At 45.5% G+C, this 121896-nt stretch overlaps 4 protein-coding genes across 8 annotated transcripts in view; 3 read left to right on the forward strand and 1 right to left on the reverse strand.

Annotated features, from left to right (window-relative positions):
* PSMD8 (proteasome 26S subunit, non-ATPase 8) overlaps positions 1-1645 on the forward strand; it is a 9409-nt gene extending 7764 nt beyond the window's left edge. The window contains exon 8 of the mRNA XM_083159877.1: positions 367-1645. Coding sequence (XP_083016003.1) covers positions 367-504 — 138 coding nt within the window. The 3' untranslated portion in view covers positions 505-1645. The remainder of the gene's footprint in view (positions 1-366) is intronic.
* Positions 1646-32040: 30395 nt separating this feature from the next.
* On the forward strand, positions 32041-45848 carry FAM98C (family with sequence similarity 98 member C). 2 transcript variants are annotated; one of them, XM_083159879.1, is made up of 9 exons: positions 32041-32112; positions 38697-38844; positions 39204-39352; positions 40256-40390; positions 41483-41667; positions 41810-41881; positions 42608-42724; positions 44700-44867; positions 45001-45848. In XM_083159879.1, exons 2-9 carry the CDS (start codon positions 38720-38722, stop codon positions 45142-45144), a joined length of 1095 nt encoding a protein of 364 aa, XP_083016005.1. In that variant the 5' UTR covers positions 32041-32112; positions 38697-38719; the 3' UTR covers positions 45145-45848. The 2 variants fall into 2 exon arrangements, with proteins under 2 accessions (XP_083016005.1, XP_083016004.1); XM_083159878.1 differs by having other exon boundaries at positions 32047-32204.
* A 6616-nt stretch (positions 45849-52464) lies between these two features.
* Positions 52465-84724, reverse strand: RASGRP4 (RAS guanyl releasing protein 4). The gene is made up of 16 exons (XM_083159884.1): positions 84441-84724; positions 82082-82293; positions 81754-81859; positions 81414-81467; positions 80683-80817; positions 80355-80502; positions 78802-78975; positions 74798-74914; positions 69110-69385; positions 63383-63463; positions 61384-61491; positions 60790-60899; positions 57620-57755; positions 55828-55864; positions 54935-55137; positions 52465-53262 (listed from the first exon to the last, which is right to left on the reverse strand). Exons 1-16 carry the CDS (start codon positions 84461-84463, stop codon positions 53056-53058), a joined length of 2127 nt encoding a protein of 708 aa, XP_083016010.1. The 5' UTR covers positions 84464-84724; the 3' UTR covers positions 52465-53055.
* On the forward strand, positions 64245-121521 carry LOC146036092 (rho GTPase-activating protein 11A-like). 4 transcript variants are annotated; one of them, XM_083159881.1, is made up of 15 exons: positions 64245-64361; positions 71616-71738; positions 90412-90529; positions 90603-90679; positions 92104-92200; positions 111973-112229; positions 112385-112548; positions 112673-112786; positions 116277-116351; positions 116438-116525; positions 116844-116926; positions 117012-117160; positions 119454-119558; positions 120064-120199; positions 120302-121520. In XM_083159881.1, the coding sequence occupies exons 3-15, from the start codon at positions 90431-90433 to the stop codon at positions 121240-121242; spliced, it is 2385 nt and encodes a 794-aa protein (XP_083016007.1). In that variant the 5' UTR covers positions 64245-64361; positions 71616-71738; positions 90412-90430; the 3' UTR covers positions 121243-121520. The 4 variants fall into 4 exon arrangements, with proteins under 4 accessions (XP_083016007.1, XP_083016008.1, XP_083016009.1 ...); XM_083159882.1 differs by lacking the exons at positions 64245-64361; positions 71616-71738 and adding an exon at positions 87707-87840; XM_083159883.1 differs by lacking the exons at positions 64245-64361; positions 71616-71738 and adding an exon at positions 87779-87914 and having other exon boundaries at positions 112454-112548; positions 120302-121521.
* Positions 121522-121896: the final 375 nt, after the last annotated feature.

The raw sequence follows: 121896 nt of genomic DNA on the forward strand, positions 1-121896 counted from the left end.
GAAAAGGTCGACGTGAGTTTTTTTTTTTTTTTTTTTTTTGGAGCCAACAGGCCTGCTACGGCACGGTGGGAGAATATAGTAGTGTGCCGAGCGCAGCGGTACACTTAGACGTTGACTGTCGACATTCGGGACAAAAAACTGAAAAACTCATTTACTCAACCTTCGTGTTGACCTAATGTTTGTCAACCTACCAACCCTGTCCATCTTGGCCATGTTGATCTCTTTCCGTTCGACCTAATGTATGTCTACCTTAAGTGAGTCGACTTTCTGACCCATACCCGCCATCTAAATGCCATGGGGCACAGGCTTGGGAAGATTGCTGTGGAGAGTCTGTTAAAGCGTCTCCCTTTGTTGTTTTCTCCGCAGCGCGGTTGGGTACTGGGCCCAAATAGCTACTACAGCTTCAGCAGCCAACAACAGAATCCGGAGGAGGCCACAATCCCTTCCACAGAACTAGCCAAACAAGTGATCGAATACGCCCGCCAGCTGGAGATGATTGTATAAACCACGGGAGGTTGCCCCGCCCCCTTCCCGCTTGTGTTCTCTGTTCCGGCCTGCACACTCGCTGGTCTCACTCTTATTTTTATAGACCATAGATCAGGGCAGGGGATCTTTTTGTAAGACTATACAGTTCATTAATGAATCGGTGTCCTCTCTTCAGACCAGTCGGACGGAGACCCATTATTCCGTAACTCCATCATACAGAAGAAGCCTTATTCTGCACAGAGAAGGAATTATTCAGTCATTATAAAGAGATGCATTCATTGTGTTGCACCACACACAAATAATGTTGCAATAAATTATTTCTGGTTTCTTACTGGTGAAATGCTGCTCTTGCAGGTTTGGGCAGTGTCACGCAGGCACTTTGTACGCTTGGATTAAGAATTGGCACATGGCTTTTAAATCTTCAACTTACTAGCCCAAAATAATCAATGTTCGAGCAGGCGTAAGAGCATAAATGCACTGCAGTCTACAGTCTGTGTGTTTCTGCAAGGTCTTACTGCTTGGGTGACCGCTATTTTATTGGTCTGTACATGAAGGTCCTAAATGCCATATACTGTATGTATATCTGCCTAACAGAAGCACAAAGTGGCATTGTGACATTGCTCTCAATCCTGTGTGTATTTCATGTGGTTATAGCAGGGATGAAGAACCTGTGGCTCTCCAGCGGTTTTTGAATTGCACATCCCAGCATGCCATGCAACAGTTTTAGCATGGTCAAATAGCAAAACTGTAGCAGTTCATGCTGGGATGTCTAGTTCAACAACAGCTGGAGGGCCAATGGTTACCTATCCCTGGGTTATTGACTCTAATACCTATTAGACAAGACATCTACACACGTGTGATCTGCCTATACTGTGTAACCAGGGGACACCTATTCTGAGACAGGGCACCAAATCAAATGCCAGGCAATGGACCTTATTCACTGGTTTTTTTTATTTTCTACTGTGTTCTGGCCTAAATCATATAGGACTCCTGTGGGGTGCTCAATTTACCAAACTGGGGAGCGGTCACTTGTGATGGCTCTGGGTAGCACAAAGTATACAGCCTTGTTACCATGTCATTATCTGAAACCTTATCAAAGACTGAGTTGAAACATTGTATTTAAAACATAACAAGAAAATAAAACTTGATCTTTTGTGAAGATTTGATGTGTTACTGAATTGTGTAACTTTTGTACATTGCTAGTATGGCTTGTGTGTGCTGTGGGACCAGCCGGTTCCCAGCAGGAAAGCTACAGGAGTTATTAGGTGGGAAGGTTCCTTATAGTAGTAAGGTAAATAAAGAAACATGACTTCCTCGTATAGTATATTTATGATCATAAAACCCTTTTAATGCAATGGTCTCCAACCCTTTTTGGGGCATGAGCTACTCAAGACAAAATAAACCACCTAAAGAGCTACTAAAATAATAAATAAAAATAAATTGTATAATAATCGAAAAATGCCCTTTACACATTATGCCAGGGCTCGATAAAACCCGGGGGCCAGATTCTGCTTCCTGGCGACCAGATTTGCCAGGAAGCAGAACCCCGGGCAGAGTGGTGGCTTGAATTATGGACAGCAGCGGGCCTCGCAGTGGGTTATAATTAGCTTTCCTGCTAGCTTCCTTTTGCGGGGCGCTGCGCCCTGCCCGTTTTTTTTCTGCTACTTACAGCGCCTTGTGCCCGGCTGCCGATAGGCTGACAGCCGCGCTCATCAATGGGTCAGGACGGAGCAGCCTCTCAGCGCAGCGGGGGGTGGGATGTGGCTGGAAGAGTTGACACGCTGCTAAACTCAGAGCAGCGTGTAAGCTCTTCCAGCTATGCCCCGCCCCCACGCCATGCTGACAGGCCACTCACCTTCTCTGGTGTGAGCGGGTGTCAGCTGTAAAATGCATCCCTGCCACGCTGCTGCTCTCCCATGTACCTGCTCACCCCGCCTCCTCTCCCGCTCAGCGCAGTGCGATCCCCTCTGCTGTGATCAGCTCAGCAGGGACTCACTGGTATGTGCTTTAACTTGCCGCAGAGAGACCCGGCCAAATGCAGGGCAGTACAGCCTGGCTGTAGGGACTCGGGAGGTATATTCTATATTTTTAATGTGGCGCCAATTGGAGCGCGGGTGCCTGAAGCCAGGGTCAGTGATTGGCTGTCTGGCTCATGAGCTGGCGCCTGATTTCAAATGCCTGCTGGGGTCACCCAGTGTAGTGGGAGAAGAGCGACCTCGAGTTCTCCCCTCAATAAGTAAGGAGGCAGCAAAAGATGAGGCCAGGCAGTGGGGGTATTATACTGTATGTGTTTTACTGCTGGCATCAGGGCACTACTAGGGGCATCTTGTGCAGGGCACTACTGGGGGCATTTTGTCGCGCTGCGGACATGCTCTGATATAGCGTCAGCCGGGAGAGTTGTGCACCAGTCTGCTGGCTGTTATATTGAACAGTATAACCCACCGCGGGGCCATCTGCTTACGTGCCTGCTAAATGGGGCACCCGAGGCTGCTGTAAGTGCTCCTGATAGGATAACCAGCCACGGAACCCGCTGCTTATGCAGAGGCTGCTGCCAGCTCTCCCTGCCAATCTCTACCTCCTGGATCCTCATCCATGATCCTGCAATGGTGCCCTCCCCCTCTGTCATTTTTTTTCTCGATCTGCCCCTGCCTGGCATCAAGTCAGAAACCCATATGTGACATAATATGTAATGGGCATTATGGCATGTGGTATTATATGTAATGGGCATTACAGTGTGTGGCATAATTTGTAATGGGCATTACTGTGTTTGATTTACCCTGTACTGGGCATTACGGTGTGTGGTATATGTAATGGGCATTATTGTGTGTGGGATAATGTGTAATGGGCATTACTGTGTTTGGTTTACTCTGTACTGGGCATTATGGTGTGTGATATATGTAATGGGCATTATTGTGTGTGGCATAGTATGCAATAGGTTTTATAGTGTGTGGCATAATGTGTAATGGGCATTGTGGCATGTGGTGTAATGGGTATGTGACATGTAATAGGCATTATGGTGTTACTTTTTGGCGCACACTGTCACTATTTTTTTTCTGGCTCCTACACTTTCATTCTGGCTCCTAAATCTTTTACAAATTTGTGAAGCCCTGCATTATGCCATACACTGTCATGCGGAAGGGGGTTTGGAGTGAATTGCGCTGCTGGTTACAGATAATCAGACAATAGTACACACTGACTGGCTGAATAAAGATGAGTTCTGGACACACTGTAGCTTTTTTATATATATAAATCTTTATCTGAAAAAAAACATAATACAGAAACATACAATATATAAAAACAATATAAAATATAGCGAGAGTTGGGATCCCAATTAATTAGCTAATTAGCTTTTAATGAGTTCTCAGCAATACACTTTAGCTCAGCAGTATTAGGCAAAATTATGCAGAGAGGTCTGCAGATGACGGTAGTCTGCAGTATCAAATGAGTGGGTCCGGTTATACAGGATATTTTGTATATGGACTGGCCAGTCGATTATATTAAGGAGGTGATAAGCAGTCACACAATATATGCTCACCCAAATGATGGTGCTCCCTTTAGGTAGTTTTATCGGGGTCTCCTACAAGCGGTCCCAGTAGTTGGAAATTGGGAGTCCTTCGAGATGGAATAGTCACTCCTCTCGGCAACACGCCGGTGTGACCTGCCCGCAGTTTAGATGAGAATCACCGTTCAGACTGCGGCGGTATAAGGAGTGACTTGGTAGGCGAAGTGTTCCGCTTTGCGGTGGACCCAGGTCCCTTTGATGTAGCGTGGGCGATGTTTGGTTTGTGCACAGCTGATGGCCGGCAGCTCGAGATGGAAAAGAGCCGCACTTCAGCTGAAGGTGAGTGCACAACCGGCGGTGAGCCTGGAGGGAGGGTTTGTGCTGCAATGAGCCCGTGCGGTGTGAGGCGTGAAGCGGCTAATTGCCGGTGGCGTTTGGAATAGCTTATACTTCCTCTTTGGGGCAGCTGAGGAATTGTTGGCTGGATCAGCGTGAAGCGGCTATTTGCCGGTGGTGTTTGAAGGCTTACGCTTCCTCTGTGGAGCTGCTGAGGTATTGCTGGCTGGATCACCTTCTCAGGTAGATTAGTGACGTCAACGTGTTTCGTCCCCGTGGTATGCTGGGAACTTTTTCAAGACGATGGTTTTTTCAGATAACGATATATATATATATATATATATATATATATATATATATATATATATATATATATATATATATATATATATATATATATATATATATATATATATAAAAAAAAGCTACAGTGTGTCCAGAACTCATCTTTATTCAGCCAGTCAGTGTGTACTATTGTCTGATTATCTGTAACCAGCAGCGCAATTCACTCCAACCCCCCTTCCCAATTCTTTTTTTCTGTGTGCCTAGACGGGCTCACAGGAGTGTATGCTGCAGCTGGGTAACTCTCATGTACATTTTTATTGCTGATTAGTTACATAGTAGGTAAGGCTGAAAAAAGACTTGCGTCCATCTAGTTCAACCTGGTATAGATATCCATTGCTGATTTGGTAGGTTCTGGTATTTTACAGACAAATTATATTTCTTATTTGTACCCATGGATGTTTTTCTCCAGTAAATGTTTGTCCAACTTTGCCTTGAACGCATTTAATGAGCCAGCCGTTACCACCTCTCTGGGAAGAGAGTTCCAGAGTTTGACTGTTCTGACCGTAAAGAAATTCTTTCTACTAGCTGAATGAAATATTTTTTCTTCTAATCTATACTCATGCCCTCGCGTCCTAGATTCCTTTCTATTAGAAAATAGGGTGTGTGACAATTCCTTATATTGGCCCTTGATATACTTGTACATGTTGAGCATGTCCCCCCTTAAACGTCTCTTTTCTAATGTAAATAGTCCCAAATTGCTTAATCTCTCCCCGTAGCTTAAATTCTCCATTCCCCTAATAAGCTTTGTTGCTCGCCTTTGGACTTTTTCTAATTCTATGATGTCCTTTTTATAGTGTGGGGCCCAGAACTGTACTCCGTACTCTAGGTGAGGTCTCACCAATGCTTTATATAGTGGCATAATTACCCTTGAGTCCCTAGTTTCCATTCCCCTCTTAATACATGCCAGAATTTTGTTGGCCTTTTTTGTAGCTACATTACAATGGGCACTACATCCTAGATTGCTGTCTATTTGGACTCCTAGATCCTTTTCAAGTATGGAATTACCTAGTTCCTCTCCGCTAAGGTTTTAACTTGCACACTGGTTGTGTCTCCCAAGGTGCATAACCTTACATTTATCTACATTGAACCTCATCTTCCATTTTTTTGCCCACTCATCTAGAATTGCAAGATCATTTTGAAGCATGGTGACATCTTCTGGTGATTTGATGACTTTGCTAAGTTTTGTATCGTCCACAAAGATGGATATATTGCTGAGTAACCCTATCCCAATATCGTTAATAAAAATGTTAAACAAAATGGGCCCCAAAACCGAACCCTGGGGCACTCCACTTAGTACCGGTATCATATCTGATACGGCACCATTCACAACCACTCTTTGTTCACTTGTTCACTTGAATTTAACTATAAAACTGCCGAGCGCCAGGAGGTGTGTCTCGGAGTGTCTCAATTCAGGGTCACTCCGCCTCACACAAACCCCCCATACACTGTCATGCCCCTGACACAATATGCCACACACTGCAATGTCCAATATGCTGCATACATACCTCCCAACACTGGAGGTAGAGAAGGTGGTGACATCTGCGGCACGCGTCCGAAATTAGGGGGCATGACCTACTATCGTGGTAGTCCTGAGAGGCCACATCCATTTTTTCTGCTATGGGGGTATGGTCAGCGCTCCACGACCGTCCTCCATTATACATATGCCACATACTGACACATAATGCCTGATGACGATTTAATCAATAAATCGAAACGTTGCTGACATTCCCTGTTGGAGTCCATTATTTCTGACCGTGTGCTGCCTACACTGCCTTACTGCTGTGTGTAAATATTCGTGGCTTTGGTGACAACCTGGAAAATTGTATCCTGATATAGTGTGCTGGGCCATTCTGGACTATAATATATATATATATATATATATATATATATATATATATATATATATATATATATATATATATATATATATAACCCCGCCCCCTCCAGTTACCCATTGCCCATGGTTATATTGCCTTTTACTCTGTGTTTTGACAGTGTAATATTCTCCCATGCAGTTTGCGGCCAGTAATGACAAGTGGGAGGGGGGCCCTGGAGGCTTAATCCAGCCCTGATAACAATGTAAACATTTTATTTTTGAACTTTGAAAAACTTAGTCTTTCACAATTAAATCCAACATATAGGAGAAGACACCGTAGTCTTGTATCAAACTAAAGTGTGGCTTAATAGACAGTTTTACATGTGAAAGTAATCTCCAATAAACATTTTAATAGTAGGCTTGTATGCATCTTTATCAAAAAATATATTAGCAATATATTGTATATAATAGAGGGAAAGAAATAAAGAAGAGGTAAGGGGGGGAGGGAATAGGTTAGGTGGGGGAACCATCACAGGATCATCTAGAAATAATTTGTGCTGTTTTCTATTGTGTATGTGCTTGATCCCAGGATGGAGGGCTGTACCGTTTTTATTTTAATGGGCTGCACTGGCTAAATCTCCTAGTACCGATTTGTATCAGTTTTTCTCTCTCTCCCCATCCACAGACCACACCAAAATGGCCACCACCTCATACAGTGTATCTCTCAGGCCTCTTAGCAGCCACACGCCTGGCAACAGGAAGTGGCTGCAGCACCCTACACCCATATGCAGCCCTGACTGGCTGAGCCACCATCAATCACCTCTTCAAGGTCGCTGACTGGCTGGTCCTTGACTCAGGCTGCGCTTGCAGTCCCTCCCCGCAGGCGGCCGCGTGTGTGATAGCAGCAGCAGCCTGAGAGTTCCCCTTGGAGTTTCCCATACTGCAGCATTGAGAAGCGTGAGAGGGGAGCAGCATGGGGTAGGTACTGCACCCTGATCAGCATGTGATCAGAGAGGATCATTAAATATCAGCAAAACTGTCCATTGAAAGGATAGGCAAGGGGGCGATTTCTGCCCTTCAATTGTTGGAGGGTATCAGTATGCTATATGTCACATACCTTCCAACATGACCCTCACCATGATGGACACATCTAGGGCCTTATTTTGGTTCATTCTTTCTGACAAAATCCTTCTTAGATGGACAAAACCATGTGCACTGCAGGGGGGCAGATGTAACATGTGCAGAGAGAATTAGATTTGGGTGAGTTATTTTGTTTCTGTGCAGGGTAAATACTGACTGCTTTATTTTTACACTGCAATATAGATCTCACTTTGAAGTAAAACCCCACCCAAATCTAATTCTCTCTGCACGTTACATCTGCCCCACCTGCAGTGCACATGGTTTTGCCCATCTAAGAAGGATTTTGTCAGAAAGAATGAACCAAAATAAGGCCCCAAGTGTTCCTGCACTTCCCTCTTAATTAAGGATTGCCATCACCTGTTTCAACACAGGTGATGTTAATCCTAAATTTAGAGAGGGGCGTGGCCTGGCGGACATTGGAGGGTAGACATACCCCACCATAGCTCCCTGACCCTGCAGCAAGAAGCAGCCCTCTTGAGCCATTCCTCAGCCATAAATTCAGTGCCCACGGAATCCCCTCCAAGCTGGGCATCCCCTCCATCAGGGGAGACCGTGCCTGCGGAATCGGGAGAGGCGCTAGGCCTCTCTGCGGCTTGCGGCCTGTCCTCCGCCCACAGACCGGGACTTCAATTAGGCCGTCTGTCCGGATGATGGAGTGACCCCCCTATCCTACGGCGCTGCCATGAATGGGTGCTTACCTACTACTGACTGCTGGTGACCTGCTCCGCCCACGGACGGCCAGCGCTGGGCAGCTGAACTCTTCGTCGCGAGACCCCCGGTGAGTCGTGCGGCCACCATCTTGCGTCCCCCTCCGGCCCCACCTGTGGAGCAGGGCGGGACGGCCTGTGGCATTCGGGCACCAGATCCAGGCTGTCCTGTGGCCTGTAATAAAAGGGTGGAAGTTTGCTGTAAATTAAGTTCACTGCAGCTTCTCCCCCCTGCAGCAAAAACACCACACCTGCAATTCTCAGCCCCAGCAGTTGTGCTAAGCAAAGTAATATACGTAATGCATTTATGCATACAAACGGGGCAGCTGTGCGTGCCCAAAATTAGGAGTGTGGCTTCTCGACAAGGGGGCATGGCCTGCCAATTACATCATCCCTGCACGGCTATGTCTGTTTTTGCTGCTGTGGCGGCCTGACCAGTGGCGCTGTAAGCTGCTGGACAGCCCCCAGCCTCTCTGCTGCGAGAATAGATTCACCAGATGAAAGAGAGGGCCTCCCAACTGCCCCCCCCCCCGCCGATGGACAATGTCGGTGCCGGATGGGATGCAGGAACAAGTCAGACCACTTCTTAAAAAATCTAATATAGACCCTGACTGCATGACCAACTACAGGCCAGTATCAAATCTTCCTTTTCTAGGAAAGGTTATTGAGAAAGTGGTTGCAACTCAACTAGAGACCCACCTGTTAACTCATGACATTTATGATCCATTCCAGTCAGGATTCAGGAGAAGACATAGCACAGAAACAGCTCTAGTATGTGTGCTCAATGATCTTCTTAATGCAAGGGATAGAGGAGACTGTTCAATCCTAATCCTTCTGGACCTCTCTGCAGCATTTGACACCATTGACCATGGGATTCTAATTGAGCGCCTGAAGAATTTCTGTGGCCTGGGTGGCACAGTCCTTAGCTGGTTCCAATCATTTCTCGCTGGCAGGTCACAGAGAGTTGCATCGGGAGTATACTTGTCACCACCAGTGCCGTTGTCTTGTGGTGTCCCACAGGGCTCTATACTATCTGCCATGCTTTTTGCAGTATACATGCTTCCACTTGGTGACATAATCAGACGTCACAGCCTGGTCTACAACTGCTATGCAGATGATACCCAACTGTACCTGTCCTTTGCTCCAGGCACCGATAACACAATAACAACCTTAAATGGCTGCCTAGCTGAGCTCCAGGAGTGGATGAGTGCCAGTTGGCTGAGACTGAACCCAGATAAAACAGAAGTCCTGATAATAAATCAAAGGACAAGACGGCAGCATAGCCAACTGACAGGTCTTAAGCTGGGGGGCACAGCACTAAACAACTCTGATCATGTGCGGAATCTTGGTGTTGTCCTGGATAATGGCCTGACACTTAAACATCAGGTGTCAGCCACAATCAAATCCTCATTCTTTCATCTGAGAAACATAGCCAGAATCAAGCATTTAATTCCCTCAGAAGACCTGCATAAAGTCATACATGCATTTATATCATCACGACTAGACTACTGTAATGCTCTCTACTTGGGTCTTCCAGCAAAAGAATTGCACCGCTTGCAGCTGGTACAAAATGCAGCCGCCAGACTATTAACTAACCAGCCCCGCTCTTGCCACATAACTCCCATTCTCTACGCCCTTCACTGGCTACCTGTAAAATGGCAAATCGTTTTCAAGATTGGCTTACTCACTTTCAAGGCCCTACATGACCAGGGCCCAAGGTACCTGCAACAGCTGCTGATCCCTTACTGTCCTACTCGATTACTACGATCCACTGAAGAAGCAAGAAAATTCCCAGGGCCTAGAGCCAAGGGAAAATAACAGGCGATTGACAGGGGGTGTTTTTCAGGGTGTAAGCTGCTGCTCAAAGGGGGGATAGTCGGTCCCCACCACAAGAAAACACAAAAACCAATCACGCCAAAGCGTGAGCAGCGCTAAATGAAGGTGACACACACCAAATTACAACGTAGTAATATTTTACTTGTTAATAATAAAAAACATGTAATAAAGTACAATACAAAAATACACAATAAAAACAATATGAGGGTACCATAAAACCGATTCTTCACGTCACAAGATGGGGTGAGTGTGACAGTATTGAGTCCAGTATAGAACAGGGGATGTATACCATATAATAATATGGAAAAAGGGGAAGGGAGTGAATATTGATCACAGGTAAGTGCACATTACCATTTGGTGGACGATCTGTATTGAAACCACGGGTGGTAGTTGGAATCCTCACCCGGGTAGATGATGATTTTGGAGAGTGCTGTCGGTCGGCTTCCGCTAAAGATGTAACCCCTTGTGGAACTTTGATGGTAGTAGGGGGGGGGGATGGAATACCCCAACACTTTTTCAATGAGCGGTGTCCGCCAGAGACTCGACAGGAAAAACTTGAAGAGATGGTATCGGTGGATGAAGCAATGTCCTCCTTTTTGGAGATGGCAAGCTGGAATTATGCCGCTGAGTATTCTAGGAGAGACCGTAGCCACCAAACACAATGGAGGGACTGAGGTGATGAAAAAGGTATTTTGAGCAGGTGAATACGTGGGTCAAAAAGTACCAGTAGGAGATTCGATCTGGGTACAGTATCCCACACTTGGAGTGAAGAACCGGAGGTCTGCCTGACGCGTTTCACTGCCAACTGCAGCTTTATCAAAGGTATCTGGCAATAACTGGGGTATGGGTATAAATACCCCTTTAATGAGCCAATAGACTGCAGGTGTGTGCATCAAACAATAAAACAATCATATGAAATAAACATAATATTAACTAGAATAAATACTAATAGGGGACAGACGTACTTTATAATTCATATCTCATATATATTTATGTAAAATTAATAAAAGACAGGAAGAAATAAAACATGAATAATAATAAACCAGAAGTGAACAGAGTCACATGATCGCGTGGGAGATCGATTATATAATAGACACAAACATAATTTTAATCTAAAAAGTAAAAGGGGGGAGGAAACTGAATATTAAAAGTAGCCTGGAAAAAAATATAAACAAAATAATACCTGTTTAAAGGCTAAAACAGCGCTACTCGACAGTTGCTGGAACGCAAATGCGTTCCAAATGTCCGGATGTGACTACTTCCGCTGTCACACCAGAAGTGGAAGGAGGACAGCGGGGACAGCAATAGGCGCTGCAACTTGTTCATCATAAATATGTTTCCCACTGCTGTCACGCCACAAAGCAAGGGCGGACAGCAGGAAGCAGTATCAGCTGTGCATCCGAAAAGTATCCCCCCGCGCACAGCGTTAACTGGTGACGATGTGTGTTTGGAAAATGTCTCCCCACGCACAGCAATCACCTCACCCCCTATTAGTATTTATTCTAGTTAATATTATGTTTATGTCATATGATTGTTTTATTGTTTGATGCACACACCTGCAGTCTATTGGCTCATTAAAGGGGTATTTATACCCATACCCCAGTTATTGCCAGATACCTTTGATAAAGCTGCAGTTGGCAGTGAAACACGTCAGGCAGACCTCCGGTTCTTCACTCCAAGTGTGGGATACTGTACCCAGATCGAATCTCCTACTGGTACTTTTTGACCCACGGATTCACCTGCTCAAAATACCTTTTTCATCACCTCAGTCCCTCCATTGTGTTTGGTGGCTACGGTCTCTCCTAGAATACTCAGCGGCATAATTCCAGCTTGCCATCTCCAAAAAGGAGGACATTGCTTCATCCACCGATACCATCTCTTCAAGTTTTTCCTGTCGAGTCTCTGGCGGACACCGCTCATTGAAAAAGTGTTGGGGTATTCCATCCCCCCCCCCTACTACCATCAAAGTTCCACAAGGGGTTACATCTTTAGCGGAAGCCGACCGACAGCACTCTCCAAAATCATCATCTACCCGGGTGAGGATTCCAACTACCACCCGTGGTTTCAATACAGATAGTCCACCAAATGGTAATGTGCACTTACCTGTGATCAAGATCCACTGAAGAAGGACTACTAACAGTACCCAGAATCTCCCTGAATTCATCTGGGGGTCGAGCTTTCAACTTTGCTGCTCCAACTCTGTGGAACTCTCTTCCTCGCACAGTGCGAGAAGCGCCCACTATAGAATCCTTTAAAAATAGACTAAAGACATACTTATTTACTCAAGCATTTCACTGACATCTACTGTTAAGCTTGTTTTGTATTTCGAGCTGTAAAGACAATGTGTGAAGCACTTTGAGTCCTATTGGAAGAAAAGTGCTATATAAATATCATTATTATTATTATAAATATCATTATTATAACATTCCCAAAAAAACAGTTGGGAGGTATGGTTAATGTATAAAGCCTTCAAAGATGCTTATAGCACCCAATGAGCTTCTATCATTTTACAGAATGTACTTGATAAATGATATCTAAACTCTAATGGGTAGGTATAGGCAACTTTTCCATCTGTTCGCTTAAGACACAGGTTCTCAAAGTCCTCTGGACCCCACACAGTGCATGTTTTGCAGGTCTCCTCACAGAATCAAGTGAAATAATTAGTTCTACCTGTGGATCTTTTAAAATTTGTCAGGGGGAGATTCTCTAAGCTAAAAATGCGGTAAAAACTCTGTTATCCTGTTTTTTACCGCATTTTGGGAAGCACTAAGCATCCCCCGCCGCGGGGGGCATTGCCACAAAAATCTGGCGATGCCCCATAGAAGCCTATGGGCTTCTAACGCGACCTCCCGCCTCCCCTCACCACCTCACCACGGACCCCCGCCGCTCCGCATTGCCCCCCCCTCATCTGTGTGCAGTCAGCACAGAGCTGTGCTGCCCGGACCTGTGACTCAATGCAAAGGACAGCTCTTAATGCAAGAGCTGTCCTTTGCCATAATTATCGCATATTTTAGAGCATATGCGATAATTCTGAATGCGATGGGCGGCGATAGGGGGCGGAGCTGGGGTGCGGATGTTAGAACATCCCCCCCTCAGTCAGCAATGAGTGCACCTGGCTTAAGAATATAGTGTTGATTATTGATAGCTCCAACGTTGATGCGATAAGTCAGGCATTGATGGAGAACCATGGGTGGATTTTGTTTTGCACATGAGCAGTCAGCTAATGCTATTACACCAACTAAAGTAATGATAATCAATGGCAACCGTAATCTGCTGTCACCGCTGTGACTACTTACAGTGTTGTAGAGAGCTGGCTGGAGCCTCAATAATTTTTGGTGGGATGTGCCGGTTATTATAGGAGGTATGGCCAAGCCCAGGCTTGCCTACCCTCCCGGAATTGCCGGGAGGCTCCCAAAAATCGGGACTCCCTCCTGGCCCCCTGGGAAGGTGGGCAATCCTCCCGCATTGGCCAGGCAGCACCCGCACCCCCTTCCATGCTGCACAAAATTACCGGTTTTCGCAGGTCCGTGGCAGGGCTAAAATGCCGTGAATTGCGTTGTTTGACTGCTATGTGGGCGGGACTTGATGATGCATGCCCTGCCCCGCCCCCTGGCTTCTCCCGGAGAGGAGAAAACAAAAGTCGTCAAGTATGGCAAAGCCCCCTTGGGGAAAAAAATTAGAAACAAAAAAATATGGCTCACCACAATGAAAAAGTCAGCATTGGGGGAGGAGCGATCTGTGTTATAGATTCCACCCCTTCACAAGTGGGCAGCAGACCCGGACTCCTCTAATACCACTTTTACACTAGAATCCCGGGTCAAACCCCGTATTTTGACCACAGGAATTTTCCAGGTCAGACCCTGCTTCAGACACCATTTACACTGCACTGCAACCAAGTTATTCCCAGGTCAGTGCTCTTTTATACTTAAAACGGGTCAGCCCTGCTTTTCCCTGTTGATGTAGTTAAAAAAGGCTGTTTAAGATGAGGTCACAGCAGCAAAATATTAGCTATCCATCTGTTCTTCAGTGATCCACTCACTAACACTAACTAGTCCCTCTACATGCACAGAGAGACTCCTGGGTCTCAGAAACTAGAGGATATAAAGTAATTGCATGGTAATAAGAAAATATATATAGAGAGAGAGAGAGACCATACACGTGACAATTATTGTTTACAATTTCGCATCTCATCGCATCTCGGTTTTGCGATGAGATGAGATCTAGTACAAAAAGTATGTGCAGCACATACATTTTGTACTAGATCTCATCTCATCTGATCTTATTGCAAAACCGATATGCAATGAGATGTGATATTGTATACAATATTGTATACAATAATTGTAACGTGTATGGGCACCTATACACCTTCTTAAAGATACATAGGGCCTGATTCAGGTGGGGGTCTGTGAATGCGCATGCGTGGATCTGCGCATGTACAGACTCCCTGTGCGAATGCCTTTGGTAAGTATCACACTCTCCAAGGCATTTGCATGGGCAGCGGAGGGCGGGGTTGGCAGCAGGGGAACACCCATCGTCCCCATGAACTGACATTCCCATGGGATGCAGGTCACATGACGTCAGCGTCTGCCCCCAATTCAGTCATCAGCAGCCACCTGGCAGGTAAGTATTGACTTACTTTTCTGACTGAAAGCTGCAGAAAGTTGATCCTTGGTCTTTCCGATATATCTTTTTCCACATTTACAGTCAGGTGTGTAGTGAGACATGTCATGCAGCTTTTAATAACCCATTAATTTTCTTGTTCCAAAATCTGTGCCATAATCTTCATCTACATATTGGCATGTTTTGCACTTATTGCATGGGAAAACACCTTCGCTGTTTGTAATCAATTTATTTTAACAGTTGACTTAAGGCAGGCATGCCCAAAGTCAGGCCCTGGGGCCATTTGCGGCCCATGCTGTCATTTCAAGCGGCCCTCAGCCTCCAGCTGGAAGCGGGCAGAGCATCAGATGTGGGAAGCACAGCACAGGACACTAAAGGTGGGGCCCCGGCGAGCACGCCTTTACCTTGCTGTCTGCTGCAGTGAGGAGGTGACGGCCGCCACAGTCAGATGTGTTTGGCGCCCTACCCCTGCTGCTGCAATCATATATCACCCTACTCCTCAATCACAGTGACAGCAGTGTTTGGGGAGGGGGGCAGCAAGGGGGAAGCTTGCTCCCGTAACATGCAGAACGGAGGAGCCCAAGCATCTCCTGTCCTTGCAGTGCCTGCTTTGCCTCTCCTTCCTCTGGCTCACACAAGGGGCTGGGAAACATACAGAGAAGGGAGGGGGCAGAGTGGGGGACATACAGTGAATGGAGGCAGTGATGGCCATTCAGAGAAGGGGCACCAGGGGCAGGCTGGGGGACATACAGTGAACGGGGGCAGAGTGGGGTACATAGTGAATGGGGGTCATAGAGTGAATAGGAGTCATACAGTGAAGAAGGATCAGGCTTGGGGACATACAATGAATGGAGGCACTGATGGACATTAAGAGAAGGGGGCAGGCTGGGGGACAGAGTGAATGGGTGCAGAGTGGGGAACATACAGTGAATGGGGGACGTACAGTGAAGAAGGGCAGGCTGGGGGACATACAGTGAAGGGGCAGGCTGGGGGACATAGAGTGAATGGGTGATGTGATTAATGATTTAAAGAATGTCAGGCTGAATGGTCGGCCCCCACATATTTACACTTCACCAAATCTGGCCCTCGTCGCAAAAAGTTTGGACACCCCTGACTTAAGGTGATGACAGATTTCAGAATGGCAGCTCACCTAAACACTAATTGAGGCTTGGGAGGAAGAAAAGTTGGTAGCAGGGGGTGGACAGTTAGTACATCCCATTGTTTAGTTAACATTTCTCTTATATTAGAAAGTAGTAATGTAAGAGACATTTTAACTAAACATCGGGATGTACGTGGACCCCCTTCTACAATGTGGCTCTGTCCAGTATATTGCTGGCAGCAGAGGATGATGTGGGGTATACTGTATATGTGATGTGCTGCATGGCCATAACCAACTGCCACCACCAACTGCCGCCCGCATGCCACATCAATCCTCAGTGCACAGCAATAACACTGGCATTTCCTGGGCAGCAGCTGATGTGGACACAGGAGAAAAGACCTCTCAGGTGATATCAATTTTCAGGCTATTAATCGCTGCCAGTGATTCTCCTAGTGAGTGACTAGTGAGTGGAGCTCAGCGCACAATTACATCTGTGCTTTTTCTTTCTCTTTTTCCCCCCTTTTTTTGTTTTTAAACTTGATCACCTTCTGCCTCCGGTGACAATGAGCCGCCGAGAGTTATCCCAGCTGATTGGAAATGAAGGTCAGTAAAATGTTTGTTTAGTAAATTAAATCTTAGACCAGTTGGCCTTTGTAGTGGGAGGGATTATAGCAGTGGTGGCTGGCCAGTGTCCCTGTGTTACTGGCTGGCACCTCCCATGCTGTCAGTTACAGATCAGGAACCGCTTAGCATTGGGGCCTGCATCCATACACTCATACTGTTACAGCTATGTTTTTCAGTTGTATAGTAATATAATATATAAATCATGTTACTGCTGGAAGTCTTATTGTACAGCAGCAATATCTGACCATGTCACATATGGCTATTTGTTATATCTGCAATATATGAAATATCATTTTAGATGGACCCAGCCAGAACACCAGAGAGCCATGGCTGAGGTCAGGACGCCGCAGACAATCCCGTGGGAGTCGGTCAGCAAGAAGATCTGGACCAACATCGGGAAGAGGAAGATCTGGACGAAGAGGAAGAGACCATCAGGCAGTTGCAGACAGAGTAGATCACCTCCTGCTGGACAGCATCATGCGGCTCGTCCTGTCCCATCTCCCCACCTACAGCAGGCGCACCATTGCAGACGGAGAGGAACCAGAGCACTGCTCCATCTGCATCTCTGACATTGAGGTAGGTACAGAAATGGCTGTATCGTACTGTCACCACACCTTCCATGTTCCCTGTCTGACAGAATGGCTGCAGGTCAACCACATCTGCCCTCTGTGCCGTGCGAGACTCTTCAACCCAGGTCATTTCTCCCACCTTTACTGACGGCTCCCCAGCAAAGCAGAACAACCAAACTTAAGATCATGGTCTAAAGCGGTAAGTTCCTGTTTTAAAGTTCAAAAGTTTTTACACTTTTACAGTGTTTTTTTTTCAATTTACAGTTTTTGTATTTTTCTAAATTATTAATAAGACTTGTCACTGATCCCTCCAGTTCCAACAATTGTTGTTACACGTTTTTTCTGTTTTGAAACTGGAGGGAATTGACGTGAACAAGCTGGGGATTAGGGCTACTGGCGACACCCCAAAAAAAAAAACGACATTGAGCAGCCACCTCATGGGTGTGTTGGAAGAGCTGCTAAGCTGCTAATTATTTTTGAATTGGACAATTAAATCCAACTAATTGATTACTTAATACTTGAACATTTAACAAAACCATCGCCGGGTACTTCAGCTAGTAAACCTGACCCTTTTCATCGCCAATAAGTCTCCAAATCATTATTTTCAATTTGTTTATCAAACAAATTCCGCAGCGCTTTACAGAGAATATTTGAACATTCACATCAGTCCCTGCCTCAGTGGAGCTTACAATCTATATTCCCTACCACATGTAAACACACACACGGATATTGTAGGGTGAATTTTTAGCCTAAAAGAAAAAATGGTGTATAAGTGAGCACTTGGGTGGGCTCAAGAATAGAACAGGTGCCTAGTGGGGTGTTGTGTCGAGCTGCTCCCACATAGGCGGCACTTGTACTTTTAAAACCAGCTCTGGATTCTAAAAGTTGCACTGGTTTTTTTCCTACTACAATTTATCTCCGTATCTCATCCCTGGGTTTAACTTTGGAACTTTCTCAGCAATATACCAACATATGGGAAACCACCACCTGCATACTGTGGATTACAAATACCGCATACATCGTGAGGACACTCCCTTGACTCAAGGATTGCATTCACCCTCCAGCGATATTTCAAGATCCTGCATGGTTTATGGACTCCCTTAATTCGATCATGGTCAAATCACCCAGTGGGAAAATTAGTTATTAATCTATATAGGAGATACACAAGAACAAACAGGACTCCAGTACTACTAAGTTACATAGGTACATAGGGGTTTATTCTAGTTCATTCTTTCTGACAAAATCCTTCTTAGATGGACAAAACCATGTGCACTGCAGGGGGGCAGATGTAACATGTGCAGAGAGAATTAGATTTGGGTGAGTTATTTTGTTTCTGTGCAGGGAAAATACTGACTGCATGATTTTACACTTCAATATAGATCTCACTTTGAAGAAAAACCCCACCCAAATCTAATTCTCTCTGCACAAGTTACATCTGCCCCACCCGCAGTGCACATGGTTTTGTCCATCTAAGAAGGATTTTGTCAGAAAGAATGGACTAGAATAACCCCCATAGTTACATGGGCCCTTATTCTGATCGGTGCGGATATTCCCGCATTCTTACGGAGCGGTCCGCACGCCACGGTGTTTTGCCGCGTGCGGCCATCGTCCGTAGAAACGCCCACGTGTCCTCCGCATTCGGACGGACTCACTCTTTAAGAACAGGGCGTGTTTACGGACGACATACAAACCATGCGTGTGCGGGAGAAACACTCCGATTCTGCACGGTATTACAGAGTATTACAGAGTATGCTCGGAAATACCGCATCCGAACGGGAGCCAAGCGGTGCTACCGCCCGTAAGCGGAGTATTTACGCCAAACAACCCACTATTATGTATCTTCTGCAATACATCACATGACCCACTTATTCAATTACCTATCCTCATAAAAAACTGCTTATTTTGAATTGGAATCAATTAGATGCCAATATATCCTTACAAGCATGCCTAACACATGCATTGCACACATTAACCCTTACAGCAATTTAAGTGCAATGGTTTGTATTAGACCCTGTGTAAAAGATTATAAACAATCTACACATATACTGTTTAATGTGCAAATAAAACCAACAACTGTGAACTTGCATAAACCATTTATTATAATACAAAATTAACATTTAAATAAAAAAATATAAAATAATAAATTAGATCAGGAGATCTCTGAGGTCCTGCAGATCGGCTAGTAATAGCCTCAAATGGTGCTCCGCCCGCAGGAGGGCCCCACGAACCCCCTCATCTGCCGGTGTGGTGTCATCTGTGGGCATGTCAAAGGGGCAAAAATTAGTCATGTTATTCATGCATACATTTCACATACTGCGACATAAATTGCACAAATGCTAGGTGACATGTGTGTGTATATATATATATATATATATATATATATATATATCTATCTATGTAGAGAGATAGAGACACACATAGATAAATAGATATGACACATACATATATACATACATGCAAACTTATTTACTACATACTGTCTTTTTTTCCCTCTACCCTTTACTCTGCAGAAGACATAACACTCATAGTGTTTCTTCTCAGTCACAACCCACCCATGACTAACCAATGACAAGCATGTCATGGCCTCCGTCAATAAGAACTTGTCACAATCTGCTCAGTCTAAGTTCAGTGATGGTTCGTGGCATGGGAGTTATGCAAATGTCAGGAATGCACAGTACACATCCTCAAAATCATAATTCTGTCTAAACCAACCTACAATTCTGTGACGGCAAAAAAACAATCGGAACTACAGGGGGTGTTTAGGTAGAGGAGGCTCCTGGGACACTGGCAACTTGTGACTCCATTCCAAGGTAGGCCGGGCCATACTCCATTTATAGCATACATCCTAGAGTTTATAAATAACATTCACCAACAATATAGATTCCACTATTTGATGGGTCATAATCTACGCGTGCAGCAGGTGAATTTAATCCACAAATGATCCACTCATCCCTTTACTCCAGGATCCTGTTTAACTACAACGGTTATGTGGCAGTCAAAATGGAGCTCCAACCCATCCCACAAACCTGTGTAATTGAGAGGTGTCCTGGATGAAAGGGATGCCTTGGACACCCCATCTAACCCGTACCTGTATCTGTAGCTACCCACTTTAGGGTCTATATGAATAGTATTGGAACAAAATTTTTAATCAACAGTGCTACATAACAAATACCAGTACAACTACCTCATGAATGATGCATTATGTAAACATACCGATCTGATGGGACTCCGGGGCCTGGCACGCCTCCTCCCCCTCGGATTCGGAATCCTCTGGGGCAACCGTGGCCTCCTCAGCCCCCTCCTCCGCCAGCTCCTCCGCCACCATGACCTCGTCCACCTCCTCCGCCACAACCACCTCCTCCACCACCACCACCTCCTCCTCCACCTCCTCCTCCACCACCACCACCTCCTCCTCCACCTCCTCCTCCGCCACCAACACCTCCTCCTCTGCCACCAACTCCTCTTCCACCTCCTCCACCACCACCTCCTCAGGCACCTCCTCCTCCTCCACCACCTCCTCCACCATCTCCTCCACCATCTCCTCCACCATCTCCTCCACTTGCTCCTCCAACATTTCCTCCTCCTCCACTTCCTCCTCCTCCACCCTTGCCGCCACCTCCTCCTCAGGGTCTTGGGCCTCCTCCTGGGCCAGGGCTGCCTCGGCCTCTTCACGTGCCTGTCGGGCTCGGGCTCGTGCTGTGTGGTAGAAAAAAAAATCATGGTCAATGTCGGGTCATTGGGGCACATGTATTAATCCATAACAAGACATACATGGAAGGGTGATAATGATGGCAAACGATGCAGGAAAGTAGCTCCTTACTGTTAATGGGCTCCAAAATGTGACATTTAAATTATTATGTGATTGTTAGTAATTTGTTCAAACATTACAACCCTGGCATTTATCAATGTGTAACACATATTAGATCTGGCACATTGTATGCATCAGAATCCTCAATGCTATGTCATTACATATAAAAGCCACATGACTGCATGTTAACCAGGAAGAAGCACACATAACAGTCTATGGACTTTTAAACCCATGGACACCCACTTATCATGAGACACATTTTATTGTTTATATATGCTATGTTGTAAGTGCGAAATTTCATAGCTAAAATACTCACAATCAGCAATTTCGCCCCTGATTTGCTGTAGCAGCTGGGGCTGGCGCCTGCGGAGGTCCGACCACCGCCTCTCGAGCTGCCCGATGGACCTCCGCACCCGAGTGCGGGCGTAAATACGGCGCCCTGCCGCAGCATAGGCCCTCCGCTTATGGCGGTTACTGATAAAGGGCCCCGCACGGCCCAGCCTTGTCTCCATGACGGAGACCAGAACCCTCAGCTCCGCAGGTGAAAAGGGGTCTGCCCTTCGTGTCTCCGCCATGTTAACAATGGCATCTATCAACCAATCAGGTGGTGGCATTGGTTTATCACAGTTATTTGTGTTAATAACTTTATTGTTCATCTTTACATGAACAGCGTCTCTGCGCCAACACAAATGGTGACAAATTCGCATGCCTTCAAAACAGTAGTGCTGATGTATGGCAATGAACAAATCTGATATATATAAAACACAGTGTGTATGCACTTAGCAAATCCAATGACGCCTCGCTCCGCCAAGCAACGCGTGCTATAGCTTAGCAACGCATAGCTGTAGTTAGCATTACTTACTCTATGCATCTATGTGTATGCGTACATTTATGTTTAAAAGACACATACACATACTTGCAGGTATCCTGAGACCAGCATTATACACCAGCCCTGCCTGCCTGCCTGCCTGCCTGCCTGGGTGCCTGGCTGCCTGGCTGCCTGCTCCTTGAAATGTTGAAACATGTTAATAAATTCAAATATCATATATATAGATATATATATATCTGCAAACAAATCATACATCAACACAGGAAAAAATCCCCAACACATTAGAGAATAAATCAATGTACTCACCAGTCATCAGGGATAGTATCAACTACAATAATGAAGATATAACAAACACATAAGATCCCTTGTACAAGGTATAATAATGAGCACCTATATTGAACTTCCCCCAAAACTAAGCACATATGATAAATATCTCCTATTTCTTTGCCATTAGGAGGGCAGGCTGGCTAATTTTCGTTTTGTAACACTGACAACTAACACACTGTACTTATTTGAAGGGGTGATTTTTACTAAAATTGGTGTGTTCTGTCAACTCGATAACATGTACCTGAAGTATCTTTGCGCCACAGAGTCCCGCAGCTGGTATCCCCTCCGGCATTCAGGGGCGCGGGATGGGCGCATGGGCGGATCTTGCGGCTCAGATGGTACCTCCCACTCATCAAAGGGTATCTCACGCCGCACAGCAATGTTGTGGAAAAATATACACAGGCCCACGATCCTCGACACCATTTGAGGCGCATATTGTAAGTCACCACCAGTGCGGTGGAGCACTCTAAATCGACCTTTTAAAAGGCCAATTGAGCGCTCCACCACTTGCCTGGTGGCAACATGCGCCCGATTGAATGCCTCCTGTGGGCCCGGTGCTGGGAAGCTGTACGGCGTAAGTAGCCAGGGCGTACATGGGTAACCGGAGTCACCCAGAACCCACGCATCACGGCCTTCCAGCTCTTGTAGTCTTTGCCATATCCCGGTTTGTCGGATGACATGAGAGTCATGGGCACTTCCGGGAAACTTCGAGTTGAAGGCGAGAATTTCCATGGATGGGCCACATACCACCATCACGTTCAGTGAGTGGAACAATTTGCGGTTCCTATATATCTTCTCAGTTCGAGATGGAGGCACAAATGGTACATGGGTGCCATCCACAGCCCCTATCACATTAGGGAAGCCAGCAATTTGATGGAAGGCCTGCTGGCTTCTGCGCAGGGTCTCGGTGGCAAATGTCATGGCCATGAAGTGCCCCTTGCGCCTGAACATGGCCGACGTCACACGCCTCAGGATTCGGCAGAAGGCCGGCTGAGATATTCCAGCAAGTACTGCCACTACTTGTTGGAATGATCCTGAGGCGCAGAAATGCAACACCGCCAGCAGCTGTGTGTGAGGCGGAATTGCTGTTGTGATCCCGTGTAGAGGTTCCAGATCGCTCTCAATTAACGTGAGCAGATCCAGAATTACATGTGGCGGTAACCGGTACCTAGTAAGTACCTCATCATCGGGCATAGCAAACAGAGTCACCCGTGTGCGATAGATTCTAGCACGTCCTGGCCTCCTTGGGCGACGAGTGGGGAGAGCCGCAAGTGCCCTTAGCCTCCTCTCCATGTAGCGCATCATTGCTTCAGCAACCTATAAAGAAATGAACATAAATACTGATGCACCTATGCACATAATGGCCATATCCCACTACAAATAGATCTGTAGGCTTCAATACGTACAATAGATGGCCGCCCCGTGAAATCCCGCAGATCCATTTGACTCTATAATGATGTAACAATAATATGAACTCAATACACACCGTCCTAAACACACAGATAAAGGTGTCAGCATTTTTTGCCGACATCATGTACTATGAGACATTTCATCTATTGCTGGGACATGTTGTCCTGCAATAGATGAACCCACACAGGTTTAAGACCTGTGAGTGAAATAGTGAACATGTGACATGTTGCAATAATGATACACGCACTTTGCTGGCCCAACAATCTGTAGTCAGTGAGGCAATGGTGCATACATTCATACACTTACATTGTTAATGGATATCATATCTACAAGGAGCATGGAAGACCTTACCTTAGACCCTGACAAGTCCAGATCTGGAGACAAATGATTCTAGCAGCAAGTCACTATTTATAGGCCTCTCACATGTGTGGTCTATAACAGTAGAGATGAGTATTGCATGACTTGTGGCCTGGATTATCTAAGGGATTGGGCTACTTTTAGCTTGCAATCAAACGCCACAATACCACAGTAGTCATGAATCAAATGTCATGTCATGCTAGCAAATAGCATGTGTATTGTGCAATAGTCACAGGTGTATCAGAAGATTCTATGCAATGTTAGCATTGGTGACCAGTATTTCATGTAGAACTTTCGCCAGGTTTTACACAATGGAATTTCCGCCACCGTATGCGGCGCGAAAAAACAGCGACGTACGCTCACGCAAGGAACGCAGCTGCCGCTGATGTCCGCCAAACAGGATACACAAACAGTATATAAAGGTGTATTAGAAGGTGACAATGTTGTTGCTAACATGTCTGGATCACAACCAGAGGTGGACCCAGAGCTGCAGCACCTTTTTGACCATCTGGACTCCAGCACCACCTATGTGCCACTGCACATGCAGGCAGTGGGTAATGAGGAGGCTGCTGGCCCTTCTACAGCAGGGCAACCTGCACCTGACCATTCTACAGCAGGGCAACCTACACCTGGCCCTTCTGCAGCAGGCCAACCTGCAGCTGGCTCATATGCACCATCAGCAGAATTGTTTGGAACACAACCGGGGACTTCACAAGGTAGTACCATGGCCAGCACTTCAAGTGCAGCGACACGTGACAGGGGGCGTGGCCAAGGACGTGGCAAGGGGAGAGCCAGGGCAACAGAGGAACCACCAAAAAAAAATAAGGCATATGAAGCACAGGAGCTTGCCATCCTGGTTCCCCGAGCACGTGATTGGATTGAGTGTCCATCGGAGAAGCTGACACACACACGCAGATGGAAGATTTGGGAACAGATAACGGCAGAGATTAATGAAGTAGCGCCACAAGTTCGTGAGACGGACCATGTGAAGAAGAGGCAAGTTGTTTTGTGATACATGTGCCCAGTAATAGCCAAGTAATGATTGAATTGATGCTTAGATGGATTTTGCAAATGGCCCGTGAGGTTGTTACGATACACAGACATTATTGCCATGTTATTTTGGTGAGAGTTATAGTAGGGTGATTGTGAATGTGTATTGTAACGGTTGATATCATAGTTGCATGTAATATTATCTTTTGGACATTAATCACATGTCGTTATATGTAGCACAGAGCAATGGCTGCAACAGCTAACATCTGGAGTGACATGTATTAATATGTCAACTTACATTGCAGGTGGCAGGACTTCAAAACCAACCTGAAGAGGAAGATGACCAAGCGGTGGGAACACAGCCAGACATCTGGGGCCGGGCCCATGCCATCAGGGCTAAAGCTCACCCCCCTGGAGTTGATGGCCGAGAGCTGTATATCAGTTGAGGAGATCAGGGGGGTGAGCACGATGGATAGCGAGGCCCCAGCTGAAGTGTTTGCGTCTTTTCTGGAAGGTAAATATTGGTCATGCCATAAACTTGTGCAAGTAATTATCTTAGAATGTCTCCTAATTGTGTTTATCTTTTTCCACAGACACCCCACCGCTTGGTGACGACTCTGCTCAGGAGGTGGAGGAGTCCGTGCCACCTGGCCCCAGGGGTAGGCCTGTGCAGCAGCAGCCATCGGCCCAAGCCGATTTGGCCGCCTTGGCCAACATGCTTGGGGACATCAACCAGCAGGGAGACTTGGCATCAGAACGGATGCGTAGGACCGAGGAGATCCTGGCGAGCTTGGTCAGCACCCAGCAGGCCATCGCTGCGAGCATGCAGGCCATGGCGGAGTCACATCAGGCCATGGCTGCAAGTGCTCAGGTGCTGGCCGAGCAAGCCACCCGCCAAAATGATCTCCTCCTCCACCATAATGAGCTTATGGTGGAGCTGGTTACCAGCAACAGGGTCCTAATGTCATCCGTTTCTGGTGCATTACCACCGGCAACACTCCCTGCTGGCAGGAGGGGTAGACCAGCCAACCCCTCAACATCATCTGCTCCACCTGCCCCAGCATCTGGCCGTGGCCGAAGAGCTGCTGCACAGGCCAAGGAGCCTACCAAGGCCAAACGTGGTCGCAAATGAACTTGTGGCTGCATTAATCTCCACCGTTATGTGGTCCCAAATCTTCCATTGTGCTGTGTGTGTCAGCTTCTTGTGTCCAATCACGTGCTGAGGGTAACCAGATGAGCCCTTGCTTCATATGTCCTTTTTGGTTCCCCTGTTGCCCTCTTTTGCCTGCCATTACTGTCAGCTGTACTTGAAGTGATGGCCATGGTACTATCTTGTGAAGTCCCCGGTTGTGTTCAAAATGATTCTGCTGATGGTGCATATGAGCCAGCTGCAGGTTGGCCTGCTGCAGAAGGGCCAGGTGTAGGTTGCCCTGCTGTAGAATGGTCAGGTGCAGGTTGCCCTGCTGTAGAAGGGCCAGCAGCATCCTCATTTCCCACTGGCTGCATGTGCAGTGGCACATAGGAGGTGCTGGAGTCCATCTGTGTGCAATTATATTTGTTTTGTATTATTATTTATTTTGGTACATTCCTGCCATGTTGTTTATTTTTTGGATTTTGTATTTTTTGGTCATTGCATCACAGTGGCATTGACTGTGACATGTATAGAAATAAATTTGTTAACTTTACCAAAAATGTGTGGTTTCATGAGTACATGTCGAATACACATGTGTATTGCTAGTATTAATATTCAGTCATGTCCATTGTTAGCAGTTTTAAAGTGTCTGACAAGTACAGCATATGTGGGGGATTACTAAGGTTTCCTTGAAGCAGCAATGGTTTCAATTAAAGCACTGACAAGCGGCCTATTAGTGAGTAATGAGTAAAGGAGTAGATTCTATTGGGTTCAGGTGTTAATGCTTGTAGTCATTAGGCGGTACGTTCGCCTACCGCATGAACGAGTGGTGTCCGCAAAGCAATAGTACACTTGTGGACACCGCACATTTCTGCCCTTTTTGATCGCGTGCATTCGGAGTGGTATCCGAATGTACGCCCCCCAACATAAGTGTACTCCCCCGTGTCCGCCCATGTTTCCGCCCCGTTTTGCCCACTTTGAAACTACGCCCATGTGTCATTCCGCATGACGCCCATAATACGCCCATATTTCCCGACTGATTGCGGGGAACAGTTTTGGACGGGATTTGGCCGAACTGGTACGGAGTCAAGGCGTGGCACATGCGCGTTGCGTTCTCCACGCATGCGCAGACGACGTAAAGACGCGATCCGAAAGTATGCGGTAAAGTTCGCGTCAATCAGAATAAGGGCCACGGTTACATAGTAGGTGAGGCTGAATAAAGACTTGCATCCATCTAGTTCAACCTATGTTTATAATAGTTTATCCCTTGTTGTATAGTATGTTCTGATATTTTAAAGACAGATTATGTTACTTATTCGTACCTATGGATGTTTTTAACCAATAAATGTTTATCCAACCTTATTTTAAACGTATTTATAGTGTCTGCCGACACCACTTCTCCAGGAAGAGAGTTCCAAAGTTTGACTGCTCTGACTGTAAAGAATTTTTTTCTTCTAGATGAACAAAATCTTTTTTCTTCTAATCTAAACTCGTGCCCTCGCGTCCTAAATTCCTTTCTAGCAGAAAAAAGGGTGTTTGATAGTTCCTTATATTGGCCCCTAATATATTTATACATATTGAGCATATCCCCGCTTAAACGTCTCTTCTCTCGTGTAAATAGTCCCAAATTGCTTAATTGCTTTCCTCGTACCTTAAATTCTCTGTTCCCCAAATAAGCTTTGTTGCTCTTCTTTGGATTTTATGAGTATACAACCTTTAATGTTTTATTACTCAATATATACATTACAGTACACTTATTGTATTTATAAGTATTATTATTGCCAACCGCAGAGCCCGATTAAGGTCTAAATGGGCCTGAAGCTGAATGATCAAGGACCTATTTTGCGCAATAATAGGGGTTGTGGCCAGCACCTAATAATGCGGGGGGGCGTGACCAGTGTTCTGGTTGGGTGGTCTGCTCACGGGTGTGACTCTATTTGTGTAAATACTTTCAACTAATTATATATGCCTGGAAAAGGCAGGGGGCTGGCATAAGAAAAATGCAGGGAGATATATTGGCAGGTGCACTCCAAAGGTGCACCCGCAGGACGTCAATATCCTAAGATACTTGCGGGGTGAGGCGGCACTCCAGTCATACAAAAAAATACTGAAAGCCAAAACTTGGTAGACAACATTTCAGCACCTTTTGTGTGGTCACCTAAGTTTGCCACACCATATACCCCTTATACAAATCATGCAACACAATAGTAACCCCCTTATACTGTACTTGCCTCTATCACATTATGCCACATGGAATAAGCCAAAATTCACACTATGGCACATGGATTGAGTCACAATTCACATTATGCCACACAGATTAAGGCAACATGAACATTCACATTGTGCCACATGGATTGAGCCAAAATACATACTACACCAGGCATATCCAAACAGTGGCCCTCCAGCTGTTGTGAAACTACACATCCCAGCATGCCCTGACATAGTTTTAGCATTCCCTAATAGCAAAACTGTGGCAATGCATGATGGGACTTGTAGTTTCACAACAGCTGGAGGGCCATAGTTTGGACATGCCTGCACTATACCAAACAGATTGAGCAATAATGCATAATATGCTTCATAAATAGGGGCATTGGCGCGCATTAAAAATGTACACCATAATGCCTATTACATGATAAGACACACACCATAATCTCCATTACGTATTATGCCAAACACTATAATGCCTATTAAAATTTATGCTACATAAGTGTTGTTTACCTACATGTTCATTGCCAGGGGTTCCATGTTCATTGCCAGAGGTTCCATGCTCATTGCTAGGAGTTCCATGCTTGTTGCCATGTGGGATTACATGCTCATTGCCAAGGGGGAATACATGTTCGTGGTAACTTGGGGACAGCCGCCATGGGGCAGAAATGACAGCCATTGACAGCTGGGCAGAGTGCAGGGGGCTGCCCGGCTGTATTCAGAGCACTGCTATTTGAAATAATACCCCTTTCACACCAGAAAATGCAGGGATTTACCCGGGAATATGGTCCCAGGATCATGCAGGGACATCCCGGACTGGCCCCTTTTACACCAGCCTAGTCCCTGCATTTTCTGGTGTGAGGGGGAGAAAAAACCACCCCCGCCCCCCTTAAAACAACCAGCTATATCTTCGAAAACAACTGACCCATTTACATGTAGGCTTCGAATGATTTTGGTCCCGTGAAACTGGGCTGTTTGGTTCCAGAGAAATCTGTCCTCAAACAACATGAACAGCCATGAAATTACAATTACAGAAATTAAAAAAAAAAATTGTTTCCAAGCACGGCGCCAGCGATAAAAATTGTATCCATCGGGACCCCAAAAATTTTAAATGTCCCCCAGACCCTAATTTTTATTGTTTCCCAACCCTGATGGGTGAAATGCCCCCCATTGTTAACACCACGCCACGATGAACGCCAACCCGAAGCGTGGTGACCACGCCACGCTTCGGGCTCGGTGGCTCGCTGCACTCGCCACACTATATAAAATCAACTCCACACCTACGTGGATAGTGGGGGTATAAAAAAGTCGGAGGACGCGTACCACCGCCCCGTGCGGGCTCGCTGCTCTCTCCACGCTTCGGATTGGCGTTCATTGTGGGGTGGCGTTAACAATGAGGGGGCCATTTGTCATGTAAAATACCCATAAGGGTGGGTATACAATGAAAAATCGGGTCCATTGGCCCATTTAACATTGTTCCCTATGTAAAATTGCGTCCATCACATCGGTCGCATCGCATGTCTTAACTTAAGCCATGCGATGGACGCGATGTTTTTATTGTCAGGGAAAAGGCTAAAAAAAGTCCTAAAATCGCGTTGGTCGCGTCCATCGCATACCTTAAGTTAAGGTATGCGATCACCTACGACAGGCACTGTGCTAGTAAACAAGTACCGAACCAATTAACCCATATGGACCAGGTATCAGATTGAAGGCCCAGCGATTTGAGTTCGACTGAGATCAACCTCAAGCTTCTGTGATGCCGGAGGGGGAACTGGCAGCCGTTGGAATCGGGTGGAGGTCAGAATTAGCGGGTCTCATGTTATCCAATGAGGAAAACGTTCCCGCTTTGCCCTATGGTATCTCCGGTTCCCGGGGGGCTAGCGACGCGGGCCGGGCTCATTGGAAAGCCCTGGCCCTCAGCTACAAAATGGGCCTATTTGGAGAGTGGGCCTGGAGCTCCATCAGGCCCATTGTTAATCTGGCCCTGATCCCTACAACCCATTATATCTCGTATGTGGCATGTTTACCGCATGGAATTTATGACTAGCATTATAAACAAATCTTCTAAATCCTTCCAGAGAACTTGGGACCCATGGTTGACCACTCAACAAATCTCCTCCCCCTTCCACATGTAACGGTCAACAAAACGACTAAGGCCCCTTTTACAATACATTATATTATAGCTTGTATAATAATTTCTTATGAATTTTTAATTTTGCAATCCCATCGACTAAGGCTCACGATGGGAGCTTCTACCGAGGACCCGCTCCCCCTCCCCCCCTTCTTTTTCTCCTATCTCCTTTCCTTTTTCTCTCCCTCTCTTTCTCTTTTCCTTTCTTCTTCTCTAACCCTTCTCTAACTCCCTCTTGCTCATCTCTGCATCTATTTTCCCATTAGTCCAACTATTGGACAACGTTGTAGACTTCCTTAGTTCTGTAGTTTTGATAAATCACTACCTACTTACTTCATATTATAAAATTGTATACAATATTTTACAGAACTCCACTGTTCTTGGATTCATGTTCCATGTTGTTAATGATCTAATAAGCTAATTCACCTCAACTGAACAGATGCCTGTATTTTCCAATGTATCCAATAAATATACCTTTAAAAAAAAAAATCCTACATTTAGAGAGAAGTCCATGAACAGGGGTATGAGTAAAAATGGGACCAGGACAAAACCCCCGGACCACTGGACCGGACATCAAACTGCATATTGGAGCTTGTAGCATCCGGTCCGGGGGGCTGCCTGTGACACCTGTCACCAGGGAGAGGAGAAGGGGGAGAATGGTCTGAGCATGTAGCAAAATCCGGACGGTCCGGACCACACGGGGAGGCTGTAATCTCCCCTTCCCCATGTCCCTGGTGAAAGATATCACAGGGACCCCCTGGACAAGACAACCCCCGGACCGGACACTACAAGCTCCGGACTGCACATTTTGATGTCCGGTCCGGGTTCTAGTACAGGTCCGGTTTTTACATAGTCCCCATGAACAGAGCATTGTGTCCCTCCTGGAGAGGGTCATTTTGGGAGGTATGCGATATGCCAGGAGCGACTCAGTTCTGACTCTCCATAACACCCCCTGTCTCATCAACTCCCACGTTCCCACCATGGGACACAAGTGTGGCTAAATTGAATATATTATTACAACAGCACTGAGGCCACATCAATCTGTGTCATACTTGCCTACTTTTGAAAACTAGTTTCAGGGAGATTATAGTTGGTAGGAGAATTTTGCACAGCGCCCCATTGAGGGGGACGTGTCATGCTCCTTACAAAAGGGCGTGTCTAGTTCCATATATGGAGAGATTGTGAAAAGAGATTGTGCACATGGCACCTAGAAGCATGAGTGTGTACTTCTACATCTGAGAGGAATCTTTTAAAATGACTTATATACAAATGTAGATGAGCCCCAAAGCAGTTAGTAAGAGACACTATACTTGGTAAAGTGCTGGGAAATGGTGCTGATGATTCAATGTAAATGTATCTATCTCTCATTCCTTTTTCCCCAAAAAATGTGACAGTGTAATGTGGGCTAGGTGACATGAGGGAGATTGCTAGACTAATGAGGGAGAGAGGGAGATTGCTGTTATTTCAGGGAGTCTCCTGCAGAATGCAGGAGGGTAGGCAACTTTGATGTGTGTGACTATGGAAATAGTGATAAGGACCACAGGAACTGAAACAATGTATATAATAAATGAGCAGGAAATTTACTAAAACAACAACAATGTATTAAACAAGAGGATGATACCAATCGCTGCAAGTATTAATGTGCATGCACATGTGTGACACCCAACTATAGAGGGATATGCCTTTAAAATGATCAGGGATGCTGGTGGCCATGTTTGCAGCATGTATGTGTAAAACTACAATTCCCAGCATGCTCCAATTTCAGGAAGTACAGGAAGGAACAAGGAAGCATTGGAGCCCAGGAGATTGCTCGGGAGGAGAGGGGAAAGGTGCTACAAATAAGGTAGAGATAAGTTGTATGCATGTAAGCAGACATCAGGGATAGAGTGCCAGACAGACAGAGCTGCTGTGAAGGGGGAACTGTCAGTGTGACTGGTAAGACAATGGGAGTTGCTGGGATTGTCTATTGTGCCAGTTGTACTGTTTATAATAGCATGTGGTTTACCACAGGGGATTGTACATCTGAATGGTCTGCAAGCTAACCCAATACACAGGACAAGCCTACAGTCCACAGGCCACTAAATAAAACTGTGCCTAAGCCCTGTTGCAGAGGTTTCCAAACACGGTTCTCAAGGCACCCCGACGGTCAAGGATTAAAGTATGGGACTAAGTAAAAACCGGACCCGGATAAGACACCGGAACGCCGGACCAGACATCAAACTCTGCATTCCGGAGCTTATGGTGTCTGGTCCGAGGGGTGTCCCATGCGGGGGGTGTCTTGTCCGGGGGGATGCCTGTGATTGCTCACACCAGGGACATGGGGAAGGGGTGATTACAGCCTCCCCGTGTGGTCTGGAACGTTCCAGTTTTTATTACACCCCCGGACCATGCGGTGAGGCTGTATTCTCCCCCCTCTCCTCTCCCAGGTGACAGGTGCGAGAGCAGCCTCATCAGATGGAGCACCCCCGGACAGGACACCCCCGCACCGGATACTACAAGCTCCGGAATGCAGAGTTTGATGTCCAGTCCGGCATTCCGGTGTCTTATCCGATTCCGGATTTTACCCATACCCTTAAAGTATATTCATGCTAGGCCACAGGTGATTTAATTAGCACCACAGTCAATTTTGTTTAAGCATCTGTGCTGAGCCATGGCTACACTGAAAGCCTGCACCTTAAGGACAGCATTTGGGAAAAATCTGTACTATAGTGACTCTCAGTCTGAGCTGTAACTAGGTGTGTGATTGGTACCGCTGTATAGTGTGTGGGTGGCACCTTCGCTGCCCTTTGCTTCTAAAGTGGCACCTTTCGAGCCAGAATAACTGCTGCAGCACCTCCAGACACCCTTCAGCCAATGAGAATGCCCTGACCCAGCGCTGTACTTAGTAGTGCTGTCCCCTCTGCACTACGCATTACCGTGCACATTGAAGAGGGAGGGGTGGCACAGAAACCTGCAGTTCCACGTAACCAGGTGTACTGTACCAACCACCTTGTCCTATAAACTTGTGCCCTTCCTAGAGGAATTGGCCCATTACACACTAGGTCAAAGGTTCCCAAACTCTGCCATTAAAATCCAGACTTAATTAGCACCTCAGTCATTTTGATTTAACTGAACGTACGACCCGCTCAGGAGCTGAAGGAGCCGCCGACCAACACAAAAAAAAAAAACCCTGATGTGATTGCGATCCGCACCCACTACAATGGTCGTTTCTGAGATCCTACCTGCTGCATGTAGGATCTCAGAAAAGACCTAACGACCCGCGGGGCTGCACATCGGATCGGGATCGCATCAAAAAGGCAGCGAAATGGCCCAAAACATGGCCGAATTACATACAATCGGTCGAGATTGTATCTAAATTGGCTAGTTTTGGGCCATATTGTCCTGGCGTGTACCCCATACATCTAGCCTCTAGTTGTATGTTGATTGAGTCCTCACTACTTACATTTAAGCTGTAATGTGTATTGATCTGTGGCGCTCTTTAGTTGTACTGTATTTTTGTTATTTATTCAATGTTATGCCAAGCTTTGTCTCCCTGTATTGTACCTTTTGTACGGCGCTGCGAAACACTTGTGGCGCCTTATAAATAAAATTATAATAATAATACATACTAGAAGATTATCTTTCCAATCTGGCTGGTCGGAATGTAAATCTGGAAATTTTTGGGAGCAAATGACAATTGACCATTTGCTCCTAAACATGGAAAATAGACACAAATTGGTCCTACAGAGAAACTGGTCAATTTAAGGCCCATATACACTAGAAGAGATTAAATATATTGGTGAACAATTTCCCTTTAGCTGATCATTTTGCATCCACACTGAACACTGGGTGCATGAGCAATATTGGCAGATTGACCTGCATGCCCGGAAGATGTCAATATCGTTAACACACTAGAAGATATTGCTATCAATATTATTCAGGAGCCCATTTCTGAACAAGATTGATGCCAATATCTTCTAGTGTGTATGGGCCTTTATGCAGAGGACTGCTTTTGTCCATATTCCAGCGTTTGGGAGCAAACCGTCGATTGTAATTTTGTTCCCAGAAATGTTCAGATTTTCATTCCAATCAGCCAGATTGGAAAGATAATCTTCTAGTGCAGTGGTTCTCAAACTCGGTCCTCAGGACCCCACACAGTGCACGTTTTCCAGGTCACCCGACAGCAGCGGCGTAGCTAGGGCGGAGCCGGCGGAGCACGTGCTCCGGGCGCGGTGATATCACTTGGCGCCGGAGCCGTGCACTTTGCTGCCGGCCCCCCGCCCTGCTCCCAGTTCGCCCGCTCACCGTTCCTCGCTGTGCTGGCTGGAGACGGAGTCCCAGGTTCACATGAACACTGACCAGGGACTCCGTTTTTTGAAAACGGGCGGGTCCCCTCGGACGCGCCCCACACTGATTGGTCGAGCAGGGCAGGAATCAGGATCAACATGGGCGGCAGGCAGCCCGCAGGAACGCGGCAGCGCAGGACAGGAATCACCGGATGGGAGGGGGAGCCAGGAGCCGCAGATGAAGAGGACGGCAGCCCTGTCACAGGTCAGTGGCTAAAACCACCAGGTGTCAGGTAATAGCTGAGCTGTGCGACGTCCTAAGCTGGGGGCTGTAAGCATTACAGTGCTGCTCCCCGGCCGTTTGTTACTCATCCCCACACACAGTGACATACAAGCAGCAGACTGACTGGTAGGATTAGCAGCAGCAGCTGCAGACAGTACTAGATGAGATGCTCCGGCACAGTGATTTATGGGGAGTCGGGACCATGTTTCCTCACAAAAGTTAAACTTCACAGAGCAGAGAATCCACACTCATCACACCAGTGGAGAACATCCCTAAACAGACCCCTGCTCTCTGACTGCAGCTGATAAGAAGGGTCAAAGTTCAAGTAAAATCAGGAAAGGTGAGCAGCCTCACACTGTCACAATAATTAGTGTTGAACTTTTACCAGTGCAGGCTGAGCTCATTGGAGTTTGCTGGGTAGCAGAAATGTAATAGTAATAACTCCTGTGCCTCATCTCCAAAGCCAAATGTTGCCTGCTGCAGCTTAACCCTAACCCACAACCTGACCCGCCCAATCCGGGTCCATTCCCCTCCCCTTTCTGCAGCCTGTCCCTAACCTTGTTCTCCTCACAGCCTAACCCTCCCCTCCCACAGACTAACCCTAATCCAACACTCCCGTCCCGCAGCCTGTCCCTAATGCTCCCATCCTGTAGCTGGTCCCTAATGCTCCCATCCCGTAGCCTGTCCCTAACCTTCCCGTCCTGCAGCCTGTCCCTAACCCTCCTGGCTGGAAGCCTGTCCCTAACCCTCCTGGCCGGAAGCCTGTCCCTAACCCTCCTGGCCGGAAGCCTGTCCCTAACCCTCCTGGCCGGAAGCCTGTCCCTAACCCTCCTGGCCGGAAGCCTGTCCCTAACCCTCCTGGCCGGAAGCCTGTCCCTAACCCTCCTGGCCGGAAGCCTGTCCCTAACCCTCCTGGCCGGAAGCCTGTCCCTAACCCTCCTGGCCGGAAGCCTGTCCCTAACCCTCCCGGCCGGAAGCCTGTCCCTAACCCTTCTGTGCTACAACCTGACCCTAACCCCCCCTTGCCGCCTTCGCCCAGACCCTGGCCGTGGTGAGTGAATGCACCACACTGGCCGATCCCAGCTAGCTGCTAGTACAGATGGAGGACCAGGACTACGTGTACAAGTAGCAGTGGAATAAGTACATAATACTTTTCAGTGGGCTTTATAAACATAGCTAAAACAAAGGTTATTTTTATTATTACAGTGGGTTACAGTACATGGGTACTGTAAGGTGCCCAGCTAACACAGCTAGTCATACATAGGATATGTCTGTGTAATATGGGTGTGGTATGGGGTTCTGACAGTCGGGATCCCGACAGTCATTAGCCCGACTTCGGGATCACGACTGCCCGGACAGCATGGCGAGCGCAAAAAAAGCCCCTTGCGGGCTCGCTGCGCTCGCCATGCTGCGGGCACAGTGGTCCCCCATGAAGGTAAAAAGCGGGTGGCCGTTGGGCACCCGGCTGTCGGCGTTTTGACAGTCGGGATCCCGACGTCGGGTAAATGACTGTCGGGATCCCAACTGTCGGGACCGCGTCTGGCACCCGTGTAATATATGATCATTAACCCCTTCAGTGGTGTCTTTTTTTTTTTTTTTTTATGTAGCGCTCCCCACTGGGTGAGTTTTTTTATGGGGAGCGCTACCTAAAAAACCCACCACGGTGTCTCCGCTGAACACTATGTCATCCGCTGCCCGGCCCTGCCCCCGGCAACTCAGCCCTGCTCCCAGCATCCGATGTGTCAGTAGCTGGTGCCATAGGCTGTCATACAACAGCTGGGGGGGGGGCGGGTAGAGGAGGAGGTGCGGCGGAGGAGAGGGCGCTGATCAGTGGCAATCTCAAGAGTTTTCCGGGCTTGCCAGTCTGGGCACTTAGGCATAGCCCAAAAAATTCTCGGGATTATCACTGAAGGGGTTAATATGCATGATAAGGCTAGGGAATAGCAGCTGTAACAACCCACTGTAATTGTAAAAACAACCATTACTCTAGTGATGTTTATAAAGTCCACTGCATAGTATTAGGTACCTTATCCACTGCTATATGCATATAATTATCCATGCATAAACATATAGTATTCTATGTTTTGTTCTTTTTTCCTGCGTTCCACGGTTGTCTAGGCAACCTGTTGGGCGCAGTATGACGTCATAGGCAAGGGACCCGGGAGACATCACCGGAAGCCCGCATGGCCCAATGCTGTGACCAGGATCCACTGCTATTTATGGTATCGTTTCTATGCATTATTTGCTTGTTTGTCATGATAAAAGGGCTGGAAATAGGGCTGTCTACCAAAAGTATATAATTTATATATATATATTGGGTAGAGGCCCCACTGCACTGCTATGCCCGGGGGCCCATAATGCTGTTAAGAAGGCTCTGCAGCAGGCTGCTGGGGAAGCTGCCAACTGCTAGTGTGAGTGTGCAGTGAGAGTGACTGGCCTCCAACCCCCTGTCGCTTTTTTTGTATTATACTGTATTTAAATCCTTACCTGACCTGCCAACCATTTTGCCAACCCTTTGCCAGTGTGTGGCATGTTGCTTAATGGCGTAACTGTGTGTGGCATAATGCATAATGGGCATTATGGTGTGCGTAATCCTTGGACAGTAGGTCAAGGTGCCTCTAGCTGATGCAGTGTGCACAAGTGGCATTTTTGTGTGGGACCCAGAAAAGGACCGCATTTTTTTGGACATGAGGGGTCCCAGGGACCCACTATTTTTTGGCACTTATGTGTCAAATGTGTAGTGGGCATTACGGTTTTTTATATAGTATGTAATGGGCATTACGATTTGTTATATAGTATTTAATGGGCATCATGTGTGGCCTTATGTGTAATTGGCATTATAGCATGTGGCTTTATGTGTAATGGGTATTACAAAGTTCACTAAAATGTGCAATGGTGTGCAATTACTGTATGCGGTAAAATGTTAAGCCACGCCCCCTTTATCTCCGCGCAAGAGCCCCGCATACTAAAAGTCAGGGGTGGGGGTGGGCGCGAAACATGCCCTTGCTCCGGGCACCGTGGCACCTAGCTACACCACTGCCCGACAGGTGCACTCATTACGAACTGACACATTTTAAAAGATCCACAGGTGGAGCTAATTATTTCACTTGATTCTGTGAGGAGACCTGTAAAACATTCGCTGTGTGGGGTCCCGAAGACCAACTTTTAGAACTTGTGTTCTAGTGTGTATGGCTACCACCCATTTTTACATATAGTACATTTTTGCTGCCAGTTAAATTCCCCTTTTTGTAGTTCTTTGCTTTCCTTTTCTCTGACGCATCTGTAGCAGCGCCTGTGCACAATTATTTATAACAATAAAAGAGACTTACTTAGAGTAATTGGGAGTTACAGCGCTGTAGTGTGTACAACGCCCCTTGCTGGGACTGACGCTGCTGCGGCTCGCTGCTCTCCCGCTGTCGATGCCACCCTTGCCATATCTTTTGTGTCACCCCAGTCTGTCTAACCCTCCCCTTTTAGAATGTAAGCTCTCAGGAGCAGGGCCCTCTCTCCTCATGTGCCTTTCTTAGAATATATAAACCTCTGCCACCCTGATGATTGCTTCAGTGTCCTTTCCCCTGGTGCAACTATCCATATTAACCATGTACTTGTCCTAAACTGTCTTGTACTGTAATATGTTATGTGTTTTTGATTATAACTATGCTCTGTAAAGCCCTGCGTAATCTGTGTGCGCTACAGAGGAAACTGTAAATAAATAATAAATAAATGCCTAGTACAGCGATGTCTTTGTTATAATATCCTTTTTTAGTATATGTCATGTTTTTTTTTTTTGTGTTTTAAAGTTTTGTACATTTGATTGTCCATACATGGCTTATTATATTTGTTTTTCTGTATGACTGCATTTCTGTTTGTCTATGATAGGGGAGACAGAGCCCTCAGATGAGATGGAGAATTCGTCCATGAGTGAGGAGGAGGCTGAGCAGGCCTCCGGTGGGAAGGTGGGTGAGACAGACACCAGTGCTGGGGATATACTGCTGAAGGAGGCGGCTGAACTGCTGAAGGAAACTGGGTGAGAGCAGCATATTATTCATTACAGAAGCATTAGCATTAAGGGGCCTACCCCACTAGAGATTATATATTGGGGGGGCCTACCCCGCTAGAGATAATATATTGGGGGGCCTACCCCACTAGAGATGATATATTGGGGGGGGGCTTACACCGCTAGAGATGATATATCGCTCAGCGCACAGCGATGTGTGCTGAGCGATCTGTCAGGGTCAGTGTTCTCCAGTGACACTGAGCACTACAGTTAATATTATTGTTGATTTGTACCCCTGGGTCCTTTTCCATTAGTTATTCCCCTAGTTTTACCCCATTAAGTTTACAAGTTGCACGCTGATTACACCATATATGTGTTTTTTTTTGTAGGTACACCGGACCCTTGTCCAATGAGGACTCACTTCGGCGTTCCTGTGAGTTGGGGGCTGCGTGTCAGCTTTTTACATCCCTCTGCGTGTGGCTGGTGTCAGAGCTGAAATCTGCCTCCACCCTGGTGGAGAATGTCAGCCCTACCGAGGGTGAGAGTCCGCTGCTTGCAAATGTTATATGTTCAATTGTACATCCTTCTTCTCTGCCGCGTAGACAGGAGACTACCGCAACTTGTCTGTCAGTTTCAGGTTTAACATGGTATCCGTCAGTAAAGGCAGTTTGTGTAGTTGAATGTATTATTCTTATTAATAATAATAAAAATAATTTATTATTATATCTGACTGATTAATAGGTTGTGAATTGTCACTCTTATCTGAGCTAGGGATGGCCATCGGTGTGGTTGACATCGATGGTGATACTGCTACTAGCCATCGATAGTAGCAAACTGTGGTGGATGACATTGATAGTTTTACCTATCGATGGTCATCCGTTTTCTTTGACTGACTGGCCCATGTGCCAATCTGAATGTGGGGGCGGGGCTTCAGGGTTGTCGTGGGCTGAGATATGCTCAGTTTCCTGTGCCATCAATGGAGAGAAACCATGTATTCGACATCTTCCATAAACAATCAATGATTTTGAATCGTCTATGGCCATCTCTAATCTGAGCCAGATCTAATAATTCATATAAGCATATGGGGCAGTTGAAAGTGAGGTTGTTATACACACTCTTTAGTGTGCGAAAAATCCAAAATACTTCTGGCCTCAAGCATTTCAGATATGGAATACTCATCCTATAATAATAATAAATCTGCAGATTCCTTTTTGTCTTCAATATGTAATTACAGAGAAGTACTGGGAGAAAACCATGGATGTAACTGGGTTTTTTTTTTTTTACTTGCAAGAGTGAGAATATTGAAGTTTGAACCCTCGGGTCTGGTGATTAAAGTGAATCACTGCTGGCTCTGGATGGGGCAGATAATTGCAACAGATGGGTTTGAGCACAACTGATAATTCACAGTACACGCCTCGTTCTAATTGTAATATTTACCCAGGCCCAGATGATTCTCACACCTTCCAACTGGAAGTCAGCGGTGTGGTGAGCGAGTTACACTGTCCCTACGCCTCACTCACCTCAGGAAACGTCACCACGAGACTACATAGCCCCAACAACTGCCTACAACTCATTGGTAAGACAGCCTCTTATTGCAGCTCTTATGTGTGACACCAAGAAATATGGTAGTAGTTTTGTTTTTAAAATGCTCAAACCTCTGTGTGCAGCTCCACCAGCATCGGGGAGCTATGTTACGGCTTGGACTCCTCCACCTCCCTAGAGAAGTTGAATAGGGAAAGGGTGGTGAATAGGGTGGTCCAGAGAGAATGGGAAGACGCATGGGGATGCGAGATGGAGGGGGTGGCATAGAGGGTGGTAGGTGGTGGCAGTGGGACACGTGAAATACAGGGAGTGTGGGGATCGGCAGAGGAGGTGGGCAGGAGTATGGCTGCCCGGCATGGCCTCTATCATCCTGCTGCGCAGCCACAGAGCATGTTTTCTGTGCAGCACCTGAGCTGAGCGCTGCTGTTGCTCAGCGCTGCCTGGTAAACTGGCGACTAAGCTAGTAAAAGTTCTCGAATCACTAGAATACGAAGGTAGGTTAACCAGGCTGATTCTGTTTTCACTGGAGAAATGGAGGTTGAGAGGTGATTAGTATGTTCAAATACAGGATTGGGAATCATATGGAACTGGGAGATGATTGGTCACTAACAGGCCTATACTTAGGACACGCGGGTATGTACTGAGGATCGAGGGAAAGATATTCTGTACTGGAGTAAGAAGAGAATTTTCTTCACCATTAGAGCAGTAACATTCTGGAACTCATTGCCGGTGGAGGTGGTTACAGCAACTACTGTTAATGAATTTACATCAACACAGGATACATTTTTGGCCACTAGGGGAATCCTATAGATATGACTTACTCAAGTCAGTAGTTACACGTCAGATAGGTCGAACTCAATGGACTAACGTCTTTTTTCAGCCTCAATTACTATGTTCCTATGTAAATGCGCATACTTATATCAATCCCGAAATTGATATTTTGCATCTGCACTCGGAGCCATGTACAAAGCATTTCCCCAGCGATTGCTATATCTAGGGCACATATACCGAGGTGTAGTTAGTTGGTATGATCATGAGAAGAGTAAAGTGTGGGCATTGTCACAGTATTGATGGTGCTATGTTCTCTATAACCAATTGTAACCCGTTCCTCAATCCTTTGTATCAGTGTTCCTGAGCACGGAGCTGGAGGCGGCTCGGATCCTGAATCGACGCACGGCTTCCGCTCCTGAGCCTGCAGAACACAATCAAGATGCTCTGCGTGAGCTGCAGATCCTCAGGAAAGCTCTGGATTTGCCTGAGGTTTCCACGGACGTCCCAGTGGCTGAGTTCATGAGGGAATTGGAGGCCAAGGTACACCGGATAGAGCAGGGATGCAGTGAGCGTTGTATATTGCATGCTCTGGGATTAGAACTACTGCACGTTTCCCAAGTGTCACATACAGAACTTGTCAGATGAGACCTTGCTGCTGACCAGTTTTATCTGTCTGTCTTAGGTAACCGAGCTTTGTGCTTCAGTCCCGCTGTCTCCGCCTCTGCTTACAGCTCAGATGCAGCCGGATCAATGGGTAAGACGGAAGAGATGACCTTGTTTCTACAATTGATGAAAATCTTATTCTTGTATCGGATCTATGTTACACATTACAGGGAGATGAGCCGCAGCAAGGAGAGAGTTAAAGGGTCCAATTCAGACCCATTTGCTAAATAGCGTTTATTCAGCCTCTGTCACTTTCCAGGATATGGGCCAGATTTTGATCCTGTCGACTTTCTTGCATGTCGACCTAGACACATGTCTACCTAATGGTGTCGACCTAATGACTGTCTAACAATTTTCTGGTGACCAACTGATCCACACCCAGGCCAGATGCACTAAGCTTCAAAGTGATAAAATGGAGAGTGATAAGCAACCAACCAATCAGCTCCTGCCTGACATTTTTCAAACACAGTCTGTGATATGATAGGTAGGAGCTGATTGGCTGGCTGTGTATCACTCTCCATTTTATCACTTGCTGCATCTGGCCCTGTGTTTGAAAGCTGTTTGGAAGGTGATTTTTTTTTTTTTTTTTTTTTTTATAAACTAGTAAACGGTCAGTATCCAATCTTTCAAGTGTCAGAATAAGTGTGTTCCTGAGCTCTCAGCCACCAGTTTTTAGTCGGCAGATTTGTTCTAAGCGTGACTCTGTATGCCGCCTATTATGAATGATTCTGCCACCCTGCACCCTGCATGCCTGGTCGGTGGTGTATACTGGATAAGCCAGCCTATTTCTAACTTACATTGTTTGTCCTTTCCTCAGGAAACATTGAAGGCGTTACATTGCTCCATGCTTGAGGAGTATGAGTGCCGAATGAGGATGCTGGTTACTCGCTTCAACGTAACGGTGCAGTCATTCCATTGGTCCGACAGAGCGAAGGTTAGAGATCTGTTCTATGCCTTCAGCAACTGTTCAGTGTTGCTGAAGGCATGTGACTGATAAACCAGAGCATCTGTGAGGTACTCCATTAAGAAGGCAGGGTGGGAGTGTCACCTGCCTGTCAGTCTGGTAAGGGGAGGAGTCGTCTAAGGTATGCAAAGCCTGCGTGGCCAAAGTGCTGGCCGGTGACTAGGGAGAAGTGAAGCTTCTGAGAGGAGCTGAGGACCTTTGTCAGTGCCTTATATGAACACTGTGTGGACATCTTGGCAAAATAAACCATATTGCACAGGGCCAAAGTCAGTCATGTTCTTTCATTTTGTGTCTTAAGCCGGTCATACACCTATCCGATCCTGCCGCTCGGGGAGGTCGGAGAATTTGCAGTAGTGTATGGAGGCCATTAATCTCATCGCAGACTAATGGGCCCCATACATCAGCAATCACAATTTATGGATTTCCAGATCCAGGGATTTTTTGGCCAGATAAATGGATTCTACAATCTATCTGACTTGCCCACACATTACAGATTTATTTCAGTGATCGGCAGATTTTTCCATCTAAAGATTGCATCTTCATATCTGGAAATTGCCCCAATTGATTGTCATTTCAGCTGTTCATAATGTAAATAGATGAAGAAGACAAATTGGGAATGCCCACACATATAAAAAAGATCCGCAGATAATACCAGATTATTAAACATGTTTAAATATCAGATTAAGCAATTGATTGGCGATTTTGATTGGGATTGCCAAAAGGGGGAGCCCACACATCTAAAATTAATTGGAGCAATCATCTCCATATCTGAAAATTGTCACAATTAATTGCTGATGTATGGGGCCCTTAAGATGTATATTTGTAGCAAACAAACCATGCATGGCAGTCGCTCCAGAACTGGCAGGCCGAGAGGGGCTATCTGGCAGCACATCTCTATTTATGTGTTGTTAGCAATAGTATTTGAGGTGTGATTATACCTCTCAAGCCCCGGTAAAAACTCTATAATACTATCTCCACAAAGGAAACAAAAGCCTGTCCCACCCTGTGACTTAACAGGATTGTTTGTGTAATGTTAATCTGGCTACTTGGAACTAGCATGCAGGGTCTGTCCTCCTTTAATATATCTGAAACAAGGATCCGATGCACCAGGTACTGTATATGACAGGAGGCGTGGCTTAGCTGTGAACACAGAGGATGCTATAGATCACAGTAGTACATCATTCATACATGTAAAGCCCTGTACACACGTTTAGATTTGCTTTATATTTGATGTTAGATTCAATTTTCTATTAGATCTGTACTTTTGCATTCAATTCGATTTCACAATGTAGGCACAATGTACTCATTTGATTTACTGGATCGAATTCGAGATTTCCTTGGCTGCACAGTAGATTTTTCTATTCGATTTTGAGAAAAGGGGAGCGCACATCGAATGCAGATTGAAAGTCTCCTAAAAACCATTCGATGTGGATTCGATTTTGCTTCTATAAGCAAAATTAAATCGAAAACAGGGAAAAATCTAAGCTGTGTACACAGCTTTACAGTAAATACCCAGAGAGTGCAGGTAATATACGCACCCAAGTGATTGTAATCAAGCAAAATGAGTGCAATGCTATCTGGCGTTTCAATCCATTTCAGCAATTAAATTAATTAGCATTAACGAGTGTGACTCAGTATCTTTAATAAGTGTGACTTTAGAGTATCGGTCCAATGCATCCACTGATTCAACCGCCCCATTGCACATTGTTACATAGTATGTGGTTTCTATCACTTGGATGGATGCAGCTGCTGTCTCCTAGAATCTGTCCCCTGCAATGGGAAGAACAGTACTTTTGTCTCCAAGCTCCCTTGATGCCACCACGGACTTGACGTGAGGGGCCCCATGTTTTGTACCGTAGGATGTTTCTGCTTGTGTCACCCTGTAGTAAGCATGATCATTATTTTATATTCCTGCTGATGGTATTTATTTGTTTGTTGGACACAGGTACAGGGAGCGACCATGAATGAAGTGTTACATCCACTCCAACAGTTACTCACAACAGAGTCCCGGATCACAATCCCCCACTTATTGGCTGCGCGGGAGGATTATTCCCGTATCATACACACCTGCAACGCCGCCTTCTGTCAGAAAACCCGCAGCTCCATCCAGAAGGTATAGAAAGTCTGACGCACGGCTTACCTTTCAGTAGAAACCTAGAATTTGGTGGCAGATAAGAACCACGTCTGCCGCTTTAATGATTTTCATTGTGTGAGGACGTTTTGTCTTTTTATCTCCCGATATACAGGTTCTCATGACTGGCACTGTGCCTGACCGCGGTGGACGACCCAATGAAATTGAGCCTCCCATGCCTTCATGGGAGAAAAGGAGGGAAGGGGGCGGTGGAGGCAGCCAACGGTGGGGCAAAAAGAACAAGAGAAAGAGGAATTGAGGGGCACATAAAAAGTTTCCACGTAGCCCAACTACAGCCCGTTTTCTGAGAACGCAGTGTTGATGGTTTCTTTAATTGGGTGGATTTTAAATGCATGGTGTCCATATGTGATTATTAGAGACACTGCCTATGTCTGTCAGACTGAATAATTGGAGCATGTCTCTGACCTTTGATGGTACAGCACAGTCCTTTGTATCCCACCGCACATAGACGTAATGTAAAATGACCATGCTGGCTAGCTCAGGCTTCCATAGTCTGCATTGTAGCGCCAAGTATGAGTATTGATAACCCAGTTGCGAGACCGCTTTTCAGGGCTGTGCTAGACAAGAGAACAACATATCACATTAGGAATATGGTCATGTCGACCCTATTAAGGTTGGCACCTGAAATAGCTCGACATGGTTAAGGTCGACAAAGACAGAAGGTCAATGCAAGCAGTAGGTCAGTTATATAATATCGGGTAGGATTGTCACTGGCCGCTCGTGAAATGTTATATGTGAAAGGCATTTGACTGGACCAACATATGACCGTGTTAGGTAAATAATGTACCGGGGTACAAGGTTGGCGGGGCTCCCAAGAACAGTTCAACAAATAAACTGAAAAAGGGGGATGTCTGAAACACTTTAACAATATACGTGAAGAAATGTGTGAATTTAAAACATAACCTTTATTTCACAAATTTAAGATACTTGATATAATCTTCAATACAGTATAAAACAGAATATAACTGCTTCGGTAATCGGAGCAGCGGTATAGGTTACTCACTGATTACAGGGCAAAAATGTTTGGTGGTATCCAAATCCTGGCTAGCTATATATGGAGGTATGCACCTCTGGCCTTAATATCTCATGACCCAGGAACTGTGGTGCACAGGGTAAATCAGTCACTGAACAAGCCTCCATGGCGAAACATGTGTCTCCTGTCATCGGTGGATCCTCCATCACTGACGCACCCCCCTCTGCCTGACCGCTCACCCGCCGGCGGGGGGATAGTTACCATACGACCAGCACTTCGGAAACACAGGATTTACCCCTTGCGCCACAGTTCCTGGGTCATAACATATTAAGGCCAGAGGTGCATACCTCCATATACTGTATAGCTAACCAGGATTTGGATACCACCAAACAAACATTTTTGCCCTGTAATCAGTGAGTAACCTATACCGCTGCTCCGATTACTGAAGCAGTTATATTCTGTTTTATACTGTATATAAAATTATATCAAGTGTGACTTATCTTAAATTTGTGAAATAAAGGTTATGTTTTAAATTCACACATTTATTCATTTCTTCATGTTTATTGTTAAAGTGTGCCCCAAAACCCCCGTTTGTTCTCCCTATGTCTTTCAGACATCCCCTTTTTGCAAGCAGTAGGTCGACAGAAGGTGTCCTACCATCCACTTCAGCGTGGTGGGAGAATACAAGTGCCCGAAGAATGTCGAGCCATGCGAGGGGACGCAGTACACTTGACGGTGTCCATGTCGACATCCGGGACAAAACACGTGAAAACTCAGACGACCTTTTGACTATCGACTTTTCCATTGTTGACCTTAGCCATATCAACCTATTTCAGGTGTCGACCTAGGCCCTGTCAGCTGTCAGTGCCTGACCGAAAATATGTCCACTTTAATGCAGTCGACTCTCTTTCCCATACCCTTACATTCTGGGGTAAATGGAATTGCCTGTGCAATGCGGGCATTGAGGATCCAGCACAATGTGTGAATGAGGGAATCCGGCAAAGCCAGGTTGGGTTTTCCTCTTCACTGACTGCCCCTTTAAAACAGTCGCCAGACTATCAATGAACTCCCAGATGTCTGCAGGCTGTTACATTTCTACCGCGATCCCTGTCTTTCAGGTAGGGCTCTGGTACTTACACAGAGGCATTATCACGGCCAGAGGCTCAAAGGGCAGCTAAAGGGCAGAATACATATTACAATGGAACCTAGGTCCTTTCCCCAATACGGCTGTTTTCTGTTTGCATACAGTATGCGTGTGACATTGGAGATGGTGCTTGCTGAAATATTTTAGTTTGGGCTTATTATTTCTTATAGCAGTGGTTCTCAAACTCGGTCCTCAGGACCCCTCACCGTTCACATTTTTCCAGGTCACCCGGCAGGTGCACTCATTACTCATTGAAAAGATCCACAGGTGGAGCTCATTATTTCACTTGTGATTCTGTGAGGAGACCTGCAAAACATGCACTGCGTGGGGTAATGAGGACCGAGTTTGAGAACCGGTGCCTTATAGTTTATGTTCTATCCAGCAGAGAGCACTGTGCCAATGCCAAATATAATGTATGCTACATGGAAATGACAGTTATTATAAGCGATGTGTTCAGTTGGTGCTTAGGTTTGTTATTAATGGCAGGGGTGTGTTTAATGTAATTAATGGCAGGGATGGGGTTTATTGTATAACATTGTAAATATATATATTTTTTAACTTAATTTCAGGATATAAATGCTTTCATTTTGTATAGATAGATTATATATTTTTGATTGTTTTGCACATTTGGAATTGTGGGTGAAGCCAGCAGATGACATTGAGTTGATGGCAGTGGATGAGAATTGTTAATTCAATAAAACCCTCTCTCAGATCGGTCAGTGTGGTATATACTGTACTTTAAATAGATTGTGGGAGGTATTCAATATGTGCCTGGTTTTGTTTTTTGTTTTTTATTGGGAAGGGGTGCGGATTGTGGAATTCACAATGGTTTTTCGAAAATCCAGGGACTTTCCAACACTCAACAGCCGGAACGTTGAATTCCGAATTGTGAGTTACTGTCAAAAACAAAGGCCTGAAAACATCCCAACAGTCGGAATCCCATATTGAATACCGCCCTAAATGTATATATGTTTGTGTACACACACACACAGCGACCCTTCCACCAACAACACTTTTTAAAATATTTTTCAAAACATTCTGTATACACTGAGTGGCCAAACTATTATGAACGCTTGACACTTAAACACAGATCGGCCATAACTTCACGCTGTTGCCGCTAGAGGGCGAGATAGCTATAAAAAGGGAATGCAGGACAAGTGAAGCATCAATTGCATTGTGTTGCTTGCGAAGAAAGTGTGTTTGATCAGTCGCATGCTGCCTCTAATTAACACTTAGCTGTCTGCACTTGTGAAGTGTTCGAGAGCAGCAGTTATTAATGTTTTACAGAGAGCGGACTACCAAGCAGAAAACCGGGTCTCAACGTCAGGCTTGTGGTCGTCACAGGCTACTGAATGCTGGATCTGAACGGAGACTTGCCAGAGTTGTCCAGTCCAACAGAAGAGCAACAGTACGTCAAATTGTGGGGAATCTAATTCAAGGACCAACTGTGAAGGTCTCTGAATGAACTGTTCACTGCACATTACACCGTATAGGCTATGGAAGCCGATGACCTGTTAGAAAGCCTCTTCTGTCTGCCTCGACCAAGAGCAGACGTCTCCAGTTTGAAAAGGAGCAACAGGATTGGACAGTAGATGACTGGAAAAGGGTCATGTGGTCTGATGGATTGCGTTTTCAGTTACACCATGCAGATGGCAGTGTGCGAATATGGAGAAAACAGCACAAAAGCCTGGACCCCAACTGCACTGCCACAACACTACAAGCTGGTGGAGGCAATATAATGGTTTGGGGGATGTTTTCTTGGCATTGTATGGGTACTTTGATTCCTGTGGAACAACATCTGAATGGCCAAGGGTATTTGAGTGTTATCGCAGATCAAGTACATCCTGTTATGTTAATGGTATACCCTGCCGGGGAATGCTCCCTGTCATAAAGCTGGCATTGTCCGCAGATGGTTTGAAGAGCTTGACAGAGACTTTACCTTGCTTAGTTGGCCTGCATAATTACCAGACCTCAATCCAATTGAGAATCTGTGGGATGAGATCGAACGGGCCATCAGGCAGCTGGATCCAGTATCATCAAACCTTAATGAATTGGAAAGTGCAGTTCATCGTATATGGTTTCGATTTCCTCATACCACCTACCAACATCTCATAGAGTCCATGCCAAGAAGATATAAAATATAATAATAAAAGTATATTTTAACCACTTTGGAAGAAATGTATCTTAACAATAAACCGCTTTTTACCAAATTTATGGCACACCGGCAAGAAACCTTTATGGGATTGTCTTGAATGAACAGACTGTGAGTACTAATACGCACCTCACATTACATGCCAATGATACCTTGACGATATACATCTGCTGTATATTGGTGTAAGTTAGGTATGACATACTTTTTTGTCTGCCTTTTCTGAAAAAAAACAAGATCCGATTTTCCTCGTTTCCATTTGAGTACTTCATTATTACGCCTTATTCTGAAAAAAAATTGATTGAGGCTATTGACTGGCTTGGATGGCCTTTTGTTCTGGGGGTCCATCTATTAAGGATCACACATTGTATATGCAATCCAATCACAGGGATGTATTACCCTGCACACGAAAGGAGCCTGACCCTGTGATGCGCTTAGCCAAGTTCCGGGGGGAACTTACTGCAGTGCCCCGTCGGAAATGTGGTCCGAAGCCCATAGGCTACGGAGGCGGCCGGTGGCGATGCAGCAGGGTCTGGAGATTCCTGCTGTGGTTCCTCCTGATACATTCAGATGATACTTAATATTGCATTTAACCCATTAAAGAGCGGTTGTTTTTTGGGATAAGCTGCAAATATTAAATGATATATGGGCTGTCACCTATGAGTGTGTTTGATCAGTCGCATGCTGCCTCTAATTAACACACAGCTGTACATTGCTTCTGATTCACTTTTGTCTGTGATTTAAAGGTAGCTCACATCCGGTGTAACTGGCTGTGGGGCAGATGTATTAAGCCTGGTGAAGAGATAAACTGGAGATAAAGTGGAAGGAGATAAAGCACCAGCCAATCAGATGTGTTTGAAATATGGCAGTTAGGAGTTGATTGGCTGGTGCGTTAGGAGTTGATTGGCTGGTGCGTTATCTCCTTCCACTTTTTCTCCACTTTATCTCCAGTTTATCTCTTTGCCAGGCTTAATACATCTGCCCCACTGTCAGAGTATCTCTGACCGAGTGGAATGGGGGGGCCTGTCAAAAAGAGCATAGGACATTGTGTTCCTGTATCCATCAAGGTATGTCACACGGCGCAGGACATTGTGCTTGTACCGGTCACCCATTGTCTCCTCCAGGCACTCACTCTTTCTCCCTGTCACACTCCTCCTGCCTTTAATGGGTGTACACACGGGGAGATTTTGACTAATGGACAATTTTGACTAAGCAATTTTGGGAGAGATTTTGGCTAGATGTACTGGAGATTTTGACTAAGCCATTTTGTCTAAGCAATGATAGTCTATGATCTAGTCAAAATTGCCTTACCTGCACAGTCAATCTATGCTAAGCAATTTCTGCTAGACAATATTGACTTAGCAGGAGAAAAATAGGGAGATTTTTACAATCTAGTCAAAATCTCCTGTTAAGTTTTCCGTGTGTACACCCCTTTACACTGTCATCTTCTTCCTCTCCCTGCCACCCACTGCCGTGTTGCATAATGTGAATTTATGTTGGAGGAGGGGGGGGCTAAATTATATTTTTGCACCTGGGCCCGGCACCCACAACCCCTGCCACTGCTGACTCACTATTATTCAGTGCTGCTTCAATCCCTTCCAAATGTTCTATATGTTGAGGATTATTACATATCTGTGTTTCAAAATATTCTCCATCTATGGGATGACAATAAAGTGTGAGTGGACAACCTGTCTTTGTAAAAGAAAAGGGATTTTTGAAAGTCTGGTCACAACTCATGTGGAAGTGTATCATGCCACAAACAAAGGAGGTTTCTGAGGACCTCAGAACAAGAGTTGTCGATGTTCCTCAGGCTGGGAAAGGTTACAAAACCATCTCTAAAGAGTGGACTCTATCAATCGGCCGTCGGACAGATTGTGCGCGAATGCAGGAATTTCCAGAACATTATTATCCTCCCCAGCTGCGGTGGACAAATAAACATCATGCGAAGAGGAAGACATCTAACAGTTTGCAAGGCCCCAAAGGTCACCTCTAAGCAAATGAAGGCCTTCACATTAGCTATTGATAATGTTCATGAGTTCACCATCAGGAGGACACTGAACAATAATGATGTGCATGGCACGATGGCAAGGCGAAATCCTCCGCTCTCCAAACAGAACATCGCTGCCCGTGTGCAGTGTGGAAAAGACAGAAGTCTATTAGAACAACGGAGGTTATTCTGGTTGACTCACAAGGCTGCGAATTTTGCAGCCTTGCAAGTCCCCCAGATGCCACCCGCTCTCTCCACACACACCGTGAATCACCTCACGTCTGCAAATGGATGTTTATCGACCATCAAATGATTTCTCCAGCGCTCGCAGATCTAAAACACCTCTGTGCGGGAAGTGGGTGGGCAGCTGACGACCCAGGGGGGAATCCTCCGGCCCGTCACCCCACCGGCCGTACTGTGTGTGAGCTCCCGTTTAATAATCTCTTTGCCGTGGCCGCTCACACACAGTGGGTGCGCATGTGCATAACTGACTATGCGCAGTCGCAAAAATCGGTCCCCTGTGCAAACGCCCGGGGAACTGAATAAACCAGAATCATCCCCAATGTTTTGTGGACAGATGTGATCAAAACTGAGCTTGATGGGACACTGAATTCTGAATTAAATTAGAATATTCTAAAGGAAAATGTCAGGATCTCTGTCCAGGAGTTGCATCTGAAGAGAACATGGGTCATGCAGCAAGGCGATGACCAAAAGCACACAAGTCATTTCACCAAAGAATGTTTAAAAGAGGAATACAATAACAGTTTTAAATTGAAGATGTTTTGTATGAAGAATTGTAAAGAGTAAAAATCCTCCAACCCGATGTTCAGAACCAGGGCGGGCTGTATGAAGAGGAAAATGCGGTAACGCCACCTATGGGTGGCAATACCTATAGTCTATATGGGCTTCTATCGCCACCTACCAACCGCCTCCCCTCATGCCTACCCCCCTCCCTGTCCTCCATCAAACTCCTCCTCCCCCTAGCATATGTCACAGCCAGATGTCCTTCCGGCTGCAGGGGGGAGGAGGAAGAGCCGGGGATGTGAGGGAGACTCCCCGGACACCACATCGCAGGTATCGCGGGGGGCATCCGTCACCACACTGCGATGCTAGCCGCATATGATAATACATATGCTCTAGCATCGCTGCGGCGGCGATGTATTTGAATACATCCCGCCCCTAATGACCAGTTACCGGAATCGCGATAACTGAAAGCAAAGGTTCATATACTTTTTGACACTCACTGATATGTGATATTGGATCTGTTTCCTCAATAAAAAAATGAGTCAAATTTTTTTAGTCTAATTTCTTTGATCTCTTTATCTACTTTTATGAATCTTTTTCCCTTTCTTATTGGGAGATGCTTTTGCCATTTCAAATAATGCAATAAATTATAATTACGTTTTATATCATAATGAAATAAATCGGAATATTCTATTGTTCTGAAGTTTTTGCACCATGAGACCAATGACAATAAACCCAATACTCCATTTGGCCATCCTGGAACAGCACGTACACTGTACAGACAGCTCTCTGTTACATCTTCTGTACCTCGGGAGGCCATAACTTTAACTGGCTTTGATCACTCACATAAGACGGTAACTGCACCCAAACAAAAAAAAAAATGTAAAAATTAAATAATGTATTGCAGTGTGTTCTTTGTAAAAGATAGCAACTTGCGAAAGTCCAATTTTATTTTTTGCTGGACAGTTCTGATTTTTCAGGCTGAGTGCGGATGAGAATGACTGAATTAGGGGAGTGGCTTCTGTAAATAGGGGCGTAGCTTGGTAGACCAGGTGTTTATTGCCCTGGTCTGCTGAGAAATATGTATCCAAGTTTATACAAGTAGAAGTCATATATTGAATGATATATACAAGTCCTGTCTCTTTGTGTTGGTCACCGTTTTCCGTCACATTGTATTTGTAGGGTGTTCAGGGTCTCCAGTATTTCGTTGACAGCTGATTGCATCTTTGAGTCTGATCCCAAGGCGTTGACCTTCTTCTGCAGGATGCTTAGCTGGCTCTGCAGTCTGGCATTCTCTGCAGCCAGCTGGGAATTGGTGCAGTGTAGGCCGGCATTCTCCATCAGCAAGCAGTCCCTTTCCTGTAAGCAAGCAGCACAGAGGAATGACACCTTATTGGAGGATGGGCCTTATACCATGCACACACAAGGGCAGTAGTACAGAAGGCCATACAGTATATCTGGTATATGCTCAGGGGACATGCTAGTTACATATAGTACTTCATATCAGACTCATGACAGCGCACCGTAACTATAAACAGCAATTATGGAACCACATCTAATACCGCACAGTACACACTAAACCTGCAGCCTGGCCACTGCACTCATTGTAAGGTGCGTACACATTAGGGGACGCAATTATGGAGAACATCGGAGCTAATGGTTGGTCTATGGCTACTCAGATTGGCCACAGCAGTAATGACTGAGACACCACGTGTTTGCACGCGGGATAATTACCCTCTGGCGTCCCGCACTGCAGCAGCGGAAATCACTGGGAAAATGGTGTGGAGGTAATTTTCCTGGCGTTTCGTGTATGCGCAAGAGGAATATCTGGAAAAATGGCAACTGCACCCTGTTCCCAGAGATCTGCACATATGCACTAGACTGGGACAGAGCCAGGGTCCCCTAATGATCCTGGTGCCCAGAGTCAACAGTGCTACCTGCTAGAGAGGAGGAGGCCCAGAAGAAGACCTGACATGGGCCTGCTATCTCTTAACATGTCCCTGGACGAACCCTAAACTTAACCCTGTCCTGAATTGTAACCGCAGCCTGACCATAAATGCAACCTGACCGAAACCACAGAGTAACCCTAACCCAAACTGCGTCAGCAGCCTGACCGTTACCACAGACTAACCCTAACCCTGATCCAAACCGTAACCCTAACCCTGATCCAAACCATATGTAACCCTAAAGGTGCCCAGATTCAAACTGTAACCCTGATCCAAACTGTAACCCTAACCCAGATCCAAACCGTAACCCTAACCCTGATCCAAACCATAACCCTAACCCAGATCCAAACCATAACCTCAACACAGATCTAAACTGTAACCCTAACCCTGATCCAAACCATAACCTTAACCCTGATCCAAACCATAACCTCAACCCAGATCCAAACCGTAAACCTAACCCAGATCCAAACCATAACCTCAACACAGATCTAAACTGTAACCCTAATCCAAACCATAACCTTAACCCTGATCCAAACCTTAACCCTGATCCAAACCATAACCTTAACCCTGATCCAAACCTTAACCCTGATCCAAACCATAACCCTAACCCAGATCCAAACTATAACCCTAACCCTGATCCAAACTGTAACCCTAACCCTGATCCAAACCGTAACACTATTCCAGATCCAAACCATAACCCCAACCCTAACCCAGATCCAAACCATAACCCTAACACTGATCCAACCCGTAACCCTAACTCCGTTCCAAACTTTAACCCTAAGCCTGATCCAAACTGTAACCGCAGCCTGAGCTAGTCCCGGTCTCTTGAACCTTAACTGAAGCCGAACCTGAACTAACCCCATCTTGACCCCAACACTAATATGTTCATAATGTAGACATCCCGAATGTCAGCATTTTGTCAATGTTGACTCGTTAACTGCAACATTATAAATATGTGTACATTCTGACAAACTATGCCGACATTTTGAACCATTCAACATTACAGTGTCGACATTCTGAATATACCTATGTAGTTACCAAGATAAATTTAGCCCCATCGGGAATCTAAGCCAGGGGTTTCTCACCTTCTCCACCTCTTTTAGCCTTCGAAGCAAGGACATTGATCTCGTGCAGGAATCTCCACAGTGCGGTTTGGGATGAGTGGGACTTAGTGCTGCCAATAAACCATCTGTCTGACAAGACTTGTGCCGTGGACCTCTCGTCTCAACTGCGTTTTGGGGGCTGGTGGGTCTCTCAGTCCAGCTCTGCATGACATCTTTGTGCAAACCTAACCAGAAAGACCTCGGTAACTCTCGGAGATCAAGCTTACTGAGTCCCAAAGTGCCCGCCCCACCAACCCCCCCCCCCCCCCCCATATCCCCTCTTGGGAATGATTTCTCCTGGGCTCGCAAACATAAGTCAGTGGAGACAGGCTCCGGGACGAAGACAGATCAGGCGGCTGACGTCATGTGACATGAGCCGGCCGCCCCCCGCACACTGCGTCACGCTGGTGCTTGCATAGGAATGCCCAGCATTGCATGGGGACGGCCATGAAACGCTGGGCGCTCCCATGCCCCATTGCTGCCACCGCCCCCGTCTGCCCCCTCCCCCATGCAAGCGCCACGCCAACTGTGCAGGTCGGCGAAGGCGCCCGCACAGAAGCCCTGCTCATACGCAGAGGCTTACCATTGGTCCCCCGTGTGAACATGCGGGGCGGGGCGATGGAACCAGAAAAACACGCTCGCTGAGACAATAACACAGATGGGATGGAGCAAAGGGCCCGATTCAGCTTGGTTAACAGATTTCTGCAGCGCTGCTGGACTCTGGAGGGTAAGTATTTTTAAAAAAAATGGGTGCAGCGGGTGCAGTGTGGGCCCCCCTGGGCCACACTGCACCCATTATAAATACACAGCCTAGCGGACAGGTCTGAATCAGACCCCTTGTTTTCCCCAGATGTTTATGACAGAACAGGTTTTACCTCCAGACACATAGCCTTGTTTAGCCACAGACCATATCTGTAAAAGAAACAGAGAGAGGGGACAGTAAGCGATTACTGATCATTCAACAACTGTTTGCAGCCTTATGGCGCCACAAACGAAAATCAGCCGCATTTGTTCGCGGGCGCGACATGATCAGGCTTAATTAAATTGATCCCTTAATGTTAGTGCCCCCTTATCATTATATAAACTATATATGTCTTCATGTCTCACAAAACCCGCTGAGACTAAGGGCCTTATTCTGCTCTGCGCATGCGTAGCTTTCACAATGCGCAGGTGCGGCGACCTCACACCGCTCACGGACGGGTCTCTCCGTGCGAAAAAACCTGTCCGCAAGAGTACGGTCATTGTGGGAGGCATGGGGGCGTTTTTAGGGGAGCGGCCGGAATAATGAGGGAAACTGGGCGTAAACATGGGCGTACACGGGGGTGTGCACAAAAAATGTACGGTGCTACAACCGCTCGATCGGCGAACGCACCGTGTATTTTGGGCCAAAACAGGCGGACGCCAAAGATAGCTCCAGACCACCCCTAGATATACCGTATGAGAGCGGACGCCTGGGTCTGCTAATTAATGCTGATTACTACTCAAACTCATACAGCTGAGTGTAATAAGCAATGCTGCAGCCTATTAAGTCACAACCATTATTTCACTACCTGCAAGCCACACACAGCCCACAAACACATTGGAAGCTTATCTTTCTATACTTCTCTACATGTAAAGGTTGGTTTCATTTTAGGTAAGATTCATTCTAAGACCTGCTTATATACTGTATGTCAAGGTAGTTATTTTCTAACCATCTACACCCATTCAGAAAGTGTTTTTGTATACTTTAAAAAGCAGGACACTCAATTCAGAGAAGTCGACATGTGTCAACTTTTTCACTTTAACACCAACATAACTTTATTTAAAAGTAAAACCAATGTGGGGACACATAGATAGTGATTAAAATGCAACATTAGAACATAATAAATATACATGTAATGAGGGTTAAAATGTTGTTTTATTAGGGTGTTTATTAAGGTAGACAATTGAGTTAATAGAAAACAATTATTGAATAACAGTTAGAATAATTAATTAATTGTCTTAATTATAGTTGAAAGGCAAGATTTTCAGTGCCATATACTGTATGTGAAGGGTTTGCCACCGTGCAACGGACGTACGCTCACTCTAACGATCGGTGACACAAGCTGAGTTTTCCATTGAAAAAAGGCGAGACCCGTCCGTGCACTGTGGCGTATGCTCCGATATACGGAAGATGTCGGTGTGAAAACGGATGAGACCCGTCCCTATACGGTGGCGTACGCTCTGTTGTACGCCAGTTAACGGTGTCTAAGAGGAGACCCGTCCGTATACGGTTGCGTACGCTCAAGTGTATGCCACTCCCCATTGTCGTGTTTGTGACTGTCCATATGCGGCTGGTCTGTGGACGGACTTTTGCTCAACGTCCGCCCACGGGAAACGTTGCACCGACCTAACCAGAATAAGGCCCTAAGTCTGGATGTGGGCAGTGCTATGATGCCCATACTGAGGGATTTAATTTTTATTTTTAAATGACATTTTATATTTTTGGAGCCGGGGCATAGAAACAAAATTACATATGGGAATTATCTTTGGGATACAAGTCAAAACATTTATTGTGGAAACAACAATTAATTATTTTGTATAAAGTAGCTTGGCAAAAGTACCACCTGGGGACCCATCATAAGCTAATACAGGAACGGATAGTTCAGTTGCCTGTCCTAGGAATTATGTAAGAGGTCAGTTACTTACACAGCTGGCACACAGCGGCGATTCCTTCAGACGTATCTCCACCAGACTTTGTAAGAAGGGAACTCCCAGTTTGGAGCAGACCTGACTGGCTTTCGTAAAGTAGGAAGTCATCTCCTGATGGCTGACTGGTCCCTGGCTAGGAGGAGAATCAAACGCATATTATGGCTGTTCGCCATCTCTTACATTATTTTATACAACTGATCTCTTAATTTCCCATTGACCAGGGCCAGGATACCCGACTGGCGTCTCACATACCCCAACCACAATCCATGGTCCTTCACATCTTCAGGCTCCAGAATGCTACACAATCCAGGACAGCATGCATCCCACAACCACCAGTCACCAACACTCTCCTGATGGTACTCACACTCCCAACCTCCATAATCCCATAGTTGCTGTTATATTATGACATCGACGTGCTTAGTGATCCCTAGCATCCCAAACTATTGGATCATCACACTCCTCAGCCATATAAAATCACCATAGTCCCACAATATCAAACGGTCTAAATCTTACACCTAATAAAATGTACAATCCTATCCAAATCCCACTGGTTGCTGCTTCCCCGCCCAATAGAAACCCTAACCACCAGAACAATTAATAATGTTGACATGGTCAACACAGATAAAAAGTTGACACAAGCAACAGGTCAACATAGAAATGGCCAACATATCAAAAGTTTGCTGTGAGTTGTTGTTGTTTTTTTGGGGGGGGGGGTGTCAATTTGTAGATATCAGCACATGGACCTCACTTTGCTCCCCATGTTTTGGGCAAGGTGGATGGCATGTCAACTTTTTCATGTGTTGACAATTTCCATGTTTTGCTTGTGTCAACCTTTTGTTTATGTTGACCTTGCAATGCTGACCATATGGTGTCGACCGACTTATTGATTTTTGACCTATTGACCAGATACCATTACTGCAAGCCTCACACTCAATCTACTAGATCAGCGGTTCTCAAACTCTGGGTCTTGACCCCAAAGTGGGTCCCGACCTTCTCAGCATGGGGTCGTGACTCCATGATGCTGACCATCAGGCTGATGACTTTTCTAATCTCAGTCAGTGATTCAACTGAAAAGTCTGTTGAATTGTCTGTTACTTTAGACTCCTCCCATCACTCTGTGCCTCCACAATGCTGACATGTATGTGCTGTCTGCTGACTACACGTGTGATGTGATGGGTTATGGTATATTAGATTCCTCCCATCACTCTGTGCCTCCACAATGCTGCCATGTATGTGCTGTCTGCGGACTACATGTGTGATGGGTTATGGTATATTTGACTCCTCCCATCACTCTGTGCCTCCACAATGCTGCCAAGTATGTGCTGTCTGCGGACTACATGTGTGATGGGTTATGGTATATTTGACTCCTCCCATCACTCTGTGCCTCCACAATGCTGCCATGTATGTGCTGTCTACTGACTACACATGTGATGGGTTATGGTATATTTGACTCCTCCCATCACTCTGTGCCTCCACACTGCTGCCATGTATGTGCTGTCTGCTGACTACACCTGTGATGTGATGGGTTATGGTATATCGGACTCCTCCAGTGGCGTAAGTTCGTTCCAGTTGCCCGGAGGCAAGATATATATTGGTGCCCCCCCCCCCAGTGGCGTAGCTACGTTTTGGGCGCCCCCCCGCCATTAGGGGGGGGGCGCCCCCCCACCCCGCAAAGCACCCCTACCCCCCCCTGCCCCGCCACCCCGCCGCCGCCCATGCAAACCCCCCTCAATCCCCTTACCTATCGCGCTGGTCCCGGCAGCTCCGTTCTTCTGCTGAGGACCACCAGAAAATGGCCGCCCCCATACAGCAGACAGTTTCAGAGAACTGTGTGCTATATGGGGGCGGCCATTTTCTGGTGGTCCTCAGCAGAAGAACGGAGCCGCCGGGACCAGCGCGATAGGTAAGTCTGCGGGGGATTGGGGGGGGGGGGGGGTTAACTATAGCGTTAACTATAGCACCGCAGCCCCCGGCGCCCCCACATGCACAGCGCCCCCCTGCGGTGGCGGGGGCTGCGGTGCTATAGTTACGCCCCTGGCCCCCCCCACACACACACATACAGCTCTATATATAAAATATATATTTCTGTTCAGATAGATAGATAGATAGATAGAGAACACATATATTTAAGAACTCAGCAATATCGTTGGCTTTTAAAAAAACTGATTTAAACTTCCAGGGGGAGGAGAGGTGCCCCCTTGGGAGCAAGAGCCCGGCGGCAGATGACTCCATTGCCTCCCAGAGTTCTGCCTCTGGACTCCTCCCATCACTCTGTGCCTCCACAATGCTGCCATGTGTGTGCTGTCTGCTGACTACACCTGTGATGTGATGGGTTATGGTATATCGGACTCCTCCCATCACTCTGTGCCTCCACAATGCTGCCATGTGTGTGCTGTCTGCTGACTACACCTGTGATGTGATGGGTTATGGTATATCGGACTCCTCCCATCACTCTGTGCCTCCACAATGCTGCCATGTGTGTGCTGTCTGCTGACTACACCTGTGATGGGTTATGGTATATTTGACTCCTCCCATCACTCTGTGCCTCCACAATGCTGCCATGTATGTGCTGTCTACTGACTACACATGTGATGGGTTATGGTATATTTGACTCCTCCCATCACTCTGTGCCTCCACAATGCTGACATGTATGTGCTGTCTGCGGACTACACATGTGATGGGTTATGGTATATCATACTCCTCCCATCACTCTGTGCCTCCACAATGCTGACATGTATGTGCTGTCTGCGGACTACATGTGTGATGGGTAATGGTATATTTGACTCCTCCCATCACTCTGTGCCTCCACAATGCTGCCAAGTATGTGCTGTCTGCGGACTACATGTGTGATGGGTTATGGTATATTTGACTCCTCCCATCACTCTGTGCCTCCACAATGCTGCCATGTATGTGCTGTCTGCTGACTACACGTGTGAAGTGATGACCTTCTGTAGTAACTTGCTGGGATCCTGTAATTATTTTTCTTGACTGATGGGGTCCCAGAGCAATATAGTTTGAGGAACCCTGTACTAGATCCATGGCTATAAGGTCTGCACACTTACTGGCCTCGGACCAACCCCACAGAACACCACACTTAATAATCCTACACATCCTTTAACGAATGACCTTCCACAATAAAATTCCCCAACCACCGAAGCCCCACTTACCGGTCCTTTTCCAGAATGTAACAGGAGAAGGGAAGACTGGAAACAACTTTTTCGAAGTCTTCCCGGGATACATAACCGCTCTGGTCCGGGTCATAAAACCGAAATACAGACTGCAAGGGAAGAATGACACACTGTAAGCCAGTATAATGATCAGTGTGGAATCAGTTATAGAATACGTGTGGATATGATGCACATTATCAGCTAATACAGATGTGTCCTCATACTCTGTTGTTCTTATCAAGCCAAATAGCCCCTCTCCATGTATTCACAGCCGCGAACAGGCGGGGGGGGGAGGGGAATGGTGGGTGGCGTTTGCCTGATCTCAAACCATAATCAATACCATGTCAGACGCCCGCAGTAGTAGGTATACTGTATATGAGTGCAGATCATGATGCCCCAGGGGAGCAGCGACGACTGATCACAGGCCAATACAGGATTGGCACCAGTGCTCCCAGGCCTTGCGAAACGTTTAAATGATTCATTATCAGTTATGTGTATAGCGAATGCAGAGGGCCCGGTTCAACCCTGATCGCAGGGCTGTGAATTTGCAGCTCTGGCGATTATATACTGGCCCTCATCACCCAAAAGGCCTACCTCCACCATCTGCTCCACATTGCGACTGAGTGTTTCAGGGTCCGGCTGTAGCTGTACTTGGGGGGTCCAGTGAGGAATATCTGTGGGGCGCTTGTTTGGGGTGTTGGACTGTAAGTTGGAGAAAATGTTACACAAACGAGCAAGAGAGGAAGTTTTAAACATTTTCATTCTGTTCATTCTCTGGTTTTCTTCACAGGCCCATTACAGGGGATACGGTCATTAGGTCTAAACCAACTAGGGTGACATGCATTCGGTCGACACCCCTAGGTCGACAAGCATTGGGTCGACACCACTAGGTCGACAGGCAGCAAAGGTCCACATGGGTTTAGGTCAAGGTCATTAGGTCGACACAAGCATTAAGTCGACATAGGCTAGGTCGACAGTCAAAAGGTCGACATGGGGTTTTTCACTGTTGTTTGAGCCGACATGTGCTGACAGGCGGTATTTTATGCCCTACCATGGTGTAGTGGGAGAATAAAATAGTGCGCCGAGCCTAGTGAGGCACCATGGCCGAAACATGGCGAGCGAAGCGAGGTGACGTGGTGCACTTCAAACTGTGTCCATGTCGACAGTGTCGACATTAAGGTAAAAAAACTGTGAAAAACCCCATGTCGACCTTTTGAGTGTCGACCTTGTCCATGTTGACCTAATGCTTGTGTCGACCTAATGTCCTGTTGACCTTCACCCATGTCGACCTAGGCTGATTTCGACCTTGCTGCCTGTCGACCTAGTGGTGTCGACCCAATGCTTGTCGACCTAGTTGGTCGAGACCTAACAACCCACACCCCATTACAGTTAAACAGTGAGACTTGTATGTAGCCATGAAATCGCTGAGGTGGTATTGCGGTGTACATTGTTTATATTCCAATAGTGAAGACATGATTTGCTCAAGGGAGAGTTACACTGCTCCAAAGTGCAAAACTAACCAACAGCATAGCGACCAATCAGCTGTTGGCTTTTGGACGTCTTATTCCAGTCAGAAAAAGCAAAGGTCTGATTGGTCAATATGATTTCAGTTTAAATTTGCACCTTTGAGTCATGTTACTTTTACATCGCCAAAATAACGGGTCGAGGAGCGGTGTGAAATCAAAAGGCAATTGAACATGGGTTATAAGAAGATTTAAACCCAGGATGCCATCTGTATGATGGACCACCCAGGTTTAATGTGAAAGCACTGGACCCGGGTCGGAGCCGGCTTTGCGATGTCAAAGCGGCATAAATGTACGTAAATCGAGGCACAAACTTGAACTTGTTAAAAAGAAATTTGACAACAGTAGAGCCATTCTATTGGAATATATAGATTACTAGTAAGCCCGATTTAAGCAAATGCTTAAATCTAGATGTAGTTTCACTTGCAGCCAACAGATGGCAGTGTAAGCTCGCTCGAAGCAAATGCTTTGAAAGCTAGATGAAGTTTCTCTTGCTGCAAACAGATGGCAGTCTTTCGGTGACACACGGACACTAGACTCTCTCTATATATATATATATATATATATATATATATATATATATATAGAGAGAGAGAGAGAGAGAGAGAGAGAGAGAGAGAGAGAGAGAGAGAGAGAGAGAGAGAGAGAGAGAGAGAGAGAGAGAGAGAGAGAGAGAGAGAGAGAGATAATAAATAGATTATATTCAGCTTTAACCTGGCACAATAATAAAATAGCATTTCCAATTGCAAATAAAGAAGAAAAAAAAAACATTTTTCGCGAAAAATAACTTATTCGATTTACTACATTTATATACATTATAGTAAGGAAACTTTCAGTATTTGTTTAAAAAGTAATTCTCCACCTTCACATAGTTCTATTGTATTGTATTAGTACATTCCTTTGTATCACCTAATTTGTGTTGTCTTAAAATATACTAATTAGCTCTCCCTGGGGCCTAAAGTTCTTACAATTACAAGATTTAATAAACAAGTATAGTGAATAAATGAATGTACAGACAAAGATAGAATAAGTAGCTTTCAGAAAAAAGAAATATGGCGCAGGAATCTTACCAGTAATTTTGGAATGCGCGGTTCCCTTGTGTAGGATAACGTGTAGATCTCATCTTCTGTGTAGAACACGTCTAAAGAAGCCTGTGATGAAAGATATTAATAGTACCCAGCATTACAGTGATCTATACACAGCTACTACTAACTATTTACATTCACATAAACACCCTAAGAAGTCCAGGGAGGGAAGAGAAACTGCTTTCAATAAAGTTAAGCGCACACTCATTAAAAGCAATAAGTTGTCTGTTTTTTTAAACGTTATGCCTTGTACCCATATTATTCTGAACTGTGTAAACTAGAAAAAAAATATTGGGGGCCGTAATAATGCATCATTGGCTTAGGCGTGTGTGTGTGTGTGTGTGTGTGTGTGTGTGTGTGTGTGTGTGTGTGTGTGTGTGTGTGTGTGTGTGTGTGTGTGTGTGTGTGTGTGTGTGTGTGTGTGTGTGTGTGTGTGTGTGTGTGTGTGTGTGTGTGTGTGTGTGTGTGTGTGTGTGTGTGTGTGTGTGTGTGTGTGTGTGTGTGTGTGTGTGTGTGTGTGTGTGTGTGTGTGTGTGTGTGTGTGTGTGTGTGTGTGTGTGTGTGTGTGTGTGTGTGTGTGTGTGTGTGTGTGTGTGTGGAAGGGGGGGAGACGACAGAGCCTATCAAGTATAATTTATCAGAATCAAAGTACACATTTTCCTTGAAACAGTCTGGACCAGGGTTTGTACCCAATGGTCGGGGTTTGTGAATACGCATGCCGGGGCGTTGACGCCATAGTGGGAGGAGTGAGGGCAGGCAGGGGGCTGGAGCAGGGGAACACCCAGCATTTTAAGGGCGTGTCCATAATAACACTGGGCGTTCCCCTGTACTCACAGGCGATTTGATGCCTGCTTGAAGCGTCGGCTGACTTCACATGATGTCAGCGCCCACCAAGATAAAAGTCTAGACTGACATATCTGTGAACGGGGAAAAGATTATTCAATGGTTGGTGACCGGGTAATGGGTAAGCATACACATCCCCTTGCTTGCCAATGCGGGGACTCTCGCGGCAGGGGGGCGTACAGCCGGTGGCCTTTACCCGCTTACTAGGCAGCGAATAAACGATGCCTAGCGAGCCTGTCCGAATCAGACCCATAAGATGGACACATTGAAAAGTTTGACATGCATTAGGTCGACATGGTCAACATGAGCAAAATGTCGCTATGAAAAAGGTCTACATGGAAAAGGGTCAACATGCGTTTTTCGTGTTTTTTTTTTTTTTTTAAACCAACCTGTTCATACTTCACTTTGCCAGTGGTTGTAGCGGCAGAAAATAATAGTGTGCCGGGCACAGCGAGCCGTGAGAGGGGACGCAGAACACTTATACGGTGTACATGTTGACCTGTGTCGACTCATATCGACCTTTTCCCATGTCGTCATTTTGACTATGACAACATAATGCATGTAGACTTTTTTCATGTGTTGACCTTTTGACGGTCTACCTAGACATGGACAGACAGGATGAAGACTTAGGGTGAGATTTAATAGGATGAGAAATTCAGAAAGTGAGAGATTTGGTAAGAAATCTCCAGTTTTTTTAAAGCGGCAATCATTTACACTGCAACACCAGTTTGATTTTGCAGTGTAAATGATTGCCGCTTTAAAAAAACTGGAGATTTCTTACCAAATCTCTCACTTTTTGAATCTCTCATCCTAATAAATCTCACCCATTAGGTCCATACACACTGAGCGGCTTTCCCCCGGCCCGGCGCCGTCAGTGGGGAGAGGACAACTTTGCATAGTGCAGCGATATGCAGAGCCGTCCTCAAAGTTGCTCATCTGCTGGTATTACCAGCAGATGAAGGGCTTTCCCGGCGATGATGCGGCAGCACTCACCGCTCATCACTGGGGCATACACACTGGGTGGCTTTGAGCTGAAAGCTGATCAAACTTGGTGTTTTCAGTGGCTTTCAGCTCAAAGTCGCCCAGTGTGTATGGGCCTATAGATGCAGATGAGCACCGGTCCCTGGTATAGAGCTGGAAGGAGGAATATGCATTAATGTGAGGATTGGTAGTTTAACATTACATAATAATAAGATAATCTGTAAGCGGGTAATAATGGCAGTTACGCTCAAGCAGCAGAGTTGGGGAACATGGGAGATGATGGTATTGTCACCCTCCTATAGTGTACTTTGGGCCTAATTCAGACCTGATTGCAGGACAAAATTGTTCTCAAAATGGGCAAAAGCATGCTGCACTGCAGGTGGGGCAGATGTAACATGCGCAGAGAGAATTAGATTTGGGTGACGTATTTTGTTTCTGTGCTGGATAAATACTGGCTGCATTAACTGCTTAAACTGTGCACACACGGTGCGATTTTGCTTGCGATTCAGTCGGAATTGAATCAGGATCTTATCAAACGGTACGCAAAATGGACTGTATAGTACAGATCTGTAATACAGTGTGTAGTCTTGCCTGCACAGTCTATTTTACTGTTCGATTTACACTAAACGGGAGCGTGCATCGGGATCGAAATGGCATCGAATGAGGCTGAAAACCATTCGATGTCCATTCGATTTTGATTATACAGTCAAAATCAAACAACACTGTCCATTACTCCCAGTTACCCGTAGTGTATATTATACCCTGTCCATTACTCACAGCTACCCGTAGTGTATATTATACCCTGTCCATTACTCCCAGTTACCCGTAGTGTATATTATACCCTGTCCATTACTCCCAGTTCGACTTAAGGTCGAATTTGCATAAAGGTCGACATGAGGAAGGTCGACTGGTCATAAGGTCAACATGGATTTTTCACTGTTTTTTTATCCGAATGTCGACACAGTCGACATGGACACAGTTGGCAATGAGAATCGGACCCTCGCATCGCTCGCTTCGCTCGCAAAGCTTCGGGCACGGTGGCTCGCTTCGCTCGCCACAGCTTTAATAACCTCCTCCATGCCCTAGTGGATGGTAGGGCATGAAAAAACCGCCTGTCGGCACATGTCGGCTCAAAAAACCCATAGTGTATATTATACCCTGTCCATTACTCACAGTTACCCGTAGTGTATATTATACCCTGTCCATTACTCACAGTTACCCATAGTGTATATTATACCTTGTCCATTACTCACAGTTACCCGTAGTGTATATTATACCCTGTCCATTACTCACAGTTACCTGTAGTGTATATTATACCCTGTCCATTACTCGCAGTTACCCGTAGTGTATATTATACCCTGTCCATTACTCACAGCTACCCCGTAGTGCATATTATACACTGTCCATTACTCAGTTACCCGTAGGGTATATTATACCCTGTCCATTACTCACAGTTACCCCATGTGTATATTATACCCTGTCCATTACTCACAGTTACCCGTAGTGTATATTATACCCTGTCCATTACTCACAGCTACCCGTAGTGTATATTATACCCTGTCCATTACTCACAGTTACCCGCAGTGTATATTATACCCTGTCCATTACTCACAGTTACCCGTAGTGTATATTATACCCTGCCCATTACTCACAGTTACCAGTAGTGTATATTATACCCTGTCCATTACTCACAGTTACCAGTAGTGTATATTATACCCTGTCCATTACTCACAGTTACCCTCAGTGTATATTATACCCTGTCCATTACTCGCAGTTACCCGTAGTGTATATTATACCCTGTCCATTACTCACAGTTACCCGTAGTGTATATTATACCCTGTCCATTACTCACAGTTACCCGCAGTGTATATTATACCCTGTCCATTACTCACAGTTACCCGCAGTGTATATTATACCCTGTCCATTACTCACAGTTACCCGTAGTGTATATTATACCCTGTCCATTACTCACAGTTACCCGTAGTGTATATTATACACTGTCCATTACTCACAGTTACCCGTAGTGTATATTATACCCTGTCCATTACTCACAGTTACCCGTAGTGTATATTATACCCTGTCCATTACTCACAGTTACCCGTAGTGTATATTATACCCTGTCCATTACTCACAGTTACCCGTAGTGTATATTATACCCTGTCCATTACTCACAGTTACCCGTAGTGTATATTATACCCTGTCCATTACTCCCAGTTACCCGTAGTGTATATTATACCCTGTCCATTACTCACAGTTACCCGTAGTGTATATTATACCCTGTCCATTACTCACAGTTACCCGTAGTGTATATTATACCCTGTCCATTACTCACAGTTACCCGTAGTGTATATTATACCCTGTCCATTACTCACAGTTACCCGTAGTGTATTATACCCTGTCCATTACTCACAGTTACCCATAGTGTGTATTATACCCTGTCCATTACTCACAGTTACCCGTAGTGTATATTATACCCTGTCCATTACTCACAGTTACCCGTAGTGTATATTATACCCTGTCCATTACTCACAGCTACCCGTAGTGTATATTATACCCTGTCCATTACTCACAGCTACCCGTAGTGTATATTATACCCTGTCCATTACTCACAGTTACCCGTAGTGTATATTATACCCTGTCCATTACTCACAGTTACCCGTAGTGTATATTATACCCTGTCCATTACTCACAGTTACCCGTAGTGTATATTATACCCTGTCCATTACTCACAGTTACCCATAGTGTGTATTATACCCTGTCCATTACTCACAGTTACCCGTAGTGTATATTATACACTGTCCATTACTCACAGTTACCCGTAGTGTATATTATACCCTGTCCATTACTCACAGTTACCCGTAGTGTATATTATACCCTGTCCATTACTCACAGTTACCCGTAGTGTATATTATACCCTGTCCATGACTCACAGTTACCCGTAGTGTATATTATACCCTGTCCATTACTCACAGTTACCCGTAGTGTATTATACCCTGTCCATTACTCACAGTTACCCATAGTGTGTATTATACCCTGTCCATTACTCACAGTTACCCGTAGTGTATATTATACCCTTTCCATTACTCACAGTTACCCGTAGTGTATATTATACCCTGTCCATTACTCACAGTTACCCGTAGTGTATATTATACCCTGTCCATTACTCACAGTTACCCGTAGTGTATATTATACCCTGTCCATTACTCACAGTTACCCATAGTGTATATTATACCCTGTCCATTACTCACAGTTACCCGTAGTGTATATTATACCCTGTCCATTACTCGCAGCTACCCGTAGTGTATATTATACCCTGTCCATTACTCACAGTTACCCGTAGTGTATAATATACCCTGTCCATTACTCACAGTTACCCGTAGTGTACATTATACCCTGTCCATTACTCACAGTTACCCGTAGTGTATATTATACCCTGTCCATTACTCGCAGTTACCCGTAGTGTATATTATACCCTGTCCATTACTCGCAGTTACCCGTAATGTATATTATACCCTGTCCATTACTCGCAGTTACCCGTAGTGTATATTATACCCTGTCCATTACTCACAGTTACCCGTAGTGTATATTATACTCTGTCCATTACTCACAGTTACCCGTAGTGTATATTATACCCTGTCCATTACTCACAGTTACCCGTAGTGTATATTATACCCTGTCCATTACTCACAGTTACCCGTAGTGTATAATATACCCTGTCCATTACTCACAGTTACCCGTAGTGTATAATATACCCTGTCCATTACTCACAGTTACCCGCAGTGTATATTATACCCTGTCCATTACTCACAGTTACCCATAGTGTGTATTATACCCTGTCCATTACTCACAGTTACCCGTAGTGTATATTGTACCCTGTCCATTACTCACAGTCAGCAGCAGTATCACATCCTTGTTGGCTTTGAATGACGGACTGGTTTTCTGCAGCTGGCGAAGCTCCAGTATGTGCTGGTAGAGACTTTGCAATTTGCTGACATTGATCTTTCCATTGTCTAAGTAATCCGGCAATGCTTCATTAAGTGAGACCAGGTCCTTTAGCTGCACACCAAGAATGGGGATTTTAAACCCCACACTTTCATTATAGACCCTCCGATAGGTGCTGTAGTTACTGCACGAGGACAGAAGCTCGGTCATCTCGCTCAGTGTCTACAAGAAGAGTCCGGGAGAGGAATTATTAGCACACTTGTGCAGAATAAACAATACATACATAATTGGCATCCTAGTAGTGATGCTTTCCATACAGATTAAAAAACAGCACCCACTTGGCAAGTAAACAGAACGTATCCTATCTGTCGGCTACACAACAATGTCCTCTGGCCATTACACAATGGAGCGCATATCTGACCAGCAACCCAGATCATCATTACTATTGAACTTTATTTTAAGATTTTGCATAACTGTACAGTTTATATACACAGCACCTTCAATCACATCTTTCTTTATTTGAAGCACACATTGCAAAATACACAGGATTCAAATCCATGACCTTTCTATTTGTAGTTAGACACCTTACTCATCTAGCTATGTGCTCTAGTATGATCAAAATTATTTTGAATATGTGATTTAATTAAAGCAGTGTGTTACTTAAGGTGCTTAGGGACGTGAGCGAGAGATAGGGGCTGCCAGGGCATTAAGGAGGAGGAAGTTGCAGGAGAGACTAATTAAAGGAAAATGACAGGTGCTGCAGGAAAGCTCCCCCTGCTGTGCCTACTGCAGTGACACATGTTGCACCACCTTTGTTTCGTCCCTGAAATGACACAACAGTGGTACAGTAAATGACACATCACTAGACAATAAATGGGGACACACTGTTTCCTAGTAGGCAAGCGGAGGTGAGTCTAACAGAGAGGAAGTAGATTCAGCAATTGATGCGCCTGCACTCTATAAAGGTGAGAACACAGAGTCACAGCTGAAAGGAATAGGGAGCTAATGGCCAAGAGCACTGGAACCCAGGGTACTGGGGAGGGACATGAAAAAGGAGGGCCCTGCCTGTAAGAGCTTACATAATAAAGGGAGGGGAGAACAATTAAAGGCAGAGGCGTAAATCTAGGGAGCCGCTGGTGTCATCTGCTGCAGGGCTCCTGCTCCCAAGGGGGCACCTCTCCTCCTCTGCCAGTTTAAATCACACTTACAACAGGATCTGAAGAACGAAATTCCAGACATAGCACTGTCCGGCACTGTCTGCGGGGGACTGGGAGCTTTCCATAGCACAGCGCTATGCAAAGCCGTCCACAAAGCTGCTCTTTTGCTGGTAATACCAGCAGATGATTGGCTTTCCCGGTGATGATGCGGAAGCATGCATAACTGCTCATCGCTGGGCCATACACACATCAAGTTTGAGCGGTTTTCAGCTCAAAATAGCCCAGTGTGTATGGGCCTTTACTGTGCAGGAGCAAATAGATCTATCAGTGAGGTGTCTGCCTCCAGTGAGACAGGTCACAGGTTCTAATCCGGGGTATGACTGCAATGTAACAGGATTTATAGAAATACTTTCTGGATCATTTTATATATATATATATATATATATATATATATATATATATATATATATATATAGTCAGTCTTTGTGTGGATCGGCACTCCTTGGGTAATTTATCCAGTATTGCCTCGGTGCCAGTTAGAGTGTACGCGTACACCATATAACAAAGGTTAGCTACGGCACTCGTAGGACTTTATAGAAAAGCAAACACAGACACTGGGGCCCCGGACCCCAGTGTCTGTGTTTGCTTTTCTATAAAGTCCTACGAGTGCCGTAGCTAACCTTTGTTCTATATATATATATATATATATATATATATATATATATATATAAGTACCTTTAAGGAACGTGCTGCAGCCCATCGTTCCGCTATTAAAACAGCGCTGACCACAGGACACAGTGATCAACCTGTGGCACGCCATTTCTTGGAGTCGAGACATTCCCTCACATCGCTCAGGTATAAGATCATAGACCATGTCCCCCCTCTGAAGCGTGGGGGTGACAGGTCTCTGCTGATATTGAAAGCAGAAAGCCGCTGGATATTTACTCTTGACACACTGGCGCCCCGCGGTCTCAACAAGAATTTGGGACTGTCGTGTTTTTTATGATTGCTTTTTGTGACAATTATCACACTGTCACCGTCATCATTGTACTGTACATATTGTCTATTTCATTGCGTTTATCATTTGATGCCGCTTGGCTGAGAGATCAGCGGCATTTGTAACTCAGCTCACTCCTAACCCTGCACACGTATGTGCATATAGTGGTGAGGCTTTTATACCATGTATTAAGCTGTGGTCACAGTGTGCGATGCTGTACGTCCAGTATTTTTAAATGTAAATGTTTTGTTTATACATGTTTGTTTATGGTGTTTCCTTGGTTACTCTGTTATTCCAGATTGGTCAATTTGTGTCACATGGTGCGGACTCTCCGTCAGTCTGTGAACGACAGAGCCGGCGTGTGACGTCATCAGTGGGCGTCCCCCCGGCACGACGTACACGGACGGAACAGTCTGATAAGGTATTTAATCTGTTTGTATTTGTTAATGTTCATCTCTCTTCCTTGATAAAGGGGCCAAATGGCCTTGAAACGTTGGCAATAACCAGCCTGTGTGTCGTTTTGTTCTGAGTGCCACCGTCTGACTTCTACATATAGCTGTGTTCGACAACCAGCTTACCGGAGGGCACCTGCTATTCAAGTGTCACTAACAGCCTTGCTGGCATAATTGGCTTGTTTGGAGTGCCGCCTCCAGGATCTATATATATATATATATATATATATATATATATATATATATATATATATATATATATATATATATATATATATATATATATATATATATATATATATATATATATATATATATATATATATATATATATATATATGATAGTGAAGAGACAACAGCGGCACTCTGGGGATTTTTAGAAAAAATATATTTTCAGCAAAAAAAGCTTCCAACGTTTCGGGGTATGTGACACCCCTTTGTCAAGGTTATACGGGGTGTCACATACCCCGAAACGTTGGAAGCTTTTTTTGCTGAAAATATATTTTTTCAAAAAATCCCCAGAGTGCCGCTGTTGTCTCTTCACTATCCTGTACTTCTGTTCCTGAAGGCACCTGGGTTACCTGTACTGCTGGAAGAGTGCCAGGCCTACACCTCTATCTCTCTCTCTCTCTCTCTCTCTATATATATATATATATATATATATATATATATATATATATATATATATATATATATATATATATATGAAACATAGATGTTGTTTTTTTAATACACACATGCGTTGGTGTGTGGGAGCACCGATATTTATCTTGCCTCCGGGTGACTGGGATGAAGTTACAGCACGGGATGGAGGGTAATCTGAGGATAAGGGAAGAGCAGGGCAGAAGAGGAGGTGCGCTAGGCTTAGATGAGGTGAGTTTTGAGTAAACATTATAAGACTGACTAAACGTTAAGTCTGACTTGGTACGGGAGTGAGTTCCAAACCCCCACAAACAGAAATGAAGGTAAGGGTTTCTATGTGACACATTCCTGGGTTCAGAAATACCTTGATGAAATGCACATGAAATAAAAATGCATATATACATAGTAAATACAAAGAACGTTACAATAACCCTTGACCGTCATGCATTTTGAGCTGCAGCGCTTCCTGTGCCGATAACCGGCAGACAGATGAAACCACCCAGAAGCTGGTGAAGAAATCACCGTAATGTGTTCATGTGGTGAGAAGCTGTGGTGAGTTTCTTAGAATGAGACGCGAGTACTTGTGATGACTCGGAGGCGTCTCTTCAGTGACTCTGACATGAGACTGTGACTGATATCACTGACACACATCGTCCCTGTCTTTCTCATTCCTTGTGTAATTGTCTCCTCTCATCATTGTTCCATTACACAACTGTCTTCTGCATTATTCTGCCCCACACGTCATCAGTAATACACATGAACTCCCTGAACTAATCATATGTAACCAAAAATGTAGTGAAGGCCTGTGTTCTGTCACTCCCATGCTTTCCGCGGCCAAGATGAGGCTTCTTAGCTGAGCAGACAGTGGGGCTTATTCAGGCCTGCTCGTAGAGCAGCGAGTTAGGCCCCTCTGTCAATGGTGTGGGTCTGTGCAAGCGCATAGGTGCTACTTCGAGCATGTTCGGCGATATTTTCAATGTCCTCATGATCTACTGTACCAACAGTTCATGTATATCAGGCAACTTGTGCATCTATAGTAGGAATGAATGCAGCAGGTTTGAAAATGTGACAGTTAGTAATAACTATAGCTGTACACCAGCTAGGGAGTCTGGGAAATGTAACAGTTAGTAATGACTACAGCTGTGCACCAGCTTTTGTGATCTGGGAATGTGACAATTAGTAATGATTACAGCTGTGCACCAGCTAGGGAGTCTGGGAAATGTAACAGTTAGTAATAACTACTGCTGTACACCAGCTAGGGAGTCTGGGAAATGTAACAGTTAGTAATGACTACAGCTGTGCACCAGCTAGGTGATCTGGGAATGTGACAATTAGTAATGACTACAGCTGTGCACCAGCTAGGGAGTCTGGGAAATGTGACAGTTAGTAATAACTACAGCTGTACACCAGCTGTACACCAGCTAGGGAGTCTGGGAAATGTGACAGTAATGACTGCTGTGCACCAGCTAGGGAGTCACCAGCTAGGGAGTCATGGTGAGCGCAACAAAGCCCCGTGCAGGCTCAATGCGCTCGCCACTCTGCGTGCACGGTGGCTCGCTACCTAGTCTATTCTCCCTCTATGGGGGTCATGGACCCCCACAAGGGAGAATAGCCGGTGGCCGTCGGGACCCCGGGTGTCTGGGTTGTCTGACTTTCGGGATCCCGACTGTTGGGAAACTGTCCGGCACCCCTGTGCACCAGCTAGGGAGTCTGGCAAATGTGACAGTTAGTAATGACTACTGCTGTGCACCAGCTAGGGAGTCTGGTAAATGTGACAGTTAGTAATGACTACTGCTGTGCACCAGCTAGGGAGTCTGGCAAATGTGACAGTTAGTAATGACTACTGCTGTGCACCAGCTAGGGAGTCTGAGAAATGTGACACTTAGTAATTACTACTGCTGTGCACCAGCTAGGGAGTCTGGGGAATGTGACCATTAGTAGATCTCGAGGACCGGTTTTGGCCCCCCAAGCTCTAGGAGACCCTAGCACTGTCCCAGAGTGTAGTGTGAATGTCTCTGGTAACATGGCCTCCGCACAATGGTCTCAGTGATTTTCCTACTGTGCCTGCGTAAAACACTGAAAAAATGTCTGCAGCACTCATTTTCCCGGTGGTTTATGCAGTGCTGTTGCTGCTGACGTGGGACGCTGGAGAGTAAGTATTGTAAAAAATGGGTGCAAGGTGCGTGGTGTGGGTGCCTCTATGTCCTGGGGGCATGTGTGGGACCGGGGACACTGCACCCGTTATAGTTACGTCAGTGGCTGTATGCTAAAAGCTATACAAATAAAGTAATGGGAACGGCTAAGAATTCCTGTACCATAAATTCTGCATAAAAATCCTTAACGATTCGAGGAAGGTGGGAACAGCCTGCAGCAGATACTCACTGACCTTTAATACATCTTGGGATAGGAAGCTATGTGTCTCCTTCAGGCGGGAGATAGCGCTGTGACACAGTCCCCCGATCACTGCCATCAGGGTGTTAAAGTTCTGTAGTTTCCGGAGTTTCTACATATAAAAACAAAAACAACAAAAAAGAAATAATAACAGTAAAAAAACAACACATTTGTCCATTCTAAACTGCCACTTTAACAAGCCATAGATGGGGTTTCGGAGCCTAATCAGTAATCATAACAGGTGAGGCAATGACACAAAGGGCCTCATTCAGACCTGGGCTGCTAATTTTTGGAGCCCTGCGATCAGGGCTACGCCACCCTACCAGAGTGAAATCCTGCATGATTTCCCCAGCGTGTGCAGTCTGTGCGTATCCCAAGACTTACTCGATGACTGGGAGAGAAGCAGTCGGATCGAGGACAGAACTGATGTCATACGCCTTCCCCTCAAATGCCTGAGCGCGCCTGCATTTTCCCTGACACTCTCAGAAATGGCCAGTTACCATCTACAAATGGCGGCTTTCTGTCAATCAGCTTGCATATGGCCAGCGATCAAAAAAAAAGTTACAGGATTTTATCACAGGACGACCTCGCACATGCGTATTACAGGCTGTACTTATGCGTAGTCTATCAATAATTGCTCGGATTGGAAGGCAGAACTTTTATTATTAACCATTATTTATAAAGCGCTTATATATAACATGTGTTTCCTGGGCGTGCCCACAAAAATGGTTGGTGCGCCTAGAAAAACTCTGGGCGTCCCCATGTGAACGCAGGTGTGTCTTTCACGTAATTGCTCCCTGTACTACTGTACTTTGCCTGTAGATGCTGGCTCTAGCAGCAGAGCGTTGGTGTGCTGTACATCAGGGCAGGCAGAGGGGGGGGGGGGGGGGGGGGGGCTAAATATGCAAATAGTTCCCTTTTACCCTTTAACTGGTGGTGAATCAATTGAGCCATCTTACCGGAAGTGTGAAGAGTGTCTACGTTTGAACTGATGGTTGTTGCATTACATGAAAACATGTGCAAGATTTGTCCCCCCAAATTTGTCCCCCCTGCCGATGCCCTTGTTGGAGCATCGGCAGTTGGGATTCCGATGTCGGACCGCTATACCACACCTGTCCTTGATTTGGGGACTCCTGGTGCAACCATGTTATGTCCCAAAGCCAATTATTGGTACTTATGTAATATCTGGACTCCCGTTTTTCTTATGAGACCGCGTCCCCTCGCGGGGCTCGCTGCGCTCACCACGCTTCGGGCACGGTGGCTCGCTGCGCTCGCCACACTTTATAAAATCAACTCCATGCGTAGTTGGATAGTAGGGGTATGAAAAAATGGGGTGCATTTAACATGGGAGTCCAGATAATACATAAGTACCCAATTATTTAATAATATTTGTTGACAAGCTATTATATGCTAAAATGTTACTTTTGTTACTTTGTACAACATTTATCACTGCAAATAAAAATGATGAAGGGAAATTCACAGAGGAAAATAGACAATGTATAGTCAAACAATGAAAACTGTTTGGTTACTTTAACATTCAGTAAAGTACACACTCTTGCATAAAGGCCACCAGCACCGTAACTTCCTACCTGTCTAGATCTAATGCTATGTCTTATTCAGAACCAGTCCATAAGAGCACATGGACCCCATAGCTGCTGCAGAACCTCTTAATTACAACTTAAGGACGTGCAAAACATAAAGTCATATTTTACATAGCTCCAACACAATGCTATTTACTGTCATAACTAGAGAAGACCTGGTACATCACCCCCACCAGGGCTGGATTAGGGGCCTCATGGTCGTTGGGCTAAAAATGTTCGGTACTTGTGAGTTATCCGGGCTCCCGATTTTGGGTACTTACGATTTGCATGCGATATCGCATGCGATTTGCGATTTACATGCGATTTAGCATGCGATTTGCATAAGATTTGCTATTCATTTCATTACCCTACTATCCCCAAAGTGTGTCTATCAACGTGAACCCGAAGCGTGGCGAGCGCAGCGAGCCCGCGAGGGGCGGCGGTACGCGTCCTCCGACCTTTTCATGCCCTACTATCCACTAGGGCGTGGAGTGAGAATAGAATAGTGTGGCGAGCGCAGCGAGCCACCGAGCCCGAAGCGTGGCGAGCCCCGCGAGGGGACGCGGACACCTGTGAAGCCCGCAAGGGCACGCGGATACCTGTGAAGGTGTCCGCGTGCGCTCGCCACGCTTCAGGCTCGGTGGCTCGCTGCGCTCGCCACACTATTCTATTCTCACTCCACGCCCTAGTGGATAGTAGGGCATGAAAAGGTCGGAGGACGCGTACCGCCGCCCCTCGCGGGCTCGCTGCGCTCGCCACGCTTCGGGTTCACGTTGATAGACACACTTTGGGGATAGTGGGGTAATGAAATGAATAGCAAATCTTATGCAAATCGCATGCTAAATCGCATGCGATATCGCATGCAAATCGCATGCGATATCGCATGCGATATCGCATGCGATCTAGTACCAAAATCGGACGCCCAGATAACTCACAAGTACCAAATGTTCAACGGCCTATTATGAGAAGCAGAGGGGGAGTGACCAATGCTGTGTGGGTGTGGCCAGTGCCATGAAGACCTTGCAAACTATCAGCCCCAATGTCTCCATCAATATTTAAAAGTACAACATTTGCATAATTTATGTGGACAATTTAAATACAGTTTAAGTCATATGATCTATGGCCGACTGTGAGGTCAACTGGTGGCTGGTCATCATCATGCTGTCATAATGATGGGGCTAGTTTTATGTGGAGGCCTGGAGTTGTAGCTCCATCTGCCCCATTGGTATAAGACCATCATAGTTCAGTTACTTGGTAGAAGAGGGTTTTTGGTTGGGTGATCCAGTCTATGCTCAGTGATACCTAACAAATGCAATTGTAATGTGTAACTGGGTTCTATGAGAACAATCCAGAAGTCCTATTCTTCTGGAACCTTCAAAGAGTGTGTCACATATGGTAATAAACCTACCTTCAGAATCTACACCATACAGCTTTTTGCACTCAGAGCTACCTCAGGCCTCTCACTTGTTACTGGTGACTTATGCCCTTTTCTCATAGCGAAAAAAGAACTCGGTCAAAGTCCTGGGTATTGTGACACGGGTCAACCCTTTCACACAGAATAATTGCCCAGTCAAGTGTGTCCAAATGCTTGACCAGGCAATTTAATTTTCAGGTGGTACAGGGCTGGGACCAACACATGCCTCGGGAAGCTCGGGTTAAGGCCCCAGCTTCTGTGTGAAAGCGGTACAGTATAAGGAACTTTATATTAATAAAATCTAGAGATGTGCAGGTCAAGATTTACCAAGATCTCAAAACAGGATCTTATTGGCTATCGGCTGTCACATGTTTTGACTCCAATAAGACCCCATTTTGAGATCTGGGTAAAAGTGGATCTGCACATCTCTAAAAATCTAATTTAACCATGAAAAATCCACAACTGTCAAAAAGTGCACAATTAAAAAGCAGCGGGATCGTTCAAGAGAAAATCTCACTCAGGTACAGATAGCCCTGGTAAGATCCCAAACTGAAACCAACTACAGTGCTTTCCATAGCCACCAAGCACTTCTGTCAATAGTGAATACATGAACTTTTTGAAGCATTGACAATACACTGTGGGGGTTATTCTGGTTCACTCACAAAGGCAAGTTCCTTCTCATATGGACAAAACATTGCAGGTGGGGCAGATGTTACTTGTGCAGAGAGAATTAGATTTGGGTGGAGTTTTACTTCAAAGTGAGATCTATATTGCAGTGTAAAAATAAAGCAGCCAGTATTTACCCTGCACGGAAACAACTCACCCAAATCTAGTTCTCTCTGCGCATGTTACATCTACCCCTCTCCTGCAGTGCACATAGTTTTGTGCATTTGGAAAGGATTTGCCTTTGCCAGTGAACCAGAATAAGGGCCTGTGAGACTGACTCTGCTGATCTCACTGATCTCTGTATTTTTGGGGTTAAAGCTAGACAAACCGCGCTCTCACCTGGGTCACCTGGATGAACTTGGTGAACACCTCTGCTCTCTGCTGGGGAGTGGGTCGGTTGAGGACCATGAGCTGCACCCACTGGGAAATACTGTTACACAAGGTGACCGATCGCTCCAATCGAGGGATATCCCGCAGGGAACTCTGCAAGGTGTAGCTTTGATAGTCTACATGCTGGCACAGAGAGAGCACAAATCATATCCTTACCCGCGTCATCACCACATCCACATACAGTACAATGAAGAACATTTCAGATTTACAATATATGGTAACAAAGGCATTAGGGGCCTGATTCTTAGTTGTGCGCATCTTTGGCCGCTTTTTTGTGCGGTTATGACAGTCAAAAGGTCGACTCATGAAAAGGGTTGACCTGAAAAAGGTCGACATGAGTTTTTCACATTTTGGAGGTTTTTCATACTTTACTATCCAAGTGTGCATAGAGGGAGATTATAATAGTGTGCCTGAAGCATGGCGGGTGTTACACTTATACGGTCCCCAGTAGCACAAGCTACTGGGCCGGATGTGGATATGGCAGAGTCTTCCCAAGCTCGGCCCTCGAGGAACTAACAATGCAGGATTTATTAATATTCAGGCTTCATCACAGGTGGTTAATGCATACCTCCCAACATGGCCGTCTCCAGGAGGGACACATCGCTCTGTTCCTGGACTTCCCTGGTAATGTAGGATTGCCATCACCTGTGGTGAACAGGTTAATTGATAAGAAAGGTGTCCCCACAGGTGATGGCAATCACATTAAGAGGGAAGTCCAGGAGCAGAGCATTGTGTCCCTCCTGGCATTGGTCATGTTGGGAGCTACGGTTAATGCAAAAAAACCGAGGTACTAATAAATAAATCAACCAACTGTGCTGAAGCATAGAGATCACTAAAACCTGGACTCTTAGGGGGTTATTCTGGTTGACTTGCTCTGATGCGAATTCACACCCAGTCGGCCCAGCGGACCCCAGTTAGAGGTGTTCTGATCGCGGTGTGCCCAACCAGATGGTGGGTGTTTTTGTGGCCAAGAATGGTCATGTAGCGACCACACAAATCATAGGTCATTGGGGACTGGTACGCAAACCAATGCCTGCTGCGAGTGCTGGAAGCCATTTCTAGGTGATGTCCAAATGCAATCATAAGGACATTCTCACCTGCACCTGCCCACAGGTCCAGGGAAGTGGTAGATTTTCAGGCCCCCTATCGTATACAGGACTTCTGTCATCTATTGTACAGTCCAAATATGGCCCCCCTGCGACTTCTTAGTGTTCCCATAAATCAAGCACAAGATGTGCGGGATGTGTTTTTAATCACTGGAAGCTGCGGAGGACACCTTCATCCAGCATGCAGAAGACATACCTTCACTAAGAGGCGCATGCAACATTGCATAGACTTCTCTAACAAATACTTTTGTATAATACTTTTAGTGCACTCAGAAACTTATTGCATGCCCCTTGTATTGAAGCAATTAATTGGAATGCTAAAAAAGTTTGTAAAAGGGAATAGGAAGAGGTCTGTACAGAGAGATCATACTGAGAGGCCTTAGTAGGAGTGTTTACCGATATCTTGCAGAAAGACTTGAATTCCAGGTAGCTGAGATGATCTGCAAGTTCTGATGGCTCTAGGTGGTCAAAGAGAAGGGAGACTTTCCTCTTCTTGTTGAAGCTAGGTGACTCGGGCAATGTCTTTGCAAAGTCCTCATCTAAACTGGTACAAAGAGAAAAATAACACAGTCATGATGATTAATAGATAAATAATAAGTTACTGTATACAATTGAGGGAAGAAACACATGGAAGAGAACAGAAGGTAGGCAGTAATGAAATTCTGACTCATATGAGAGGAATGAAGTGCAGCCTGGAGAGTGGGGGATCAGAAGAAGTCCTTACACATATGAAGTGTCAATGCTCCGCCGGTGGTCACTGTGCCTTCTCCGATCCTTGACCACCTCCCATAAGTCACACATCAGCTTTTCTAGCTCACTGTCATGATGAAACACCTCTGGATACTGATTGACCCAGAACCTGAAGGAGATGAAGAGCTGGATTTAGCTATAATGTGCAAACCAGAACCACTGGGACTTACTCAGCATAACTTTATGTCTTGTCTATTTCTACATCTTCTGTCTTCACACTATGCACCATTGTTCCTATCTGCATTCAAGCAGTACACATTATAAGACAAAATAAGATGATTGGTAGTGAAATTTGCTTTTTTTTCTTCCCCCACCATTACATCATTGGCCTAATTCAGACCTGATCGCAAAGCTGCTTTTTTTTTGGGCAAATGGACAAAACCATGCTGCACTTCAGGTGGGGCAGATGTAACAAGTGCAGAGAGAGTTAGATTTGGGTGGGGTGTGTTTAAATTGAAATATAAATTGCAGTGTAAAAAAAAAGGAGACCATATTTACCCTGCATAGAAAAAAAATAACTCACCCAAATGTAACTCTCTCTCTGCACATGTTACATCTGCCCAACCTGCAGTGCAGCATGGTTTAGTCCATTTTCTAAAATAAACAGCTTTGCGATCAGGTCTGGATTACGGCACATGTGTAAACAAGCCAGTAAAAGTGTGACACAGTGGAGAAAGGTGGAGCACACACACAAAGGACACTTACCTGAGGAAATGGCAGATTTGCATTTTCCTTTGGCTTTGCTCTGCTTCCCTGTAGGTAATAGGTCATTAAGGATCTAAACACAATTACCAGGCGAGCAGGATGGCTCAATGGCAGGGCTGGGCAACACCGGCCCTCCAGATGTTAATGAACTACACATCCCAGGATGCTTTGCATTAGTTTTGCTATGTGGCCATGCTGAAACTGATGCAAGGCATGCTGGGATGTGTAGTTCATCAACATCTGGAGGGCCGGTGTTGCCCAGCCCTGCTCAATGGGATGCTTTACCCAATGCTGCCCCCCCCCCCCCCCCCCACCACCACCACCACAAGGCTAAGGATATAGTTGTAGAAGCTTCCGTGCAAATTCAGCCGACGGCACCACCCAACTGTGCATGACGAGGATCATGTGAACGGTGTCTTCATTTCTCCAGAGCTTTCCATCCACATCTTCTTAGACATAAGAAACAAAATAATTCAAAGGACACAGTCAATGAAAGATATATATTTTTAACACCCGTGTCAGTAATGATAATACATGTGTTATGCGATATAATGTTTGAAATCCCATATAATTCGTTTAATATAATGGGTATGGGTCGTTAGGTTGACCCAATTTAGGAAATTATTGGTCCTCAAGAGATTTGGTATAACAGGTAAGAGACTATTTACCGAATGACTGAATGCATTTCTCCATTAGTTCTTCCAGAGTGCAGCCCTTCTCCAGCTGGGCCAGGGTAACAGTCACCAGAGCCTGGTTAATATCAGCAGGATTTGGGCAGGTCATCCTTCTCCGCCTCCTGCTCTGACTATGGCGGCTCTTGACAGGAAGGCAGACCCCATTGCTGCTTACGGTTTGGGTGGAAAGGTCTAGGCGAGACTTTCTGTAAAAGAATAAGTTGAGTTGCTTGTTTTTTAACTTGTGTTATGAGAGATGGTGAGATCAGATCTAACGGAGAATAAGGTGCACAGGAAGCCATGTATCATCCAGACTATCAGTGTCACATACACTGGTGAGCCCCAATCGCTCAGTGTCACACAGGAGAGATGTTCAAAAACTTCCATATGGTATGAAACCCTTATCGAATCCCACCAATTACATCACACAGAACCTGTCTGAGGTACAATCGAAGATGGAACCTGTTTGAAATTTACAGCGGATCTTGTTCGAGGCGTTAATAAATAATACAATTTCTTTTTTTAAATAAAAATAAGTTTTAAGCAATAACAAAATGATATTTTTAGTTAAGAAAAGTATTGAATTTTTTTGGTTCTAACGGAATTGTGGACAATACTGTACAGTTTGCTATCCTAACATAGGGACCGATTCTCACCCAACACACGGAGCGATGTAGGGGCAATTTCTAAGCGATCTAGTAAGATCGCCACTTGTGTAGGCCCCATTAGATGTCTAGAGTCTGAGGTATCAATGTATGAAACAATTTCAATTTCTGCAATGCTTTAAGTCCCAGGAATTGGACTCTCTACCGCAGGGTTACTGATGCCATGATTTCCAAACAGTAAGTGGGAACACACCACAAAGCTGGGGCTAATGAATGGCAATTCTGGGCATCTTTCTTTGGTGGCTAGCATCTACAGTATGTGTCTATACCCGTTACCATACTTGCCTATGCCTGTTACCATAGGTGCCTATGCCGGTTACCATAGGTGCCTATGCCCGTTACCATACGTGCCTATGCCCGTTACCATACGTGCCTATGCCCGTTACCATACGTGCCTATGCCCGTTACCATACGTGCCTATGCCCGTTACCATACGTGCCTATGCCCGTTACCATACGTGCCTATGCCCGTTACCATACGTGCCTATGCCCGTTACCATACGTGCCTATGCCCGTTACCATATGTAGCTATGCGGATTTACATACGTGTTTATGCCAGCTGCCATGCTTTTTGCACATATCAAACCTCATAAACTGTACTTAGGTTTAGCTGAGCACGTAGTCATAAACACGCCTGTTATCTTTTGCACCAACTACTGGGCACATTCCACTACACACTGATAATGATAACTTGGGGCAAGGTAGGCACTTATGCTGCCAATGTAGAGATGTATGCGGTGTAAATACTCTGGATCCGATTCTGTTGCATGCTATATTGTTGTATGACATACTGTAGGTCAGGCATGTCCAAACTATGACCCTCCAGATGTTGTGAAACTACAACTTCCATCATGCCTTGCCACAGTTTTGCTATTAGGGAATGTTAAAACTATAGCAAGGCATGCTGGGATGTGTAGTTTCACAACAGCTGGAGGGCCACAGTTTGGACATGCCTGCTGTAGGTGCTCTTGGATCTGCCGCGCTCCGTGCGTGCCTCCTGATTTAGTCTGCACAGAGTGGCAGTTGCTCTCTCACACATGTCAAAGTACATCGAAGGACAGATGTATTAAGCCTGATGAAGGGATATGGTGAACGGTGATAACACAGCAGCCAATCTGCTCCTAACTACCATTTTTTAAATCCAGCCTGTAACTTGACAGGTAGGAGTTGATTGGCTGCTACGTTGTCACCGGACACTTTATCCCTTCACCAGCCTTAATAAATCTGCCCTAGTATATGCATTGGTCAATGCCGATTAAGATATACCTGCTGTAACAGAGGCTGTTCAGCGAAACTCTGCTGGTCTACACTTTTGCACAAGCTGCTTGCACACCTGTTTAGTTCCCCACTAGTGTCATCTTACAGCCCCAGTTTCTCAGTTGTACTGTACCACTCAGATTAGTCTATCTGGCCTGTTCACTGGTCTGATGGTCTTTTTCACAATTAGTCACCTTGCTTGTTGTACTGCACATCTCCATAACTCGCATAGAAAAGCAGAAACTAAACCAAATCAGGAACTGATGTTTTGAACTTGGAGAAATATTTAGTCCTTTAAAGATGCCCACAAAGACCTGACACACTCTCCGCAACTTCAGAGCCACTGCCATATCCATACAACCAACTGGGCTATACTAGACGCATTACCCACAAACTCCGGTGTCTCACCCTAGATGGGCAACTCAGTCTCACCTCTTGCTGTCTTTGCGATTCATGTTGTGGGTAGACAGAAATGTAGAACAGGGGGTCTTGGGGGGGTCTTCTCAGGTTCTTTGCTTATAGTTCCTCCGCTTGTGACCCCAGTGTCATTACACCCAGTTTCGGGAGCTGGTGAGCACTTGGTGGCAGGGAAGGGTCTCAGTCAGCACAGACTGATAAAGAGGAACTTGCAGGCAACTGTGTCATTAGAAGCAAGGCGAGAAGGCAGAGAGCTTTCATACTGAGTGTAACCATAGACTTGCGAAACACTTCATGCACCTCTCGCTGTCTAAAACATTTAACCCCTTCCCCGACTGCTCGACTTATAAAACATCAGGCAACTCGGGTCTTCCAATGTAGGGTGATGGGTATCATTATCATGACCTAGCGTAAAATGCAGATTTGACGTCAGTTTCACTGTTTTTATACTATAAGGCTAAATTGGCTCCTCATCTCTATGGGGAGAATTCAAGTGTTGTGCTCCAGCAGCCACGGGACTAAGTAAAAACCGGACCCGGACAAGACCCCGGAACGCCAGACTGGTCATCAAACTCTGCATTCTGGAGCTTGTAGTTACTATTATATTTAATAATCTGTACTTATTTCCTAACACGGCACCTGCGATCAAGATTCTATCCATTGGGTCCTAAAAAATTGCGTCGATCGCATCGCATGCAACCAAATCGCATGCAATGCGATCGACTCGATTTTCACATTGGAATCAATGTGAAATGGCCCCCAGACCCCAATTTTTATGGTTTCCCAACCCTGATGGGTCAAATGCCCCCCCCATGTTAACGCGTCCCCACGATCAACGCCAACCCGAAGCGCAGCGAGCCCGCGAGGGGCGGCGGTACGCGTCCTCCGACCTTTTCATACCCCCACTATCCACGTAGAGCTGAGGTCAGTAACTCTGGGTCGCCAGGCACTGTTTTTAGGAAACGGATCCAGTCTCCTCCCCTTTCTCACCCCCAAATGCTCTGAGCCTGTCAGTCAGGCTGGGGCTGGAGGGAACTGCATGTAAGGACTTTTGGTTTTTGGGTATCAATTTTTGTCTATTACAGCACATAGACTACCAATTACTGTCCCGCGTCCCATCTCAAGTATAAAAAAAGTAAAAAGAAAATGTTGACATAATGCATGTCGTCAAATAGTGGTCAACCTATTAACTGTCAACACTATTACATTTCATTTGACTTAAAGTATTGTTACCCTATCACATTCTACTGCTCTGCACTCACATTGCCCTGCTATGTACTAACTCCTACCCCAGGGGTTCCCAATCTTTTTCTAATCACGGCACCCTAGGCCTCAAAAAATATATATCAAATTAAGTAGATTGTGTTTATATGTGCTTCTTAGGTTCAGTTATGTGGTAAAGGGCAGGATTTGGTTCTGATTGTATACATTTTATGATTGGCAGCCACCAGCACTGGTTTTGTCCAGAAATAATTGATCATAAATAATTTGAATTGGTCATGGATGACCAACCCGAGGCACCCCTGCAAGTGTCCCGAGGCACCCCAGGGAGCCTAGGCGCACAGTTTGGGAACCACTGTCCTACCCCCACCTCTGCACTCACATTGCCCTGCATTGTACCCCCATTCCCACCTCTGCACTCACATTGCCCTGCATTGTACCCCCACTCCCACTTTTGCACCGGTCCATACTTGCCTACTTTTGGAAACTAGTTTCAGGGAGATTACAGATGGTAATAGAATTTTGCACAGCTCCCCATTCAATGGTAGTGTCATGCTCCACCCAATGGGTGTGGCTAGTTCCATATATGGAGAGATTGTGAAAACAGATTGTGAACATGGCACCAAGAAGCGTGGGTGTGCACTGCTACATCTGAGAGGAATCTTGTAAAATGACTTATATCCCAATGTAGATGAGCCCCAAAGCAGTTAGTAACAGATACTGTACTTGGTAAAGAAAAGTCACTGATACGTGTCACCTCTTGGTTTTTTTGCACGTGGTTCCATATAAATGGCCACAAGGCATGCATGTAGCCATAGGGATCATTGTGTTTTATCACCAATGCTAGGAAATGGCGCTAATGATTCAATATAAAATGTATCTCTCTCTCATTCCTTTTTTCCCAAAAAATTGAATAGCTTCATAATGTGGGCTAGGTGACATGAGGGAGATTGCTAGACTAATTAGGGAGAGAGGGAGATTACTGCTATGTCAGGGAGTCTCCTGCAGAATGCAGAAGGGGATGTAACTATGATGTAACAGTGTAATGTGAGCTAGGTGACATGAGGGAGATTGCTAAACTAATGATGGAGAGAGGTAGATTGCTGCTATGTCAGGGAGTCTCCTGCAGAATGCAGGAGGGGAGGTAACTATGGTGTAACCGTGTAATGTGGGCTAGGTGACATGAGGGAGATTGCTAGACTAATGAGGGAGAGAGGGAGATGCTGCTATGTCAGGGAGTCTCCTGCAGAATGCAGGAGGGGAGGTAACTATGATGTAACAGTGTAATGTGGGCTAGGTGACATGAGGGAGATTGCTAGACTAATGAGGGAGAGAGGGAGATTGCTGCTATGTCAGGGAGTCTCCTGCAGAATGCAGGAGGGGAGGTAACTATGATGTAACAGTGTAATGTGGGCTAGGTGACATGAGGGAGATTGTTAGACTAATGAGGGAGAGAGGGAGATTGCTGCGATGTGAGGGAGTCTCCTGCAGAATGCAGGAGGGGAGGTAACTATGATGTAACAGTGTAATATGGGCTAGGTGACATAAGAGAGATTGCTAGACTTATGAGGGAATGAGGGAGATTGCTGCTATTTCAGGGAGTGTCCTGCAGAAGGTAACTATGTTGTACCCCCACTCCCACCTCTGCACTCACATTGCTCTGCATTGTACCCCCACCTCTGCACTCACATTGCTCTACATTGTACCCCCACCTCTGCACTCACATTGCCATGCATTGTACCCCCCACCTCTGCACTCACATTGCCCTGCATTCTACCCCCACCTTGGCACTCACATTGCCCTGCATTCTACCCCCACCTCTGCACTCACATTGCCCTGCATTGTACCCCCCACCTCTGCATTCACATTGCCCTGCATTGTACTCCCACTCCTGCACTCACATTGCCCTGCATTGTACCCCCACCTCTGCACTCACATTGCTCTGCATTGTACCCCCCACCTCTGCACTAACATTGCTCTGCATTGTACCCCCACTGGCCCAATCCCAAAATCCTGTTTTGTACTGCCACCTCTGCACTCACATTGCCCTGCTTTGTACCCCCGCCCACAGCTCTGTGACAATCACACCTTTACAGCAGTGGAAAGAATCCAGCCCAGCTCTTGCTCACCACTGAGGGGTGTGAGAGGATATCCCAGCATGCACTTGGGTGCAATCATTTGGGTCAGGTAATAGGTGAGTGCTTTGCTTGGTGCTAGCAGAGTATTTCCTGTGGAGGCTGAGGACAGACATGACAGAACACACTGCATGTAAGCACATGCTGGTCTTATAAATGAAGATGTTTTGCGCTGGTTAGCTGTAGATTAGGCCAGTGGTTCTCACTGCACTGCATCAGACATTTTCCCACAGAACCTCTTGGTTATATGTTTCTTATTGAGAAATTTAGAAGAAAATATAAAATGAGTAATTGTGCTAATGTCATCTATAGGGTAAGTTATATAGCCGTGGGCAGGCTTTGATTTTATGGCTGGGAGCCACAAGCACTGGTTTTGCCTGTATCATTTACCATAAATAAGATGAATTCGTTCTGGACGACCAATAGCAGTGTAGCTAGTAGCCCAGGGCACCCACTGGACTGTGCATTTAGCTGGGATTTCCCCCTAGCTACATTCCCAGTAGTAGCACTTTGGGAATCCTCCCATTGAGTGCTGGGTGTTATTGGGCAGTGTGGAGCTGCAGAGATCCCTCTATATAGGTAAGAGATGGGACCGTTCTGTACAGAATGGTTGGCTCCTCTCTAGGGGGTCAACAGCTAAATCCTATTCTTCTGAAAGGGTTAATTTAAAGCTATATTTTAATGAGGGAATCTACTTGTAATGTCAGATTTAGGGTTTTTTTTTTTATAACTGATACATCTTCCTTCTCAAAGACCTAAATCTTACAACTGAGACATGAAAAGCCCGATATGGCTGTGTAATTAGGCTGGGTGCGCTGACTGCAACCCCTCCAGCTGCCCTGCATACTCAAATTGGTTTGCTTGTACTGTAGTCCAGTGTATTTCTTATGTGTCCAGCCAGCTACAGTTTCCAGTACAGGTGGAGTAAACCTCATTGTACTCTCTGACCATTCCTTTTTTTTTTTTATTAAAGGAAAGGTACAGTAGGTACTGTAGTTTAATGATAATATTTTATATAATGAGCAACAACCTAATATATTCTTCTGACACCATACAGCTGGGTGCATTTGGGGACACTGCGAGCCTTCAGGCCCATCAATTTGCTTTTGATTCGATGTTAGATTCGATTTTCTATTAGATATGGCATTAGATCTGTACTTTTGCATTAGATATCGAATTCAATAGACTTTCATGGTACATTGTACTCATTCAATTTTACTAGATCGAATCCGATATTTCCTTGGCTGCACAGTAGATTTTTCTGTTCGATTTCGTGAAAACGGGAGCGCGCATCGAATCGAATGCGGATCGAAAGTGACACAAAAAAAAATTCGATTTCGTTTAGGATTCGATTTAATTTTGATTCTATAAGCAAAATTGAATCAAAAATCGATGCATGTGTACAGGGCTTTCCTGTTTTAGTAAAATGGGGGAGCTGCACCAGTGAGTCCTGGCCAGTGGTGCCTGCCAGTGTTATGGCAGCAGTTGGTGGGGTTCTACTATAGGAATTAAGGACTGCAACCCTACCCCTCGAGCAGCCACTGGTCCCCAATGAATTTCATGATAATATCTTCTTCGTCACATAATCCTCTTTAATAAATGCAACCTTCTTTACTCCATAGAATAAAGATTGTGGAAATTGCATCCACTGAGCACTAATACCCCTTTTCCACTAGCCTGAATATCACGGGTTTATGCTTGGGAGCACGCAAAACCCGGGATTTTAGGCAGGTGGAAACGCTCCCAGATGAAATAACCCAGGTCGTGAGACCCAGGCTTTCTACCCAGGTAGCGACCAGGGTTGAACACTGGTTCAACCTGGGTCGCTGTGTAGTGTAAACGGGTAACCAGGGTCGATGAGTCCCGGGTCCCATTCACTACAGTGCAAAAGCCTGTGCTGGGAGATGCACTCCTCTCCCAGCGCCACCCCGACCCCACCTCCCGGTGACGTCACCCGCCTGGCATTATGCTGGGTGGGGACTCCAGTGTGAATGGGTTCACAAGCCAGGTTGCACCCATGTTGGAGCTGTGTACAAAATTCCGGGTGCGACCCAGCTTGCAGATGGGTTTAACGAGCCATGTGAAGGGACACTGTACACTGATACGGTATCCATGTCGACTTACGTACGTCAACATATACACAGAAAAAACTGTGACCTTCCCATTGTCGACCTAATCCTTGTGTCAAACTTCTGACCCTGTCGACCTAATGTGTGTAGACATTTATACTGTCGACCCTATGACCCTTACCTGAAACGAGCGAGATATTACTCCCAGAGTTCTCTGATGCTCGTGTAATAGCGTGAGCGGCCAATTGGAACTTCGCAGCTAATTGATCGTTGAGTGACAATGATTTAAATTAGGGATGGGGAACCTTTTTCCCGCCATCTGTTGTTGAACTACACATCCCAGCATGCCTTGCTACAGTTATTCTATTTGGCCATGCTAAAACTGTTGCAGGGCATGCTGGGATGCATAGTTCAACAACAGCTGGAGGGGACAAGGTTCCCCAGTCCCTGATTTAAGGCTACAAAATGCATACAGCCTAACAGGCTCCATTAATGCTATACGTGTTACACTACATGTAGCAAACAACTAATGGTGACTCTATGACTGGCTTTACATTGTAGGACTACACCTGTTCTAACCATGAGAGCGACTGGGCCTTCAGTTGTCGTAATCCAGCATTTAAAGTCCCTGGGAATTAAACTCCGAATGCCGAAGAAGTCAGTCAGTCCCGATGTGCAGGTGAGGGGCGGAACACTTGGAGATGAGGGTTCCTAGGTGTGAAATCCTATTCATCTGTTTTGGTCTATTCTAGAGGAAGACGTCCAGTGGGGGGATATTTGGGGTCCCGCTGCAGTCACTTCCACCCAGCACGGAGGGGGACGTCCCACAGTGAGTATTGTTTTATCCTTTTATGACCAGCACCTCACCTATATTTTTAACGTTACTGTACATTTTTGTTTACTATTGTTCATCTACGATTGTGGGTTTTATCCATAGCAGCAATTTTGCAAAATGATAAGTCCCAGAGCTGGATATAGTGTTCATTCCACAGAACCCTGCATCTTTCAGAACCCATGCAGTTCCTCTTCCCGGCCTGGGGTGTCACTCTCTGCAGTCTAGCACAGGTCTGCATATCTGTGCTGAAATACAGACTGCACTGTGCTAGAAACACCACAGCACAGAACACCACCCCAGGCAGGGAAGAGGAACTGCACAGGTTTTGAAAGAGATGTGTACGCTTAAACATCCGCTCGCATGCGGCCGCATGGAGGGAAAACCATTTGATGGTCACACACCATGGTTTTTCCAGCCTTCACTCTGAAAAGTAAGTCTATACTATTCAGATGGCCGCTATCCGCTGAATTGGGGGGGGGCTGACGTCATGTGACATCAGCCACCAGCCCCGAGGATGCTTGGGCACACTTGCGTTTGCAGGGGTATGCCCAGCGTTTCTATGGGCGTGCCCACCATTTTTGTGGGTACGCCCATGAAAAGTGGGACGGACCCCTGCCCGCCCATCAGCGAGCAAACGCCCCGGTGAGTGTGAAACTCACCGAAGGCATTCGCGAAACAGTCTGAATAGTTTCCCCCCCATATGTTATGAATTTAATATGGGCTTCTATGGTGGGAACCGGCAACTCGGCCTGCAAGGTGACCTCATTGAGGGCACTTGTGGTCAGGCACGGTGCTCCAGATGAGCTGCGATTGGCTAATGCCACATTTGAAATGCCGTTGCTGTCTCTCATTGGCTAGTTGACTGATCTGTGTCTGGGCTCGATACTCCGGTCTCAGCAGTTGTAGTTACTCCCCCTGACTCGGGGTATAAAAAATGGTAGGTACTGAGATGGGTATTGGGTTCTTTCATTTTCTGAGGTCATTTTTTATTTTTAAGGACCTCATAGATTAGTATGTGAGGTGCCCGTTCTTGGTGACCTGCTAATTTGCCATAGCAAAGACTATTGAATGCCGTTTACTTGTTGCCACGTTTCTGCGCATTTCTGGTAATGAGGACTCCGGTTACGCTTCCCATTCCAATATTTGTTTTAATCAAAAAGAAACCTGTTATGTTTAAAATTATTTTGTTTTATATTCTATCAATTTTATTTTCAAATGCCTGAAAAAAAAAAAAATCTATGGTGAACCTAGGCAATTAGACGATGTTTAATTCCTAGAAGACCTGTACCGCAAAAAAATAAAACTTGATTTGTGTGTAAAACGTGCCGATTTTGTGGCCATTGGTCATTACTGCAACTCCTTAAATGTTGTATAGGAGCATGCCGTGCTGATTATGATTTATCTGTTTCCTCCTCCAGGTTTGTAGTTGACGTGTGCCAGTACCTCAGCTGCCACCTGTCCACTGAAGGACTCTTCCGAAAGTCCGGATCTGTAAACCGAATAAAAACCTTAAAGGTGCTGGCCCCTTTTACTCTTCTAGAATGTTTTTTTTTTTTTTTTTTTTTGGAGGGGCTATAAGTAACTTTTTGCATAAGCCTGTACCGTGTATATACTGTAAATTCTTTTAGGGAGATTGGGATTGTGGACACGTTAACTAGCACAGCGGATGGTGACCTGACCCAGGTCATGAGGTGGCATGGACACCTAGAAAAATGCTAAAAGTAATGCTGTATTTTTCTAGGTATCCTTAAGGGGAGATGTTTTACGCCTCCAAAGAGTAAATTAAGAAGTTGTTTATAGCAACCATTTTTTTCTTCTTAAGGTCTGTTCTATACTAGACTGAACTAGTGACAAAAGCTGATTGGTTGCTTTAATCAACTTGCCCATTTTGGCCTTCTTCATGGCTTGATACATCTCCCGCTTAGTGAGCTGTTTGAATACCATTTACTTTGGCAGTAAAATAGATGTGGTGGTTTAGTCTGCCTTTGTAAATAGCTTTCTAATACATAAAATAGATGTTACAGAGCATGACAGCGGTCTCATAGTAGATGAAGGATGGAGCCATTCTATTACGTATAGTATCAGGTTTCTGGACTATGCGATCCGCATGTTTCCATGCATTATCTTACAGCATTACGTTATGGAGCACTACAACATGTCATGTGACTTGGCTGGATGGGGCAATTGGCTGGATGAGGCAATAAGAGGTTTATGTAACATAAAGAAACGTCATACGTTTTATTTCTATGTATGGTTTGAATCTCTCATCTCCAGTCAATGGAAACTGATTTTGTTCAAGTGAATATATTATATATATAAAGCCCCGATTCTTAACCAAGTGAAAATGATATTTTGAATGTCCAGCTACGTCATAATTTCCTGCGAGTCTTTATCAGTGTCTTTAGTAGGAAACAATCCAGCAATGACTTCTCCTGTATCTAGTGTGTCAAGTCAGATTGTGTAATTCAGTGTAGCAAGATTTCCCTGCTAGAGAGGAAGAAAGGTTATTGGATGACCACAGATGGTGACAACATTTGAGCAATAGTGGCTTACAAGGCTGCCTGTAATTCTCAGTGGAGGGGGCATGTTACCGCCTGGACACATAGATCTGTAAGTGCATAGGAAAGGATGCAACTTCTGGTGTGATATTATTATTATTATTATTATTTTATATAAAGGGCAAGGCAGGTTTATGCCTAGTAACAGACTTCATCTCTCTGTGACGGGGGAAGTAGCTAGTGGCAATGACAGAGATAGGGGCATCATGGGTTCTATTCCCATCAGGATAATATAAACTTACTTGGAAAGACTAAAAGATCTTACCGTGTATAGTTTGGAGCAGAGAAGGGAAAGGGGGGACATGATGGAAATCTTCAAATATATGAAGGGTTTTAACATAGTACAAGAGGGAAATTTCTTCAAAGGAAAAGAAGTAATAGAACACTAGGACATGCACTGAAACTGGAGGGAGGTAGGTTCAGGGGAAATGTTAGAAATAATTCCTTCACAGAAAGGGTAGTGGATAAGTGGAATAGCCTCCCATCAGAGGTGGTAGAGGCTAAGCCAGTAGAACAATGTAAACATGCTTGGGATAGGCATATAAATATCCTTACAAAGAAATAAGGATCAAAAAGGGTTGAGAGTACCTGAAGGATAAAAAAGGGGCAGACTAGATGGGCCAAATGGTTCTTATCTGCCGTCAAATTCTATGTTTCAATATATCTGGAGTTTGTGTGTGTGTGTGTGTAGGCCATACTAGTAGCTTAGGTGGATTCTGCTATAAATGGATACCAGTGCCAATGAAGCAAGGACTGATGTGAATGATTAGGCATTCCCTGTACAGGGCTGCAACTAGGCCAATCCTAGAATCGGCGGATACCCGGGATTTGGCCCTAAAATTGCCGGGATTTGAATCCTGGGATTGGAGTTTCCCAACCTACCCCTGCGCAGGGGTTATGCTGCACAGCCGCATCTCTCCCGGATGCACCGCTGCTCCTGGTCACCCCACTCCCGCTCACCCTGCTCCAAGCTGCGTGAGCAGTGGCGTAACTATGAAAATTTCGCCTCCCCCCAGCTGTGCTGCGGCCCAGACCCACAGATTTTGTCTGCGGTCCCGGCTCTCCTCCTGGCCTGGCTTCTGCTGGTATGAAATTGGACCATCACAAAATGTCCGCCCCCATACAGCACACAGTTTTAGAGAACAGTCTGCTCTATGGGGTGAACATTTTATGATGGTCCATTTTAATTTTAGCACTGCAGAAGCCAGGGCAGGAGGGGAGCCGGGACCGCAGACAAAATCTGTGGGTCTAGGCCGCAGCACAGCGGCATTACAATAGCCCCGCGTAATGCAGTTACGATCCCGGCAGTCGGGATCCCGGCGTTAAGAATACCGACCGCCGAAATGCCGACACTTTCTCCCTCCTGGGGTGTCCACGACACCCCTGGAGGGAGAATAAATTAGTGTGCCGAGCGTAGCGAGGCACCGGGCCCGCTGCGTGGCGAGCGCAGCGAGCCCGCAAGGGGGGGTGATCCACGTCCCCCCCCCCCCCTTGTCGGCATTTCGGCTGTCGGGATTCCGGCGTCGGGATTCTGAACGCCGGGATCCCGACCGCCGGGATTCAATACTGAATCCTAGCCCCGCAGACCCCCGGCGCCTGCACTTACACAGCGCCTCCCTGCGACTGCGTGGTCTGCGGGCCTATTGTTACGCCACTGTGCCTGAGTAAATGTACATGGTGGCCGGTTTGGAGGGGTAGGGGGGCCTGCTGTGAAGCCAGGCACGACCCGGCCATGTTTAGGGTCGCGGCAGCTGTGTGTGATGTCATGTAGCTGCTGTGACTTTTCCCAGGAGCGGCCCGGATATACCTCCGTTTTCCTGGCTACATTCTTCTCCCACAAAACAGTGTCATTGCCCCCGTTACCTCATCACTGCAATTGCAATTAAATCTCAGTTTGTGCACATGCGCAGATCATGTGACATACAGTACTTGTTTATGGTAGTGAATTGTCCAATGCGATCATGTAGCTACTAGTTAAAAGCCCATCAAAATGATGGCTCAATCCCCGTCTGCTCCTACCTCCAGTCTAGCTCCCTCTGTCCATATCCAGACTTTGAGGACTAATTTGTTAATTTCAGTGGCCTCTAGTGGTCACTGGCGGTACTTAGCCTTATATTTCTATCTCCTGGCTGATATGACATGAATGGTGACTGAATAGAATCATCCAATGCAACACTTTAATTATCCTGAGAGCTGGTGCCGGCTGTCATGTCAGGTGTTGTTAAAATTGTGCAATTTGTTCCAACATGTGGGATATGATTTTCTTTACCACATTTATTACTATATAAACCTCTGACCTATTCTGCACCACTGCATTGTGCGGATATTGACAGACACTAGCAAATTTACATGAAATGGCCCACCGTTTTTGTACGTTCAACAATACAATCTACTGCTAACTGAGATTCCTGTATAAATGTGTGTATTTCATAGTTGCCTACCCTCCTGCATTCTGCAGGGCACTCCCTGAAATAGCAGCAATCTCCCTCTCTCTCCCTCATTAGTCTAGCAATCTCCCTCATGTCACCCAGCCCACATTATACTGTTATATTTTTGGGAAAAAAGGAATGAGAGATAGATACATTTACAGTGAATCATCTGCACCATTCCCCAGCACTTATATAAGTACAGTATCTCTTACTAACTGCTTTGGGGCTCATCTACATTTGTATATAAGTCATTTTAAAAGATTCCCCTCAGATGTAGCAGTACACACCCACGCTTCTAGGTGCCACGTTCACAATCTCTTTTCACAATCTCTCCATATATGGAACTAGACACGCCCGTTGGGTGGAGCATGACACACCCCCTCAATGGGGTTCTGTGCAAAATTCTATTACCAAATATAATCTCCCTGAAACTAGTTTTCAAAAGTAGGCAAGTATGGTATATTTCCATTAGACCTTCTGGATATTCTCTGTAACACTAAAGCTAGCTAGCTAGAACATGGCATGGGGAAATTGTGAATGTGCCATTTTGTCCATGATAAATTACAGGTGCTTACAGACCCACCCTGGTCAAACAGTGTTCTCTCTCTCGACTTACTGCAGGGGTATCAGTCCTATTAACCCCTTGAGTGGTATGGCCAGAAATTTTCCGGGCTCTGCTGTTGCAGTGGGCTGTCCCGGAAAATTTCCGGGCATACCACAAATCTGAAATAAGTGCACGACAGTGGTGTCCAGGTGTGCACCACTGGCACAGCACCTCTAGAGCCCCTCCCATCACCTGTGCTCCGGCGATCGCACGCCGGAGCTCTTCTAACTCCGCACCGCCTGCCGCCATACTTTTAGTAGCAATGACATAGGCGGCAGGCTCGGGAGCACTCAGGCACCCGAGTCCTACCGAGCCGCCGCAAACATCCCCTAGTCTGCCGCTGACGTCACTGCTGAATGTGACAGGCCGGCGGCTAAGGCAGCGGGACAGCGGCGGCAGGGAAGCTCCGGCGTACTAACGCCGTATCGAAGGTGTGGGAGGGGGGCTTCCAACTGTGGTGGGTTTTGCTGGGGCAGGACAAACCTGCCCTGGTAGGTTTGTCTTGCCCTAGCAAAACCTACCACTCAAGGGGTTAAGGAGGCTTTAGCTGTTTGTTGCTGGATGTATCAAAAGTGCTAAGAGGGGGAGACTTGACTTTGTGTAACGTTGAATGTAAAAAATGGGATGTATTGTAATATTTTTATTCTACTTCTATACAAAAACATAGCCTAGTCAAGAAATACATAGGAAATGTTCCTGTACTTACAGTGGGAGATTCTGATTTACATTCTTCACTCTAGTCTCGAGTTTGTATATTCTCCCCGTGCTTGCGTGGGTTTCCTCCGGGTACTCTGGTTTCCTCCCACATTCCAAACATATACTGGTAGGTTAATTGGCTGCCAACAAAATGAACCCTAGAATGTCTGTGTGTGCATGTACATGTGGTAGGGAATATAGATTGTAAGCTCCACTGGGGCAGGGACTGATGTGAGTGTTCAAATATTCTCTGTACAGCGCTGCGGAATATGTGTGCGCTATATAAGTAACTGGTAAAAATAATCTATTCTCTTATGTGGTAATGCAGCAAGAAGTGTCTGGTATAAGTAGACACATCCTTCATTTATTTGTGATCAAGTGCTGTGTCCTACGATGTGGCATTACGTCACCTATAACAACATTGGCCAGCTGAGTGACCCATGGGGGCCCGAAGCATGACGAGCGCAGTGAAAATCAGGTCGGCCTTTTGATTGTCAACCTTCCCATTGTCGATCTAATCCTCCTTTGACTTAATCCACTGTACATTTGTACATAGGTCATGCTGTACTCCTTGGGTCTGGTCTCGGGTTGTCTCCAAAGTGTTTCATTACCGCGGGCCACTATAGATGTCCATAACCTCATATGGGAGTGTCCCGGGTATTGTCCATATAATAAGGCAAGTGTCACTGTGTGCCTGTAGCACTCTGCTCAAGGGAACACTAACATCCTAGATATGAATGAACGAAATATTCTTATTAAATACTTTGTTCTTGAATGTGCTGACAACAAAATCACACAAAAATGATCAATGGAAATCAAATTTATTAACCCATCGAGGTCTGGATTTGGAGTCACACTCAAAATTAAAGTGGAAAAACACACTACAGGCTGATCCAACTTTGATGTAATGTCCTTTAAAACAAGTCAAAATAAGGCTCAGTAGTGTGTGGCCTCCCTACAATTCCTGGGCATGCTACTGATGAGGTGGTGGATGATCTTCTGAGGGATCTCCTCCCAGACCTGGACTAAAGCATCCGCCAACTCCTGGACAGTCTGTGGTGTGGCGTCTGTGGATGGAGCGAGACATGATGTCCCAGATGTGCTCAATTGGATACAGGTCTGGGGAATGGGCAGGCCAGTCCATAGCATCAATGCCTTCGTCTGGCAGGAACTGCTGACACACTCCAGCCACATGAGGTCTAGTATTGTCTTGCATTAGGAGGAACCCAGGGCCAACCGCACCAGCATATGGTCTCACAAGGGGGATCTCATCTCGGCAACTAATGGCAGTCAGGCTACCTCTGGAGAGCACATGGAGTGCTGTGCGGCCCCCCAAAGAAATGCCATCCCACACCATTACTGACCCACATTTGTGGCCTGCCCTCCTGTTCCTCCTTGCACAAAGGCAGAGGTAGCGGTCCTGCTCCTTGGTTGTTGGCCTCCTCCACATCTCCTGATGTACTAGCCTGTCTCCTGGTAGCGCCTCCAGGCAGCGGCGTAGCTTTGTTTTGGGCGCCCCCCCCCGCCGTTAATGGGGGGCCCCCCCCCATTGCCGCATGCTTACCTGTCCGCGTCCCGGCTCCCCTCCTGGCTTCAATAAATTATATCCAGACGGACCACGATAAAATGGCCGCCCCCATACCGCAGACAGTTTCAGAGAACAGTCTGCTTTATGGGGCGGCCATTTTATCGTGGTCCGTCTCCATAGCATTGATTGAAGCCAGGAGGGGAGCCGGGACGCGCGGACAGGTAAGCATGCGGGGGATGGGGGGCGGGGGGATTACTATAGCACCGCTGCCCCCCCTGTGCCCCCATATGCACAGCGCCCCCCGCAACTGCGGGGGCTGCGGTGCTATAGTTACGCCACTGCCTCCAGGCTCTGGCCACTACGCTGACAGACACAGCAAACCTACTTGCCACAGCTTACATTGATGTGCCATCCTGGATGAGCTGCACTACCTGAGCCACTTGTGTGGGTTGTAGACTCCGTCTCATGCTACCACTAGAGTGAAAGCACCGCCAGCTTCCAAAAGTGACCAAAACATCAGCCAGAAAGCATAGGAGCTGAGAAGTGGTCTGTGGTCACCGCCTGCAGAACAACTCCTTTATTGGGGGTGTCTTGCTAATTGCCTATAATTTCCACCTGTTGTCTATTCCATTTGCACAACAGCATGTGTAACTGATTGTCAATCGGTGTTGCTGCCTAAGTGGACATTTTCATTTCACAGAAGTGTGATTGACTTGGAGTAACATTGTGTTGTTTAAGTGTTCCCTTTATATTTTTGAGCAGTGTATGTTGGCTGGGACCAGTGTTCCCTCTAAGCTGTGCGCACGTGCGCGCGCACACAACTCGACAAGCGTGCGCACAGACATTACAACAGAGCGCACAAAGCAGCAGTGGTCCTTTTTTGCAGTTGTGGACTCAATTAATCTACGTTTCACCCATTAACTACATTGTGTGCTGTGTTTTGAATATTTAAATGTTTAATATAATTTTGAAGTAAACTTAACACAAATGTTGAACGTCATTTTCCAGTTATATATAAGTGACGCACAAAAATTAGAATTTCCTTACAAAGTTGCACAGCCAAAATCTTTCGCCGCACACAGCCTTCGTAAAATTAGAGGGAACATTGGCTGGGACCCCTGGGGTACTTGTAGGAGTGAGCTGATGACCATTATGCGAAATTAGTGACGCTGGCAGTGTTATTTCAGGGTAGGATGTTAATAAACCATGGATTTCTGAATGGTTACCTGCAATAAAACATAGGATGCATGGTTAATCTAGAGCTAATTGGTGTAAATTCAGAGTATGCCCTCTCAAAGGGCCTTATTCTAGTTCACTCTTTCTGACAAAATCCTTCTTAGATGGACAAAACCATGTGCACTGCAGGTGGGCAGATGTTACTTGTGCAGAGAGAATTAGATTTGAATGGGGTTTTACTTCAAAGTGAGATCTATATTGCAGTGTAAAAATAAAGCAGCCAGTATTTACCCTGCACAGAAACAAAATTACTCACCCAAATCTAATTCTCTCTGCACATTTTACATCTGCCCCCCTGCAGTGCACATGGTTTTGTCCATCTAATGGTGCCCACACACGCACCGATTTAAGTGCTATGCGTTTTTGGCTGTACAATGGTTCTTTACAATTTTTCTGCCAGAATTAAGCATGACCCGATGTGATGGATTATTTTGCTGTCTGCGATGCGATGCTGTGCGATTTAAGCACATTTTTTCACTGGCTTTTTCTGACCTTTATTTTGTTCGAGTTCAAATGTTTTAAACCTGCAATAAAGTTGTTGATAACAATTTGTATGTAATTATTTCCCAAAAAAAAAAAAAAAACGTCGTATAGCATCGGCTCGTATGCCTGTATACTGCTGAGCCCGATGCTATGCGATAATGTCCAAAAAAGTACCTGCTGCACATACTTTTTTTGGACATCTAAAATCGGCCCCCGGGAACGCGCATAGCACAGCATCGCGTCGCACACGCCGCACAAATACACCCCGATAATTGTACACACGATGCGTTTTGTACTTTAAAAGTACAAAACGCGTTCTAAAATCGATGCGTGTGTGGGCTGCATTAGAAGGATTTTGTCAGAATGAACTAGAATAAGTCCCAAAGTGGGGTAACCTCATTAGCTGCATGTTTGCTTTATATACCATCTGACCCAGCCCCGCCCATTGTACACATTTTTCTTATGTTGTGTTATTTTCTACTGCCTTGTTTTACGTCTTGTTCACTACTATACTCCACCATGTGAATGTACTTGGTCATTTCTGTTCTTTCATTCTGCCTCGATCTGGATATAAGGAATTACTCTTCTCTAGTCCGCCAAAAGTGATATTTAAGCCCCATACACAATAGGTGATATTGTTCACAATATTGTCTAGTATGTACACTCAATATCATTAACCATGTGTGCTTCCGTGTGTCAGCGATAATTGATGTCCACCAAATATGCAGGTCAATTTGGCTGTATAACCAAGCAACCTGCATGTTGAGGGGAACTGGGTTGAAGTCACTGAACGATGACGGCGGCACCCGGATGTCACAATGAGACCTCAACCAGGCTGTGGTAGTAACGTTTGCCAACGTTTCAAATCTTTACTCAGATTTTTCCTGGTATTTTACCATGTAGACGACAAATGAACTTATTACAACCTAGTGGAAATGTAATGTTGTATTTTTTACTATTATGTGGATGGAAAAACCATTTAGTGGAGATCATATGTGCACACGTTGTACACCCTGTGCACTTATAGCACCCCGGGCTTTTAGTTTTAATCTGTGGGTTTTGGTTTACCAATGAATTAATGTCAGGATGAACTAGCCAATCGTGAAGATTTCGTCCTCTTTTATAGCTGGTCACAATTTTTTTTTTTTCTGAACATGTTTAGGTCTTTGTCAATTTGAATTACTGGCTGTAAACTTTTTGTATAGTTATGAAGTTTTATGCGCTGCATTATATTGTTGTACCCAATGTAACACCCCCTACTGTAATATGCGGAGTGAGGGTATATATATACCGAATGATGTAGATCTCACCTCGGAACTTTATTGGCAGTGCCTCCACCCGAATCACGGCTTTCTCTTCTGGGGAGTGTTCTGGAAGTACACCAGGGGGAGATTCGGGAAACCCCCTGCCCAGTACTAATACGCTGTGACACACTGTGTGCTGCAGAAGCCAACTTGGCACATTTATTTAACTGGGGCAACTAAAAGCAGCTTTTGTGATTTTATATGAAAATCATATATTGGAATGACATGACAGAATGATGGGAACAATACAATAATAGGACATGGGGGATGAAAGCATAACACCAGCTCCTAGCTTATACTGTGAACAATCGCTTAGCAGAATAACTCTAAATGATTCCAACTGTCTCGGACATAAACATCACTTGTCATACACTTTTACACTGACTCAGTATCTCAGAGACTAACCTTACAGGTGCTGGCTAAGGGGAATAACCACATGTGCTGTATGTAGCATATTTACTTATAACTCTACAATACCTTCCATGCACAATGATACCACATAAAACCACACAAATGGAGCAGTGCACTGCAAGTTGGGGCCCTTCTATATTGATGTCAGCATGGCTTGGAAGCACTCTCTGTCCAGTTTACAGCTTTGCAGGAGTTGTTAATCCTTTGCAGTAAAGTAGAACAATCCCAGTGTGTACACTTGTATGCAGCAACAAATAGTAAGTCCTCAGCATGTATCCTTGCTTAAGTGTATCCTGAGACTTGTAGTTCCACAGCTTTTATTTATCATCAGGGGAATACCATGGAGTATAAGTTCAAATGCATGATGCTTGCTGCATATTTACCTGCCCTCCCATCTATCCCTAACTCTTCAGCCCTTGTGGCCAGACACAGTCCAAACCCCACTTAAATAACAGTTACTTATCTGCACACATGGGGATCACAAGACTTGAACTTGATTCTCATTCAAGATGGCTGACTTGAAATGTGTACTTCCTCAGAGGGGCATGCAAGCCTCTCCCTGGTGCTCCTCACTGTCACTTCACAGTACTCCCCCTGGCTCTGGAATCCTTCTTCAAACTGTGAGTTCTGTCTATATCAAGAATATTATTGTGCCTTCTTGTACTGGGTCCCCTCTCCTGGACTTCTCACACAGCACAGTCTCTCTCTCTGGATACTCTTTGATCTCCTCTCCCTCATGCACTGGGGGATTCCAGTGCTCCCACACACAGATCCGTTTTTAGCTCCTCCCCCTTTTTACAGTGGCCTCCTGGGAGGTGTAGTTTCTCTTCCTGGAATGTTAAAAGACACTGTCCATCTCTCTCCTTATTTGTGTAGAAGTTATTAGTAGCCTCTGGGTGCTCAAGTCCAACTGCAGCACTTCCAGGGGTTACACACTCCCCCTGTGGGGCAAGTCCATAATCAACAGATGATGCGGCTTGTCCCACAACCTGAAAATTAATAGGGGTTAAGACATCCTGTCTAAATAAACTTTCACAGTCATACTCAACAAGCCCTGTCGTAATAGATATGGGAGTTAAATAGGGCCACTGGTAGACCCAGCAAGGATGAATCATCCTAGGAACCTCACTTATTTGACCTGGACTATCATAAGTCAGCATCATTGGGGCTCTAGGTGTCCTTTTAGGCCGACCTTGCACTGGTGGGGTCCCTTCCTCTCCCCCTGATACTCTTCTGGGGCAGTCAGTATTCCCCACATCTGGAACAATCACATCTCTATCAATGTCATTGATTGGTTCAAGTCCTTCTTCCTCTGAATGCTGGGAATCTAACCTTCCTGATATCCTTGGGTTGATGCCTATTTCATCTGGTATGGAAACCATAGGTATACTTTCTTCTACTTGTGGATGTCTCATAGGGGCCCCCTCGGTAGACCCAGAGAACCTTGGGATATCTTGTATGCAATTAATTTCTCTTGATGGCCCTGGGGCATCATAACCCCAATCATCTCCTTCCTCACTATCTTCTGTGAGAGGCTCTCTGAATCTTTTTGATCTTCTGCTTGTGGACACTTTAGGCACATGTTTGTCTTGCTCTTCCCAGAACCTGGTTTCAGCTTTAAGGGGGAGCAAATGCTGTCGGTGGTAGGTCTTTATAGGGCCTGTCTGTCCTTCAGGTTTTATCGTGTAGGCTGGGATGTCTGGCAATTTTGCAATCACAACATGAGGGTCCTTTCTCCAACGATCGGCTAACTTGTGTTTCCCTGGGATGCCCAAGTGTCGAAGTAGAACCCTATCACCAGGCTCCAGAACATGCTCCTTGACCCGTAAATCAAATCGACGCTTGTTTCGTTGTCCAGCTTTGGATGCAGCAGATTCAGCTATTCTGTAGGCCTCATTTAGTTCCTGTTTCAGCTGCTGTACATATTTTAAATGGGGCCTTTCTTTAGGGTCAGCAGTGTCTACTCCAAAACAGATGTCAATTGGTAATCTAGCCTCTCTTCCGAACATTAGGCGATATGGTGAGTACCCTGTGGACTCGTTTTTCGTACAGTTGTAGGCATGCACCAACTGGCTGATGTGCCTACTCCAATGTGCCTTTTTATTAGTGTCCAGAGTGCCCATCATGCCCAAAAGTGTCCGATTGAACCTTTCTGGCTGGGGATCTCCTTGAGGGTGAAAAGGAGTAGTTCTTGATTTCTTTATCCCGCACACAATACACAGTTCTTTTATGAGCTTGCTCTCAAAGTCCCGACCCTGATCTGAATGAATGCGGGCAGGCAATCCATAATGGACAAAGAACTTCTCCCATAGGATTTTGGCCACCGTCACAGCCCTCTGATCTTTTGTTGGGTAGGCTTGAGCATAACGGGTGTAATGGTCTGTCACCACCAGAATGTTACAAATGTTGCTCTCATCTGGTTCCACTGACAGAAAATCAATGCAGACTAACTCCAAGGGGCCATTGCTGGAGATGTTCTTTAACGGTGCTGCCTTCTCTGGGAGTGCTTTACGGAGTATGCATTTCCCACAAGATTTGCAATAAGCTTCAATGTCTTTCTCCATTTTCGGCCAATAAAATCTATCTGAAATTAAAGTCATGGTTTTCTCTATTCCCAGGTGGCCGTGGTTATCATGCAAAGCACGGAGGACCATGGGACGGTGCTTCTTGGGTAATACAAGCTGGTTCCTCTCTCTCCCATCTTTGTGACTGGTTTGTCGAAACAGTATCCCCTGGTTTACCACCAAGGACTCCCTCTGTCGGTTTAGCAAGACAGCTTCCTCCGTTTTTAAACTCTCCTGGAGGAGTCTTTGTCTGTGTTTGACAGACCACCTAACTGCTGCTATAGAAGAGTCATTCTGCTGATCTTCTCTGACTTGGCATGGACTCAGCTTTTGAAGATCACTGAGCTCCAATTGACTCAACCAGCAATATTGTCTTGGTAGTGCATCTATTGTGGCACCTAAGGCTGTTAGGCACTCTTTGACTGGGGGCACCACAACTCGCCCCTCGTGGCACATCCCCTTTACCTCTGGAGCAGGCACCTCTATCCATTCATCTTCTTGAGACTCCACAAACCTGCCCGGTAATCTTGACAAAGCATCTGCATCTACATTGCTTTTCCCTGGTCTGTACTTTATGGTGAAATTGTAAAGGGCCAGGGCCGCCAACCATCTGTGCCCCGTGGCATCTAGCTTTGCTGTGGTTTGCACATATGTAAGAGGATTGTTGTCTGTGTGCACTTCAAATGGTACTCCATACAAATAGTCATGAAGTTTGTCAACAATTGCCCACTTAAGGGCCAGGAACTCCAACTTGTGCACTGGGTAGTTCCGTTCACTGGTTGAGAGGCCTCGACTGATGTAGTAGACTGGTCTCAGCTTTCCTTCTTTCACTTGGTATAGCACTCCTCCAAGTCCCTCGAAGGAAGCATCCACATGAAGAATATATGGCAACTCTGGATCAGCATATGCCAGAACGGGTGCTTGAATCAGGCTGTTTTTCAAACCCTCAAATGCTTGTTCACAAGATTCATTCCACCTTTCACCAAAGGCATCATTTACCCGAAACAATGGTTTTTCTTTCTGGTGAGAGCCTCTTGGAGCTGGGTAACCCCGAGTTAGATCTGTAAGAGGTTTGACAAGTTTACTGTAGTTGGGGACAAACCGTTTGAAGAAGTTACCAAACCCCAAGAATGACCTTAAGTCCTTTAGTTTTGTTGGTCGAGGCCACTCTACCACTGCTTCTATCTTTGCCGGATCTGTAGAAATTCCATTCCTGTCCACAATATGTCCCACATACTTGACTTTGGCTTGGCAGAAACTACACTTGTCAAGAGATAACTTCAACCCCTTTTTCATTAAGCGATCCAGCACTTTGAGGAGTCTTTCATTGTGCTCTTCTAATGTTCGGCCAAATACTATCAAATCGTCCAAGTAGACCAGCACTTCTCTGAAGTTCATGTCACCCACAACATCATCCATGTATCTTTGGAAAGTGGCTGGGGCTCCTTTTATTCCTTGTGGCATTCTTTTAAACTGAAAGAATCCAACTGGACAGATGAAAGCGGTTTTGTCAGCATCCTTCCGACTCATCAATATCTGATAGTATCCACTGCGTAGGTCCAGCACAGAAAACCACTTGCTTCCCTGAAGACAGTCAAGGGCTTCATCTATCTTAGGGACTGTGTACTGGTCTGGAATAGTGCGCTTGTTTAAAGTCCGATAATCCACGCACATTCGTATTTTCCCATTCTTCTTTCTAGCTACTACAATAGGGGATGCATAGGGGCTCTCTGATTTCTCAATTACATCATTCTCGAGCATCTCTCTTAAATGTTCTCGAACATCATCCAAATCAGCAGGTGCTAGGCGTCTTGACCGTTCTCGGAAAGGCCTGTCATCTGTCAGCCTGATGTGGTGTTCCACCCCTTTGGCTTGGCCCAAATCCCAGTCCCCTGAGGAGAAGGCAGCCTCTCTTTGCAGCATCTGCTCAACAAGCCATTGTTTGTCTTCTTGACCAGCATCACTTCCAGCAAAGCAGTGATCAAAACTTTGCATGTGTAATTTGGTATCTTTTGAAGAAATCTTTCCCTCTTCCTTCTTCTTATAAGCATCCAAACACATAGGGTGAATTTTAAGAGTTTTACCATAATTTGCCCCTCCTGCCTCTTTGCACCATTTGGCTAGTATCTCAAACAGGTGGGAGTTTGTTCCAATAATCACTGGGACATCTCGAGGTTCTCCTTCACTATTAGGGCAAACAAGTGCAACCACCTCTACCTCCTCTTCTATTCCAGCTATTTCTTTTGGGAACTTCAATGGTACAGTGATGTATCCGAGGTAGGGATAACTCTTGTCACTCAAGCCCCAGATAGTCAGTCCACATAATGGCTTGATGGGGAAGTCAGACAGATTCTTTCGGTACCAGTTCTCAAACACAATGGACACTTGAGAACCACTATCTAGCAAAGCTATACATGATCTTCCATTCAATGATGCAGGAACATGAGGCGTAGGGCCTAGCAATCCTTCAGGAAAATGGCTCCATCCTGGGTTACAGTTCCCCACAGTGTTAATGTTCACTTTCTCTAGAGGGCCAGTGTGGGGTACCCTGGTCCTCCCCCTCAGTTTTCCGCCGGCTTCCCATTCCTTGGGCATGGTGAAGGAGACCTCCTCTTTCTCCACCTATGTGAACATTGTCTAGCGAAGTGCCCAACTTCTCCACAATTGAAACACTCTCCCTGCCTCCGAGCAGAGATATCTTCTGATATGGGTAGTCGTTCTGCAAGGTGGCCTTTCTGCATCTGGGACTGGATCTGTTTCTGCATCTCCAACAGCTGGGCAATCTGTTCCCCTTGTTTCTCCACAATCTTCATTAGCTCAGCGCCGGGGAGGGCAGCATCAGGTTTTGGCTGTACAACCTTGACTTTCTTGATCACCCTTTCTCTGGACTCGACTATAGCTTCCTCTTGCTTAACATCCTCTATCAGCTGAAGGAAGGTAGGTGACGTTTTCCCAAGTTGAGAATTTCTTATCTTCATTGCTACTGGGTCAAGGGATAAAGCTCCCCTTAACAACTGTTGAATACGCATGTTGTCCACTTCTGCTAGGGATATCCCTTTCTTTGATACGATAAAATGGATAAGCTTGTCCAGCCGATAGATATAACTGGACAATTTCTCCCCGGACTCCTGGTAAGTGTGGCGTAGCTGGTATAAAAGATCAGTGGCATCCCCTGCCATCCCATATTCCCGGTCCAGAGCCGCTAAGTACTCTTGAGCAGTGGCTTGGGAATTACTTCTCCTTACAGCTTGGATTAATTCTCCAGCTGGACCTCTCAGGCTTTCCACTACCCGTTGTCTCTTATAGGGTTCGGAGCAATGCCATTCTGCCAGGTATTGGGAGGCCATCTCCCTCCAAGCTTCATAAGTTTCTTCCCCAGCAGGAACTGGCTTTAGTCCTGAGAAAATTCTGAGCCTTCTGTAGCTCCCATCATGCTGTGACTTTCCTAACTGTTCCACCAATTTCTGTACTGCAGTGAGGAACAGTTCACTTTGACCCTTGTCAGTTTTACTAGTACAGGAGGATGGCATAGAATTTTCTTCCCTGGTGGCAGAAAATACTTGTTGGCTAATACTTCCATCAGACACTTCAGCAATAAAAGGTGTTGTGGCTAGGTGTGTTGGCTTCAAAGGAATAACAATGTTCCATTTTTGTTTACTTGGCCCAAATATGATGGAGGGAAGAAAATCTCTATCCAATTTTGCTTGTGTCTCACATAATATCAGGCTGGTCTTGTCAGCATCTCTATGTTTCTGTCCAAGTATTTTAGGCTGTTCAATCCCATAAACCCTGTGAAGCACCTGCATGACTTCCTCCTCGGTCACACCTTGAGAATCCCCATAGATCCCTAAACATTGGGTTGGGTCTGCAGCCTGCTGTTCACACCACAAATACATTTCCTCTCTTATACTATCCATGGCGTCTGTGCTGAGTGGTGTTCACTGAGGGTGTCTTCAGAATCTCAGCATGTGCCTCCAATGTAACACCCCCTACTGTAATATGCGGAGTGAGGGTATATATATACCGAATGATGTAGATCTCACCTCGGAACTTTATTGGCAGTGCCTCCACCCGAATCACGGCTTTCTCTTCTGGGGAGTGTTCTGGAAGTACACCAGGGGGAGATTCGGGAAACCCCCTGCCCAGTACTAATACGCTGTGACACACTGTGTGCTGCAGAAGCCAACTTGGCACATTTATTTAACTGGGGCAACTAAAAGCAGCTTTTGTGATTTTATATGAAAATCATATATTGGAATGACATGACAGAATGATGGGAACAATACAATAATAGGACATGGGGGATGAAAGCATAACACCAGCTCCTAGCTTATACTGTGAACAATCGCTTAGCAGAATAACTCTAAATGATTCCAACTGTCTCGGACATAAACATCACTTGTCATACACTTTTACACTGACTCAGTATCTCAGAGACTAACCTTACAGGTGCTGGCTAAGGGGAATAACCACATGTGCTGTATGTAGCATATTTACTTATAACTCTACAATACCTTCCATGCACAATGATACCACATAAAACCACACAAATGGAGCAGTGCACTGCAAGTTGGGGCCCTTCTATATTGATGTCAGCATGGCTTGGAAGCACTCTCTGTCCAGTTTACAGCTTTGCAGGAGTTGTTAATCCTTTGCAGTAAAGTAGAACAATCCCAGTGTGTACACTTGTATGCAGCAACAAATAGTAAGTCCTCAGCATGTATCCTTGCTTAAGTGTATCCTGAGACTTGTAGTTCCACAGCTTTTATTTATCATCAGGGGAATACCATGGAGTATAAGTTCAAATGCATGATGCTTGCTGCATATTTACCTGCCCTCCCATCTATCCCTAACTCTTCAGCCCTTGTGGCCAGACACAGTCCAAACCCCACTTAAATAACAGTTACTTATCTGCACACATGGGGATCACAAGACTTGAACTTGATTCTCATTCAAGATGGCTGACTTGAAATGTGTACTTCCTCAGAGGGGCATGCAAGCCTCTCCCTGGTGCTCCTCACTGTCACTTCACAGTACTCCCCCTGGCTCTGGAATCCTTCTTCAAACTGTGAGTTCTGTCTATATCAAGAATATTATTGTGCCTTCTTGTACTGGGTCCCCTCTCCTGGACTTCTCACACAGCACAGTCTCTCTCTCTGGATACTCTTTGATCTCCTCTCCCTCATGCACTGGGGGATTCCAGTGCTCCCACACACAGATCCGTTTTTAGCTCCTCCCCCTTTTTACAGTGGCCTCCTGGGAGGTGTAGTTTCTCTTCCTGGAATGTTAAAAGACACTGTCCATCTCTCTCCTTATTTGTGTAGAAGTTATTAGTAGCCTCTGGGTGCTCAAGTCCAACTGCAGCACTTCCAGGGGTTACACCAATATAGATTGTCAGTTTTTTGGGGGGGTTTTAACTGACCGGATGACCTACTCTAATTGACTCTAGCGGCTGTTAGTAACTTTCCAGAGTAACCTCTTTGTATGAATTGGTCAGACATCTCCCCTAATACCATCTCCAATTCCAAGGGATCGCTGATGATTCTTTTGGAACGCAAGAATTGCGAATATGGGAGATTGTGTTTGACGGATGAAAGCTCTCTGTGTTGTAATCCGTTGGCTTCTTGTATATAGTGGTGACTATCTGGTTATCTACAATTGTAATTAGGACATCAAGAAATGGGATTTGTTCTAGACCTTTTTTTATATGTAAATTTGATTGGGCAATCAAATTGGTTGACCTCATTGATACAATCACATTAGATCAGTAGGGTCACCTCTCCACAAAATCAACACATCATCTATGTATCGTTTGTAACTTGAATTATCTTGTAAAGAATGCCATCCATTCAATTTCGAAAAATATGCGTTGGCATGGGCTGGTGCCACTGGAGACCCCATGGCGCAGCCCCCACCTACCTATAAAAGGCATTGTAATAGTAAAAATAATTATGAGAGAATGATCTCCAGCAGGGACATAAATAGGGTTAATGGTGGAACTGTATATAGAGAATTGTTACTTAACAAAGCTTTTACTGCTTGTAACCCTCCCATATGGTGGATACTTGTATACAAGCTTACACTATCTAGTGAGAAGAGACCGGTTTTATTTGGAATTTCACCAAATTCATCCAGAAGCAATAACAATTCAGTTGTATCTTTAAGGTATGTGGGCCGATCCTGTACACACGGTTGTAAATCATCTTAAAATTCAGCAATCCATGTAAACAGGGACCCCCTTGCTGGAAATTTGGGGCATCCTGGTGCCGCTGTCCTATTTTTATGAGTCTTCGGTAGTGTGTACAGCTGTGTTTCTCAACCACTGTGCCGTGGCAGACTAGGGTGCCTTGAGCTGTTTTCAAGTGTGCCCCCAGATCTAGAGATGCCCAAACCAGTTTACAGCCATCACCAGTTCAACTGTTATTTGCTGGTCTCTTCAATTTCATGTACCTGTCCTTTTTTATTACCTGTGGGGACCAGTGTGATTGTGTTTTTTTTTTTTTATTAGGAGCCAATAGTTTTATTTTTATTATTATTATTTTTTTTCCTGTGGGGGGCCAATGTGTTTTGCCCTGTGGGGATTTCATGGTGTGCCTTGGCAATTTTAAAATCTTATTTAGTGTGCCGGAAGGTAAAAAGGCTGAAAATTACTGGTGTGCAGGATCAGCACCACAGGATAGTCCACTCTCAAATAATCACCACTCTTTATACATGTGTCCATTCTGAACTGATCTCAATACTAAATGGCAATTTACAGTAATCAGAAACCTCTGGCGATCCGGTTTGGGAAGTCGAAAGTGGGCACTGGAAGGTGGTGAGAAAAGGGGGGAGGGGTAGGTGACAGGGGAGGTGCTGCCCCTAAGTTCTGTGGTGGGTTTTTCTGGGGCAGGACAAACCTGCCCTGATAGGTCTGTCCTGCCCCAAAAAAACCACCACTCAAGGGGTTAATCTCAACACAATACTGAGTGCCACATTGAACCGCTACCTCACTATTTTTAGGCTTTATTAGAGATTTAGATGTACAGGTTGCAAATCCAAAAATGAATCTTGTCTAATGAGTGGCAAGCCTTAAAGATCTAAATGGCTATGATAATATAATATAGTTATTAGGCCAGTGGATGAGGGGGAGTGGGGGAGTTGCTCAAACTGGCCGTGCGGAAGTGAGGCCATGGCGCCCCCCAAATTTTGGGCATGTGCAGAAGTCCCTCCTTTTTTTTTTTTTTTTTTTAATAAGCTCAAATATTGGGAGGTATGGCAAAAGGTTGATGCATGAAAAGGTCAAGATAACTTTTTTTCGTGTCAATGTGGTCACCTGTTGACATGGAACCTTAGTTAGTGAATTACGTACCCTCGGAGTCCACATGGATGTTAAGTATGAAAAAGTCCAAAAGAATGTCGCCTTTTTTGTGTCTACATAGACCCTGTAGACTTAACTGGATACCAACTAATTTCTTTCAATTGCCTTCTGCTCCAGGTGCAGTTGGAGTCTGGGGAAAGCTGCTTCGCCTCTGCCCAGCCCAGTGATGCTGCTGCTCTGCTTAAACAGTTTTTCCGGGAGCTCCCGCAGCCCCTCCTCACCCCGGAGCTACAAGACCCCCTCTGTCAGATCCATCAGTCCCTCTGTGAGGAGGAGAAAATGACTGCCACAGTCCTGGTGACCTGCCTGCTCCCTGCTGTTCACGGGGAGACTCTGCGTTATTTCTGCACCTTCCTCCAAAGTGTCGCCGCCAGGTGAGGAGTGTCCGTATACACAGCTGCCACAAGAGGGAGCTCCAGCCTTATAGTTGTGGGAAGGATATCTGGCAATGTCTAGCTGAAAGAGTAGATGATAGTATTTTCCTAAACTGTGACCTTTTGGCTTTATGTATTTTTTTATTTTTTGATAGGTCTGATGAGAACAAAATGGACTCTGCGAATCTGGCTGTTGTTCTAACTCCAAGTCTGTTCTCCAGCAGTAGCTTGTCCGAGAAGCTGACGCTTGCCACCGAGAAACAGCTGCAACTTCAGACATCTGCTGTCCAAAGTCTCATTGAAAACGCACAGGAGATAGGTACTATGAGCGGGTGTAGAGGCTGCTGCCGATCCCTCTGTATGTGCCAATCACAGTGGGAGGGGCCAGTGGTCTCATTCGCTGGTCTATCCCCATTTTTACATAACTCCCCTTTTCTCGGCAGGGCAGCTCCCCTCGTTTATTTCAGAAAAGATCTCCCTACCCTGTGATGGTGCATATGAGGACCCCGTGATCCAGAACCTAGAGGGCCTTCGGAGGAGACGTAGGCGCATGAGTGGTAATAGCCAACCCTGATTCACGTTACATTTTAAATGAATAAGTAACTGCTGTCCTGGGGAACACCATGTTGCGCTGTAGATGGGGCAGATGCAACGGGCAGAGAGTTAAGCTGGGTACACATTTGCTGATTTGTTATTGATATGCACTATAATGTTATAGTTAACTATTTTCGTGCATATCGGCCAATGTGTGCACACTATATTGGTAACGATGCACGCCCCCGGGGGTCAATAACGACTCCCTCTGTTGTCTGCACCTGCTGTCTAGTCATGACTATCTCGTGAACGTCAGCATGCTCCTGGATAACTATGCTGTTAATTGTGTATACATTATATTGTTTGAAAATGGGATACCCTTTCAATGCACTGATATCGATACGTTTTGGCAACAACTCAATTTATCCCCCCTGTTAGTGAGGGAAAGAGGAAGAAATGGAAAGAACGGAAAGAGAGTGCGCCACTAATATGAATCAACACCACCTCAATTGCTGTAGTAATTAGAGTCACATTACAGTTTGGTAATTTTAATACAAAATCACATAAAAACAATGATAAAAGATTTTGTCTTGTACTTCATCGATTTCATATGACAGAAGTATCTTGTTTGATTTCAAAAAGACAGAAAACACCCAACGCGTTTCGTCAAAAAAGTGACTTCCTCAGGGGTAATAATTCAATATGAAGATCAAACACTGGATGATGCGCACATTGCGTATACTAGTGTCCTATTAAAACAATAAGTAAGGGGATCTTCTTTGGATCCTATTGGGATGTGCACAATAGGCAGCATCCGGTATGGATAAAAAAATTCTAAAAATCTGATTATCCGGCAGGAACAAGGGAAATTATATTCTCCCAAACACCTCCCAACATGACCCTCTCCAGGTCCTTACTGGAGAGGGTCATGTTGGGAGGTGTTTGGGAGAATATAGTTTTCCTTGTTCCTGCCGGATAATCAGATTTTTAGAATTTTTTTATCCATACCGGATGCTGCCTATTGTGCACATCCCAATAGGATCCAAAGAAGATCCCCTTACTTATTGTTTTAATAGGACACTAGTATACGCAATGTGCGCATCCAGTGTTTGATCTTCATATTGAATTGTTACCCCTGAGGAAGTCACTTGTTGACGAAACGCGTTGGGTGTTTTCTGTCTTTTTGAAATCAAACAAGATACTTCTGTCATATGAAATCGATGAAGTACAAGACAAAATCTTTTATCATTGTTTTTATGTGATTTTGTATTAAAATAACCAAACTGTAATATGACTCTGTAATTACTACAGCAATTGAGGTGGTGTTGATTCATATTAGTGGCGCACTCTCTTTCCGTTCTTTACATTATATTGTTTGTCCAGGAATTTTTCAGTCCATGGACTATATCGTCTAATGTGTGCCCAGCTTTAGATTTGGGTGGGGTGCGTCCAAACTGAAATCTAGATTGCAGTTTGAAAATCCAGCTGTCTAACATTTGTGTGCTACATGCAAAAGCAGCCGGTATTGATTCTGCTTGGGGGAAAAACAACAAGTACTGTAATTGCTCCCTTTTCCAGCAGCATGCTTTGTTCCAACACAAGTTACATGCTTTTTTTTTTTTTTCGATTCCGGTTGATCAATCTAGTGTCTAGTTCGACATGGTGAAAGTCGACGCATAGAATGTTTTATGTGTTTTTAAAGTTTTGGGGTATTTTTCATACTTTACCATCCATGCGGACTACAATTGAGAACGCTAAAGTATGCCGAGCGAAGCACCAGGCCCGACGCATGGCGAGTAAAGTGAGCCATAAGACGGTATGCATTATATTAAATAGGAGCCCGTGACGTCTGGTATAGACGTTGACACAAAATTGTGAAAAACCATCGGCAACCTTTTCTCATGTCGACCTATTGACTGTCTATCTCTAATAATCCACCCTTTTTAAAAAAAAACTTTATTTTCCAAATTCCTATTAGGCCCTCATGTATCGGTGATGTCTCGTGCAAAGTTTGGTGTTTGATCATGACATCGCCGACCTTGTGACTTCAGCTACATTAGAACGGTTTTGACAGATCGTACGGTGCATTGTGTGTGTGTCTTTGTGCACATTGTGAGGGGTTTTGGTACAATTACCATCCAATGCGCAGGCCCGGGGGTCGTGAGATGGATCGTATGATCTTATGTGCTGCACACATGATCTGAAGGTGCTGCTAATGACCAGTATGCTGGCCGTTGTAGATCATACGATAGATATTATGTGAAATTACACATGTGAGATCTATCGTCTGTCTAGGAAGCTGCCGGAGAGTTCAAGGGAAATCGTGACACAATTATTCACACTGTGAAAACGCCATGCAACGTAATAACTACATTGCAGGTGTATGCTGGACACTTGGGCTTGCAGTATTTCATAGGAATGTACGCAGCTGTGCTGCACAGCCATGTTGGGATGCCTTATTTTGCTGAGGTTTGCGCATAAGCGCAGCAGACCCTTTCCAAAAACAAACTAAGCGTCACCGGTATATTTCATTTCCATTTGGAATTTTGCTCAAGGATGTTTTTCACACTGTTTTTCTGAATTTCCCCATCTAATGAATTAGTAACCTGATCCTGTCGTGTGCATATATTAAACTAAATGAACTAGATTGATATTAGATGCTTATTCTAAGTACTTTTTTAATTGTTTATATTTTTTATATTTATAATTCGTATTAAAATGTGTATTTTATAAACTTTTGTTAATGAATTATGAACGAAGGATGTTACAATGAAGTGTTAATTTAATGTAGATTTGATCAGAATTCGGGCTTTTTAAAGCAGGCATGTCCAAACTGTGGCCTTCCAGCTGTTGTGAAACTACAAGTCCCATCATGCCTTGCCACAGTTTTGCTATTAGGGAATGAAAGTGGTTATTGGATTTAGATTCCCCCCCCCCCCCCCCCCCCCCCCCCATACTGCTACCAGGTCCACCCAGCCTACCGGGAAGGTGTCCCATGTTTTCCATGGAGGCCTCCCTTTGCCATCCACAATAGAGTACAAGGAGATGGGGGCAGGTATGTAGGGAAGTAAGCCTCAAGGGAAACTATGAAGGTGAGGTCTTAGAAGTTCCACAGCAGCCACCTGCATTAAGTACAACAAAGATCCTCATGGACATCCTTGATTTTTTTGATAAGTAGAATTGATGGCGCCCCCCCAGATCCTGGCGCCCTAGGCAGCTGCCTAATGGTAGAGCCGGCCCTGTGTACATCTTTTTAAAACTTGTCAGCCAGTAATGAATACACCTGGAGATCTTGAAAACATGCACGGTTAGGGATCCAGAAGGACTGGACCTGGGGAAATCTGATATAGATTGCTCTGGGTCATTTATTAAAACTTGAGCTTGTATGGTGTTCCCCGTGTTTTTCTGTACTGGCCACCTAAGATGACCCCTCCATCCCAGTATGTGTTTATCTGTTATTGTCAATTTCCAACATACACTTGTACAATAAAATCATTTGCATATCGTTTAAAGGACTTGTCAATGATGCTTTCAATAAACTGAGGTCTGGCCTTGGTCCTTCACATGCTACCCCAGACCGTGCGTCAGGTGAGACTGTGTCTGTTGTCCCTTAGTCTCCGGTTAACCCTCCCTGTTTTGGGAACCCCTTTATGACCAATGTTTGCGTTTGGCAGATGAGCTGTTGCTTCCTCAGCGAAACAAAACGAAGCGCAAGGCGTCGGAGGATTCTACCCATGGGGAACAATGCACAGCCAAGAAACGGTACAGATCCCCTCTATGTGTAGGATTCCCCCACTCTATGATCATACGCAATACATTATGGGAGGATATGTCTAAAGCTTTGTATAGAGGGGAGGAGCTACCCAAAGTGTAAGCTACTAGTTAGCGTTTATGAAGTACATTCTATGATACGTAGAAGCTGACTGGTTACTATGGGCATCTTCAAACCACCTTATCAAGTACATTCTATAAAATCACTATTAGCGCATTGGTTGCCTTGGGTAACCTCTCTATTCTGTAGAAGGCTTTATACATTTCCCCATAAGTATGTTCCTACATCACCATATTTTCTTGTTTCAGAAAATCTCTGAGGGAGGGGGCAGATGAGCATTTGTCCAGCGAGGAATCGCATGAGCCAAGCGGAGCCCACTCTCCATTGCAAGGTTGGTGTGAGGGTTCCTGTGCCAGGGGGTGTGTCAAATAGCCAGCAGTATCATGTAACGGATATGCTTGTAATTGGCTCCGCAGATGACTCGATAGGTGGGGAGGTGTTCTCCAACTTCTCACCGAGCCCTGCAAACTTCTTGGAACTCGCTTCAGGATCCGTTCCAGCAACTCCCGAATCTTCCTCTCGACAAAAAGGCAGGAGCAAACGGCGGAACAGCAAGCGAGCTAAGGCTACAGGAAGTGCAAGGCTCGTGTGCTTCCTAATACTACAAAGGGATTGGGCTTGGATTAGTGCTATACAGTGCGGACACTATGGCAATTAAACTTATCTATCTCTTGTACCGCTTTCCAACCAAAATCCCGGGTCACTCACGGGATGTTTGACCCTGGATTTTGTGGGGGTCGAACAAAGCATGTCCCCGTTCCACTACCCTGCTTTCTCTGTTTTTTTCCTGGATTTACAGTTTTCACTGAAACAAGTAGGCGGGGTGGGCACTGCTGTGTGCGGGCAGCTGGGGCACTGGCAGCTCTGGGCGGGTGATCAGCAGCGCCAGGTGGGCACCAACATGATATCGGACGGTCAGTAGCGGGGCTGTCGGGAATCCGACAGTCATTACTCCGACATCGGAATTCCGACTGCTCCCTCGTGGGGGTCCACGACCCCCATAGAGGGAGAATAAAATAGGTGGCGAGCCCGCAAGGGGCTTTATTGCGCTACCCCCACTGTGCAGTCGGGATTCCGATGTCGGAGTAATGACTGTTGGAATCCCGACTGTCTGTGTTTTATACCACACAATGGCCAGCCTCCCTTGCCCGGGCCAAAAAACCTGGGTAAGACAGTTTCCACAGGTTGTTACCTGGGTTTTACCAACAAAAAAACTGTTTAAAATCCTGGGTTGCTACACCTGGGAGTCATTTCCACTGACCGGAGTCCCAGGTCGACCCTGCAAACACAAACAGTTTTGTGCAGATATAGCTATGGTGCTCATTCTAGCACCCTGAACCCTGCATCTTTAAAAGCCTATGCAGTTAGTCTTCCCTGCCTGAGGTGTCGCTCTCTGCAGTGGGGTTTTCCAGCACAGGTCTGGTCTGCATTTCAATTCTAAAATGACTCCGTATTTCATTGAGGTATCTTGCATTTGTTGTTTAAACACTGGAAATCCAAACAAATATATTTTATTTGTGCATGAAACAAGGTTTCAAAACATGGAACAAAGTTTGTGTCCTATCTTAGGCACTGGATTTGAATGCCAAGCGATCATCTTTAGTATTTAGTGCCAGATACATATCATGTTCCCAGTAGTGCCTTTAGCAAAAAATAAAAAATTACCTTCTGTAAACTATGCATAAGGGATACTCAACCTGTATAAGTATGCATGACCTGACCAATGGACATGATCCTCATAATACTATGGTGCTATACAGACAATAGGAGGGGGGGGGGGGGTGTACAGTTAGCTGTGCTAGTCTTTCTGCTGATAAAAACAGGCTATTATTGTGATTTTAGCACAGGGGTGGGGAACCTCAGGCCCGGGGGCCGTATGCGGCCCCTGTAGCTAGTCTGAGTGGCCCACCAACCCGCCCGGTGGCTTTGCTGGGAGTCAAGTACAGGGGAATTCTCGCGAGAAGTTGGTAGTTCTTGTGAGATTCCTCTTAATCAACAGCAGCCGGAGACTATCAGTCCTATTCAGTGGCAGCCGCCGCAGCGTGGGATGGCTACAGCAGGCCAATTTGTAAGATACATTTTAACATATGGCCTCCGAAGGGTTTTTTCCCCATACAAACGGCCCTTGGCACAAAACAGGTTCCCCACCCCTGTTTTAGCACAATGGTTACCACCCCATTATAGACCATTCTTATAGGCCAAAAAATTACCCATTTTCAGGTAATAATACATTGGATCCAGGATAAGTTTCCTGACACATGTTGTTGTGTCTGAGGGCTGCTTATAGGGGAGAATGTGTGAGGCACACAAAGCATATTTCCCAATAAATGCCGGCTATTGGGGCTAATTCGCTAGCCAATGAGGAATCTATTAGCCATCCGTAACTTAGTGCATAAGATCTGACCACTTACCCTCTGTGCAGATATTGTGCACTACACCCTTGCAGGGCACACTGGTAGTACATGTGGCAGACGATGCCTTAGAAGTGTTCTAGTGGGAGGGATGTATGGGGGCATTGCACAGATAGGGTGTAAGACGAGAGGATAGTCTGTATGAGAGAAAGTAAATGGCCCCTTTGGTCTCTGCTTGGGAGCCAACAAGTGTTAGACCTTATGCAAGAACTCCAGATAGCGGTCACGTAATGATCACCAGGATGAGCTGTTATTGGCGCCAATGTTCCTGTGACTTCACAATGCTAAATACCCCCGAAAGGATATTGCTGATTTGTGTGATAATACAGCGATAACAGATTTGGGTGATATGGGTTAGAGCAGATTAAGGTTATTGCTATGCGTGTTACATTTACTGCTATCATTAGTCTGCAGCAGAAGTAATGATGATTAATGAATCTGCTCTCCAGGATGCAGTCGGGTCAGGTCCCTTTGACGCCCATCATGGACAGAAAGGAGAAGGTCCGGCATTCTCTTAGGATCTTCCATAGAGGCAGAACGGCCAAACATCCGGTGAGATGAAAACTAGATTGGTTAATGTGCGGGAGGAAGAGCGGCCTGACATTCTGTAATACGCTATAAGTGGGGTTCTGCTTCTCTATTATTCTCATTGTTAATTATCTCTCTTTTAAAATGTACAATTCTATAGAACATCCAACCTAAAACAAGTAGTCTCTTATAGAATTTTGTCCTCCTACCCAACCAAAGTGATAACCTGGGTCGGAGGTAATGAAGTCTGAGTTCGGGGGCCGTGCGAGATACCGGCCGAACTCCTGAATTTTTTTTTTTTTTTTTTTAAAGGGGCAGTCATTTAAAAGCTAAAACCATGCCTTGTAAATGATTGCCCTTTAAAAAAAACATTTGAGTTCGGCTGGCATCCCACATGGCCGCCAAAGTCGGACTTCATTACATCCGGCTTTTTTGGGTTTTAAGTCCAGCCTTTATTTCCTTTATGAATATCACACTGAAGAAAAACTGCCGACTTTTGATGACTAATCTGTTTGCCTTTCCTTTCCAGACACCGGAGGGCAAGTGCCTGGAGGAGAGCAGTTGGGACATGATGAAGAGGATGGTTACAGAAGCTCTAGATGGGCCCATTTTCAATGGCAGAGACTTCAAAATGGCTTCATTTGCCCTAAGAGCATCGAGCAGTCGTGAGTTTCCCTGGCTATGCATCTGTGCGCTGTAATATCTTTGGTTTAATTTAGTTATCAGGACGGGGCCTTAGATTCTGTCTTTACTGTGCTTTACTTCAGTTGATGTCCCAGAAGCTAACTCCTCTTCAGTCAAAGATTCATCATCTTCACTGAGATCATCTCCTTCTTGGAATGCACTTTCTCTGGACCGTGAAGATGCTGAAGTCGCATGTTCCGGAAAACAACGCAGGATATTACGTCGCTCTCTTAGCATGCCAGAAAACATTGTTGATTGTACCACGCCTGAAGGGGAACAAGAGATGGAACATGGAAATAGATTAACCACCAGTGAGGAAGATGGACTACAAAGAGCTGGGTTGAGTTCCTCAGAAGACCAGTATGTGCAGGTATTGAACAGTGAAGCTCAGCCATTGATGGATTGCCTCATCACAGAAACCTCCCATTTAATACAAAACCATGGCTCTGTGACAGAGCTGGACGCTCTTCAGTCTGTTCACACACTACGAAGACCGAATGGTCACACGTCACAGTACCGGAGTGTACGGAAATTAGTTCTTAGCTTCCCTTGGGCACCTAGTGTTTTGGATCTGGATCCCCATCAGAAAGACTGGGAAGAGTTGGCCTCTCACCCCATTAAACGCAAGGGGGCAAGAAGGTTTGGGCGTTCACTAAGTCAAGAAAGTGGCCTGAGCACCAGCATAGAGCGGTATAGAAATAATGATACCAATGGCTGTTCGGCGGGCAACGGTACCAATCCAAAACCTCTTAGTGGCCGTAATCGGCAGGTCTTTGTCAGCCGTAAAAACATAACACTCGCCCACTGGGGACATCGAAGTCTGGATAATGGACGCCAAGCATCTGTAGAGGAAGAGCCAGCAGAGGCTGAGAGCCTATTACATGAACCCCTCTTAAATAGAGACAGAGACTTGCACAAGGATGTGGTTGTGGGGGAAGCACCTCAGAATGGAGGTTTTCCTAAATCACCAATTCCTGAAACCAGCATGGAACCCAGCAGTGGTGCAGTTTTTTACTGTATGTAAGGTTTCAGAAAACCATGGTTAATCTAGCTTGTAGATTAAGAGGTCATTGGTAAATATCCATCTGAGACCATTTAAGGAGAATAAATCCCCATGTTGCCATGGTTACTCCATTGGATTTACAATGTACTACATATAGCCATACGTGGCTGGTTAGTGTAGCAATACTGGTTTCCTGGGCCTGCAGCTGGAACTGTGTGGTTTTTTTTTTTTTTACTGTATGTGGGGTTTAGTTATTTTCCATGTGTTATAAAACTTTCCAACAGTGGCATACCCTCCAACATGACCCATTCCATTAGGTACAAAATGCTCTATTCCTGGACTTCCCTGCCAGTGGCAGTTACAGAGCTTGGACTCAAGCAAAGTCCAAAATTCAAAGAGGGGCGTCACATTAACTGCCAGTGAGTCCAGGACAGTGATGTTTGAGGTGGCAGTAGGTGTGGCTCCCCTTTTTTGAATATTGGACAGTGGTGCAGTCCCACCTCTGTAACTGTCACTGGCAAGGAAGTCCAGAAACAGAGCATTCTGTACCTAATGGAATGGGTCATATTGGAGGTTATGGAGTGCCCATTTTTAGATAACACAAATGGTTAATAATCATAGCAATGCTTACAGTCCTGCTGCTATAACTCATACAGCAGTGATTTTTAAGATTGT

This window comes from Crinia signifera, chromosome 9 (assembly GCF_055691185.1).
Source record: "Crinia signifera chromosome 9, ASM5569118v1, whole genome shotgun sequence".
Taxonomy (NCBI): Eukaryota; Metazoa; Chordata; class Amphibia; order Anura; family Myobatrachidae; genus Crinia; species Crinia signifera.

Coding starts and splice junctions, on each gene's coding strand:
- FAM98C (XM_083159879.1), top strand. CDS start 38,720: ATGGAGAATTCGTCCATGAGTGAGGAGGAGGCTGAGCAGGCCTCCGGT. Junction 38,845..39,203: donor GAACTGCTGAAGGAAACTGG/GTGAGAGCAGCA, acceptor TTTTTTTTGTAG/GTACACCGGACCCTTGTCCA. Junction 42,725..44,699: donor ATTGGTCCGACAGAGCGAAG/GTTAGAGATCTG, acceptor TGTTGGACACAG/GTACAGGGAGCGACCATGAA.
- RASGRP4 (XM_083159884.1), bottom strand. CDS start 84,463: ATGAATCGCAAAGACAGCAAGAG. Junction 81,468..81,753: donor GCACGGAAGCTTCTACAACT/ATATCCTTAGCC, acceptor ATGACCTATTAC/CTACAGGGAAGCAGAGCAAA. Junction 55,138..55,827: donor ACAAGGCTATGTGTCTGGAG/GTAAAACCTGTT, acceptor CTTTCTGGTTAG/GTTTGCACAAAGATGTCATG.
- LOC146036092 (XM_083159880.1), top strand. Junction 92,201..111,972: donor ACCGAATAAAAACCTTAAAG/GTGCTGGCCCCT, acceptor CTTCTGCTCCAG/GTGCAGTTGGAGTCTGGGGA. Junction 119,559..120,063: donor GCAGAACGGCCAAACATCCG/GTGAGATGAAAA, acceptor TTTCCTTTCCAG/ACACCGGAGGGCAAGTGCCT.